The following is a 140,166-nucleotide window of genomic DNA, read 5'->3' as shown; positions in this document are numbered from 1 at the left end:
TACTTTTTCTAAATTTTATTGAGCAAAGATAATAGAAAGTAGCCGACCGTTTGATTAACATCCCATTAAGAGGAGCCACTGATCAATTATAAAATATCAACTAATGTAGCGGTAGACTTTCCTATGTGAATTTTATGATACAGTTTCTAGATTCAAAAGTAACTTTTTCGCAATAAAATTAAAAGTACACGTCAGTTACTTGAATTTAGGCATAAAACTCATCTTAATGCTTCAGAATTCATGGCTGTTTTATTCTCTATTACATTAAAGCTCCTTAAATATAAAATGCTTTAGAGCTGGAGTTGTATTTAATTTAAATAACGTATTGCTAATTTTTTTGTTTTTGTATATAAATTAAGTATTTTATGGAATTATATTGATACATTCGTATTTATATGATTATACTAACACTTTGGTCCCTCGCTTTGACATCGGTAAGTCTTTGGATTTACAACGCTAAAATAAGTGGTTCGATTCTTCTCGGTGGGTACAGCAGATAGCCTCGTGTTTTACTAAACGAAAAACACGCACAGTAACATTTTGTAAATCTATTAGTGATCTCCCGTACGATAATTAAATTTCCATTTCTACGTTGAACTAAATAATTTGTGAAAAATAAATTATTATATAACAATGAATTATTTATTTAGTGATTGTTACCGTAAGTCAAGTTAAAACTTGAATTTTATTGCATGAGAAGACGAGTGTAAGTTACTGCTTTCTAAACAAAACTTCATAAACAAGTATAGATAACATTTTGTTTTCTTAAAGAAGTGAATTTACAGGTTGACCAATATTACCGCACTCGTTGTTCAAGTATAAAACGCAACTCGAAATGGTTAAAGTATAATTCAGAACAAAATATTTCATTTCTTTGTTGACTTTTATCCATCACTACAGCACTTTTTTTATTATTTTTCAGGAGACCTTACTTACAAGGTAATCGTAGCATTAGGGGAGATATTTCTTGGTATTTCACGTATTTAAACTCGGTTTGTGTTTATTGTTACTCTTATAACGCATACATAGGTTTAGTTGGAGAAGTGTTTTGTGGTATCACACGAATTTTGAATCCGGTTAGCAATTAGGCCCATATGCTGGGCACACCGCCAGAGGGCAAGACATTTGTGGTCTAGGTACTGTGATCGGAGTTTATGATTGAAATGACCATTATATATATAAACACTGCTGGCCAAAATCTTAAGGCCAATGAACATAAAGAAAAAATATGCATTTTGCGTTGTTAGACGCAATTGCTTATTTGAGTAGAGCTTCGAAAGATGAAAATAAGAAAAGGGAAAATAAAAATAAACTTTTAGCATTTAATAGGGAAAATGTGAACACTATAAAATTAGCCTAAATACTAGCTGGTCAAAAGTTTAGACCATACTGAAACGAAGTGTTAATCGGTAAACACGTAACGAAATTTAGTCATTTGTGTTCAAGCATTAGCGGTGTCAACATCTCCCATCGACATCTCCTGTGTTGCATTGAGTAAAAACATGGCAAAGGCTAAAAAGTTGACAGAGTTTTAACGCGGTAGAATTGTCGAGCTGCAAAAGCAAGGTCTCTCTCAACGTGCCATCGCTGGTGAGATTGGACAAGTAAAACTGCTGTTGCAAATTTCTTAAGAGGCCCTGATGGATACGGAACGAGAATTTCAAGTGGTCGGCCCAAGAAGACTTCGGCATTGAGCAGGAGGATTCGACGGGTTATCCGGCAAGACACCAGCTGCTCGTCGAACCAGATTAAGGCCCTTACGGACGCAGAATCCAGCTCAAGAACAAAAAGACGACACCTACGAGAGAAAGGCTATAAAAACCGTAAACGTCTTCAAAGGCCACGTCTCCTTCCACACCACGAAACAGCTTGGTTAAACTTTGCTGAGAAACACCAAACATGGGACGTAGAAAAGTGGACGAAGGTTTTGTTCTATGATGAGAAAAAATTTAACCTGGATGGTCCAGATTGCTTCCAACGTTATTGGCACGATAAGGATATCACACCGGAGATATTTTCTACACGACACAGTGGAGGAAGTTCCATCATGATCTGGGGTGCTTTCTTCTTACATGGAAAAATGGAGCTTCAGGTTATACAGGGGCATGTTGGAGAGAGCATCCTTATTGGCTGAAGGCCCTCGCTTGTGTGGAAATGACTGGATCTTTCAGCAGGACATCGCTGCAATCCACAATGCCCGCAGGTCAAAGGATTTTTCATGGCGAATAACGTGATTCTTTTGGACCATCCAGCGTGTCTGCCCGAACGGAACCCCATTGAAAATGTTTGGGGGTGGGTAGCAAGGGAAGATTATAGAAATGGACGTCAATTCCAAACAGTGCACGATCTTCGCGAAGCCATCTTCATCACATGGAATAACATTCCAGCCAGCCTTTTGCAAACGCTAATATCGACCATGCCAAAGGAAATGTTTGAAGTTATTCGCAATGACGGCCGTGCAACTAACTACTGAGACCTCTTGTTGGGCATTTCCTACCCTGTTTAGGACTTCATTTTGGTATGGTTTTAAACTTTTGACCAGCTAGTATTTAGGCAAATTTCATAGTTTGACATTTTCCCTATTAACTGCTAAAAAGGTTTTTTATTTGTATTTTCCCTTTTTTATTTTCATCTTTCGAAGCTCTACTCAAATAAGTGGCTGAGTCTAACAACGCAAAATGCATATTTTTCATTATGCTCATTGGCCTTAAGATTTTGACCAGCTGTGTGTGTGTGTATATATATATATCCTTCCCAAAAATAATCAATTTTCGATACCATTATACAATCTACAGTTACGACAGAAAGTGTTCGTACCCCTGCGTCCCGAGTGGTATTTTTGCTCATAACTTAAAAAGTGTTACGAGTAGGCTAATAGAAGTATAATATATTATAAATATTACACAAACACACATCTACATAAGTTTTTATGTAAATTAAACGACAAATAAACTGTTTACAAACAAATAACCAAAAATAGAAGGAGCATAAAGTGTTGGTACAGTTCAGAACGTGGGAAAAAACTGATATTCCTGTGAAATTTTTCTTTAGTTTGGCGAATAAATTACATTATACCATTCTAGAACAAGACACTGGATTTATAATTATTGGAATTTAGCCAGCAAAAAATTTACTTCCGGCAATTTAGCGCCGTCTCCGTCATTATCTGCTTGGTCATCATGGCGAACAGGAAACAACTGTCCAGTGATTTAAAACCCAATGATTGTAAAATACAAGTCTCGTGTGTCTCTTTCCGATGTTGCTACACAACTTAATGTGCCGAAATCTACTGTTCAGAGCATAATTGCCAAGTTTAAGCTTACAGGATCAACTGCTAACCTCCTTCGTTTCGGACGCCCCACCAAAATCCAGAGAGAACCAAGAGGAAGGTTCTCAGAGAAGTTAGTAGGAACCCTCGTTTAACACGTAATGACATACAAAAACTGGTAAGGGAAACTGGGGTTGAAGTAAGCATCTCTACAGTTACGCTCTTCTGGGTTCAAAGCATGCCGTCCTCGTAGAACTCCATATTTAAAGCCTGTTTTATTTAGAAGCACGATTGAGGTATGCAAGAAAACATGTAGATAAACCCTTTACCTATTGGAAGAGTATTCTTTGGTCAGACGAGATTAAAATACAGCTTTTCGGTCACAACGAAGTTTGCTGTATTTTCCGTAAGAAAGGGGAGCGAAATCTTCCAAAGAACAACGTCCCTGCAGTTAAACACGGAGGTGACTCGATCATGCTATGGGGTTCCTTCAGCTCTTCTGGTGTAGGTAGCCTTCACCGCGTCAATAGAATCATGAAAAAAGAAGAGTACGTTGATATATTAAGCACTTATATCAAGAATGATGCTCGGAAGTTGCGGCTTGGGCGTCGTTGGATCTTCCAACTGACAACGACCCTGAGCACACATCGAAGTATGTGCAATCCCGGTTGGAACCATATAAGCGTTCTGGAGTGGCCATTGCAGTCACCCGATCTCTACCCAATTGAAAACGTTTGGCATGAGTTGAAGACCAGGGTTTATCAGAGTCTTCCGAGAAACTTGCAAGATTTGGAGGCCTTCTGTGAAGAAGAATGGAAGAAAATACCAGTCGAGTACTATCAAACGATCATGGAGGGCTATGAGGAGAGATTATGCCAAGTAATTCACCTGAAAGGCTACACAACTGACCATTAAAGTAGACGCACGAACACTTTCTGCTCCTATAATGTTTGGTTATTTGTTTATAAACAGTTTGTGTCGTTCAATTTACATAAAAATTTATGTAGATGTGTGTTAGTATAATATTTATAATACACTATACTTTTATTATCCTAATCGTGTTACTTCTTAAGTTATGAGGAAAAAACTACTCACGACGCAGGGGTACGAACAGTTTCTGTCGTAACTGTATATTCGAAACAGACAATGTCACGTTACGATTATAATACATGCCGTTCCACTGTGAATTTGTAATTTGCTTTTCCAAAACTTTAAACGTAACGCGCTCATAGGTGTAGCTTGCGTAATTTAGTAGATCTTTTATTAGGATGTGAAAAGTTAAGGCTATAGTTTTTATTTGTTGAATTTCATAAAAAGGTATCTGAGGGCTGGGTGCGCGAATCATTTTATTTTGCCTTCCATTAGCACAGCGGTATTTATGGGGATTTACAACGTTATAAACCGGGTTTTGATGCTCGTGGTGGGCTAAGAAAAGATAGCCTATTGTATACCTTTGTGTTTAATTACAAACAGAAACAAACGACCCTAATTTTAAAATGATAGAAGGAAGGAAGGCAGTTAGCTAGTTATCATTATCCACCACCAAGTATTGGGCGATTTTATAACCAAAAATGATGGGGCTGGTTGTTACATTATAACGCTCCCGAAGCTGAAAGGGCAATCGTGTTCATCAACGAGTTTCGATTCTATAATTCTTAAATTGTGACTCGAATGCTCCAATTACCAGGTCATGCTCAGCCCATGGTTATGATAATAATAATGTTTCTATCCCTTGTTAAAGCATAAAAAAATTATTTAATGGAGTTATTTTAATGTTTTCCATGATGACGAGAAACCCACTTAAGGTAAATATATATTCTAAAGACGGCTGGTATGGGTATTAAAACTATAATTAAACTAAAGTACAGAACAACGTTTCGACCTTCTTAGGTCATCCTCACGTTCCTTGTAAATTATTAACTAGAACAATTTTATTTGATCCGATGAATTATATAAATTATTTTCTTCCATTATTATAGTTTTCATGTTAAATTTCTACTCAGGATTAAACTTGGTGAAAGTTATATTTCCTTTACTGGTGTATTGCATAATAAGACTTGGTTATCGAAAAGGGGACACTTCACTTTCTTGTTAACGCGTTAATTTAGTTTTATTTTTTCTTTGCTTCCACACACTAGCACTTGCGGCAATTTGATGAAACGTGCGGAAATGTTGCATTGTATTCAGCGTTTTATTTATTTGATGTTTGAATGTTAATGATATTGTTATTTTCGAATGCATGTGTTTTTTTGTCTTTTTTTTTTTTTTTTTACTTTGTCAGTGTTTACAATATATGTAGGTATGGTTTGGATTATTCATCGATTTGTTTGTGTGAGGTTAAGCACAAAGCTACACAGGTGTCAAAACCTGGTTTCCAGCACTGCAAATCCACAGACACACTGTTGTGCCACTGGAAGTTCTTTGTTCATCGAAATGATATTTTAAATATATTCTCAACAGGCTATTAGAAATTGATAATACTGTACAATTTTCCTTTTATAACTCCCCGTCACACAAAAAACAACAACTCGCCCTTTCAGTCGTTGAGACGTTATAATGTGACGGTCAATCTCACTATTCGTTGGTAAAAGAGTAGCCCAAGAGTTGACGGTGGGTGGTGATGACTAGCTGCCTTCCCTCCAGTCTTAAACTGCTAAATTAGGGACGGCTAGTGCAGATAGCCCTCGTGTAGCTTTGCACAAAATTCAAAACAAACCTTTTATAACAATATCTTATATAATGACTGAGTCGAGTCTGGAACGTCTATAAATTGCTGTCGTTACAGCAAAAAATTTGAATTCGTTGGGTTTTTTCTTTTCTTATTTTTTATTACTTGATGACTCAAAAATCAAAACAATGGTGTCAACCAATTTCACTGAGGTAATAGTTTCAAACGAATAACAAGTACTAATTTTTAAAAATCGTAATTCTAGTGTAAAAAGTTTGAGTACAGGGTGTGAAAAACAAACACAGCATGATCGATTTATTATTACATATCGATGTTTGTGTAAGTAAAATCTATATTTATAAATCTGCATAACTTAAATCTGTATTGTGAAGTTTTTGCCAATACACTAATAGTGAAGATTTTCGAGTGTAAGAATCAACAATATTTATATAAGGGTACTTAAACACTAGTGTATCGTATATACTGTTGCACAAGCTAAAATTTCTAGAAAATCTGTCTATAAATGCAACCAACATGACGCGTAAAGAGATAGTATATATCATTGGTTTGCTATAGATGGTATACTATAAACCTCATACGCTAAAAATGTGATTAATGCGCATAACTAAAATCAAGGGTTCAAATCCCCTCGGCGGACTCAACAATAGCCTAGTGTGGCTTTACTGTAAGAAAAACACACACACTTAACGCGTATTAATAGTGAACTTGAGATATATCGCCAGGAACGTTTACAATTTTCGAACTTACAAACCATTTAACTTCAGCGGATTTACACTGGGCATTAGTATTTTTACGAAAACATTATATAACTTCAATTGTCAAGCATTCGATGTATGAAAACCACAGAGCTATTAAGCTCACTCTTAACTCAATTACATCTACATTAACGCAAGATTAATTTGCTCATCGTAAAACCTCGATAAGCTAAAAGGAATTTCCAGACCAGATAAAGAACTCAATATTGTTTGTAAGTTTGTTAAACTCTTATAGATAAATCATGATTTATAGTCACCGTTATCGTAAATTGTGTTATTGTTTGTATATTAAAAAGATAAGACTATGTATCAAGCTTGACATTTATTTAACTTCTAAATTTAAATTTTCATTAGCAGTTTCAGGATATTTGAAATGGTAATACATAACATAATAAATTGGGGACTCATGTCCTAGATCTCAATCAGAGACTAAATTCGATCCAGATTAAAATACAATTCATAATTCAGTTTATCTTTGACAGTGTCAACAACGTTTGGTTGTATCTGATTATCACTATTTTCTTGAATCACCGTTCCTAGAACAACTAGACAGATATAACAATGTTTTCAACTTCAGGCCTGGCGTGGCCAGGTGGTTAGGAACGCTCCACTCGTTATGTAAGGGTCACGGGTTCGAATCTCAATCACACCCAACATGCTTTTCCTTCCAGCTGTGGGGGCGATATACTGTGTGGTCAATCCCACTATTCGTTGGTAAAAAAGTAGCCCAAAAGTTAGCGGTGGGTGGTGATGAGTAGCTGCCTTCTCCCTATTCTTACACTTCTAAATTACGGGCGTTTAGTGCACATAACTCTCTTGTAGCGTTATGCAAAATTCAAAATAAACTAACAAACGTTTTCGACTTCATATTGATTAACTTGTATAAAATAAAGAATAAGAGAGTATTATTGCTTCTTTTGTTGCTTTTTATAATGTAATCTAATGCATATTTGAATTGAGACAAAACAGTTATAACCAATACTCTTTGCAAAGTCATTTTACTTGCCATTATCCTTTCCTACTACAGACCAATTAACTGGTTGGTTTTCAGCAACACAAAACAAATGAGTGTATGTAATAAAACACTATTGTCTGGGTAGTTTATAGTATAATTCACAGTAATATATTTTACCATACTGTGCTGCATAAAGTATGATATTTTGAATCTGAAAGGAAATGTAAATTCGAAACATCCTCATTAAAACAAAATAGTTGAGCGTTATAAATTAGACTGTTTTTATTGCAAAATATTTCGTGTTAAATGCTCCTCCTTTGACTTTTTTACACTTTTCGCGCAATTATACGTAAGGTTTAGATGTAAATATACCACCTCTGAACTTGTCAACAGTACTCCCTTTCAGCTTTTAAGCTAGTCGTGCCTGGACGATTTACACACCAATCTGGCAAAATAATCAGTAAATCTCGTCCGACTCTAAACGCTTTTCAATTAATGTATGTCTATAATTAACTAAATCATATTTTTATTGTTAATATAGCTCTAGATCCTTTGATCCAAATCAAATAAACCTGCATTGTTCAATAGGTCAGACATAACAGAAATATCTGAAAGTCTGGCAATACGAACAGCTTTAGTCTTCATACGCTATACTACAGACCTTCATCTGACATTAAGTGCACATAAAATATTTGATGTTATACTGACTTCATTCTCCCTAAAGATATATGTATTATAATTATCTATGGATTTTTCTGCAAAATGTTAACGTTCAGTCGCAGTTAGTCTCACGGTGACACAGCGGTATGTCTACGGACTTAACACGCTAGAAACCGGGCTTCGATACCCTTGGTGGGTAGTACTTTGTATAGCTTTGTGCTTAACTTTAAACAAACAAGTAGTCGCAGCTTTTTCGCCACATCTGATATTGTCTTGTAAGACTACTCTTGTGAAAAATACAAGGGTATATACTTATCAAATTTCAAGTGATCTGGTAATACCAGTTACAGAAACTTTCCAGAACAAACAGTTTTCACCAATACTGAATAGCATGCAGTCTTCTTTTAAATTACACATTTCTTAATATGCACCATTAGTTTTGTTTGTTACCTCTTCACTTTCTGTGTTTTACTTTTGATTAATTCATTGTTATTGCAGCAACGTATTTTAGCGCCCCCAATGGCATAGCGGTATGTCTGCGGATTTATCCTGGTAGAAGCCGTGTTTCGATACCCGTGGCAGATAGAGCACTAATAGCCCATATCGTATCGTAACTTTATGCTTAATTCTAAACAAACAAACAAACAAACGTATTCCAATTATCTACTGAGAAATGGCGTAATTCTTTTATTTCGCTTTAAGCACTGAAGATGTAATCTGTAGAATTCTGAAACATTTACCTATGTTTCCTTCTGTTATGGCCCGGCATGGCCAGATAGGTTAAGGCGTTCTACGCGTAATCTGAAGATCACGGTTTCGAATCCCCGTCGCACCAAACATGCTCGCCCTTTCAGCCGTAGGGGCGTTATAATGTTACGGTCAATCCCAAAAGATTAGCCTAAGAGTTGGCGGTGGGAGGTGATGACTAGCTGTCTTCCCTCCAGTCTTACAGTGCTAAATTAGGAACGGCTAGTGCAGATAGCCCTCGTGTAGTTTTACGCGAAATTAAAAAAACAACAACAAACAAACAAATCCTTCTCTTATAATAAACAATGTTGTTCTTCTTAAGTATCGTTATCTCCTTTATTTTGAAATTTTTAAAATCTTTTACTCACTAAATGTTTAGTTTTCAAGGAAGTACATAGGAGTGCTGCCAACAGTGTTTTGTTTTTTACGACAACGTGGATCTTTCTTCTACACAAAGAATTTAAATAATTCACATGGAAATCAAGTGTTTATTTAAAATAATAAGAACACAGTGAACCATTTAGAAGTTTTAGAATATTAAACCTACCTAATCTTGGCCGCGCCTTTAGTACATAAAATATTCCACTGTTAGAGACTCCATTTTCTCTTCTTATAATATTACTGAAAAATTCCTGAATTGAGTTCATTTATTCGTAGAACATGACTAATCACAATTGTGTAAGTAATAAATTATCAACATAAACTTGGTATATATCAACATAATATGACTCGATACACATGTACCTGTTTCATACATTTATAATTATATCAGTGAGTTTTTTGTTGCTTTCATGTTCTTTTTTGCAAACGTTTGTTACTAAGCGCAAAGCTACTAAATGGGCTATCTGCACTATGCTAAACGCTGGTATCGAACCACAGATGAATCATCAATGGGCTACTTGTTAGGTAGAATCACAGGTTAACTTAGCTAGCATTTACTAAGACTCTAGTAATTTAAGCGTATGTGACAATATATTGGGTATTAATTTCCTTCTTATGTTAACCTGCAAGTATAATGATGCACAAAGCAAAATAAGTTTAATTTGTCTTTACGCTTCCAACATATTAATAACGGCGTACTTTAAGCATAGATGTGAGTATGCTATGTTTTCTTTAATTTTGTTTTATGGAAAGACTGACCGATTACACTCTCTATCGCACCCCGCTAATACAGCGGTAAGTCTACGGATCTACAACGCTAAAAACAGGGGTTCGATTCCCCTCGGTGGGCACAGCAGATAGCCTGATGTGGCTTTGCTATAAGAAAACACACACTCCCTATAGTCAATAATTTTAAACTAGGAACGGCTATGAATGGACCATGAGATCTCTGATCTAGTCTTTTAATGTATGGTGCATAAGGTGTTATTCAGACTGATTCATAGTATTGGTATTAATACTTAAAATAATTTCAAATGTTATTGATATTAATTATTATATTTACAAACATTGTTTCTCGCGATGAGCTAGGTGGTTAAGATGCTCGAGTCGTAATCTAGGATCGCGGGTTCGAATCCCCGTCACATCACACATGCTCACCCTTTCAGCCGTGGAAGAGTTATAATGTGACGGTCAATCCCACTATTCGGTGGTAAAAGAGTAGCCCAAGAGTTGACTGTGAGTGAGGATGACTAGATGCCTTCCATCTAGTCTTACTCTGTTAAATTAGGGATGGCTAACGCAGATAGTTCTCGTGTAGCTTTGCGCGAATTTTACAAACAAACTAGTATCCGATTTGTTATGTTACGTACGCTGTGTATAACTATAACTGGAAATTTTAACTTAGAAGTTAATTAAATATTAATATGTATCAAATTTATGATATTTGCCAACAAGATTGATACATACAATTTTCTTTTCAACACATACATATTTTAGTATACAAACAATTATTACTATTAATACTTTATGTACAAAAGTTTTACAAACTCGCAAACAATAATGAGTCTTTTAGGTGATCTGAAATTGAATTTCTTATCGACGTCAAGTAGAGCAAGTTATTTTTTTGTTGACACATTTGCACACTTCTTTTAAAGGGTGGCTAAGCTTGAAGCAACCGTAAGCTATTTCAGGCGAAAATATCCAATGTCCTCGGATAAATACTAACGTTAATTCAGTGAAGTTAAATAATTTGTAATGTTCGAAATCTACAAACGTTTCTGGTCCAGTTTTGTAGTTTTCCAATTAGTAGGCGTTAATCACAACTATATCTTCCGAGAAATATAGCATACTGATTGTAGTTGGCTAACAATAATATTCTAGCGTGTTAGTTTTGCAGTCTCGCCTGTTTTCGAAATTTGTAGAAGATTCTTGAGAGTAAGAATCAACAACACATATTTTTTACAGTATTATTATAACTATGGATTCATGATCTATTAGGTTACAATGAAATCTGTAATTTAATAGCTGAACATATGGTGGTTAGGGCATTTGAATCGCAATCTGATGGTGGAGGCGTTATACGTACGGTCAATCCCACTGTGCGTTTTTAAAAGAGTAGCTCCAGTCATTCACTATTAAATTAAAGACAGCTGACGCAGATAACTCTCGTGTAGTTTGCGCGAAATTTAAAACAATCCAAACAAATTTATAACAGACTAAATGTTTGTTAGTTGAGTATCACGGAAAACAACTCGACTACTATCTGTGCTAGTCGCCCCAAATTTTTAAATGGTAGTTTAGAAAGAGGGTAGCAAGTCAACACCATCCTTCAATAACTCTTATGTTGCTCTTTCTTCAAGAATAATGGGATGGTACTCCATGACTGAAAGGGTGAGCATTCGGTGATGGGTTTTGATCCCGCGACCCACAAAGTGTGATTCAATCGTCCTGATTACAAGGCTATATGAAACCATTATAGATGTAAATTACATGGATAACTGCTTATTAATCGATATTCTTGAGAGAAAAAAATACCGTGTAAAAATATTTTAGATTTTTATATAACTTGCGTGTTGAACAACTGCTATTACAAGTTAATGTGTTAAAATTTTCAACCAAAATTTGAAGTAGTAAAAGAAAATGTTTCAAAAGATCCAAAACTAATAGATGGTACATTAATTTGTGTTCATCTTTGTTGAATCAGTAATTATTTAACACTACATTCTTAGAAGCAAAATACTTACAAAACGCGATAATTATATCTTCAGAATTTATTGATTAATTTAAGTAACTAGAAGTCCTATCTCTACCAAATACTTTCTGCAACACTACTTCTAGGAAGTCATTTATAGACATTAAAAAACATATTTAGAACCTATGTAAAAATACATTAATATGAAATGAGATTCATAAGGTTTTGAGTAATTATAACAAGAAGGATTTGAAAGGTTTCTTCAAGGTTTAGAAGACAAGACAATCAAGCATGCTTAAAGTAACAAACCGTTTAGCAGTTAGTAATTAATACACCAATAGTACTGTGACATACATAACTTTATTCTTGTTTCTGATACTCTGCGTATTTAGTTGAATAACTTTGAAACCTGAAATATGAAATTTAATACAGAGAGTTTAAAATGCTTTCGGGACTTTTCGTACTAGTAAAGTTATTTAGCTGTTATTGTTTTTTGAATTTCGTGCAAAGCTACACGGGGGCTATCTGCGCTAGCCGTTCCTAATTTAGCAGTGTAAGACTAGAGGGAAGACAGCTAGTCATCACCACTCACCGCAAACTCTTGGGCTAATTTTTGGGACTGACCGTAACTATATAACGCCCCTACTGCTGAAAGGGCGAGCATGTTTGGTGCGACAGGGATTCGAAACCGTGATCTTCAGATTACGCGTAGAACGCCTTAACCTATCTGGCCATGCCGGGCCATAACAGAAGGAAACATAGGTAAATGTTTCAGAATTCTACAGATTTCATCTTCAGTGCTTAAAGCGAAATAAAAGAATTACGCCATTTCTAAGTAGATAATTGGAATACGTTTGTTTGTTTGTTTAGAATTAAACATAAAGTTACGATATGGGCTATTAGTGCTTTATCTGCCACGGGTATCGAAACACGGCTTCTACCAGGATAAATCTGCAGACATACCGCTATGCCATTGGGGCACTAAAATACGTTGCTGCAATAACAATGAATTAATCAAAATTAAAACACAGAAAGTGAAGAAGTAACAAACAAAACTAAAGGTGCATATTAAGAAATGTGTAATTTAAAAGAAAACTGCATGCTATTCAGTATTGGTGAAAACTGTTTGTTCTGGAAAGTTTCTGTAACTGGTATTTCCAGATCACTTGAAATTTACCAGCGAATAGTAGGATTGATCGTCACATTATAACGCCCCACGGCTAAAAGGGCGAGCATGTTTGGTGTGACATGAATTCGAACCCGCGACCCTCAGATAACGAGTCGAACGCCTTAACCCACCTGGCCATGCCGGTCCGTTATTTAGTTAAACTTTAAAAAATCAAATATTAACTTTTTTGAATTGTAAATCTAAATTACCTGCATTTGCAGATTACTGTAGTTTTATGTTAAGTCCTCCACTGTCTTCAAGAGTAGCGTGATAAGGACACTTTTAAGATACCTTGCCTAGATACATCACAAACAGATCTGCACTCGTGACAGAATTGCGGTTCATGGTTAAATACTAGTATATTAGTTTTAACACAAAATAATCATCTTAAGGCTGTTAGTTTAAAAAAATTATATTTTACTGAAATGTGCTCACACAAAACTTTCGAACAACCTATTATATCAAAAATATAAGAAATGCCGAATATAATTTTAGGAATTTCAGTGAAGAAGATATAGTCAAAACGTTAATTACATAACATGTACTTCAACCACTTTTATATTATCAGATATGACTGCGATATAACTAAAGATTGTTAGTTATATCTGCTCCTTTTTGGTGCTTTAGATATTATTTTGAATCTGAATACTGAATTGGAAGAACACAGTTTAAAACTACCCTATTTCAATTGATGGCTCTAGGCAGTATAGAGTTTTTTCTTTGTTGTTTTTATCCCTCACATGAAGAAGAAATAGGCTGCACATGCGTTTTAAAATGACATTGTAACGAAACCAGTTCTGACTACAATATTTTCCAATATGTTGGAAATGTGTATAATTAATCAAAGAAGAATAATATAGATCTTGGCTAGACGAATGTATTTACTCCCCGCAATAAGGTTATGCAAAAACAACATTCTAATCAGGTGACTATAATGATTTAAGATCCTAATAAGGAATGGGTGAATACATCGTTATGTAAGACAGGTTTATTTACATACTTACACGTGGATGGGTTGTGTTCATCGATGCAAAAACCAAGTCTTAACAAGTAGACACACTGCATGACACAAATTAATCTGGGTTTAAATAGTGCAAAGATACTGTGACATTTTACGTTATAAAAACAATGGCGTTACAATATTCCAATTTGTCGTAATGAAACCACATAAAGCAAAAGTCACAAGGAAAAAGCACAGAAACAAAAAAAACAAACTTGATATTTTTGGAACGTCATGAATAATGTGAATTTCACACATTCATTGATTTTGGACTGGAAAAAATACTTCTGCTTATTTTTTTATCCATTTATATTTTCTTTTAACTTTCGACTTATGATTTTAGAAAATTAGCACTGTCCCATGCAAACAGACGTTGTTTCTTAAATATATATAAGGAAATTAACAAACCAACAAACAACAAAGATGTAAAAGATCCAAAGACTGTCATTAAAATTTATTCTATGTTTAAGACGATCATGTTGTCTACCTACTACGTAAATAATGTACCATCACTGTGATCATTAGGCAGGATTTTGAAATAAAAACTATTATTAAGTTTTAAAGCTGAGTCAAGCACGGCTTGCCTGACTGTGAATATCATTCGCGGCCAATCATCGTAAAAAAAACATTACGCTCAGCACTTTAGGACCATGGGTGCGATATAAGAATAGCAGTCAATCCCACTTTTCTTTCAGACACGAGCAGCTCAAGAGCTGGTGATGTTAGCTAGGGAGTAACTGTTTCATAGTACAAAATTAGAGACAGTTACTGTGTTTAGCTCAAGAGTAGTTTTGCGCGAATATCCGAGAATGAACAGTGTGGAAACTCTATGAAATCAAACAACATGAAGTTATAGTCACAAAAATTTATTCTTCGTACGTAGATTATCTAATAAGTAATCGAATCAGAGACAAATAACTATCCAAGAAAAGTAAAGAAGGTGTTTAAGTTTCGTGTGTGAGAAATGTTTTTTACTCATAAATAACTGTGTCTAGGGTACTTGTAATATTTTTTATTCATCAACAATAATATATGCTAGAATAAGGTTTTGAAGAAGGGGTAATGTTAACGTTACCAACCAATTTTCTACGTTGTCGAGTGGACACTGCTTAAAACATTGTGTCATAAAATTTAAGTATTTAGGTTAAAAAAGGCGAAGTCATTGTGTAATTCGATCTATCACATGTTATTGAGATAGACCTGTTTCGGGTGATCCAATCCCATATAACTACTATGGGCAAGGTCAAACCGACTTACTAGAATAGGTATTTTATAATGGTTAGTTGTAATATATGTCATGTGTATAATGTTTGTAATGTCCTGCTTTACAAAAGTGTAAATTTTGATAACAAAAACTGTACATTAGTTTATAGATGTATAATAAATTTCAGCTCTACTCAACTTTTATTATTCTAAAGCTCTTAAATATTTTAAAGAGAATGCTATTAAAAATGCTATACATTAAATATCAGCTCTTTTTTAATTTTTTCCCTCAAACTTAGTGCACAGACGCAGTTCGTCGGCTGATTTCAAGTGACGTTACTTACATTTCCTTGAAAAGCAATCTTAGATTTTTATAGGATTTAAATGTTTATTATATACCAGTGCAAAACGTCTAATCATAATAATTAAATTATTTTAAAAGTTCTTTCTTTTATGAAAATGCCATTGTATTTCAACACTGACTTAAAATGATCCACCTTTTCCGAACAAAGCCTTTTTTGTTGCTTTTTACGTCAGCGAAACACAAGAGGTGGAAGGAGAGGAAATGATGAACATGTCAAAAATTTTCATTTTATTATTACGATCCGTAATTCAAAATTAGAGCTGGACATGCTCAGTCTGTGAGTCTAAAACCCACGTTTTATGATCATTATCGCATAAATACGCCCAGCCCTTTGGGGTCATGGCAGTTTTACAATGCTATAAGAGTGGATCAAACGTTGGTGATGGTGGCTGTTGTCTAGCTGCTTTCATTCCAGTCAACCTCCCAGTGACACAGCGGCATGTCTGCGGACTTACACCGCTAAAAACCGAGTTTCGATAACCGTCGTGAGAGGAACACATACAGCTTATTGTGTAGCTTTATGCTTAATTCTAAACAAACAAATAATCCAGTCAATCAGTTCGGAATTTGAAAAGTCTATGCCGATATAGCTTCAGAATTAAAATTGTCGATTCGGGTTTAGCTCTATGATATTTGAAAAGTATCTTTTGTTTTTCTCTCTTAACTTAAAATAATGAACAGTTTAATTTACTTAAATTAAAAAAATCAAAGATAAGCGTTTTTCACGTACGCAGACTTTCTAATCTTGTTCTGTACTAATCGTATTTCACGTGTTAATCAACTAAGAAATTTAGCTTCAGCTTTAAATAACGTTTCTTGGTGAATCTCCTGTGTATTACGGCACTTCTCTTACCTGTAAGATAATCACTGCACCTGACAATACCACAGTCTTTGTATAGCTTTACACCAACCATACAAATTGCAAAACCAAATTGCTACCTATATTAACTGATTTGATTTGTCCAGAATTTAGGTTACAAAAAAAAGATAACAAGTTTTATTCTTCTTCAGAATATATGTTTGTTTGAGTTGAATACTCCCATTATTGTGCTATTGTTTTTATACTATTTTTTCACAGTTCTTTGAAAATAAATTGATAAAAAGTGGTTCAGTACTGCCTGATTGTTTTGTAACATTACTCGAAAAACGTTCAACTTTTTATATTGAACAGTTCTAATCGTGCGTACATAAACAAGAGGGAATCCTCAGTAATTGCGGCACCTGTAATTCTTTTATGTAGAGGGGACCGGCATAGCCAGGTGGGCTAAGGCGTTCGACTCGTAATCTGAGGGTTGCGGATTTGAATCCCCGTCGCACCAGACATGCTCGCCCTTTTAGCCGTGGGGGCGTTATAATGTTACGATCAATCCCATTATTCGTTGGTAAAAGAGTAGTCCAAGACATGGTGGCGGGTGGTGATGACTAGCTGCCTTCCTTCTAGTCTTACACTGCTAAGTTAGGGACGGCTAGCGCAGATAGCCCTCGTGTAGCTTTGCGCGAAATTCAAAAACAAACAACCAAACTTTTATGCAGAATTAGAGTAAGCTAATCTAAGCGACCTTTGTTTCTCTTTTCATTAGCCGATTTTTGTACCAGCAATACCAAACATGTAGCGTGTGTATATCCGATTCCATTTTATTACTCATTAGGTTATCTACCAGTGTACCCTGAAATTTAAAGTGTTTTAGGCAAGATTAGAATAAATCACTCTATGAGATCTTGGGCGAGGTTAAATATGTTAATAACAAAGATTTGACATCCGGAGTCCAAAACTGTAATTAGATCTACAATCGGTCAAGGATGACGAAGCTATGAACCAAGAAAAATAAAAACTCAGAGCCGTGTTATTATCCGGTCAGCTGCTGTTAAAAATGTTTTTGTTCATCCTGTAACTATCTTATAGTTAAAACTAATTTTGACTGTGTATTTAGGAAAATGTAGAGACAAAACCGGAATTAGTGGGAAATAGACTGATACATTCTGGCGATAATTTTGTCAATTAGTTTTCAGTCGAGACATGATGAAAGGGTCTGAGTTTGGCTTTTGGCTCGTAATTCTATCATTTCTTGACAGATTTGAGATTTATTTATAGTTTTCGACTCAGGAGGTCAAACCTTTCGATTGAAGTATTTGACCACGCCCAGGGTCTCACAAATTAATTTATTTTAATCCTGCCTAAAAGAATTTATATTTGAGAGTAAGCTGGTAAAGATCCTGGTGAGTAATAGAGTAGGATACACACAAAAAAAAAAAAAAAAAAAGGTCTAGTAGATTTATTTACTCGAATCCTGCCTAAAAACAAAGTTCAAGTGCAGCAGCTTTTGAGGGTTTTCTCATTTTAAAATATTATTTAGCTTTTTCGTTCAGTTAATGTATTTACTACAGCGTATTTTGTAATAATCTAAACCCTCAACATCAGGTTAACCCATTCAACTGTGCTCTTAACTTGTAGAAGTTGAACTATCGTAGAAGCAGTACCAGTTGTTTATATCTGCAAAGACACGGCGCGACAAACCTATTTTAATATGCGGGGCGGTCACCTCTCGTTAATCGATGTTCTGGTTTTGTAGTTTTTACTTGACAACAGATTTTTAAAATAAGATTATCCACACGTCAATTATGTGGATTATAACGAAATCTTCGCGATTAATAACGTCCCAGTTCAAGGTCAAGCCAGTGTTTAATGCAAGAATATCGTTGTGTTTTCTTTACTGACTGGATTAATTAAACGACAAGTGTTGGATTCATGATGAAGTTATTTAGTTTTTGTTTATGATGCTAATCTTAAGGTTGCACAATTGTTATATCTTCTTATTCCAATACAAGTTATATCTGTGTGGTAAATAGTTCGAGAAAGCTCTTAATGACTTTATTTATATATATTTGTAACACGGTTATTGTTATAATTTGGAAATAACGCATCCTTTAAAACGTCTATACACATGGTGGGCATAATACAGGTAGCCCATTGTTTATGCTTAACTTCAAAGAAATAAAATTCATATTTCTCTTTCGCTTTTCGAAATGTAAGTTACCTTGAATGTGGCGTAACGTCTGTATTTCTTGTGCATATATTTTGTTTATTAAAACTTTCATTTTGTAAACTCAGCAGCTCGGCGAGAGTACACACCCAATAAAGAAAATACAATTTCAAGAATGCAAGTAATTTCTTTAAAAGAAAAATCGTGATAATAAATAAGCCTTAAGCAACACTCTTAACTATTATAGAAGTGTAGTCCAAACTGCATTCAAATTATCTTACTAGTCTACTTATTAAAAGCATTGTTCTCATGAGAAAGTTGGCCTGACATGTTTCTTTTGAGAAATGTTTTCTAATAGAAACATGAATAGTTTCAAAGAAGTCAGAATTATATGCATGACTTAGTATTTGGTTCCGATGCTATTTTCTAATACAGTTTCAGTGCGGTGGGTTTGAAAGCAATTATCTTCCAGCAACTGAAGATTTAGGTCATCAATGTGTACTTTACAGACTTATACATCATATAACTAAACCATTGTCCAAAGAACATAACGTTGACCGAAGAATCGAGAGATGGCATCGACATTTCAAACACGCCCATAGTGCGCGTTGAACAACAAGTTTTTCAGCGACGGCCAAGTAACGTATTCAGCCTTACAAGCAATTCAACCACTGATACTGATATTTTCGTTAGTGTAAATACTAGTACGCCCCAGGCAAAATACGATGCTTGCTTAGCTGCTGATATTGTTCCCTGCTTAACCAACCGCTAATGTGTTGACGCCTTTTAGACATTAGATAGTCATGTCTGGCTCTTGTGAAACAATTTCGGTACGATGAACTGATCAAAGCCAATAAAAGGTGTGCTACAATAACATGTGTTAGGGTTACGATGATTCTGTGATGGTTAGATGACGAAAGCTAGGAAAACAGAGAAGTACTTAAGCTGCACAATATCGGAAGGAATATTCAAGGTAAGTCGTGAGTCACTAATAATAAAACAAAGTATTGCCAAAACGTGTGTCGAAAATACATACTTTCAACATTGTATTCCTATACATATATATATATTTGCTAAATAAAAATGTTTAAGTTTTTGTTTTAATTGCAATGTTTAGACTTTATTAGTAACTAAATAAAGTATAGTTTGTTTATTACTTCAAATAATTACCTGCGTATTAAAAACTACCTGTTGAAGAGGTAGTTTTCCGTTATCAGTAGTAATTTAAGTTGCTGAGAAAAACATATAACTGTTACCATGTTTTTGTCTAAACAGTTAAGACCACGTTCAAATAAAAAGTAGTTTAAAGTCCATTAGTTTAGCATTCTTTTCTTTTGTATGTTACTAAATAATACGTTTTATAAATAATCGAACGAAAAAAACGAAACACTCTAATACTCAGTATAGATATACTAATATTATTATAGTGTAGTCAGAAGTAACGAATGTATTAATACGTTTTCCGGCTTATACGCTGTTATTCCACCTAACATTTATAACTTATTATACAGTCACAAAATGAAGAAAAAATGAGTTTATTGTGTTACTAGGAAAAAAGGGAAAATGGAGATCGTGTTACAGATTTTGGACAGTAGGCTGGAGGTAATGAAGTTAAGTCCACATTAGTACTCTTGACCTATTGTAGTGGTTCCTAACCTTTTCGCAAACAAGGACCCCTTTTATTACTATTTTTCTCTTCGGGCCAAATGTTTTTAAAAATTCTGTCTGCATGACAAAATGTTTTCATTTTATTTTATGTTTTCACTAATAACACAAACCTGCGAATTTAAACTTCCTAAAAGTTGTTTTAGTTTAGTAACGAATTTTCCATAATTCAGCTACGAAGAAGTCGAAAATAATAGGGTCTGACATGACCAGGTGCTTAGGGCGATCGACTCGTTACATGAGGGTCGCGGGTTCGAATCCCCGTCATACCAAACATGCTCACTCTTTCAATCGTGGTGGAATTACAATGTGACGGTCATTCCCACTAATCGTTGGTAAAGAGAGGAGCCCAAGAGTTAGCAGTGGGTGGTGATGCCTAGCTTTCTTCCCTCTAGTTTTATATTGCTAAATTAGAGAAGACTATCAGAAGTAGCCCTAGTGTAGCTTTACGTGAAAACGAAAAACAAACGAAAATAATATTCATTTTTTTCTGTCAGGTAACGATTTTTTTCAGTCTCCCGCTGATACAGCGGTAAGTCTACGAATTTACAACGTTAAAATCAGGGGATCAATTCCCCTCGGTGGACACAGCAGATAACCAGATGTGACTTTGATAAAACAAAAACACACAAATCGAGAAGAAAAAATCTTACTTAGATCAAATTATTATTTTATGTACTACAATGAACATTTTTATTATTATGTTTGTTAACAAATATACAAACAAACTAATGATAAAGAAAGAACATTGATTTCAAACAAATGTGGATCCTCATTCATCTTGATTTTTGTGTGTGTGTGTGAAATCATCTTCAGACACAAAACTGTGTGTTATTGTCTTTCTTTCAGATGTAGCTTATAACGTTTTGTGAAAAATCTGTAACTGATGGAGAATAATGATTATAATTTTCGGATTCAGTGTACAAGAATTACTTTAGAACATCTAAGAATCTCAAAATAATTAAACCATACCAGGCCTGTGTTATTAACTCATTTTCAGAAGTAAGAGTCATATAAAACTTACTGTGCAATAGAAAAAAAAAAAGTATTAAAAACACTTGCTTGTTTAATGAGGTTGGGAACCGATCTTGTACTGGAACAAATTCAAATAAAAAAGCACAATTTTAAAATATATGTTTACAATATTTTAATTTCACAGTGTTGAGTTATTCCATTCATTTATGCGATATTTGACCTCTTATATGCTTGAAGAGTACACTTGATTGCATTGTCCATAAATATAGTTGTCAAGTTAAACAGAATGTTTGTAGAGTGCTGTTTGATTAGAACGTATGACACGATAAATTTTAATGAAGAAATGTTTAGATTAACTTATGTGTTAGTAAATTCAATATATAATGTACGAAACGTAAGAGGAGCCATCTAGAATCGTAATCCTGACTGATCTCATTGGAGGTCAAGTCAGGCACCATGTTTCCTTATGTGCTTTTCAGGTAGTGGTAAACCAAGCGAGTAGCCTTTTACCTCATTTACTTATATATATGTATATATCTTTGTACAATAGTTTTTGTAAGTTGTATTATTATTAACGTGTGTATGTCGTGTATTTTTCATATAATGTTATCTATTATACATCATGATATTATTACAATAAATAACTAATTTTCAAATGTTTCTTATTGTATTACTTTACATCATATTTGGACATTAAAAAAAGTGTGGCTTTATTTCCGACCACTATTAGGACCAATGATCAGTGATTGTCAGTTAACAAAGTTAAATGTTGAGTCAAATGACAGGTTTCTATAAATCCCTTACACGACTTTGGGTAACTTACTTGCTTTTAAACCCATTTTTATTTAATATTTAGCCTCGGCATAGTGGCTCATAGAGTAGCTCTGAGTTTTTTTTTTTTCTTCAGTTACAAACTTTTAGCTCATATCTCCATATATTGATCGATTTGAGATCTAATTACAATCGCGGCTATTAAGGAATCCCTCTTGTTTGCGGAAACAGGGAATAGTCTATGTGGAAAATTATAACAATGCTTAATCTGTGGAAAGAGACATTTTGTATTTAAAGGAGCTCTCCTTTTAATAAATTAATATTGAAGAAAAAGCCAACAAGATGAATCTATTCGTCTTATTACTGAAATTTGCACTTAAGTAGACACTGCTTAATTGCTTTAATTAATTTCCAACAGTATATTGTCTACGAACGGCATCACATAAGGTACTTGTAATTAGATTTTAAAAAAATTAAGTACAGTAAAAATACGTGTCATTGCAAATAATTTAATAAACTGTCATCTTGAACACATATCTGTGTATTAAGATTATTTTTATTGATATCAGTGTGAATTCATTTTTAGAAGATATCGTTAAAGAACGTATTTTTTGTTCTTTAGAAAAACGTGTTTTACATTAACATACGTTATTAATTCTTAGAATCAAATAAATATCGCCCGAGGGCACAATAAAACTAGTGGTTAATTTCGATCAAATAGTGCAGTGGTGCATGAATATAATAATGCTTAAATATAACCTTAAAATAAAAAGATAAGAGTAATAGGAAAACATTCACATTTCTGGTGGTTGTCAGTTAACCAACATACATGAGATTTCCTTCAGGTATCTCAGCGGCAAATCAAGGGGCTTATAACGCCAAATATCAGGTTTCGATACCCATAATAGACACAGCACAATTAACTCGTTTTTACGTCTCCTTGGCGTAACTGGTTGTCGCGTTCAACTGTTGACAGAAAGTTTGAGGGGTTCCAACTTTGTTAGGAGGACGTTTTGAGTATTTCGAAACTTAAAAAAAAAATCTCTGCTCCTCAGTGGCTCAGTGGGAAGTCTGATACTTTATAACACTAAAAATTAGGTTTAAGTACCCCTGGTAGGCAGAGCGCAGATCGCCCATTGTATAACCTTGCACTTAATAGAAAAGAAACAAAACAGAGATTTAGCGAAGAAGCATACGAACGTATAAACATTCAAACACGCGTCGAAACTATTTCACCGCGTAAACAATTACCACCTTTTTCCTGAAAATAGCAATGAGTTCGTGAAGAAATGAGTTTTTTAAACTTCTGTAAAAAAACTGTACATGTTGCTACACTTTTTTTTTTGTACGAAACGGGAACAAAGTCGTGATTGTTAAAAGAAAGACGAAAAGCTAGAGTTTATTTAAAGATGCGTGATTTTCTCCTTGAACAATTATTATTACATAACATGGCCGTTGCTCTCTGTAACTGTATAGAAACATATATATATTTAGATTGATTATTGAAGTCTACGTGGCCAGAAAAGTTAAAATGACGTTGCAGATATACAGATAAAGATATATACAGCTTTGCTGTATTGTGAAAATACTAGAAATATATGTTAATCCACTGTGACACTCGTGTTAAGGTTAAAAGATAGTTAAAAGGAAGCTCTCACACGATATTATCTTTAAGGACTCATTGAACACCCTTTGAGGAAAATATTTTATTTTCTGTTAGTTTTTTAAATTTCGCACAAAGCTACACGACGGATATTTGCGCCAGCCATCTATAATTTAGCAGTGTAAGACTAGATGGACGGCAGCTAGTCATTGCCACCCATCGCCAACTCTTAGACTACTCTTTTACCAACGAATAGTAGGATTGACCGTCACATTATAACTCTTCCACAGCTGAAAGGGCGAGCATGTTTGGTGTGACGGGGATTCGAACCCGTGACACTGAGATTAAAAGACGAGTACTTTAACCACCTGGCCATGCCGGGCAATATTTTCTGTTAAACATTTTCTTGTGTTGTAAAGTTAGATTGTGGTATCAATGTTTTCTGTGTCAATTTGTTTCTGGGTACTGTACATTTCTAGCCGTGATGTGTCGATTTGAAAACGGAATTACCATACATTTTGTCTCCCAGAGGTTTTAGATGTAGCTTTACGGACTTAAAACGCTAAAATTCCAGGTTGGATTCTCCATGGAGAACAGAATGAAACAGGTTATCGTGTAGCTTTGCATTAAGAAGACAACAGTAATCCATTTTTCTATTAACGAAAATATTGTAATTATATATATTTTACATATTTACAATAATATATTTCAGTTGTGAAAATTAGAAACCTATATTATCAACCAGTTATATGCTGTGAAAATGTGTGTAAATTTATTTTCCTCTCGGACTTTTATTTGGAAACACGAGGATCACTATAAACAAAGGTAAATTTTAATCAAAACATTTTTTTTTGTACACTGTAAAACGGTTTAAGCTAATTTCACTTTACTTCACAGTTTACCACATGCATGTGTACGGTAACACGTATGCTACGTTGTCAGCTTATGCCAGTGATTGTTTGTTTATTTTTAATTTCGCGCAAAGCTAAACGAGGGCTTTCTGCACTAGCCGCCCCTAATTTATTAGTGTAAGACTAGAGGGAAGGCAGATAGTTATTACCACCAACTCTTGGGCTACTTTTTTACCAACAAGTAATGGGGTTGATTGTAACATTATAACGCCCCCATGGCTGAAAGGGCAAGCATGTTTGATGCGACGGGGATTCGAATCCGCGGCCCTCAGCAGTTTATCCCAATGAGACATTGGAAAAATAAAAGTAGTCATCAAAGCTGTAAACAATTCTCTTCCTCACACATTACCTATCTTGTTCATTTAACTACTACAATTAGAATTTGGATTAAACAATGCATTGAATACTAATTTAAAATAACCCACTACCTAAAATACCACAAACTAACTGTGAACAAATCAATCTTTGGATTAAACTGAGCAACTCTGTTACACTATAGATTCCCCTCCTTACGTGTTCAAATGTTGACAGTAGAAGCATCATATTGGTCCAGAAGTACCGAGTTTTATACTGTAATATACGTTATTATTAACTGTGTATCATTATGCTATCTTCTTGATGTAAATATGTGTACAAACGGCTATAAGAAAAATACATTATTATTAACATGTTGTGTATGTGATACAACATGTTGCACTTTAACTTAACAAACATATACAGACTATATTCGTGAGGTTTATAATGTCAAGATTGTGACCTACTTTGTGTGTACATATATTCAAAGTATTTTGCGAATGGGTACATTCCTACCTTTGATTACAATACATAATAGTCTTTCTTAAACATTTTGTACTAAATTAAAGTACTACTGCATAATAGAATGTATAAAAATTGTTAACATTTCCAAGCAGAAGTATTCTGACCCAATTTACACATAATATATTTGATGTTTGCTTTTGTTAGCTGGCAGTCCGCTTTTTGCATTAACTAGTACATACTTATAAGGTTTAGTATACTCTATAAATATTTAAATCCTTGTAGCTGTTTTTACGCTAAAACGGATAAGGATGCGTTACACAACTTCTGATTGGTTGTTTCTGTACAAAACTATTTTGTTATGACATAATAAAAACCTGTCATGATTTTTGCAGTTTTTCCCAGAGCCGTTTGATTCAAAGACTCGCAGAACAAGACTGCTACCACAGTTTGTGTTTACAACGGATCTGAAAATGTAGGGTTAACTAACCTCTTCCAGAATATCAAATCAGACTTTATCTTTAAAGGATGGTTTGAACAAATTTTGAAAATCCTGGTTACCACTTCTAGACTGATAGCTAAGGCACAATGTCAGTGAAATACATACATTATTATTTCATATTAACGATTATACTTTGTTTTATAAAATTATTTTTCATTTCGATTTTTTTAATACATAGCAATATTTTAAACATATTTCTTCTTCTTGTTTAGAATTTTGACGCAAACCTAAACAAAAGCTATCTACATATAGCTGCTCTTAATTTTAAACTGATAAATTGAAGGAAAGGCAACTAGTCATTAGAACTTACCTCCAATTCTTGGGATACACTTCTCTAATCAAATAACGATATTTTAACCTTCACTCTTATATCATATTCATGGTTCACAGTGCGAAGAGCTTTTTTTTTCTTTTTTTGTGGCAACGGATACGAACCATTAACCTTTGGGTTCATAGTCTGAGCACGTGTAATCCATATCGAGTTTTAAAAGAATTAACAGTTTCCTGTTTTTTTTACGGAAACTCTGAACCGCAAGATTAAAGAGTAAAAGTAATGTGTTTATCTTGTAACGTATGGGGACCCGGCATGGCCCGGCACTCGACTCCTAATACGAGGGTCGCTGGTTCGAATTCCGGTCGCACCAAACATGCTCGCTCGTCCTTTCAGCCGTGGGGTGAATGTAATGGTCAATCCCACTATTCGTTGGTAAAAGAGTAGTCCAATTTGTGCAAAATTCAAAAACAAACTTGTAACGTATGAGATAACTCAATTATTTAAAAAAAAATTCACCTTGCGACTCAGGTCTTCCGTAGTTTTTACATATCTTTCTGTAAAAAAAATATTCTTCCAATAATATTCTGTGCTTGCATTCGGCTCAGTGTTGTCTGTCGGGAGTAGTATAAACATTTTATTCATAAGATTTCTATTTATAAAAACACAATTAGTCAAAAAGCTAACCAGGATGTTTTAAGTCATAGCAAAAACTCTTTTATAAAGAAGACGACTACGTATGCGTATTTCATTGCTGTAACTTATCTTTCATAAAATTGGAAATTCTTCTTCTCACAATATTACTTTCTTATACAGATGACACTCCAATACTTGTTTGTGGCAGTACTTCTTTCCTTTAGTTACTTTGCTGACGGCCAAGTACCTTCAGCTCCTGTCAACCACCATCGTGAAACTCACCCATCAGTAAGTATCAGTAGAGACAGCACTGTGTCACAGCAAACAGTTATTGTTATGCAGTTTAACCGATTAAACTAAACACATAATGGCCTAGTGAAACTAATTTCGAACTCATGGTGATTTAATTCGAGCACTTACAGATTTAGAAAAAACACATGTATGTACTAGAATATAAACATATTTTGTATTACAACAGGGTCCCATGCCGTATCAGTTCGGTTATGATGTTTCCGATGAATACGAAGGCCGACAGTATCGGCATGAAGAAAAAGACCTGGATGGTGTAGTGAAGGGCCAGTATGGATACTTAAATCCGTATGGAGTATTTCGTCACGTCATATATTTAGCAGACAAATATGGCTTCAGAACACGTATTGTTTCTAACGAACCAGGGCTTGGAACAAGCAATCCAGCTGACGTAAAAATTGAACGTGCACCTCATGCTCCACCACGTGCTGTTCTTCATCACCTACCCCCACTTTCCAAGAAGATAAAGCTTACAAGCAAACAAACTGAACCTTTGTTTCCATCGGTTCAACAGTTCATCCCAAAAAGTATATCTCCAGTACCAATCCGTCCCGTATTAAAATCTCAACCGAAAACTCCTCTTCTGGTTTATAATAACGAAGGAACCACATTATTCGATGGAGGTTCATATCCTCATAGTTTCGATAAGGGACTGAAATCACATGAGTATGATGAAGGGACTATTTCTACAAGTTCAGGAGGGCATAAAGGTAAAACAAGTCCTAACGAAGCACCCATACAACCTGCAGTATATTATGATGAACCATTAAAACATCCTGAAGCTGCACCCAGAAAACCACATTTACAGCCTTTTATTATTGTTGATGAAAATCCACTAACCAATAAATATGAAACTGGTGTTTCTGGACCAAATAGTGAACATTTTATCATAACAGAAGAGAGACCAGTAAGAGGTAAATCAAAAATAATACTTGGAAGTGAACATGTTGATGGTAAGTTACCTGTTAATTTACCGATATTACAGGTAGAACAGCCTTTTATTTTGGAAGAAGAAAACATAAAAGATAAGTTTAGATACGGTTCTCAGGAGCCACGTATACATTCTTCAACTGTTCTAGGAGAAGGACAAGCAGAAGGGAATCTTAAATCTAGAACGCCAGTACCACCTTTTAAATCATTGGCCATTGAACATCATGTTACAGTTAATCCTATAAGACCATCATTACAACAAGACGACCATAGAATTAAAGATGGGTGGAGATCGAACGTTGGACCTGAAAGCAGACCCCAAGTAATTTTTGATGAACTACCTCTAGACGAATCTTTTTTGAAAGGTCCATTGAAGAATGGTCCTAATGCATTTCGTCCTTTGATTTTTATGAAGTCAATAACGAGTGGAAATGTGCCCGCTGGAAAATCTCTGCTTCATGCTCATAAACCAACTCCAGTAGTTATTCCATTCTTTAAAGAAGCGCCTGTAGGAATACCTCACCAACCTGGCTACCTTAAATACAACCAGAATAGACTACATCCTATTCCACATTTGGCTCCAGTTTTAGTTAGCATTCCTAGCGCAAAGGTATGATTTTTATGTTAATATAACGTTGTGTTTTACCTAAGCCAGCGGTAATAAAATGTGATATTTCAAGCCATTTTATATTTTTAGAAAAGATTTAAAAGCTTTAAACTTTTATCAAGATGTAGTTTTAAATTTTATCATAACATCAACTCAGTCCTGTATGTGAAATCAAGATTTAGCAGTATATTTGAAATCCAATGTTTTGTTCAAAAACGCTGTGTAAGCTAACCAATGATCAATATGGTATAAAAATTTTACAAACTTAGTATATATGAATAAAATGTACATGATGTTTTAAGCATGCTGGGATTCTTGAAATTATAAAAAGTGCTAAATATATGTGAAAAGACCAGAAGAATAATATTATATATTGTGTGTGAGAACAAGAATTTAACTTCTCAAAACAAGGTTAAGTTTTTATTTGCAATTACAGACACCAGGAGGTGGCGTTTCAACTTCCCTTCTTTCTGTGCCACTCAATAACCAACCACGTGTGCGCTACTTTAGTGGTGTTGCCAGAGTGAAAATGGCGAAGAAAACATACAACATATTGAAATCAAGCCCAGCGAAACACAACCTGCCAGATGATAGTGTTTTCCTTATCAAGGGAAGAGTTAGATATGCCGACCCCTCTTATGTAAGTGAATCAGACAATGTTGTCGATAAACCAAATATTTCCATAGTTCCAATTTCGTCATCAGCTCCACTTCATGATTTAGTAAGTCTTCATCTAGACAAAGTTCTTGAAAATTTTCCAAGATCCTTAGATGAGAAACAAAACGAGGAGTATTATTCACCTGTAGAAAATCTTTCAATCCACGATACACCAGTGCTGGTTCTTGACAAAGAAGTGCCTGAAAGACAGTATTCATCTTCAATTCGTGATGAACCATTTGAAAAAGGTGGTGGATACGAAATATTCAAAGGATCTAACCGTGGAGTCAAGCATTCTAGTAAAAGTCTCGAAAATACTTCAAATAAACCACATGAGTTTAGTTTTAAGGACAAAACAAATGGTGAAAAGAAAACGCCTGTGTACAAGTCAATCCGAATCCTTCCACCAGATTCCCCACCTCTTCCGCCTCAAATCTTTCCCCCACCTCTTTCAATACTTCCACCTCCTCCTGGATTTAACCCATCTGCAACAGAACTTGTGGAAAAAATCACTGAAAAGCAGGAAAAGAAAACATTATAAACTGTTCATTGAACCCTCATTTAAATATTGTTTTTTTTGTTTTTTTTACAAAAGCTGTCACAATAATCCTAAAGCCATAAGACTTTAATACACTGTAATACACTGTAATGTATTACAATTTATGTTTAAAGAGTCTCCGATTTATTATGTTACGTATTACGATTTCAAATGGCCTGAAATGTTAATTTTAATTTAGTAGTTAATTGAATGTCGATATGTATCAAATTTATGATATTTGCCAACAAGATTCATACAGTTTTCTTTCTCAACACAAATGTATTTTAACATACAAAAAACAATACAATTTGTAATAACGGTTATTACAAATAATGATTTACATAAATAAGTTTTACAAACTTCAAACAATGATGCGTACTCTGTTTGGTATGGAACTAAATATTTTATCGACAGGTTCACGATGAGATGATATTGTTACACTTCGCTTAATGGCTAGCTTTATGCTGTATAAAAACTGACTTTTCTCCGACGAATATATCTATTATCTCCATAAAATACTAACATCCGAAGTTAATTCACTAAAGTTTAACGGTTTGTAATGTTAGAAATTTATAGACGTTCTTGGTCAAATATCTATAGTTTCTTGATTAATAAGCGTTTATCACAGTTATAACTTCCAAGGTTTATAGTATACTAACTGTAGCAGACAAATAACAATATTATACTTTCTCTTCGTGTATTGCGATGGCTATTTTTATTAATCATCAAATGAGGTTCCCGAGATTTCAACTTGCAATAATACTGGCAATCACTAGTATTTTACATAGATACCTCGTACATTGTTGATTCTTATACTTGAGAATCTTCTACAAATTTAAAGAACAGGCGGAACTTTCGTAATTCACATTTAACAATATAAATTACATGCATTTTTAAATATATATTAAAATGAAACAAACATAGATATTAAAGAAAACATACAATAGTAAATCCGTAACAGCACAAACAAATAACATTCATCTATTCTGTTGTACAATCGTTACAGTTGCTTTTGGAGCTAACAACTAAAAGTGTACAATACTTAATTTTAGAATACTAAAAATCTGACATTTCTGTATTTTCATTATATGTTATAACTGTTTAGTGCACGAAATTAATAATATATTGAGACCTGTGTCACAACATCAACTTATATTTTGAAAATGCTCTTTGCTTCCTTGACATTTTACATTTAGTAACGTATGCTTTCTTTGAAAAGCTAAAACATATTTAGTAAATTTTGAAAGGCTGTTTATTGTTCTTCAGTAAAAATTCACCTTGGAAGCCCCTTTTCGCGCTATTCCAAATGATCAAAATAGATATATAGAAAAAATATCCATGGACACTGACAATTTATTTTTAACGGCTGAATATGTGGTAATGTTGAAAATAATTTATAGCGCTAGTACCATTAAAAAGAAAAAAACAACTTATTAAAATAGCAAATGTTTCACATACCTTTACATGCTAGTGGTATCTGGCAAGGCGAATGAAACATTGCTATTTTAAAGGTCTTAAACTTTACTCTCAATCCCGCTATTTAAGAAACTTCTCAAGTATCGTTTTCATGTCTGTTTGTTGTATGTTACTATTGAATATGAATACAGTTATAAGATTTTTGTCTGATTTTAAAATGTAACTGTGGATAATTAATATTAGCATTCGTAAAGAAGAGAGTTTCACCGCATTGTACAAAATAATAAATGTGTGTGTGTATATATAATATTATATTATATCATATCAGGATAAATGTTTAACTGTTGTTACAGGTCTTGTATGTAATATATAATGTATATATACCGATATTTTAATTGCGCTACGTCTTATTATCACCTGTCACATGTGTATAATTCATTGTCATGTTGTGATTATGAAGATTGGAACATTACTGCACTAATTTTTAAAGAAATTCCCAAAGAATGAAGAAACGTCAAACATTCAAATAGCTGAAAGGGGAGTGCCTTCGCAGCTTCGTATTTTGATTAAACGTACCACAAGTTTCGCAGTTCCACGAATGAAGAAGTCTTGACATAACTGTAAGGTTAGCTACATCGTGGAACGATTGGACCATGTGCTAATTTAGGCTATCATATTTGGAATAAACAGTTTCTGTAATCGAGAAAGGTGTAAAAACTATCTATATATTAGAATCGATGTTGTCTGTGCTGAAAACGCGTATTATTAAATACAATGGATGATGAACTGGGTCTGTGCTAATGAATTGTATTTGAGCTAACCACAGTTGCAAACGAATCATTCTTTCGTTGGTGTAAGCTGTAAAGTTACCTGTAGCTAAGAACACAGAGTATATGCGCTGAGGTGCAAACTTACTGCTCAAAATGAACGGTTTATATGTTGAGGTATAAACTTACTGTTCAGAATGAATAGTTTGTGTGTTGAGTTATAAACTTACAGTTCCGAAGTTTACGTATTGAGGTGTAAACTTACAGTTCAGAAGAACAGTTTGTGTGCTGGTGAAAGTTTTAAAGTTATACAGATACCAGAACAAATGATTTCTGTGTTAGTAAAAAGTAAAAATGTACTACTTAATATCAGTTTTGTGCTGAAGTTAACCATAGCTCAAGGATAACAGTCTTTATGTAGTTGGGAGGTGTAAAGTTATGCAAATATCGGGATTGACAGTCTCTGTGGTGAGGGACAGTGAAAAGTGTACCCAAAGATCAGAATAATGGTGGAATGGGTAAATTTAAGCAAATGTAAAAAACAATAGTTTCTGTGTGAGTGGAAACTGAAGAGGACTATGGAAATTATCCTGTGAACAGAACCGTTTTCCTTTTTATAATCTGTTTCTGTGTTATCTGTGGAGATTACTAAACACACCGTCATTAATGGATGGACATTTTACAATATTCCGACCAACACGACTATATAGAGTACACTGAAATACTCGTTTATTAGTAAAGAATCAGCTAAGAAGCAAGTATGAACTATTTTAAATTCTTTATATGTAGATGAAAAAAGCGCATTATTTGTTTGATATGTAAATTTATTGATAGCTATAAAAAAGGAATATACTGATAGAATATTTTATTCCAGTCAAAATGTCATTTGTTATGTATGCTGATTAATTAATCATGTATTTTTGGTTTTAACACAATAAAATAGTTTACAAAGTATTCAGATTGTGAATTATATATTTGTTTTTGTTTTTATGCAACTAAATGCAAGACATCCTAAACAAATCTCCCTGATTATTATTACGTCATAATAAAACTGATAACGATAATGATCATTGATGACAAACGGCTGATTGTTTGTAGAACATGCAACGGGCAAAATGGCATTCACATATTTTTTACCGGAAACCTATACAGAACAGTGATATACAACAAGTAATAAATAACATTCACACATGTTTTACTGGAAATCTATACAGAACAGTGATATGCAACAAGTAATAAATAACATTCACACATTTTTTTACTGGAAACCTGTATACAGCCAATACAAGCAAATTGTCATTAAGATTATTATTAACCCTATTTTGATGTAATATCATCCTTGACGCTAATAATATGCACTATAGAATATAATACCGATTACAATAAATTTGCCAACCCTGCATCAATATGTAACTTAAAATACACGTTAGACTTAAAATGAAAGAAGGTTAATTTCTTTATGATTAGGAGCTTTCTACAAAAACAAGTAATATATGTTTGTTAATTGGAGGAAACTATGATATATCGACTATGTAAATAAATAACTTGTTATTATATGTTTGCATATTTCCTCGAGTTTTTGTGTTCTTGGATTACGTTATGCGACTAACAAATGATGATTTTTGTGTCTGTATTCAAAGTTTAATGTATAGTTCTGGAACATAAGTAATAGTTTTTTCTAATTTTAAGAAGATTAGAGTTGAAGGATGAGCTACGAAAACAGGTCAATTATTAATCAATTCAATAAAAAACTAAACACTACTGGATTCAGTAGTTTTGTGCCCACCTGCTTAACCCTTTTACCGACTCCGTCACCCACTTAAACGAGTTATAATGTTTCGTTCATACAAGTCAGTTGCTCAGAGCGTTGACCTGGCAAAGGTGACGCAACAGTTTGAGCGACATGTTGACCTTGAAGCAAACACGTGCAAATAACTAGTTTAGAGCACGGTCACTGTATCAGTTTTACATTTTAGCCTTTCTTTTTCTTACGTTTGCGACTTCTTGTGGAATGTTTTTGTTATATACGTGGCCCCTATATTACTGTGTATGCACTTTTATACACAGTATTATAAATTATCATTGTAAGTTATGCCTGCGAAACAACAACGAAAGATGGAAAATTTTTACTGAGGAAACAATGCATTCTAACCCCTTAGTGGCTCAGCGGCATGTCTGCGACTTACAATGCAAAAAATCGGTTTTCGATACCCGTGGTGGGCAGAGCACAGATAGCCCATTGTATAGCTTTGTGCTTAATTCAAAACAACAACAACAACAACAATGCATATTTAATTAGTTTTACTGATAGCCAAGTTGATTATTTTCACTCAAATTGCATAGCTTGGTCTGATCAAAGGTTAATATTAATTGGTCTACCAGGGGCCCGGCATGGCCAAGCGTGTTAAGGCGTGTGACTCGTAATCTGAGGGTCGCGGGTTGACATTCCCGTCGCAGCAAACATGCTCGCCCTTTGAGCCGTAGGGGCGTTACAATGTTACGGTCAATACCACCATTCGTTGGTAAAAGAGTAGCCCAAGAGTTGGCGGTGGGTAATGATGACTAGCTGCCTTCCCTCTAGTCTTACACTGCTAAATTAGGGACGGCTAGCACAGATAGCCCTCGAGTAGTTTTATGCGAAATTCAAACAAACAAACGGTCTACCAGTATATAGAGTAGCAGCATTTTGGGCAACTTTTTTTTTTAAATTATAATTTACTAAAAATATCATATGTTTCTGACTACGTTTACATAGTAGGGGTAAGTACTGGTTGTTCTTTCTAGCTGTATCGAGTTTTTGGCGTTATTTTATACAAGTACTGGTGCATTATATTAAATAAACTATCTCTCCTTTACAGAAATGTGATGTTTAACAACGCGCGCAACCAACCATTACAACATAAACCACATGGTTCTGAAAATATCCGTAAAGTACCACCTGAACGAATGATAAACACAAAATGACGAGAGCGCATGCGTTGCTGGTTTAGACAGCACATTAGAAATACAAAAGACAAATGCTGGTTTGAACCTGCCTTATATGTGAACATGTTTAACGCTACTCAACAATAAAGTACTGTCAGTTTTTAACTATCGAAATAATTGATTGTTTCTTGGATTTCGCGCAAAGCAACTCATGAGCTATTTGCGCTAGCCGTTCCTAATTTATTAGTGTAAGACTAGAAGGAAGGCAGCTAGTCATCACCACCCACCGCCAATTCTTGGGCTTCTCTTTACTGACGAATAGTGGGATTGACCGAATATTACAACGCCCCCACGGCTGAAAGGGCGAGGATGTTTTGTGTGACGAGGAATCGAACCCGCGGCCCTCTGATTACGAACCGACTGCCTTAACCACCTGGCCATGTCGGGCTAGTTACAGGGTGGGAGAAAGTCTTTTTACAAAAAGAAAGAAACGAAACATGGACCTGTTGTTCTACACAAAGAGTGCGATACACTAGATGTATGTGCTAAAATTAATTGACCATTGAAACTGATTAAGAAAAAATATTAAACAGATAAATATTGACGATATTGAATTCTTGATGAAGCGCATGCACTTCCATATGAGTCAACTTTCAAAGATTTTTTTCATATACGCAGTATAGTATACTATATACGTGAGAAGGGAATATGTTTCAAACAGACAAATCCTTCACATAATATTCTTGTCCCATTATGTAGTCGGATACGAATAAAACACAAATCCTCTAAGCAAAATACGGAATTGTTGTATTTAGATTTAAGGTATTTTTTATTGTATTTAGATTTGACTATAAACGAATAAAAGAATATATTTCTACAGAAAATATTTTTTGCTTAAACACCTTGTTCTTCTGAATAATAGCCATCTTTGACTAAGATCTCGAATTCTGTTTCATTATCGAAATCTTAATAAAGCGATGTTTTAAAATAGTAAATTATGGTATCAAAAGGTGTAAAGATCAACTATATTTATTTGTGACTATTCTTACTTATTTGTGACTATTCTTACTTATTTTCGTTCTATAGCTGTATCAACTATTTTTTACTCTCCCCTAAAGTATTAACAAAACGTTAGGTTAAGTACTGCTAATGACTTTAGTCTACTTTTTAGACATCTTAATTGAGAGAGTTGGAAATTTGTTAATAGTTATAAAATAATGAATTTTGAAAATTAAGCTATCAAGAAGTTACAAAATCAACTGTCATGTGTTTTTATTGTAAATTTCTTTTGTGACTACATGTCTAACTCTCATTTGTATATCGTCTCAAGCTCGTAATTATTTTGTTTCGGGCAAGTTAACAGTCACTGCCACAACTACATTCAATTTCGATGTAGCTGTGGCAGTGACTGTTAAGGATAACTACAGTACATTACACAGTGGATTGTTTGTTTGTTTGAATTAAACACAAAGCTATACAATGGACTATCTGTGCTCTACCCATGAAGGTATCGAAACCCGGTTTCTAACGGTATGAGTTCGTAGATATTCCGTTGTGCCACTAGAGGCCATACAGTAGATAAATTCATACTTCACTCAGGAAGCGTACTTAAATTAGGCTTAATCGTTGAATTTTAGGTGCATCTTAGAATTTGTAATGAGATGTAATGGTATTTTGTTATTTATAAACCACAAAAAGTTAAAGAAGTAACATATTTTTTTTTTTACGTCAATGAAGTAATTGCTCTCAAAGTTAATGTCATAAACGTAGTGATTTTGCACTTTATAGAACAATGCATGTAATTATTGTTTCGTCCAAAAATTTTGTACTCGTATTGAAATATTGGGTTTTCTCGTGAGCTAACATGCATTCATCCTCAGATTGATTGACACACATTGTTACTTTACATGGATAGAAATCAAATGTTTATTTTTAAAAAAAGCTGTTTTGGACCTTTAAATTTTTTTTAGAATATTAGGGTGGTCTTTCAATCACACATCTCCATTTTAAACCTCTGCCTACGCCACTGTTTGTAACGCAAGAATGAGAAACAAATTTACTGAGTACGTTTTTTTGATCTTGCGAAACCAAATCATGAATAGAATTAGTTAGAAGCCTGTATCTATGTCTATATTATACAGGACTTTAAATACACACCACAATATACATGTTTTATTTCTCGTGATTCCTTTACCCACACAATCTTCAAAAGTGAAAGAACAAAGTAAAAAAAAAATATATATATATATAAAACCTATTTCAATTGAAAAACATCATATTATTGAGTTTGAACTGCTTATAATGCTCTTGTTTTCTGTTTTCACTCCTGTAGCTTATTTCATATGCGCTTGCCTAGCACATATTCATACAGACATTGAGCGCTGTAATTTTTATTTATTATATGTGGATGCCTACGTTCGTACCTCATTTTAAAATGTTTTCGACCGCCTTAAATTTTTCTTAACACAGATCATTGAACCATATATAGAGCAATACAGATGTAAGACAGAAATTTGTTGGTGTTAATCTGAATTGACACAGATAAAACATGCAAGAAACATTATAAAGAATATTTATTTTTGTTATTTGCACTGCTTTGTTTTTCTTGTATTAATAAAAAATATGTAATAATTAGCTATACAGTATCTAGTACTAATTTCTACGAAACCTATCAATTAAGTGAGTAAGAAGCTAGATATCGATTCTAGTTTTAAGGGCTTTATTTTTTTATTAAAATATATTTATATAGAACCTTTGCAATGCATAATGTATTTTCTTCAGTTTACATAACAACTGAATCCGTGGACGTTTAGGTAGGGATAAAGATTTCTTTTGTATTTGATAACTGTTGGCTGTTTTGAAGCTAAGCATAAGGCAACATAGTGGGCTATCTGTGTTCCGTCCACGACGAGTCTCGAAACCCAGCTTCTAGATTTGTAAGTCCGTAGACATTTCGTTATGCAAGGGGGGGCTGTAACGTTTGAAATACATCATATTTTTCAATATTGCAATTTATCTGCAAGTTTTAGTGCTTTTTGTCAATCTAATTGCTTGAGTGCATTTTGCATAAAGTTATTCCAAATATTTTCAAAAAAAAAAATACTGCAGGGTTTCTTAAAAGTCAAGCCGTCTTTATTTAGTCCATAAAATGCAGTTTATTATTTAATCGAATTTTTATATTGTGAAAAGGTAACCAAAACTCAAATAATTATCTTACGAACACTTATAAAGTTACAGTTTGTACTATCAAGATTTTCAGTTTATGGTCAAACTTCAGTTGGGTTAGTTTTCTTCGTCCTCAAGGCTGACAATTCTTCTGAAAGACAAAAACGTTTTATCCTATTGTTAAAAGATTATTTTGGGTAAAAGTTTAGTAGCCCTTAAATACATGAAACACAATCTCAGGATTGATTAAAGGTCTATTGATGTTATGTTATGTTGTTAGTGCAGTAGTTACCCAACAAACTAAGAAACAGCAGCTCATAATTATTAAGATGAGGTGAATATCAGGCCTCAGCCTCAGCTAAAAAATTCGCTAAGGAAAGTTCTTAGTTATACGTTGTTTGTTATTAAGCACAAGGCTACATAAAGAGCTAAATGTGTTCTGCCCGCCACTTGTATCGAAACCCGGTTTATAGTAGTATAAGTCCGTAGACATACATACCACTGTGCCACTCGGGGGGCTCTAGCTATATGAAACAAAGAACTAGGGGAGCTGAAACATTATGATAGCTAAATGAAAGTTTGTGGAAGACTCCAATGAAAAGCATAAGAATGAAAACTGGTCTTTACTGGCAATTAGGTGGATCTGGGAGAGATGGGCGTGGAGAACCTTGTCACGCAAAGTCGACTCTGATTGTTTTCAAAACTGATGGCCACTTTTTCCTTTTAGGTTAGGGATCTCTCCAGCTCTTGGTTAGAGATAACGAGAAATTACATAGATGGTGCCTTTGATTGAGCATCACACCAAGTTTTTTCTTGTTTTTTCAACTGAATTTTGGCTGCAGAATTTGTGTGCATTTGTGCTTTAAAGGCATGAATATTAGCCTTTAATGACAAATAGAAACTTATAAACATAAACTACTAATGTATATAGCAAGCACTTATTGCTGTTTAATTATTGCTACTAAGATATGAGAGGAAAAACTCACAAGTAATGCAATAAACATAGCTAGCGAAATAATTTCAGGAGAAGAGTTATTATCAGATGTTTCATTTTGGAAATTATATATTATTCTGAGTAGCATTGTGGTATTCGTAATCTAAATACATGTTAACTATGTCATTTTTGTGGACAACGTTTCGATCACCAGCTGAGTCACACTTCAGTTCTGAGGGGTTATTTTATTAATGTGGGTTTTTATAGTGTTGTGAAGCGCGATCCTATTATAGAACTTTTTAATTTAATGTTTTGTCATTGTTTGAATTGGTGGTTGTGTACTTATAATAAATGTCTAAATACACCTTCAAAGAAGCATGAAAATGTAAACACTAAACACGTAAAACTGTATGAAACACACCAATTTATATAGAAAACACATTAATCCATACTTAGGTAAAATCAACAACAACAATAACTCGACAATCATACTAAAATAAAGCTTGACGTTTATAAGCTGCAAAACACTTGACGCGAGCAGAAAACGTATTAAATCACTCTTTTAGACCCGGTATAACGATTCCAAACTACCTCCTGTAAATGTTATCTCTCGGTAATTTGAATTCGTTTTCATATTACCGGGGGGTAGGACAAAATCGATTTCAGGTTACCCCTGGGGTTAGTCTGAAATCCATTTAATCTTAACCCCCTTGATTTCAAACTACCCCCTTCCCGATAGACTCGTTTTAACGGTTTGTTAAGATGCTAGACGTTTTTATCGCACTCAGTGTGTGTAAATGAAATTAACTAATTAATAATAATGTAAAAATTCGAATATTTATCATGTTCTACATCTCATGCTATCAATCACTCATTTTATTTCAGTGCGCATAAAGAAATATATAAAAAATACAAAGTTATAAATTACAATACATTGAATGAAGACAATATGTAGACCTTGTGGTCTGGCGAGGACGAACCCTTAAAATACCTTTTATTTTATATAAATCATCAATTTTAATAAAAGAAATAATAGGCCTTTTACCTATTATCATGTACTAGACACGCACTACAAATATTAAAAATAATCATTATGTTTGTCATTTTGGCGTTAGAAGAGGGGGTAATTTGAAATCAACGGGGGGTAATTTAAAATCGATTTCATGTAACTCCCCCGGTACTATGAAAACGATTTCATATTATCGGGGGTAAACTTGAAAACGGGGGTAATTTGAGATCGTTACACCGGGAGAAAAACAGAGAGAGACAAAGACACGGAATGTGTTAAATGTGCCGGCCCTCACGCTGCCTCTAACAGAAAATGTCCCAAGTACAAGATGGTCAACAACCTGAACAAAAAGGTAAGTTCCCTCTTTCTCTCCTTCAGGAAAAACAAAAATGGACTTCTATCAGTCCAACAGCTGCTCAGCTCCCGCACCCAGGAAGACTTTATCTCTATTTCCCACCCCACAAACCATGATCACCCAGGCTATTGTGACAACAGACTCAGCCTCGACACGCTAACCATCAATTTACGCCGACTGTGTCGCAATCACAACAAGCCTAACCATAACTACGAACATATACTCAAGGATCGCCGGATTTCTCGCCCATGTTATCTACAAATATCTTGTTTCATTAAACATAGTCCGTAGCAAAAAATTTGCAGCCTTTCTGGACAGATGACGTAAATCAAGCATTCGACACTGTCTGGCACAATGCCCTAAAATATAAACTATTTAATAACAAAATTCCTATTCCATTCATAAAATAGCTTTCCAGCTTTATTATCCACAGAAATATTAAATTTAAGGTTATCAACTGAATGTCCAGTTAATTTCCACTAAAAGCAAGATACCTTCAAGGTTAAGTCCTCAGCCCACTATTCTACATCTTATTTATAAATGGCATACCTCTTCCTTGGCTACTATATGCACTCATATCTCAATGACATCGCACTCTGGAGTGCAAGAAACATTAAATAAATTAGTTACATGGTGCAACAAAACGAGAGTTCTTCTCAATCCAATTAAAACACAGGAAATAACATTTTATAGAAAAGTAGGAAGACAATACAATAAAATTAGAAATTTGAAGCTTACTATATACAACAACCCAGCCACCTTTAAAACTACCGCCAGATGTTTAAGTATCTCATTAAATTTCAGCCTATTATGGACTACTTGCTATAACCACATCTTCAAAGAGACAAGTACTCTACCGCCGAATTGAGGGTTTAAACCAGGGGTGTGCAACAGGCGGCCCGCCAAGCCATTTAGTGTGGCCCTAGTTGTTGTAATCTAACCATGTGGCCTGATCTGTAATCCAACGCAAATGGAATATTTTTAAAAGCATCGATCCTACGGGATTCCCAGGCTTCGACTCGACAAACTTCTAAAATTATCTTTGCTAGAGAGGAGCAGGCCGAATTCGATTGGTCGGCCTCCTTAGGGCATGAATAGGTGACGTGCACTAGCACTATTGTCTACGACTCAACGTCATGTCCTGAACCTCGCCTTCGCCCGCTGGCGACAATTTTCCCTAACCTCTGCTGTTCGTCATTCATTATTGGTGAAAATTTTATTACCTTTTACAGTTACTACAAGAGATTGAAGGTAAATTGATTATTATTTAGCATATTGTTGTGACTTTACTGAATTTAATAAAATTTTTGCTTTCAGATGCATCTGATTCTATGTACAGTGTGACCTCGTTATTCGCGGGGGTTACGTTCTTTACCCTCCCGCGAACAGCGAAAAACCGCGAATATTGGACGCAGTTTTAAAACGTATATGTATGCGATTATTTTCTATATGAAATGCTTCCCAAACACTAATGATACTTTTACTCATTGATGCAGTAATAATGTAGCAATATTGCATACTGTTAAGTATTTCACTAAATTGTACCGTGCGTTACCGGGCTGTGCTTTGCCGTTTGCGTTGTTGGGGAAGCTGAGGCAATCAGCCAATAGCAGTCCAATCTTGTTTGGTGAAGACGACAATTGATAAAAACGGCTTGATTGAGTAAATACAACAGAAATCTCCTCGAAAAGCCCTTTCAGTCTCTGTGACCTACAAAAAACGCAGTTCGCGCATAACTCGCGAATATGCGGGGCCGCGAATGGCGAACCGCGAATAGGCGAGGTCACACTGTATTTTGCTATTCTCAATTAATTTAAGTACCGGAAGGCTATGATCGGGATGCCAATTTAGAAACATGTGTTTCTGTCCATAAGAGGTTCCATGTGTAAATAAATTCTGTTTTTTTCTACTTTGCTATTTTCGTGAGAATAATTTTTGTTTTGATTTCAGGGCTAGTAAAATGTCAGCAGTTAAGAAACGAAAAATTGATGATGAGGGAAGGTTATTCAACAGTGAATGGTGCACAAAATATCTTGTTGTCCCACATAATCAAGGTGTTGTCTGCCTCGTCTGTCAAACTACAATTGCAGTCATGAAAGAGTACAATATTAAGCGACATTACGCAACTAAGCACTCCTCCCAGTTTGATGAAATTGTTGGTCAGGCACGAAAGGACAAAATTGAACATTTAAAAACATCCATTGAAAAGCAACAAGGTGTTTTACCACTTTCAAGAAAAATTCAGAACTGGTGACAAAACTGAGTTTTAAGCTTTGTGAATGTATGGCAGAAAAGGGAAAGCCTTTCAGTGATGGAGAATTTATTAAAATTGTTTAACAATATTCACAGAATATGCATGTCCAGAGAAAAAATATTTGGTGGAGCAAACTAGCCTTTCCCGCTTTACTGTCTCACGCAGGACAAAAGATCTTTCAGAGGACATCAAAGAAACTTTGAAAGAGAGATTGAATTCGTGTGAAGCTTACAGTCTGGCTTTGGATGAAAGCACTGATATCAATGACACATCCCAACTTGTCATTTTCATCAGAGCTGTTACTGCAGGCTTTGATGTTTTCGAAGAGTTTTAGATATGGCAAGCCTTTCCTCCACAACCACAGGACAGGATATTTGTGAACAAGTGCTTAAGGTTGTAGAAAAGTTTGAACTGAATCCTTATAAATTATGTGGTGTTACAACAGATGGTGCTCCTTCCATGACAGGTAGGACAAATGGATTCACCAAGAAATTTCTAACTGCAATTGGAGCACAAGACGTAGTTGTAAGCCATTGCATTATTCACCAAGAGAGCTTGTGCACCAAAGTTCTGGATTTTGCAGAAGTCATGAAAAATGTCGTCCAATGCGTAAATTATATTCGAACACGAGGATTAAATCATCGACAATTTAAAACTTTTAGATGAGCTGGACAGTGAGTATTCAGATGTTTTGTACTTCTCTGCTGTACGTTGGCTTAGTAGAGCTGCTACTTTGAAGAGATTCTGGAATCTGCGAGAGGAGATCAAGTTCTTCATGGAGAGCAAACGTCAGAATGTGGACTTCTTGAGCAATGAGAACTGGCTGAATGACTTAGCATTCCTCACAGACATTACACAGCATCTGTCTGATTTAAACTTAAAACTACAAGGGAAAAGTCAACTTGTGAATAAGTTGTTTGAGCATATTTGTGCTTTTGAGAAGAAATTGGAACTTTTCCAGGTTCAGTTGAGAAGAGCCATATTGACCCATTTTACATGTCTTGCAACCAGGAAACTGGAATTTCCTAATCTGGATTGCACCAAATATGGAACCAGTGTACAAAAGCTGCGTGATGAGTTTGCAAACAGATTTCCAGATTTCAGACAAACTGAAATTAGATTGAAATTGTTCGCTCAACCTTTGATTTGGCAGTGGAAGACAGCCCTGATGATTGCCAAATGGAACTCATTGAACTGCAGGCTGACATGGACACTAAAAGGAAATTCTCTGAAAACAGTTTGCTAGACTTTACAAACTCTGTGTACGTGAAAAGTTTCCCAATTTGTCCCGTCATGCACAAAGAATTGCCTCCCTTTTGGTAGCACCTACTGCTGTGAGCAATTTTTCTCTAAAATGAAGCTCATCAAAACCAAATGTAGAAGTCAGCTGACTGATGAACATTTGACCAGTCAGTTAAGAGTGGCAATCACTTCTGTCAAAGCTGATATTGACAAGCTCTGCAAGGACTCTAAATTTCAAGTGTCGCACTAAAATGATCACTCATGCAAAAATATAAAATATTATTGCTTGCATTTTGAGAATTTTTTTTAATTTATTGTGCATGTACACGAATAAGCTTGTTTTTTAAGTGGCCCCGCTTGATTGATGAAGTTGGTTATATGGCCCACCGACGAAAAATGTTGCACATCCCTGGTTTAAACAAAGAATGCAATAGCCATTCCATCATAAAAATCTATATACCTCACGTGAGACCTCTGTACGAATACGGATGCCTCATTACACGTAACATGCCCGACACAATATGTAATAAGATCCAACAGCAACAGGCCACCGCAATCAAAACATCGTTCAGTCTCCCCAGATACACCTACCAATTCTACGTCAATAACGTCACAGATGTATTTGTCATTGAACACCGTATTCACACTCTAGCCCCAAAATATAAAAGCTGAAACAGACATATTCAAACAAGTGTCTTTCCAGCCCTAGTCGCTACACTTTCTACATGGCAAACATACATCTCTCATTTCAACTATTTGAACAGTATATAACATTCTTGTACTAACTTATTCTTTTATAGCTTTGCATTTCTGGCACAGGTCAGATAGATTATTCGGCACCTGACCTGTGAAAGCAAGTTTTCTCCGGGCACTCCAATTTTCCCCCACAACAAAATTTTACAGGGCTGAGATAGAATACTTTTGTCCTCTCCCTTAAAAGGGTTAATAATCAAATAGAAGTCCATGAGGCTAAACACTATGGCTAATTAGTCATAATATATCCATAGTTCTTTTATCCATTTTAAGCTCTATACAAATTCGTTTGGTACCTAATCTCTCAACATGTAAAGAGAAACAAAATATTTTGACCACCTCGGGTTGTCTTCAGGTCCCAGAATTAATTTTATGGGGCTTGAAAGATTTTCAAACCTAAATTTCTGCCACGAATTTTGGTTCGATTTTTCTTTTATTTACAAGGACGGAATAAGACTTATTTATAGTTAAGCAAAACTAAACATGTGCACTAATTAACAGTCCTAGATAGTCTACATTGCAAAATGGCCACTAATTTTCTAAATTAACCTTCGCAATTCATTTTGCAGAACATATCCATTCTTTAGATTATCATCAAAGGAAAGGAAAAAATAAAATATATTATTTTAAGATTGTGAAAACGATTCAAATAAAATTGTTCTGTTTTGAATTAGGAAAAAAAGTAGTCTAAGTCACATTACAAGAGTGATTTAAAAGAGATGCTACAGGTACTAGAAACCTATAGATTGTTAAATATTGTTTAATGCATAAGAAATCAAAAATTCATAAAAATAAAATACTAAAGTACATTTACATTTGCACAAATATTTTGCTTCTAGCCTCAAAGTCCCCAGCTGGTAAAGTGGTAAGTCTACGGAGTTACAGCACTAAAATCAGGGGTCTGATTCCCCTCGGTGGACTCAGCAGAAAGCCTAATTTGCCTTTGCTATAATAAAACACCCACTTACATACACTAACCTCAAAAATTACTTTATCGATAAGTTCTTATTCTAACAGAGTTGTAATCAATTATAAAAATATTCTAACTCCACATTTAAAGATATAATACGTGGTTTTTATCAGCATTAAAAATATAATGATTTCAATTGTGTTCATTGAGAACCAATAGGGGGTCAGGCATGGCCAGGTGGTTAGGATGTTCGATGTGTAATCTGAAGGTTGCGGATTTGAATTCCCTGTCACACCAAACATGCTCGCACTTTCAATCATGGGGCTATTATAACGTGACGGTCAATCCAATTATTCTTTGGTAAAAAAGTGGTTCAAGAGTTGGCGGTGGATGGTAATGACTAGCTGTCTTCTCTCCAGTCTTACACTGCTAAATTAGGGACGGCTAGCACAGATAGACCTCGAGTAGCTTTGTGCGAAATTCAAAAACAAACAAATAATACACTGTTAAGTTAGGAACATAGATAGCGCTCGTGTAACTTTGAGCGAAATTCGAAAAACAAACAAACAAGATGCAATAGAGACTTCTATATATATATATATATAATTTATTTCACACATAATATTTATACTTCGCATTTCTTTCTCGTTGTAGAAAAAGGTGTTACAATTAATTAAGTTTGCTTTACTTTATTACTTTTACCGATTCATTTCTACAACTTCAGTTTTTGTTGGCACTCAATAATTCTTGATACACCATATCAAAAGTTCTCTTCCTTTCTGGACCAAAATAAAGACATTTCGCTGTAAAAATGTAAATGTTTGAAGTCTTTCAATGAATTACCGAGAATGTTCCAAGAAAAACTAAAAACAATTGAATAAAATAAAACTCCAAATAAAAATTGGTGCAAGATTCTGAAGTCATTAAGTAAACAAATATATTTTTTGCTTTGGACGTGGCTCAGAGTAGGTAAGGCTGGACATTAACCACCCACCTACTTGTCCCTTGGTTCAAGCATCATTCAAGGAAGTTAGGTTGAGGTTGGTTAAAAGACCACAGAGTTTTCGCGGACAAACAAATACACAGCTGGTTTATTTTTAAAAGTTTATGTATGTATATATATATATATATACTTTTATATTGTAAAATTTATTGTTAAAACAAGCTGTTTTTGTTGTTGTATTTCGGAAAGTTTGTAACAGAATTTTTTTACATGAAGGTATCATTACGTAGTTTGCACTATCAAAATCTTTTATTTGTAGCTAAACTTAAGCTGAATTAGTTTCCTTCATATTTGAGGCTAACAAGAATTTTGGAAAAGACACCAACTTTTTATCGTGTTATAAAAAAGTCTCTGTATGAGTAGATGTGTTAGCCCTTCGGTACTTGTAACTGAGAATTGTTTAAAGGTGTGTTAATATCGTCTCGCTTGTTAGTGTAATAGTTTTCCAACAAAGTAAAAAAGAGCAGTTCTAAATTGAAAAGTAACCTAAGTTACATGGTAAAAGTGATTTTAAAAAACATCTAAAATTGCTAGAGGACTAATAATTGTTAAATGTTTTTTAATATAACAAGAAATAAGTTCTATAAGAAATTCAGAAAACTACTGGTGTGTCTTAATTTAAGCCTGAAATTATCAATTTCAATGGCCACATCATCTGTCCAGAAAGTTTTGTCGTGCTGCGGTTGTAAAGTAATTTATTTATGTTTGGAGAGCATAACGATATTGACAATGAATAAAACAATATTAAAAGGGCAAACTTCAACATGACCACCAAATGGGTTTTAGGCTATCATAGCCATCCTAAACAGAAATTAAAAGATATATTTGTCAAAATGATATGTGTATAAAACTATTGCTAAATCAAATGATTTTTTACACTAAAACACATTACGTGCCTTATAATTTATTAATTACTGTTTGAACCTTCAGAAATGCAAGATACCAAATATACGTTATGGATTAAATTCAAAAAAAGAATGATAGGTTATGAAGAAATATATATAAACATATTTAAATGTGAACTATATTTTGGATTAGAAGATACTATATATATCTATAAAACTTCGAATGTTACTACTAAACATTAGTATAATGTAAAATGAGTTTCGAATTGTGGGAACTGTAACCTCAGAACTTAGTAAGGAGGATACAGTGTATGTTTGGTTTTCGGTGAGAATGGTTGCATACCTAGGCGACATGATGATAAGCTGGAGAGTAAATGATACGTTTAGAACGTGATGGCAAAGAAGTAACTTTAACTAGAGGCTTTGGTGGGAGTTTCGGCAGTCGAGCTGGAGGGTAAGGAACATGTTCATAATGTGATGGCACGGAAATAATTTTAACTAAATGTTTTGGTGGGAGTTTCGGTAGTCGAGCTGGAGGGTAAGGGACATGTTTATAATGTGATGGTAGGGAAATAGTTTTAATTAGAGGTTTTGGTGGGAGTTTCGGCAGTCGAGCTGGAGGGTAAGGAACATGTTCATAATGTGATGGCACGGAAATAATTTTAACTAAATGTTTTGGTGGGAGTTTCGGTAGTCGAGCTGGAGGGTAAGGAACATGTTCATAATGTGATGGCACGGAAATAATTTTAACTAAATGTTTTGGTGGGAGTTTCGGTAGTTGAGCTGGAGGGTAAGGGGCATGTTTATAATGTGATGGTAGGGAAATGGTTTTAATTAAAGGTTTTGGTGCAAGTTTCGGCAGTCGTACTGAGCGGTACGGGGTATGTTTATGATGTGATGGTACAGAATTAATTTTGATTGGAGGGTATGGTAAAATTACGTGGTTTTGTGGTGTTTTTGGAGCATAAGGTGGATGAACGGGTATAAACCTAGCTTTTGGTTTTATGGAAATAAATTTAACTGGTGGGTGTGGTGAAAGTTTAAGAATTGATGGTATTCTTGCTGTTTTTCTTGGGTGGTATGTCGCAGATCTGAGTTTTGTTGGAGTGTGAATGGGATAATATGGTGCAGGTTTAGGAACTGGTGGTGTATAAATGGGAGGATAAGGGGCAAGTCCATGTTTTGGCAGTGCTAGAACAGTTCTGTCAGGATAGAATGTTGGAGGAAATGCAGTCCTGACTACAGAATATGGAGAAGGTGATATATATTTAACAATAGGATCTTTTGTAGGAAAATGATGCACTCCATGTATTCTTTTAGAAAAGGGATACTTTGGAAGTATTGAAATTGGAACAGATATATGTTTGACAGGATTAGGTTTCAATGTTGATTTAGGTTTACTTTTCGCAAGAGATACAGTTTCAGATTTCTGCTTAGTTTTGTCTTTAACGGGAGCAGGTGCTGTGAATTTAGGTTGTGATTTTGGTTTTGATCCAGAAGATGTCTTCTGAGAGGTTATAGATGGAGATGGCTCTTTCAAAATTTCTAGATCAGCAGGATTTTTGCTACTAATTCCAGGCTCGTTCGTCTTAATCTTAGCTATGAATCCTCCCTTGTCAGCAACATAATCAACAATTCTGTAGAGACCCTGATGGTCGGTGTAGCCGAATGTTCCCGTGACTTTGCCATCGCCATCACTACTTTCACGATGAAACTGTTCTCCTATGCCATCGTCTTTGATATGGTAACCATATTTATAATCCTGAATTGTAGGTAACTAAAGAGAAAAAAATCGTTGTGTTAAAAAAATTAAAACCAAACAACTAAACCACTTTTATGAAAACATTCCCCACTTAAGAAAGGTGTTGCGAAGTATAAACGGACTTTAGAAAACTGATGGAAGATATTACAAAAAATCAAGTATCACTATTAAATAACAACACAATATTAAACATTTATTTGTGGACTAATCATAATATCTAAAACTCATTTAACAGTGCTTATAATACAGTTGTCCAATCAGTTATTGTTCTAGAACCGCCTTGATTCTCTCTCATTGAATACTCCAAGAACTATAATTAATAAATATTACATCATTCACGTTATATGGTCGAGCTCGCCTGTTGTTAAGATCTCACTGAAACAAATGTTTATCATTATTTCGTTTCACTTTTCACATGTTGGAAACTTGGTATAAAACACTAGAATAGTTTTTGTCTCAAACTGAAGTTATTATTCTAAGAAAACTTTGTACTGTAAACTATTAAGACAATAAAATGGTTTTATTTCATTCACGGGTACAATGTCAACCTCAGAGAGTTATTATATTGAGGTGGTTTGACGTACAATTGTAGCTCAACTTCTTAACGAGCTACGAATAACACAGTAAGATGCATACTTTCAGTATTTACATGACAAAAAATTTCAAGTTACAATCACACTGCTATGGCTTGAAATGGACACTTTTGAATTTGATAATGTCTTGATTATTACTTTGCTTAATATGCAGTCTCAAATATATACAGAAAACAAAACAAAAGAAAACAATGGTTACCCGAGAAAAAGTGTTACGAAACGGGAAGCATAATAAGCTCAGTCTTTCGATTTGTTTGAAGCTACGCACATAGTAATACAATGGGCTATGTGTTCACTGCTCACCACCGTTAAAGAAAACCGGATCCTAGCGTTGTAAATTCGTAGACATATCGCTGTGCTAGTGGGGGTGGGTAATCATTCGATTAAAGAAATACTCTAGAATGCAGTGAACTTATAATACAATGTAAATATTATATAAAATTACAAGCTGTATGTTTGAGATAGGGGATGTGTCTTTATATACTACACATTGCATGTGTGTGTGTATATATATATATATATATTGGCTTGTTATAATCAAACAGAAGCCGAGACAAAAATAAATTAAAAAATAAAAAACGCTGCGCTAATTGAGAGGATGCTAGGGTACAAGTTTTCACTTAGTGTATCGTTTTTCACTTTTTATTTTTTAATTTATTTTTCTTTCGGCTTGTGTTTGGTTATAACAAATTAACATAATTAGTCAGAGATTTGGATTTGCTGTTTTTAATGCAGTCCTTTCTTTTAATTTTGCTTATTTAACTCCATCAGTATTAATTTTATCTAAAAATATATATGTACAGAGATTTAATGAACTGTCCTTATTTAATTCTTTTTTCTGGGTTATTCATTAATTGTATTTCTAAAATTTTCATTGAATAAAAGTTGTTCAATACAGAAAAAGTAAATGGAAAGTACTATTGTTGTCATAAAATAATGACATAAATTATACAGGTTTATGTGAACATACACTGCTTCGGGTGTTAAGTACCTGAAAAGTAAAAGAAAATACATTTTACTCGGTAAAGGTGGATACTAAAAAGTAAACCCATAAAACTGGTTATTGTTAGTATAATTAGCACAAATATAGTGTTGCACGTAACATATCAATCATACAGTTAATTATTGCTTGTATTTAACTTTAAAATATTTTTATATAACATGCCAACACTGATACTGATAGAAACATGTTACATTTCATTACAAGACGAAACCTCAAAAAACGTCTTATTTTCAATGTTGAAATACACCCAATAGCAGGCTAATTTAGACTCTTATAATAAAGAGAGTCCTCTTCCAACTTGTGGGTTTCAATGTCAGTTACTCGAAAAAGCCATCGTAGTTTATTTGTAAATGGATATTTCTATGTTACATATTTCTTTCCAACTTCTTCCTGTTACACTGAAATTTGTGGGAGATAATAGAAAGCGCAGTGCTTTTTTAACTATTTAGTGTATTAAACAATTTCAAGTTTTATCAGGTGGTTAGTATGAAACCAAACGGAATATCATGGCCACTTTACATTATGCTGAGAATTCCAGTAAGATAGTTTTAACGTTTTTAGGATTTTAGTAACTAAGCTGTTAAATAACGAAAACACGAAATGCGTAAAATTGTAAAATCGTAAAATGTTTTTTTTTTTTTTACAATACATAAAGATTATTACTCACAACTAGAGCTTCTTCCTTGCTTAACTTTGAATCCGAAATTTTCTTTTGTGACACATCTCCAACGTATTGACTTCTGACAACTGTCAAGAAGATTGTAAGTGCCGATATGGACTAAGGATAGAGAATACATGTTACAGTCATACCCATTTTAAACAATTAAACAATTTACTATGTAGATTTATTTATTATTTCTTCTTCAATTTATTGCAAAGCTACAAGAGGGCTATCTGCATTTGATATTTCTAATTCTGAAGTGGTAGAGCAGCTTGGGAGTTGACAGTGGGTTGTGTTGACCAGCTCCTTTCCTTCTGATCAACTCCACCCACCGTCAAATCGTGGGTTAATCTAGACAGATCGATCGAATAATGTGATTTGACCAATACTCTTATAACTCACAACTTTAAAGTTTGTAGTCCGATATTTAGTGCTGACAGTAACGGAGCGCGAAAAATGGGCCCTCAGTCATACAGTCCGGTAAACTAACTACTGAGCGATAATATAAATAATGATTCACAGAGAAAATAGGAAAATAAAAGTTAAAAAGAACTAGAAATACTTTAAAATAGAAAGAAATAGAAAACTATATAGGTATAAGTAAAAAGAGGAAAAATAAAGTAAAATATATGTTGATAAATAAGTTGAGAGAGTATAAAATATAAAAACTTAAGTTAATGAGTTAATTTATTAACAAAAACGATACAGTTTTTACATCTCTTTTTATTTTTTTCTAAATTAGTAGATCAGTTGTTATTAACTGACAAATATACTTAAAATTTACCTTTTCTAAGGACGACCAATGGAACATTTTGAAACAACCGTTAAGTTCTGTCGATCCGCTATATATATGTCTATGTAATCCTATTCATGAATTAATTATATTTAGGTTACAGGAAAATAACTTGTTAACTCGTCTTGTAATCTATATTGCATTAATTGATTATATATGGAAAGGAATTACAACAAGGTATTTAGGTTTGAATAACTACATCATTAATCAACAAAAGTCGGAAGTTCCTAGTTTTGATGGGGCAAGTGCTCGGCTGTAAAGGTTATTGAAATTACGTCATTGGAACACTTTCTTCAATAAAAGAATCAGTATAACTTTCTCCTATCAAAATATATAATTAGTATAGACTTATATAAAAGGAATTTAATTACAAGGTGCAAATTATTGTTTCTTCAGTTAATTAGTCGATTTACATAAGTGCATCAAAATCTTTCAACTGCCCAGTATCCCAGGGGTCGTCAGAAGAGTTATTATGTGAACAACGCATATAGATAATCTACTGTGGGGCCTTTTATATAACATCCTAATGGAAAGTAAACATGAATCTGTAGGCAATACAGCGTATTTAATATAAAAATATGTGACATAGCCGACTGCGATAATTTTCATCCATGAGATGAAGACTTTATAAGGGGAAATTGTACACATATTAAAGTCACATTTCATAAAAAAATATTAAAGAAAATAACATTTGAACATTTTAACTTTCAAAGTATTCATTTTCCTTTGCATAGTTTAACTGTAATTTTCTTAAACAGTTCTTAAATAAATTTACGTACAAAAAAAAACGTAATAAAATATGGGTGGTGCAAGTCGGTTTATAAATGTAAAAAAAAAGTCTCATTTACACACAGTTGAAAATGGAAGATGTGTGAAGTTTGCGACAGTAATACCACATATTTGATATCTCCTGTGTTTATGTGTGTGTGTTTTTATATTAGACTTGTCAAGTAGGAGAAATTTATTACTCATGATTATTAAATGTTACCAAAGAGTTTTAAAACAAATTCATACTTTTGGTACTCATAAGGGAAACAGTTAAGCAATTTATAGTTTTGTTGAGGTTCAGAGACAAAACTTAGGAATTTGACGCATCATTTGTGCTTCATACCTCCTTTAACTCGAAGCTCTTAACCCCAGGTTTCTTATCAACAAAAGCTTTTTTTTACCCTCTATTTCTTAGGTACTTGAACATAAAGAGTTGACATTTTCCAAGTATATGAGATAGATATGAAATTAATATAGAGAAACACGTAATGAATAAATAAAAAAAAATTGTTACAGCTCGCTTAGATCCAAAGGTAAATAAGGCCATGTTTTCCTCTTCTACTTGTAAGTTAATGACACAAAATATTGGGAACGTTAAGGATGTAACGTCAGAAAGGGCGTTGGCATAGCCTTTGCACTATTTTTACACTCTCCAATATAATTTTGGTGATCAACCACGATTGTCACTTAACCAGATCTACGCGGAAGAACACTTGATTATTTTTTAAAGTAGGCGAATTCAAAGCATTCGGTAAACGAAAAATATAGCAAATACGAAGTGGGTTAACCTCATATCTCTTTTTAGTGAAAGTACGTTAATTAGAGTTGGAGGTAACGTAATTTTATTGTGTTCTCTGGTGTGATTAGTTAAACAAAGGAGAGATATTATAATTTATAAATAATCACCTGATTCATCTTAGGACGATGTAATAAAAAACAAAGAAAGAAAAACTACAGTTAAAAACAAAGAGATCACAGCACAAACGTCTTATTACGAAAGTCGGAAGTAAATAGAAAAAAAACGAAATAAGGGAGGCATGTTTAAAAAGATTAAGTAGCTTTTATTGTTTGAGAAGAAAGCAAAGAGAGTTTGTTTTTGAATTCCACGCAAAGCTACAGAAGGGCGTTCTGCACTAGCCGTCCCTAACTTAGCAATGTAAGACTAGAGGGAAGGCAGCTAGTCACCACCACCCATGGCCAGCTCTTGGGCTACTCTTTTATTGACGAATAGTGGGATTGACCGTAACATTATAACGCCCCCACGGCTGAAAGGGCGAGCATGTTTGGCGCGACGGGGATGGGAACCCGCGACCCTCAGATTACGAGTCGAGAGCCCTAACCAATGGGCCATGCCGGGCCCTGGCAAAAAGACAGAAACGTCATATAATAACAAAAACACAATGTTTTTAACTACTTTGCTGCAGAAAATTTCTGTTTAATGTGACAAAATAAGAACGTTGTTACGAGGAAAATGGCTAACAATTAGAAAAAAGACAACATTAAACAAATTAAGAGCATGCACAGAAGCACGAATGGCGCAGCAGGTGCGAAAGCACCCAATAAATTACATCCATATATATGTGTAAAACATATTAATATAGAAACAACCTCGATATCGTCAAAGAATACCATTTCTTAGTAAAGATTACAAAAGTCGGGGAGTAAAGCCCCATACAATTGTACTGTTGATTATTTCATGTGCCATTTTTGGCTTTCTGTTATGTGATAAGTTCTATTTGTTTATCTGAACTGTCTTATATTTTTTCGTTTTTCTCTTACTTATTATTCTCCCTTTTAAAAGTTAAGATTTGTATATTGATTTTTTTATGTTTTATTTTTACTTGATATCTTCAATAGTCCACTTCCTGCTTAATAAAGTAGAATATACTGGAAGTGCATTTAATTACCATTTTACACACGAATACCCTAATCACCAGTGATTACTTCTGTCACAGAAGTAGCTTTATTGCCATAGGTTTATTCGTTAGATCACTGCAACTGGTCACGTTTGACCACCACTTGTTTCACTTAGTGATATAACTCATTTATACCTCTACCTACAAAGCTATAAAGCACCATCTACACTCATGTAGTATAAGATGTCTAAACATATTTGACCAATTAACCATCAAAAATCATTATCAGTTAAAAGTTCATATTTAGTGATAAATATAAAAATCATCAAACGTTAATTTGTCACGCGTATGAAGTAGTAACATCTTAGCTTAGTGTATGTTTCAATGGCAGCAAAAGATTCTAAGCCAATTACATCGCTCAATTATTTCATAATGACATCAAGATAGATAATGAACGGTATGTTCTGAGTACCAAAAGTTCTGGTTCTCTATTTGTGGGCTACGTGCGCTAGTCGTCTACAATTTTTAAATGAAAGAGAGTAGAAGGGATGCGGCTAGGTTATAGCCACCCAACGAAAACTTTTGGCTACTCTTGTCAGACTGAATATTGGAATTTAACCGTCATTCTTATAACTCACTAGCGCTAGTTAGCGCTAGCCGTCCCAAGTTAAAGAGTGAAAGACTAGAGAGGAGGCAGTTAATCATCAATACCCAGTGTCAACTCTTAGGTCACTCTATTACCAACAAATAGTGGGATTGACCATAAAGTATAACGCCAGGAATGTTTGGTGGTACAGGGTTTCGAACCAGTTACCCTCACAAGCGCCCTAACCATGCCGGGCCTAGGCGTTTAGGACGTGATTAGTGTGAAAGTACTAGTTTTTTAATGTTTGATTTTAATCATGAATTTTTTTTTTGCATTTTTACATGAACTAACACAGTAAACTATCTGTGCCTTGTTTACCATGAGGTATTGAACCCCAGATCTTACAGTTGTAAATTAGCAAATTTAACGCTGACCCACCAGGGAGATACCATAGATCTTATATGATAAAACACTCTTAGTTATGACGCGCCGTACTGAAGGCACACCACTGCATACCGTCCGTAACTTAATAATAATTTCATTAACTGCAACGTTTGTCTTACAGTTTTATTAAAGGAAACAGATATTTCGAACCTTTACATTCGTGGTGGTCCCCAACGAATAGTGGGATTGACCGTCATTTAAAAAACGCCCCCATAGCTGATAGGGCGAGCATATTTAGTGTGACGGGGATTCAAACCCGCGATTTACGAGTCGAGTGCCTTAATTACCTGGTTACGCCGGGCCAACCTAATGCGATTCTAAAAATAAATAAATATTCAGGATAAGGAAATCAATATTGTAAAATAATAAGTCGCCTGACAAATACATATCTTGTGAACCAAAAATAAAATGTAAAAATATGAGTATCAAAAAAGGAGATTTTTCTTTTTAAACATAAGCCAAAGGACATGCACAGTGTTTGGTCTTAGAAAGTACTTATATACTTTATTGTGGCGCCATCAGCTGGTCAATTTAAGAAACAATTATATTGAAAATGAGTCCCTTGAGATGAAACGTAAATGTACCAGAGATCATCACAGATGTACACAGGACATCTACGAAATAATCATACATTCATACAACGTGATTAAATTTTAATTTTTTTTTATGCAGCACCAAGTGTTTTTAATAAAGAAAACTTTTAATTGACAGATTACATAGATTATATTATGAAATCACTGAAAGAAAGTCGCATAAATGAATTATGTGATGGCTAAATTCCACATTTTAATTTACCTTGAGTTTACAATAATGAGACCACATTTTAGTAACTAATTTAAGAAATAATATTGTTATTTTGTAATAGGATAACTCAAAATAACAAGTCTTTTTTATTTCCATCCGTCCTAATGGGGCTTTTTTTTACTTGTCCTTGTTTGCTGTTAAGCATGAAACTACATAATAGTTTGTCTGTGCTCTACCCACCATGGATATTAAAACCCAGTTAATAGTGTTGTAAACATCTCGACTAATCACTAAGCCTCTTGGAGTTTCACATAAGAGGTAGTCGAATATATAATTATTGAAGAATATCACAATTTACCTCGACTGAGGCAAATTTCAGTACCTTCCATCAGGATCTAATTACTGTGGATGTAGAAGATAATTAGTATCTTAAATTCCTCCGGTCTAATTTTCTCTTGTGGTTCCTGTGAGAGTGAGCCTTCTTTGTTTTAGAGGCTCGGTGAAAGAAGGAGCTACAAACGAGATGCAGTGAGGGACATTATTTGCCAATTTAGCCCTAGCTACATTCTAGCAGGGAGGTTATGATCAGTCTCCATGTTTCATATACCTTAGAACAAGCAACAGTTTTATAATAGTGAGATGAGAATGGTTCATGCTATGCAACACTCAAAACATCGTGTTCCAGTGGTTTCAGCAAATGACACCATTACTATGGTGATGTGTTTTTCAAGGGAACATGAGCATAACTTTGAATACCAGTTGCTAGAAAAGAATAGACGTATGCATTAATACAGTCTCTGCATCATTAAGCAGAATGGTATAAATCAAGGAAGACTGCTCTTGCTACAACTGCCAGGAAGTATTGAAATGAATTAAATATGAAATGAAGGAGGATTTATATTGTGACCTTAAAAGCTTTAACAAGTAACTGCTTGAGATTACTAGTACCAGAATAAAACAATGTAGTATTTACTGCTTAGCTTAGATGGTCCAACACTGTGTACATTTGAACACTTAGAAATTATCCAACATTGGAAGTGAAAGGCCCATGTTACAGAGTTCCATTGATAATTAGTGGTGAATACAGCTGTTAATGGGGAAGAATCTAAAACTTTAAAGGTTATAATCATGACATTTTTGATAGTATAGCATCATACGCCAGTGAACTCTGACAAGTATACATTAATTCGTACTCCATTATACCAGTAGCCGATTGAGAAGATATTCTTGATAGACAAGTTTATGGTGGTAATCCATTTGTGCTTCTATTGAAGCTGTGCCACTGACAACAAGGTTTGAGATGGTAATTTTAATTAACTTGCTGGAGCAGAAGAATCCCCCAGCGGTTCTCTTGGAGTTGCGGGATCCGTGTGTATTTGCATCACGTATTGGTAGACCACAGTAGATGTCACTACTCCTACAGCTATTACATAATGCCTCAATTTAGCCTGAATGTCAGTTAGCCAAGTAACAATGATACCTACAAATTGCTAGTCCATCTTCGCCGATGATTTGAACTGGGTGGTGTCCTGATCCTTAGAGAGAGCATTAAAGAAAGGACATCCAATACAACAATGAGTAGTTTAGCCATTAGTGGCAACGATGTCTTTTACTCGTGCTGAGTAATCATCACTAGACTCAAAAGTGATGAGAAAATATAAATGCTGTCAGGTCTGCTACTGTAAACCAGTGATCTCCAGATCAGATCAGGAAGAGAAGAACCACGTAATTGTTTCATCGATGTGATGTCTTTTCAATACCTACTGGATAAATTGGTTTATTCTGCAAAAGTAACACACGCAAATTATATTTTGTAGTTGACAACGGAAAGACTAGTGCAGTTAATCTTACAATACAAAGAAACGACAAACTACAAAACCTTACACTTCTGCATACCACATATTTACGACATCAGCGAAAAAATACTCAACGTTTGGAGAAAACGTATGAAAAAACACATTTCATTAAACACCAAATTTATCCAAAAAACAGGTACAAAACTAGAACCTATTACAAAGTAATTACACTAACCTACATAACACCAACATTATTTATAAAATACAATGCAAGAACTGCCACGACTTTTATATCGGAAATAGATTCAAAGAACACAAGAAAACAACTTCTAACGTTTTTGAACAATGCAAATTAAATAAACACAACATGACCGTAGAAAACACTCAGATAGTAAGTAGGGAAACAAATATAAACAAAAGCAAAGAAACCCTACTTGTACAACAACTCAAACCAAAATTAAACCGATATAAAGGAACACCTTTATACCTGTACTAATTAACAACGTAACATCTAACTACAACGCCCTCTACAATCCCGTACCCGTTTACACTTTCGTTCCTAAGACATGTGCCCGGCAACGGTCAGTTGCAAACTCTCTTTGTTAACCTGAAGATGACCTAAGAAGGTGGAAACGTTGTATTTTATTTTATTTTAATTAAAGTTTTAATACCCATACCAGCCGTATTGAGAATACATTTCCACTTCAACTGGATCTCTCGTCATCACGAATTACATTACATAAGTCACTATTATGTAAAACACATATTAAACCAGTAAGTAGATACTTTTCTTTACAAATGATAATTAGCTGGCATTGAATGGATAACTTTGATTCTGCATAGCTTTGGTACCATCCCTCAACAAGTTAAAAAAATCAAAACATGTAAAAATTGTTATTAAGGATATTGACTCAAGTATCAGTATCCTGTCCATTCCATTCTGGCGGTCGAGCTATGGACGTAAAACTTACTGCTGTGTTTCAACCAATATCTTAGTTGAATACTACCTGAGAGCTGGATTACTGCTGTGTTTCAATCAATATCTTAGTTGAATACTACCTGAGAGCTGGATCCATTTGAAAAAAATCACTGATAAATTTGGGAAACACACTTGAGTGCAATTTAAGCCTAAGCTCTTTGTGAGTAGGACATATGACAGAAATGGAAAATGGAGAATTATATGGTCACCAGTGAATGTGGACAGATTAAGTGCAAGCTAATGACGGAGGTCAACTGTACGTTGTTGTTAGAAAGAAGTTGATTATTGTAACTTGAGGTGATTTAACATACTCTCTCGACCAGACTTGTCAGAATCCTGGGATGAAGTTTGTATGTTTTGTATTTCTATGCTCTTGTGAGTTTTTCTATTCTATCTGGTTTTACTTTATTTTTGTATACACATATGTGCGCGTATGTGTACAAAGCTTTTGGTTTATTTTGGGCTTGAGTTGTTGTATAAGTAAGGCCTCTATAATTTTGCGTTTGTTTGTTTTTTTCTTTATTTAGTATTTGGGTGTTTTTATGGTTGGTTATGTTGTGTTTATTTGATTTGCAGTGTTCGTAAACGTGTGAAGGTAACTTTTCGTGTTCTTTGAATCTGGTTTCCATTTTTCTACTTGTTTCTCCAATATAGAAGTCGTGGCAGTTATCACATTATATTTTATAGATAATGTTGTGGTGTTTGTCAGTGTAGTTTGTACATAGTATAGACCTTCGTTTTGTGCCTGGTTTTTGAATAAACCTATACAAAGGAACACCTTTAATAAATATAATCAAACATCTAAGCACGCTCTCTATATTCATACACTCAATTACACAATTTCCTTCAAACATGTGGTCAACTATCGGTCAGTTACCTCTTTCTTTCTTTGTAAACCTGACGATGACCGAAGAAGGTCGAAACGTTATTCGCACCTCTACATAAAAAATTTTCTCAGCCCATACCAGCCGTTTTTATATATACATTTTTCTCTACATGTGGGTTTTCTCGTCATCACGGACTATCTGCACTCTGTCCACCATGAGAAATCGGACCGCTGATTTCAGCATTTAAGTTCGTGAGCTCATCCCCGTGTAAGTCTTTTGAAATAGAAGCTTATTCATTTTTAAAGCACTGTTGTTCTGTAAATGTCCTTGCGATTCAGTGTAAAACTTCACAGCATTTAACATTAAACGTCTCACTGCCATTTGATTGCGCATTTAGAAACTTTTGAAGCTTTACGGTAAACTACCAAAGTGAAACAAACAAGTTATTTCTAAAAAAAAAATGAATTGTTATGACACTTTTATTACATGTTTTAACTTAAATTTTATATATCCAAACGTAGAAGTATACTAACCCATTGTTTATGTCAAATAATTATTTTTTTTTCTTGTTGTTGTTAATAAAAGAATTAAAAATTAAAACTTCAAACGATCTGCAAATATTGGCTTATGGCTTTGTTAGTATATACGTGACATATGTTCCGTTCTTTAAAGTGTCTCCTGAGATAATAAAAGTTTCATTTTTTTCATAATTGGAGCCCTCAGTAATAGTACTTCACTGGATCAGTATAACCATAGCCATATTTGGGTTAAACTGCACTGAAGGTAACACTGACGTCAGCAGGATTCTGGCTCGCTGTACCAGGTTCCTTGGTCTGGACATCAACATGAAAGTCAGTAGCGGCATTCATGTAGTTAACTCGACATGATATTCCGTAAGCATCAATGTAACTATAGCTACCGGCAACATTATTTCCGGCATCACCACTTTCCTGTTTCCATTGTTAATTACCGTATTCATCAACATTGTTATAGACGTACTGGTAGGACTATGAAGCAGCCTAGGTCAGTTAAAGAGATACGCATATTTTGCATTATTTCAGTTAAATTAAATTACAGTTATTTATATAAATAACAAAGAAATAGAAGAAAACAACCACAGACACTCATATCTGACATCAAAACAGTTCATAAAGTTAGTAATTGGTTCAATAAAGTTCTATATAGCATTTAAACCAGCTTCCAATTTACGAAAATGGATGGTTTCTTTGGTAGAAGGTTTTTTTTCTCAATTTTATATATGACTTTTTTGTAAATAAAATTAAATTCTACATATGACACGAAACATTCAAAAAGTTTAAATTTCATAGTATTGAATAAACGAGATTAATTATTATGTATTCGTAAAATTTTACAAATTATCTTATAACGATTAAAACCATCATAGAAAAATTTCATTAAAGAATCCAATTCTTTTTACACTTAACTTCATGCCCGACATGGCTAGGTTGTTGAGGCATTCAACTCGTAATCTGTGGGTTGCAAGTTCGAATCCCCTCCCACCAGAAAAATGCTCGCCCTTTCAGCCGTGGAGGCGTTATAAGGTGACGGTCAATCCCACTATTCGTTTGTTAAAGAGTACCCCAAGAGTTGGCGGTGGATGGTGATGACTAGCTGCCTTCCCTCCAGTCTTAAACTGCTAAATTAGGAAAGGCTAGCGCAGATAGCCCTCGTGTAGCTTTGCGCGAAATTAAAAAACGAAACAAACCTTAACCTCATAAAAAAACAAAAAACGTCGTACAAGGTTTGTTACTGTATCTGTGGCAGTTTGTTAAATCAGAGATATTATAAAATAAGCATGAAGTCAAATGTTTGTTTAAAAGTAGGCAATGATAACTTACGTATAGTAGGTAGCCGGCTGAGACTAAAACCTGGAATATTTAAGGTTATTTTGAATTGAACACAAAGCTACACAATGGGCTATCTGTGCTCTGCCCACCACGGGTATCGAAATTCGGTTTTTAGCGTTGTAAGTCCGCAGACATACCGCTGAACCACTGGGGGGCAAGGAATATTTAATTTTTCTTTTTTACTTTCATGATGTTAATTGTTAAAAAAAACTGTTACATATAAAGTATGTACGTGTCAGTTATAAAACAATCATTCGAGAACAGTAATATATACGTATAATATGAGAAGTTAGCGTATTTGCTTATTAAAATGGATTTCTAATATGCAGAAATTCCATTAACACAAATGTTTGAAAATTATATTGTATTAAATGTTTACTCTTGTCACCATACTGAAAGGTTGGGTTTTATATTTTGAATGCTAAGTTTTACACAGTGAGATTTATTTTACTTCAAAGCATCTCGGTTTGTCGCTTTATAACCAAACAAATGAACGAAGATACCTTATTTTGGCAGATCTTTGCTTTAAAGTCACTATCACTAGGCACTCGGGTTTAATAAAAGCAACTTTCCAATACAGTGCTCATTTCCACTTTTTATAATTTAAACTGTGTTTAGAAGATAAAACGATAAATGGTTTAGTTAACATTTCTGACAAAATGGCTGAAAAGCGATTTGTTTGTTATAGTATTTTCTATCACGTGTTCAAATATTACAATGCTTACAGTTAGCTGATTATGACGTCAGGATAGGAATAAGACACATTATGTGCTCTACTAAGAATTAGCTTACAACAAACTTCGGACACTTTTTATTTCTCAGTTAAAACGATCTCATTGAATTCATTTCCAATGTCCCTAATAGCCGAGAAAAACGACTAGTCTAGAAACCCGCTTCCAATTTAACTAATAACGTACATAGAGAACTTCCCACAGTCGAGAGTGAAGCAAATGAAACCAGCAAGGTTCCTGTTTGGCTGGTTGCTGTGAAAAATAATAATCACGTCCCAGCCCTGACAAATAATCATATTTTTTCATTCACTTTGATCCCTGTACATTATGATCACACTTATACAACGTCAATTTTCTGTATACAGAAATTGTGTATTAACTTCTTTCCAGAATCTCGACGTCTGTTATCTAATTCTACACCAGTTTCTATGAGTAGTCCAATTTAATATTTCATTATAAATACAATTTAAATAAACATGACTCAGATTTTGGTCATTTTAACATAATAAAGTACAAATAAGATAGTAAAATTACAATTATCTTGCAGTGTTTTCCATGAAGCAAAAATTAAATTACAACATTATTTGTTTTGTAGTCACAACGCTAGGTTATGATCTTAAAAGTTAGCAGCTGGTCGTTGTAGTCACGCATTACAATTGCTTGTGACCAATAATGCAAGGCTCTGTAAATGCAGTATTGATTTTGCAGTTAATTTTATTTGTAGCCAATACATGGCGATATATATCTTATGCTTGCTATATTTTATCAGATAATTAGGGATTACCTATATTAAATATGTGTATATATTATACAAATAGATAAGTGTGACATTTGCACAATTTCATATAATTGTGGTATGACTTATATTTGCCAAATATGTAAAAATTTACAATTTAGACCTAATAAACATAACTCAGCTACAGAAAAATGGAAAATAAATGAACTGGCTTTAACAGAACATATAGCTAATAATCCTTGTTCCCATAATATTACTTTTAATGATACTCAATTGATTAAGTATACTAGAAATAAATATAATAGAAACGCTGGAAATATTTAAGAATTTTAAAATAATTTTAAGTTGAGGTGCGAGTCCATCGGTTGTAGAAATTAATTTTTGGAAATCTTTTTTTAAAGAGATAATAGGTGGCAGCACCATTTGTATTTGATGATTAGTTAAGTGTTTGTATTATGCAAATTAGTAAAATATAATTATCAAAATGTGTTTTTTCAATGCTGTTTTTCTTCTCGATATTAATTAGGCCTGTGAATCATAGAAACATGTTAAAAACGTATCACTTATTATAGTTTTTACTGTTGTGCGAACCGAGTTTTAATAACAAATATCTTTACTCATTTATTTTCTCGTTTTGTTTTTAACTTTTAAGCATATTTTTTGAATAACATAACGGAATGTAATTTAACCGAATATTCGAATTTGCATTAATATAATTAACTATGTCACTTTACATATTAATTTACATATGTTTGAGCCTTAAACAACAATTATGTCAATTATGTCATTCTACATATTAATTTACTTATGTTTCGAGTCTTAAACAATACAGCGGTATGTCTCCGGACTTACAACGCTAAAATCAGGGGTTCGATTCCCCTCGGTGGGCTGAGCAGATAGCTCGATGTGGCTTTGCTATAAGAAAAACACAAACACACTTAAACAATAATTATGTCATTCTACAAGCCTCATTTTCAAGCATTTTAATTACTCAAATATTATATGACAAAACAACAGGACACGTTAACCATCAACTTTATGAAATTAAACGACTTTTTACTACATTGAAAACGTTTGTTTAATTCTTAACATCACAAACTGATCGAATGCTTGCTTCAATGTGCTTTCAAGCAAACAAAACTATTATGTTTCTTAATTTAAGTAATTAGATATGATTGGGTGTGTTTTTCTTATAGCAAAACCACATAGGTCTAACTACTGTGTCCACCGAGGAGAATCGAACTACTAATTTTAGCGTTGTAACTCAGTATACCTACCGTTGTCTTATCGGGGAACAATTAAGATATGAAGTGCAAATGAAATAATCATGAATAACGTATCGTAAACATTCAACATACATTGCAAGTGTAAATATCTTTTCCGTTACTTATTTAAACACATTTCTCTTGAAATGTAAGTGCAAAGAATTTCCTTGCGATGTAACTGTAAAAATATTTCCTTCTAATGTAGAACATTAGAAATAATATTAGAAACAAACAAATATTTCCTTCTAATGTAGAACATTAGAAATAATATTAGAAACAAACAAGTGATACACATATAGAAGTCACAGCCAACATGTAATAGCAGTTAGATGGTGAATTTATTGACGACATAAAACATTACCTTCGAAACTACGAGGAACCTACACAATGTTTACAATGTTCTAATGTTTCAACTGTGACCAGTTTGCTGTTATATCAATCGTATTAACGTACAGTTATTGGACATTGCTTCAAATCACCTGTGTTACTTTCCACACAAGTCAGCAAGCTGTTTGATAACCTTTTGACTTTCTCGGTTAAAAAAGGACAATATACAGGCTCCAAAGTGTTTATATGATAACTTTGTGAGAAACATAAAAAGACCATGAGTATTCTATCAGTCTTTAACGTCATGAAATTATTTAACCACGTTTCCTGTATCATTGGATCATTGTTTTATTGGAAAATAAATCCTCGCCCTATGCGTCATGTTTCTAAGGAGGTTACATGAAGAATCAGAATTCATCTGTACTTATTAACGATTTGGATGCGAAAATTTTCACGTGTATTACCAGCACTGTTGGCTAAAATGTAGCCTCAAACTTGTACTGAACTCCCATCATGCTCCACTGTAGATGTGCATTAGTCATAATAATGTCTTATCTGCCGTCGAACAAACTGTATTTGATTGTTGCCGAAGAATTTGAACTACAATTAAACTTAAAACAATACACAGGAAGAGGTTTTTCATTTATCGACTACAGATCTCGCCCAGGGAACTTAGGTTATATACAAGTTTGTGTTTAACGATAAACGTTCTTTTTAAAGAAATTAGTGGGTCAGAAAAGAATGGATTTACAGTGACGGTTATCTGAAGCAAATTTATAAATTAAAATGAAATTAGCCACACTTTTATAATTATTATCAATATATAGTTCTTCAATTTAAGATTAAGTAAATTCTAAATGCTGAAAACTGGAGTCGAAACTATCCTAATTATAAGAAAAAGGCATTTAATGAAATAAATGCATAGTTACCAAAACGTGTTTAAAAATTTGCGTTAGATATTCACTAATTTCCGGTTATAACGATTCGAATGACAAAAATTAGTTACTTTTCTTGCTTGATGTATCCTCAGTGAACAGATATATTAAACTTTCTGTCCAGCATAACTCGGAGACTGGCACAGCTTGATATTGGGCTGTTAAAACTTTATAGGTAACACAACCACACCCAACCAACACGACATAGGGAAATAAAAACAGACGGTGAAAGTGAAACCAAATGGTTTCACCTGGTATGATTACTGATAGGGAACACGTGATCTAGTCATGTTTAGGCGTATTAAGGTCAGGAGAAAGAGAGAGGCGGAATTTTGAAACACAGTATCTGAGTTCCCAAACTTTAGAGTTGTTGTTTTTACTGAAAAAATAAAGCAAAATTCTCAGTTTCTTGTACACTCAAATGCCAGATTAAAATTAAAGGATGAATTCGAATATGCTAAACCTAAAAAGTGCAATTACTGTCAAATATATTTCATTTTTTGCTATAATTATTTTCTAATTTTTTTTCCAACGATACCTTTCTCATGAAATAAAAAACAAAGATGTCAATAACATTGTTCTTGCTTTAATACCAGCGCCGTAAAAGTTCCAAGCCATATAAAGTAATTAATAAATTCAAGATCGAAAATCTGAGATTTTTAATTTCACTCAGGTATACGTATAATATTTGCTGAAGATAAAAATAAATTCCAAGTTTTTATAGATATTATTCTTAAAAAACAAACAAACAAATTATTAATCTAAACAATAACAAAATAATTTGGTACTTTTATGCAGACTTACTTCTTTATTTATTTGCTTGGAGGGGTGAATACAGGGCTTCATTTCTGGCGGGCCAGGCATGGTTAGGTGGCTATAGCGTTCAACTCGCAACCTGAGAGTCGCGGAATCGAATCCCATCACACCAAACATGCTCGCTCTTTAGCCGTGGGGACGTTATAATGTTATGGTCAAACACACTATTTGTTGGTAAAAGAACAGCCCAAGAGCTGGCGGTAGGCGGTGATGACTAACTGCCTTCCTTCTAGTCTTATACTGCTAAATTAGGGATGGCTTTGTGCGAAATTCAAATACAAACAAACAAAACGAACAAATGATCTCTAACGTCACAGAGCAGATAAACTATTGAGTAGCTTTTTGCGTAAATAAAGAAAAAACAAAACTTTAAAGTTAATTTATTTTTTATTGTTTTACTTTTAATTACAAATTAATAACCATTAAAACAACTGGATATTTTGATCATATATACCTTTTCTTTTTATTAACCACTCATTACCACAAGTTTGCCTTAGAAATGCGACCAAATGTCAGTTAAGTTCGTCTTAATAAAACTTTGTTGACCATGCGGAATTTCTGTAAGCTATCGTGCATAAGTTTTTAAATCACGTTAAAAGTTTTGCAAATAAAAATGTAAACTAGTTTTACTTAATCTGGCCTCTTTAATAGTTTACCAGAAACTTGTAAAATTACCTCAATAAGATGCTGACCTTACTTCAGCATAAGAAACTTCGAATCTCTGTCGGTGTTTGGGTAAGAAAAGTTCATACTCTGGAGGGTCAGGTTCTCTATGACCTCTTCCTCCTCCCCGAACGTATTTTCTTGACGGTTTGGTATTTATAACTGTGGAACTGAATATTATTTTGATCCTTTTCAGGGCAATGTCCGTGTATTGTAGCTCATATATAGTGATTATTTTATTCTATCAGCAGAATGTCAAGTTTGTTGGTGGCATTTTTATTGTTTAATACATAAATATATATATATATATATGTATATATTTTTATTTATTATTATTATTTTTTTTATTATATAATATATTTTTTATTTATTTTTATATTTAAAATATAAGTTAACTGGGGAGAGATATTTAGGACTAGCTTCATCATGTATGAAGTACCTGTCTAGTTCGCATAGTAATTCGTTTTTCATCCAATTCTTATTAAAGTACATTATTGTAATATGTAGGAGTCTATCTGGTATGGTTGGTATGTTCGAGTATTTGTGAATGAACTGAGATGATGTAGTTCTTAAAACTCTGCATGCAGTTGTGAGGAGTGTGTTTTGGATTGTTTGTAATTTGGTTTTAATTATTTTATTACTTACAGTTATCCATGCTGGAGCTGCATAATCTATTGCAGGTCTAATATATGTTTTATAGATTTTTAGTATGTTATCTGTAGATGCTCCACTGTTTTTCCCAGTTAGACTCCAAGCATAGTTAGTTCTTCGCCAGACTTTATTTTTAATTTCGTTCACATGTTATGTGAACGATCCAAGTTAGTTTTGAATCATAGGTCAGACCTAAAAATTTTGCCGATGGGGCAATCTGGAGTAGAGTGCCATTCATATATAATTCTGGCTGTTGTTTTTTGTGTTTTGTCAATTTCATAAAGACTACGAGTTGTGTTTTTGCTGTGTTTATTTTTATTCTGTATTTTTGACAGTATTCACTTATTCTATTTAGTTGCGGTTGTATGTTAGTGGCTGCTATCGTGGGTGTTGCGGCACTTTTCCAGACTGCCACATCATCTGCGAACTGTATAGAGAATCCATGATTCGGATCCTTTAGTAGCATATTGTTTACATACATGATGAAGAGTATAGGGCTAACCACCCCTCCCTGAGGGACACCAGCTAGTGGAGTAAAGTATTCAGAAAATGTTCCTTCAACATTTACTCTACATTTTCTGTTTTCCAAAAAGTTAGATAACCAGCGAATAATTCCTCGCGGTAGTTCCATTTCATTCATTCGGAACCTTAGACCATCGTGCCATACAGTGTCGAATGCCTTCTCGATATCAAGGAAGCAAGCGTCAGTACATTCTTTTTTATTGAAGCTATCTATTATGGTTTCGGTTAATCTGATTAGGTGGTCTGTCGTTTGTCTAAATTTCCTGAATCCATTTTGTTCTTTTGGTAATTTTGATGTTATCTCCAAGAATGTGGAGAGTCTATTACTGCTTATTCTTTCAAGAATTTTGCCTACACAGCTGGTCAGGCTGATTGGTCGGTAGCTATTAGGTTTATTTGCTGGCTTTCCTTCTTTATGGAACATTAATATATTTGCAAGCTTCCAAGAAACTGGGATGTATCCTGAGGATAGAGATAGGTTAAAAAGTGAATTTAGGTGGTCAAACAATTTCGGAGTGCCTTTTTTTAGAAGGATGGCTTGTATTTCATCTTCACCTGGTGCTTTGTATTTTGTGTTTTTTATTGCTTCGAGTAATTCTTGAAGGGATATTTCATTTGTTAGTAACGTGCTGGTATAATCTGTGTCGGAACTTGTATTTGTATCAGTTATGTTTATTGGGAAAATTGGTTCAAATTGTTGTTTATTGTTTAATATGTGATTAGTGACTTTATTGTAGAAATATGTATCCATATCTGGATCAGAGTGAGTTTTAAAAGTATTTTGAAGTTGATCGTTGAAAGCTTTTATTTCTTTATTTGTGTATGCTATAGTATTATTATGTTCGAGTGAAGGATATTTCTTTGTATCTGTATTTTCATTGGTGAGTCTTTTAAGATGTGACCAGAATTTTTTCGGGTCAGTTTTATCATTTAGTTTTGAGCAGTAGTTGTCCCATTTATCTTGTTTTTGTTGTTTTATTTGTGTTCTGATGTGATTTCTAATGTTGTTTATTTGCGTTTTGGTTTCTCTGTCTCTTGTTATCAAATACTGTCTTCTTAATTGTCTTCGTGTTTTGATTAGATTGATTATTTCTGTGGTTGGTTTCCATGTGTTGTTTGTTGTTTTATGGTGTTGTTTTGGTATTGTTAACTTGGCTGCTTTCTGAAGGCACTCCGTAATTGTTTGATAGTAGTTATCCATTTCAATATGGGTTTTAACTTCTTTTATAACTTTATTAGGTAATAGGTTGTCTAATTCCTGTTTGTGATTTTGCCAATCTGCGTTTCTGTAATTACATTTTTCTTTCCTAAATGTTATATTTTTATGGGGGGCGAGATCGAAGGCACAATATATTGGAAGGTGATCACTGTCAACATCTTTTCCCACTTGAAATTTTATTATTTTTTGGCTCAGATTATATGTACACATACACAGATCTAGTATGTCATTGGAGTTAGTGGCATACGCTGTATGTGTAGGGGTGGTATCATTTAATAAGACTATACTGGTACCATCTATGAATTCTTACAGACTTCTACCATTGTAGTTTGAGCTCCGGCATCCAAAGGTAACATTTTTACTATTTAAGTCACCAATAACTATGGAGTTTTGGTTGTGGGAAAAGATGTTGCTGAGTGATGCTATATCTAGTTGTTTATTAGGTGAGCAGTAAATTCCTGCTACAGTTACTTTTGTTTTATTTCTTTGCAGGATATCGACAGTAACATGTTCGTTGTTACTGCTCAGTTTAATTTCTATTACTGATAGCTCCATTTTGTATAGCAGCATAATTCCTCTGTTTTCATCATTTTTATTTATTCTGTCTTTCCTTATTGTTGAATAATTTGGTATTTTAAATATATTGTTATTGTATATTAGAATTTCGCTTACTATTATAATGTAGGGGTTAGTTTCTTGTATTAGGTCTTCGATCACATGTTTCTTGGAAGCTATTGCACCTTGGATGTTGATGTATACTACTGTGAACATTATGCTGTGAGCATGTAACAAGTAAGTGTTGATATTATGTAGGGCATGTGTGGTGTGATGTGTTTTTTGGAGATATTAATCAGTAATTCGAAGCAGTTGGTTGTTTGGTTCGGTTTTGTGTATTCTGTTACAAATTCTGTAAATGTGTTTTTGATTATGGTTGTAAAAAGGCTTGTTTTATTTGGTGTGTTAGTATTCGTTTCTTGGAAGGTGGTGCTGTTTTCTTGTGGCTTTTGTGTTTGTGTTAAGGTGTTCTTATCCTGAGTAATAATGTTCTGTTCTTGCTGTTTGTAGGGTTCTTTTCCTTTTAACATTTCTGCATATGTGGTTTTAGTTGTTTTATTAAATTCTGTTGATATGTCTGTTTTTGGTTGTCTGTTTGTATTTGGTTGATTCTGTTCTGATGATGGTATTCTTATCTGATAAATACGTTGTTTTATTTGTTTGTATTTATCACATCCTTTATAGTTGGCTGTGTGGGTTTGACCACAGTTACAACATTTGGGTGTTTCTTTATCGTTTTTGCACTGGGTGATATGGTATTCCCCGCCACAGCCGCAGTACCTCGGTGTTGCTAAGCAGGCTGCAGAGACATGTCCATATCTTTGGCATTTGTAACATTGTGTTACTACAATTGCCGGAGTTTTTAGCTGTTCTACTTGGTATATTTGATACGAAAGCGTTATTCCATTATTTATTAGTTTTAGAATGTTGTAACTGTCGTCTATGTCTATACGTATAAGATTAGTGGGTGCCTGTGTTTTCTTTGAGATTATTCGCTGTATATTAGTATGTGGAATGCCTTGTTCGTCTAAAGCAGGGGTTCCCAACCTTTTGACATTCGCGACCCCTTACCTAAAAGTTTGAAACCCATGTGATCTCCTGCTTAGGGCTTACTATCAGCAGCTTAATTTTTATTTTATTTTCTGTGAAGGAAAGGGAAAGAAACATCTAAAAAATATTTTAAAATTCTGTAATTAGTTATTAGCAAATTAAATCACATTGGTTCAACCTGAATTCACAAAAAAGAACATATATTTCTTAAAATAATATTAACATAGGTTTGAACAGCTATCCAACCCAGCTAGTGAGATGCCTGATGTTGCATTTCAGCAGCAAGCTTTGAAATTCGTGGCCGAGCGTTTGTTAGAGCCAGTCTCATGTCATCTCCAACATCTAATCTGTTCCTATTCTTTGTTTTTATATTGACAAGAGTGGAAAATCCTGCCTCACACAAGTAGGTAGAAGCAAATGGAACAAGGACACGTAAAGTTATCATGCTGACTTTGGAGTATGACTGATACATAGCGCACCAGAACTGAGTCACGGATTTCACCTTGAAGAGATCACGAGCTGAAGAGTCGTTCCTTAGATCCAGAAATTCATCTTGGATATCATCTGGGATGCTGGATACATCAAGTTCAGTATAAAATGGGTTCCTTACCAGGGCCTCCTGTTCCTGTGATAGCTCAGGGAAGTAACGCTCGACTTCCTTTTCTAGAGACTGAAGATGTTCGGTAATCTCATCCTTGAGGAACTGATCCAGTTGGATCTGAGACTCATCCGTCACTCCACAAAGTTTTTCAAACATAGCGATGTTTCCAAGATTGGTTTTCCGATGCCAGTTCTGCAGTTTGGAAACAAAGGCCCGAAGACTATCTTGAAAAAGGAGAACATGTGTTTCCCTTTCTTGAAGCTTCAAATTGAGCTTGTTCAGCTGATCAAAAAATGTCGACTAGGTACGCAACCCTTTTATTCCATGCTTTATCTTCGAAGTGAGCTACAAGATCTTTTCTTTCTTGAGTCTCCAGGAATAGCTTTATTTCATCTTTCATTTCAAAGACACGATTAATAACGTTTCCTTTCGACAACCAACGTACTGCTGTGTAGAAGAGAAGGACTTCGTGGGCAGCATTCGTGTCTTTGCATAGTTCTTTGAACAGGCGAGTGTTGAGTGCTTGAGTCTTCACATAATTTACAAGTTTGATTACAGATTCAAGCACTTCCTGCAGAGAGGCAGGGAGAGTCTTACTGGCGAGAGCATATCGGTGAATCATGCAGTGGATGCCCTTTGCTTGAGGTGCTAGCTTCTTCACTCTCGACTGGAATCCTGATTTCGATCCCAGCATAGCCGGTGCCCCATCCGTACAAACCCCACACACGTTTTCCCATTGAAGATTTTCGTCTTGAAAAAAAGATGAAACTTTTTCCATGACATCATCAGCTTTTGTTGTGATTTCAAGTGCACTGCAGAATAAGAATTCGTCTTTGATGTCACCTGAATTAATGTATCTCACGAAGACAAGCAACTGAGAACATGAACTTACATCTGTTGACTCGTCGAGCTGAAAGGAGAACAAAGGGGAACCCTTGATTTCAGTCAAAACCTGTTCCTTCACATCCATAGACATTTTAGAAATGCGCCTCTGTATAGTATTATTTGACAGGAATACTTGCTGCATCTTCTTTGCACTGGCTTCTCCAAGAATAAGATTTACTGCTTTCATCATGCAAGGTTTAAGAAGTGTTTCTCCAATCGTGTGAGGCTTTTTTTGTTTAGCAATTTCGAATGCAATCTCATATGAAGCTTCCACTACGGCTGCACTATGCTGCTGAAACGATCCACTTCTATCGATTCTTTGGCTTTTAAGACACCGTTCATGCCGTTTAAAGAAATCCAAACCCTTCTTTGCGTGTTTTGCATGTTTCGTCTCGAGATGACGCTTGAGTTTTGATAGTTTCATTGACTCTGCACTCAGGACAGCATGGCACAAAACACACTGTGGTTTCTCGATGCCGTCGTTGGCGAGCACAATGGTGAAGCCAATGTTGAGGTAGCATTCTGAGTATCTGCGCTGTTTAGCCATGGACACAACTTACCTCTACTGCTTACTTATCTCCTTGTTAAATAAAATAAAAATGTTGAATAATGAACGCTTTGGCAACTGTAGATCTTACACTGACTACTTGTGGGGGGTGCAGGTAGAGTAACGATGGGGTAAGTATTGGGAGGGAAGGGAGCGTGGCCAGTCGCGCGATTTGTCATCCACCAATCAGCAATGGACATGTGACTCACGTGTCGACAGCGAGCACACACACACTTAATCACAGCTAAACAGACACACAAGCATACGTACATGCGGGTGCACTCACATACTCGCTACTCACTAGTGCACACATACATACAGTTGCAGACACATACACATTCACACAGGCACATTCACTCACAGGCACGCATACATACACCCATAATATCACCTAATGACATTGAACTAACCTAGCACACGTTTTGCTTTGCACCGAAACAAAAAAAAATGTAAGAGCATGAAAATGTAATTGATGAAATAAAATTAATGCTATCCCAAGCTACTTCTAATAAGGCTACCCTACTCCCCTGCCAAGGCTTTGCAACCCCCTGGTGGGTTGCGACCCACCGGTTGGGAACCCCTGGTCTAAAGCTTGTCTAATTGATTCAAGGTTAATTGTTTGGTGAACCCCTCTTACTACAATGGCTTTAGGCTGCGGCTTACTTCCTGGCAAGTGGATTTTAATTTTACCTGGTGTGAAAGCATCAGCTGGCCACTCTTTTACTAATCTGTTTAGGTCAGCAGCGTCTTGTCCTTGAACAAGGACACCGCCTCAGGGCAGACGCTTGATATTAACAATAGTTACATGCGGTTTGCAGCGTTTAACCTCTGTTGCAAGTAGGGGTTGGTTGTACTGGCCTGAAATACAGTATACCCTCACCTATTCGCGGCCCCGCATATTCGCGGGTTAGGCTCTTAACCCTATCGCATCGTATGCCGGTATACCGGGCTAGCGTCGTAACGTCATAAAAACGAATGTTCGGTAAACCGGGCTTTTGTAGGTCATAGAGACTAAAAGCGCTTTTCGAGGGTATGTCTGTATTTACTCTCTCAAGCAGTTTTATCGATTGACGTCTTTATCGAACAATTATTACTGAATTGTACTGTACTGTATTATTATTACCTGAACTGTGCGTACTGTATTTATCTGTCTAAGTTTGCCTTTAAATTTGTTCCACTTTCTGTCAATTCTAATACATGTGTTGTACGCATAGAAAATGACTTTACGGTACAGTAATACAGTATGGGTAACTATACTATGTACGTTTCTTTTTGATTAAAATATTGTTGCAGTACAAAATTAAAATGTGTTTACATTATCATTACTACATTAGTGAAATACATGATTGCATGCAATATTACTATATTATTACTGTATTAATGAGTAAGAGTGTCTTTAGAAAGTGTCTGGGAAGCATTTAGTACCGTATATAATCTCATACATAGAAGTTTTAAAACTGCATCCAATATTCGCGGTTTTTCGCTATTCACGGGGGGTTAAGAACGTAACCCCCGCGAATAGCGAGGGAATACTGTACCTTCTTTAATAATTGAGAATTGTGGTGGTTTTGTTTTTGTGCCACATTGTTACTTATTTTTGTTCTTTCTGTAATGTTTTTTTTTCTTTTTGATGTGACTATAATAAAGCCTTCTTGATCTTCGGTGTCTGGCTCACTGTCTGTGGTATTTTTCACAATATTATTTTGAGTGTTTTCGGTAGATCTATCAACATCCATGGCGTTTGTTTTTACATCTATTTCTTTTACATTGTTAGTTATTTTATTGTTAATGTTAATTGCAGGGGAAGCTACATCTACCTCGGTATTAGTAACAACAACTGTTTCTTCTTCATTTTCGGAATTTTCCGTAGAGTTAGTTTAATAATTATTCTTTTGACTTTTCTCCTTTTTCTTACATTATTTTCGTTTGTTTTTTTTCTGCTGTACTAAGTTCTTTTTTAGCTATAGTACATAGCGCTACTAATGGTGAATTAGTTAAATTACTTTTCGATTTGCCACCAACAAGACTTGACTTACTTGTTTTCTGTATATCCTGATCGTCCTCGGTACTTTTTCCGTCTGCCATAGTTTGTCCTGGTCTGATTTTAGACTCCAGGTGAGATCTTAAACGCGGTTTCCCGCTCTGCTGGTAGTGATTTCTTTAGGCGGCCGCCGCTGTAGTAGTAGTCTTTGTAGTCAATCGCACCGGTAATGTGTTTTATATTTTTTTCAGCTGTATTAGTTGGCGAAGCCTATCTATTCAATCTTTTCTTTTTAGCGTTGAGAGAACACGTCTGTATCTTTCTCACTCTCGCCAAAAAAAGTCCAAAGTCAGCATAAGAAGTTTGACTGTGTGGGTATTTGGGTATTGATGTTGTTAAATACCCAGGAGGGTCAGGTACATTTGACCTCTTCCTCCCTCCCGAACGATTATAGCGTCTGTCTTTAGGGTTTTTTTTTTTTGGTTTTTTTTTTAAAGCTTTGGGCCAGAGTAAAAGTATAACATCATACTCAGGTCCATTTCAGGGCTCAGTCCATGCATGGACGAACAAGAAGTTTTTTTTTTTTTTTCCATTTAATTTTTTTTTTTTTTTTGTATTTTCATATATATATATATATATTTTTTTTTGTATTTTTTCTCCTTTTTCTCGATTGAGAGAATGCTACTACTACTTGTAGTAACACAACCACTCACACAGAAAAGAAAGTAATAATAATTATTATTATTCAATACTTGAATAATAATTCAAAAGAGAAGAAAAATAAAAATAATAATAATGATTAAAAGAAAATAATAATTATAAAAATAAAAGAATCAAGGACTAAGTGTCTAGTGCATAGTGGCCAGCTTGTGTTACATTTCTTAAATATATGTTAAAAGGGAGAGGTATTTAGTACCATTTACATCATGTACGTGATATCTGTCGAGATCACACATTAAGTCATTTTGTGCCAATTCTTATTGAAATATTTTAGAGAATTATGCAAGAGTCTTTCAGCTATTGTATCTATGTTTGCATACTTGTGCATGAATGTGGTTGAGGTGCTACGTGGTACTTTGTATGCTGAAGTTAGTACAGAATTTTGTATACGTTGAAGTTTCTGTACATGTGTGGGTGCTATGTTAATCCAGGCAGGTGATGCATATTCTATTGTTGGTCTAATGTACGTTTTGTAGATTTTAAGTATGTTGTCTGGTGATGTTCCTTGGATTTTACCTGAAAGACTTCTTGCATAGTTTGCTCTTTTCAGATTCGTATCAGTACATTTTAATATGTGGTAGCCACGTTAATTTTGAGTCATAGGTTAGACCTAGAAATTTAGCAGAAGTAGCAGTCAGTAAAAGTGATCCATTCATATAGAGTTTTGGTGGATCTTTTTCAGCTTATTCAGTCTGCTGAATACTATGACTTGGGTTTTTGGAATATTAATTTTGATTCTGTATTTCTGGCAGTATTCTTCGATGTTATTTAGGACTGGTTGTAGGTTCGTTGCTGCTATTGACGGAGTGGGGGCACTTTTCCAGACTGCTACATCGTCAGCGAACTGTGATGCATAACCTAAATTTAGGTCCGACAGAGGCATATTACTCACGTACATTATAAATAATATAGGGCTAACAACCCCTCCCTGCGGGACTCCTGCTTCGGGTGAAAAGGACCCTGAGTGGGCCCCATTTACATTTACTTTACACATTCTGTTATCCAGGAAGTTGGACAGCCAGCGAATAGTTTCCTGGGGTAATGCCATTTCAAGCAATCTATGTCAGCATAAGAAAGAATGTCAGTTTGGTTTGTTTTGAATTTCGCGCAAAGTTACAAGAGGGCTATCTGCGCTAGCCGTCCCTTATTTAGCAGCGTAAGACTAGAGGGAAAGCAGCTAGTCATCACCACCCATCGTCAACCCTTGAGGTAATTTTTTACCAACGAATAATGGAATTGAACGTCACACTCTAACGTTTTCACGACTGAAAGAGCAAGCATGTTTGGTGGGACGGGAATTCGAACCCGCGACCCTCAGATTACGATTCAAGCTTCTGAATAACCTGGCTATGCGGGGCCGAATATAATCTAAAGAAACACATATACACAGATAAAACACGTTAGTTTTATTTTACCTTGTTATATTTAAATAAATCTGGAACAGATGCAAATTTTTCAAAAGCTATTGTGTACATTTTGTTGAAAATGAAACAGGATATCAGTTAGAACCAAACATGCCTATAATGTATGAAAAACCAAGTATCAAAGTGGCAGGTTTTTTATTTTGAAAACTTACTTTTATTTTAGCGACCATAACATAGATTAGGTTATTTAAACAATATAATTTATATAAATTATATAAATTTGTAAATATTTGTTACTTGTTAATTTTAGCTTATTGGAAATTGTAAAAAAAAAGAAAAAGAAAATGGACGATACAGAATGTTAAAACGGACATGAGCTTTATTTAGATAAAGTCTATATGACAGACATTTTAATATAACTTTTGTTATGTGAGCTTTAAATATACATTATAAGAACAATGCAAAGATATACATGAAAACAAATGTCCGAGACCAAACAGAAAGGAGAGACAAAGCAATGTCGAAGTTCTCAAATGTTGAAGCACATGACATACTCATGACCTTTCCGAGTTCTAGTTCATGGCGATTAGACATCAGGTACTGTACTTCTGATCCAAAACTTTCAGGTGACGAAATACTGTAAGAAGATTAAAAAAACAAACACATTTACCAATTAGCAAAATAATTATCATTAATTAAAAAAAATGAATAACGGTGAAAAATGAACTGATCTGAGCTTGAATTTTGTTACTAGAAAATTGAGAAACCAAATCTGCTCGTGTTACATTGCGTTTAGAAGTCGAATATGCAATAAAAAATCTAAGAAAAAGAATAATGAATAAAATCTGAAAAATTTATAAATTGAAACTTGCTGATTGTATAAGTATTCAGTCATTTAATTCAGTGCTTGGTGGAAACACCTTTGGCAACAATTACTACTGCGAGTATCTTTAACTGTGTGCAATGGGATTGTGTAAGTTTTGCCCAATATTACTGGCAAAATTGCTCCAAGTATGACAAGTTCATTGGTGATTGTTGAAAGACTGCAATCTTCAAGTCTCGCTATAAATTTTCCATTGGATTCAAGTCAGGATTTTGACTGAGCTACTCCAATACGTTCACTTTATTATTTTGAAACCAGCTTCAGCGTGGTTTTTGCCTTGTGCTTCGGGACATTGTCCTGCTGAGAAAAAAGTTAAACTTATAATAGTAATTCAATAGTGAAATACAGACGATATGAATCAGACGTAACAGTTAAATGTGTAACACTGTTTTCTCTGATATTTATATTAATTTGCCTGTTTATCGTATTTAACAGTTAAAAACGCACATTGTGATTTAGATATGATCGATTTTATCTAAATTTTACGTTTTACTGCATTATTCGTGTGAAATTCTAAATGAGTTGGATCTCTAAACTCGTGGATTACAGTACAGTAGCAGATATTTGTAGTTTACCATGAAGATAAATATTATTTAACCTGGAATTACTCATCAACCATCATATACTACATCATATATACAGCAATGTGAAAAAGTGTTAGGACAAGTGCTATTCTTTCCATTTCTAAAACTAAAACAACTAGGAAGGAGTTCTAAATCTAAAACAACTAGGAAGGAGTTCTAAAACTAAAACAACTAGGAAGGAGTTCTAAAACTAAAACAACTGGAAAGGAGTTCTAAAACTAAAACAACTAGTAGGGAGTTCGCATATGGTACTGGTATACGCCAGAAGAAACCAGCTTAATAGTAGTCTACAAAATACCTTGATAAAAACAGTGTTTCCCAGTATATATTACGTTTTGTTGTCATGCCAAGGTTCAGAAAGCGTAGAAAATTGTCAGTAGAGAAAGGACTTTACACAAAAGCTTTAAGTAAGCTTTACGCTGGTTGGACTCACCGACAAAATGCTGCAGACTAGAAATACTCCCCAAACACGGTCAAGTACAGCGTAGATCGTGAAACCGAGGCAGATAGAAAAGAAAGAAAGAGGCAGAACATTTAAACTCAATGATACTGATGTTAAGTATCTTTGTTTATGCAGCCCTCGGGATAGAAGGAAGACTGCTACTGATCTTAAGCATGAGATAAACGACCATGTACCAAATGACAGAGTACACTCACTGTGAAAGTGAATCCTACGCACTCTGCTGACTCAGATTAGGTGAAACTAATCTTTATCAATGACCATTAACGTTCCCATTGTCTTTCCTTAGGAATCTTATTTCAGTTACAAGTTTAGTAACAATATCATCGGCGCATGTTGCAAAATTCTACCATTTGCGACCCTCTTTCTGCCTCCTCCAAGTACATTTATATCCTGCATGTTTATTAATCTTAAGCTATTCTCTATCGAAACAATGTTAATAAAATATCCATAAAACTGTATCTTTCTAAATGTTTCAATCGATGTGATTGAAAATAGTCTATCACAATCAAGCAAATATTAGAAGCACCAAGTTTGTATTTGATGTAGCGTTTTAAGTACTGCCTTCCAATTTCACCTACTCAAATATTCAAGTCAAAATAATTGAAGTATCTTATAGTAACCGTACAAACACAACATGTCAATAGCACTTTCTCTTGGATGTGGTGTGAGTCTCCCAGTTACTCTGATTCTTCTATAAAAATTCACTTCCTACCAAATATTTTAGTGTCAAGATTCAACCATTCTCTTACGAATATTGGTTAAGATTACAAGCACACTGTATTTTCTCATAACTATTTGATTGTTTTATTTAAAGTTAAACACAAATCTACATAATGGGCTGTCTGTACACTGCTCATCAAAATTTCAATATTTTACCTGTGTTCCATTGTTCTTTGAAAGTAACCTGAGATATGATTTTTTGGCTTTGTTCTAACTCTTTTTCACAGCGCTTTATATAAGTATATAGCTTTTATCCGAAAGCTAAGTAAGCTATCACATAACACCTGTTTGTGCAATATCGTACAGTTGTCATGAAAGGTAACTGTATATATAATACACTGGAGCAAACAAACGGCCCGGTATGGCCAAGTGGTTAAGGTACTCGACTCGTAATCTAAGTGTCACGGGTTCGAATCCTCGTCACACAAAACACGCTTGCCCTTTCAGCCGTGGGAGCGCTTTAATTTTACGGTCAATCCCACTATTCGTTGGTAAAAGAGTAGTCCAAGAGTTGGCAGTGGGTGGGGATGACTAGCTGCTTCCCTCTAGTCTTACATTACTAAATTAGGGACGGCTAGCGCAGATAGCCCTCGAGTAGCTTTGCACGAAATTAAAAAAAAACAAATTAACAAACAAAGAAGTATCAAGTAAAATAAAAACAAACTTCTTTATCACAGCCATTATCAATTATTTGAAAAACTTTAAAGGCAAAATAGTTTTGTTTCAACTGGAAGAAAAGGCAAAAGCAGGTTTACTCTATGGCCCAAAGCGAAATTTGGAAATGATAAAAATAATGTCATTTGACTGAGTCAGTCCACGATCCTACAAGCCGGTAATATAGTTTGAATACGTTGATAGTAAGCCACCTGCTTATAGTTTATTGATTATCGTAATTCTTCAATCTGCTTGATTATGTTCCTCATTTAGCCGGCTATCTTCCAACTATGTACATGGTTCAGTGTGAATGATAACATGAATAGATATAATGAATAAGCGTTGCTAGTCAGGAGAGAAAAAGAAAAACAACTTTTGCTTGTAGAAGAATATTAACATATGTTTTATAAGTTTTTAAAAGTGCCACGTGTGACCTAGTAACTTGTATGGGAATATATGATGAAAAATGTCCGAGGTTCGAGCCTTTGTCTTGTACTTAACATTGTCCACATTCTCAGCTGTGGGCATCTTATACAAAGTGGCCATGTATGCTGCTTGTGTTGATGAATAATTAAATGTCTTTCGTGTGATTATCGGTTAAAATAGCGGAGGCTATGTGTGATAATCAGGTAAAATGGCAGCTATATCCAAACTTTGGGTGTCTAATTTGGCTGTTTAGCTTGTGTGTACGATAAATCCCGTATATATAAACATATTATTTAATAACTTTTGACATGTTAACTATAATAAATACGTTAAATGAAGCACGAATATACATAAACTTCTACTTAGATAAACGATAAAGCTTAGTGGACACAAACTTTACGATATTATGAAAGTGCTTGAAGATAGTAATATATATATATAAGTATATATTCTGTGCCATCTCCATGTCATGCTTTGCAAATAATCTGTTTTGTTTTGAATTTTGCACACAGCTTTACGAGGACTATCTGCGCTAACTCTCCCTAATTTAGCAGTGAAAGAATAGAAGAAAGACAGCTGGTCATCTCCATCCACTGCCAATACTTGGAATACTCTTTTGTCAATGAATAGGTGACATTGACCGTAATTTTATAACGCTCCCGCGGCTGAAAGACGAGTATTTGTGGTTGGATAGGATTCGCACCCACGACCTCCAGGTTACGCGCTAGTCAAACACCGTAACCACCTTGTCATTCTAGGTTAACTATTAATATGACTACTTAGTTTACTTTTGACTTAATATGTTCTTATCTTCGGAAGTTGCAAATTTTTCTTATGAATTCATTATTTAACATGGAAGTCCTTAGCTTCAGACACTTAAACATATATATAAACATAAAAAATAAATACATTACAATTTTGTATGGTATCGCAACACTAAAAACTGATAAGTGACAAGTTAGTATGTGAACATTACTTGACGCAAAAGCATTTGTTGAGTTTATAAACACTGGTAAGTTTCTCAGTTTCTAAACTTAGATTTTTCTTAAAATATAAGATATTTATATAAAATAAAATAAATATAACTTATTTTTGTTCGTGAACACAATTTTAATTTTTACGTTACGCGTCAGATAACGCTGGTTTTACTTATAATACTAACGTAATAAAGTCCGACCGGTCTTTGTCTCCATTTTGTCAGTTGCCACGCCTACCAGACTCGCACCCAGATTCATACTATGCTCATCAGCCCTTCCATTCCAAAATTATCAATAGTCACATCGTCAAGTGCGAGGTTGAAGGAGGGCTATTTGATACTTGGAAAAATATTTAGAAAATAATAATAGTAAATAATGAAATAAACTTCGTAAAACATAATTTTATAATTTTTTAAGATGGTTATGGATAGCTTTATGTTATTAACCGGGCCTTTACCAACTTTACTTAATCGTAAAAAAAATAAAAATATTATTATTATAATTTAAAAGAATCTAGCTATCTAACTTTATGTCATAAATTAAATATCTCTGATACTATCAATTAGGGCCTGGCATGGCCAAGCGCGTAAGTCGTGCGACTCGTAATCCGAGGGTCGCGGGTTCGCGCCCGCGTCGCGCTACACATGCTCGCCCTCCCAGCCGTGGGGGCGTTATAATGTTACGGTCAATCCCACTATTTGTTGGTAAAAGAATAGTCCAAGAGTTGGCGGTGGGTGGTGATGACTAGCTGCCTTCCCTCTAGTCTTACACTGCTAAATTAGGGACGGCTAGCACAGATAGCCCTCGAGTAGCCTTATTCAAAAACAAACAAACAAACAATTAAATCAAATGTTAAGAGGCCATTAAAATCAGCACTATAAAACAATAACTAACTTAATATAAAATAAGTATTAAAGAGATTGTGGTAGTTGCTGTTATCAGCCCCAGGTGTTATCTTAAAGTGATATATATACTCAGCGAAGGTAACGAAGTGCGGTTTTTGGTTTGATATTCTCACAAAGTTACAGCTGAATCATTGAGAGCTTTAATACGGAACAGTGAACCTCAGTCGGCTTAATGAGTATTGGAACTGCGTGAAAGACATTTTGTCACTTATGAAAGAGCGAAAAAAATCAAAGTATAAAATACATTTACATATTATAAAATTGTATAAAAATAGTCAATAACAAAATACTCAACTGATTAAATAATGCAGTCTAACCTTTGAAAATAGAAACTTAAAACAATACATATATATACCGTATTTTCCGGTTAATAAGCCGAATAAGCCGAGGCCAATTTTCAGCTCTGAAAATGAGGGTTTTTTGCTTATTACCGCCTCATAAGCCGAAGCCATTTTTAAGAAGTGACAAGTTTCTTCAAAATGATTTCTTAGTCTCGTTTCAGCGTCAGCATGCATGTTGTGTGTGACCATTGGCGTTCTGTAGTAAAGCAGAACGTGTCGTATTGAGACAGAGATGGAATCAATATGTCATTCGTTATTGGCTCCACTCACTGTAATTAGGTAACCAATGAAATTCCAGAAACAACGTTTCACTGTAGTCTTAACGTGCTTTGCTGATGGGACAAAATTATCGCCTATGGTAATTTAAAAAAAAAAAACATTTCCTAAGAAGAAGAAATTTCCGAAAGGAGTGATCGGCCAATAAGCCGACCCCCCAAAAATCAGGTCCAAAATATAGGGCCAGAAATTCGGCTTATTAGGCGGAAAATACGGTAAATACCTGTACTGCTTGCTAAATAGATTGTTAGAGCCGATTTAAGTGCATAGCGTTCTCTGATAGAAAGTTATATAAATTTGTAAAGGCGTACGCGTGATTAAGTTTATTTTTGCTCGACAGATGGCAGCAAAGCCTTGCGGATATACTCCATGTAAAATTCTTCTGAGGTAAATATTGTTCATCATGAAAGTTTACTGGAATATAAATTCATAGATAAATTACTGAAATTTCAAATATAAATATTTCTAATATTTGCTATTAAAATGTTAGTTAATTTTATTGGACTAACACTGATATTTAGCAATCAAGTAGAACCAACTGGAGAAGCCATACAAAAACAAACTCTATAACTTAATTGTATTTACAAAAGCATTCCCAAAACACATTTATATTTTCCTTAATTTTTCTTCTTTAAATTGTGGTTTAAATAAAATCAATTTCATTTAAATGCAGGATAGTCCATAACATGAGAGCTATATAGCTGATACTCAAACATAAAACTTTAAAAGTTTTGATTGATAAAACATAACAAAACTGGACCTTTATCTTATGGATTTGCAATATTTTTTTGCATTAATATATTCCTTTTATAAAGAAATGATTAGACATAAAACAACTAAAATACTTTTAACACAAGTTAATAATACTTAATGCGATCTAAGTCCTGCTGAATAAATCTAGAAATAAGTTGCATATTAATATGCAGCAGTAATTTGATCCATAAGAAAAATATACTTCTTTAAAATAAATAATAGGGTAAAATAAAACTTCTTCCTTCAGTGTATGTTTCACAGATGACGTTTATGTATTTAGTGCTTAAGAATTTGTCTCATCACTTCAAGGTTTCACGGTGAGTGACAACATGATATCGAAACAATATGGAATATGCATGCCACGTTACAACAACAGTAGATATAAAGTTGCGGTGTAACAGCTTATATCAGAACTACATTTTAACACTGTTTGGCGTTTCGTAGGTTCTCTGGTGCTATTGAAAGTAGACCGTTTTTGGGAATGAAATGTAATAACATTTTCCGGTGCAAAATATTTCTACACTTATACCATAAAGATGTGTTTGGATCAGGGACATTTCATGTGCTTAATAGTCTTATAAAACAAAATAATATGGGTCAATTTTGGAAATCCAAGACCATCTAGACGGAAGTTATACTCTGGCTGTAGCAGCTGTTGTAAGTGGTGAGATTACACGAATACCAACTCAGTGGTAAAAATTATTCACATGCTGGAAACAAGAGTATGCAATATAATTAAGAAGCATCTCCATCTGGATAAAAGACAAAAATCATGTGTAGCCAAATGCATCCACTGCACATCCATTCAACCATCGCATACCCCAGGTAACTGGATAGGGTAACCAGCATCAATGGTACGTAAAAATATACTGTTTAAGTGGCCGTATACAGTTCTTTGAGATTTCTGTGCGATCGGACGCTTTAAACGAGTGCTGTAAGCAGTCGTCGTTGTACACAAGAAGAAAAATAAGGAGAGAACAGTGGTGGATTTAGAGGGAGTGGTGTGGCTAGAAAGGCTAGCCACCTCCTTAAATCCGCCACTGGAGAGGTGAGGTGCAATTTGGACATCACTTCCTTACGACTGAGACTTTTGCTATGGAAACTACAATGCAAGGTTATTGTCAAGATGCATTATCATCAGGTAGAACATGACCGGGCTGTGCAACATGGATTGTAACGACGTGGCTAGTGTTCAGAATTGTTCGGATATAATGCACGTAATCTCTACAAAAGTAAAGTTATCATGTAAGAAGAAATAACGTACTGAGTGCAACACCTCATACTTTGTTTTATAAGGAAGAACTAAGTATAACACCTCATACTTTGTTTTATAAGGAAGAACTGAGTATAACACCTCATACTTTGTTTTATAAGGAAGAACTGAGTATAACACCTCATACTTTGTTTTATAAGGAAGAACTGAGTACAACACCTCATATTTTGTTTTATAAGGAAGAACTGAGTATAACACCTCATACTTTGTTTTATAAGTGATAACGAAATAATTTAATCACTGTAAAACACCTATATTATAATTCAAAATAATTTGTAAAATAAACATTAAAACTGGAAGAAATAACATTCATTAAAAGTGAAAGAAACAGCCTTCTCGCACAGTTTGTTGGGATTATTAATTATTTACCTGAGTATTCATGTATACCTTTCCCTAAAATGTATACTTTTATAATAATAGAAAGAGTAGATAGGAACATTCTCCCCTCTAAAATCATAAATAAGAATATTACAGGTTAAACAGTGAGAGTCTAGCTGAATCCTAAATACACACATAGCTCTATATAGGAGTTAATATTACCACATGAATTGAATATGACGCAAAATGGGTATGCTAACTAAATCTGTGGACAATGAACAAAATGTAACATACTGTGAGTAATACAATAACGTAACAAGGGGTATTACCTAGGATCCAGTAAGTGTGTAAACACAATAACAGAGTGGAAGAAGTACACGTTGAAGCTTGCCCTCTCTGCTCAAAAACATGGACCGAATTCAAATGAAAATGACGATAATGATAAAACATTTTAAAAGTCAGTAGCATTTAAAAGAGGGTTAATGTATAGGTTTGTACCTCAGAACGGCTGTTATGGGTATTAACACTGTTATTAATAAGGATAGAACAATGTTTCAACTTTCCTAAGCATAGGTTTAAATGATATACTTTTCAAAATGTGACAGATGGTAATAAGACATAACCCAATGTTTGATAGATTGAAATAAAAGTAATATACTATTATATATTATCTAAGTCCCACCAGTGGCACAGCAGTTTGCTTGCAGACTTACACCGCTAGAATTCGGGTTTTGATACCCGTAGTGGGGAGAACACAGATAATCCATTGTGTAGCTTTGTGCTTACCTTCAAATCATATTATCTAAACCACTATTTAACAAAAGCATATTTTTACGTGTGTCTTCTTTTAACCAAACCTGGGACATATCGATAGACCTCTAGAGAGTGACTTGAAGGGTTAATACTTGTATACCTCAAGTCACACTGGGAGATCCTATGTCTTCCTAGTGCGTTGAATAGGTTCGTCAGCTCATTATTTATAGAAGAGAAAGAAACTTGTAAATATAAAACACATACACAAAATACCTGATATTATTACACACCTTTGACGTTACTGTGCTTATATAATTGATTGTTGCACACACTAATATTTTAAACGAATTATTTTTACTGTTTTGTTTGCAAATATATATATATATTATAGTGTTACTTTGAATTAAAAAAAAATCAACATGTAGTTTGGAAACATAGAAACGTCTTACTGCTTACTTTGAAGTATGCATTTAAAAAATTAACTTACATGTGAATCAGTGTAAGGTCCGTCTCTGTAAGTAAGGAACCTTAGAGCCGTTTGTTGTAGTAAATTGCTTTCTTTTTGGATAGCCGTGAAAGAAACTAGAAGTGATACAACCTGGTAACATAAATACATAGGTCAACATTACAATACAGTGATATTTTATTGTAATTATCTCCAACAGAAAATGTAGCTTAGCTAGTACTAAAAAACATTAACAACTAAATTAATCTGTCTTTTAACGCTAACAAAAGAAAATGGCGGTAAACTTTGTCAGTAATAAATCTTAAATAAACAGTGGCTCGTGAGAAGTTTTCCCGGAATGGGGTCATGATCTCTCAGCGCTGAGTCAATTTCGTTTGAGTTCTCGAGATGTCTGAGAGGTGTAAACTGTTATGAACTATGATGAAATGCGTCAATAAAAAATCAAGAATTGTGGGGTCGTGACGTCCAAAGCGCGGACGCGAGGGTCGTTTGGTAAATCCGGCTGATAAACACTGGACTAGAGAAGAGACAGCTGGCCAACAGACACACTACTTTGCTCTGACCGAGTAATGTGATTTAACCGTTACTTTTATACGACCTCAAACTAAGGACGCAAAACAAACAAAATAACAACCAACCTTGAATTATCAGTTCGGACACGCTAACTATTCGGCCATGCCAAAACTATGGTCAGTGAAACTGAAGCTAGTAAGTATTTGGGTTTTATTGTTTTTGAAGTTGCGTGTTTTGTCTTTTTCTTTTCACATTCTATCAAACCATCATATGCTGAAAACACACACACGTTTCTGTGGTTGACAAGTAATCCTCAGATACCAAAGGTTTTAACTGAAAAATGTTGATTACAAAAGATGCTGCTAATTCTCCTATTACAAAATATCAAGCATACGTCAGTGAAAGTATATTTTATTATAACTGTGATTTGACACGCTAATGCGAAAATGAACAAACAACGTTAAGATTTTGTAACTATGTTTGTAATAAAAGAATTAAACCCACCGGCAGCTCATTAATTTAGCTGTTACTTTTCATTTTGTTTTAAACATGTTCAAAGAGAAAGTAACATAAAAACCAAAAATAGTAAATCGAGAATAAACTCAACGTAGAGTAAAATTTCTTTACGCTGTGGAACATTTTTGATCCACGCAGTACACTAAACTTCTAACATATGCGTACGAACGTATGTACTCCATGTAACTTATATAAATGCAAAGCTTTTTAACATCAAAGCTTGTCGAAAGCTTTGAGAACAGAAGTGCTTGTAAAAGTAAACAACTATAGCAGTAAAAATACGTTTGTTTGGATGAGTTGTTTTAAGGCTGTTGTATAGCCAAACTATTTTTCCAAGAGTAATTATATAACAATGTAACTCAACTTGCTGTGCCTTGTATTACACAATGACATTTTCTACCGTCTTTGGTTTCTTGTCTTATCTCTTGAAGTTTTGATCATTTACTTTACTAGTATATTGTAACCAATAGATGCTTATCATTTTTAAATAAACGCTGAACCGCAGGTTCATTGCTAGATGTATACATTTATATAGAAATAGGTAAATTACCGATGGCTGACAAGAACACTTCACCTCAGACAAACACCTAACCTCGAACAAAATAGATGAAGACCTTTAATCTGAAATGGTATCTACTCGATTAAAGCGACATCAGATGAAGGTTTCAATATGAACTAATTTAATCAAATTAAAAGTCAGCCTTTATTGGAAAGGGTTATCAATAGCCCCATATTGAAATGCCCCCATTTTTCTCTGTTTAAAGGAACAAGTTTCTGTCACGACTTCCAAGCCTTTAATGGATGGTAAACGTTTCAGTATTTGCAATTATGTTCCAAGTCTGAACGATAATTATGGCGTATGATGTGACTGGTTCTAACGAACGCGTAATCATTACAAACAAACAAAGTCTGATAAGGCTTAACTCCAGGCTAAACATTCAGCGATGTTTAAAAGCAACGAAGACATCTTGGCAGGAATGTTCAAGTATAAATATTTCTAAGTACACTGGGTTTGTTTACAAGAAAATATTTTGTGTGTGTGTGTCATTTACCTCATATTTATGGTAGAACCTCCCAGAATTATCTCATGAGGAAGCTAATCTTATGATATTCCTTAGAATCACGCTCTATTGCTGCCTAAGTTTTCTTCTGTAAAATTATAAAAAACGATTACATGCAATTTCCTGGTTGTAATTTACGTGTTAACAAAAATATTACATAAGATAATGTAATTTACACGTCCTCTTATGCTCGAAAAAGAGTAAGTGGTTTTACTTTAACACTCCTACGAAAAGACGTTTCTAGTCCTGATTTCTCCAAGCCCGTTCCCCTGGCTGTGGTTTCGCTAGATAGTAAATTGGGACAGTGGGAATCTCGTTAATCCATTCATTAATGGATTTAAATGGCAATTTCATTTAAATACAAAATTATTAGCCTAATATTAATAACCTTTCAAGTTACTCTGACGCCTATTAGCCCCCACTTTTCGTAGGAGTGTTAACATTATAAAATAATATTTTACTTTATTTACTCAAACAGTTTGATAACGGACAAAAGCGAAAAAGAGAGCAAAAATTATTATCTACAGTTCACTGGAATTATGTTTTCATTTATGTAATTAAACATGGATGTTTTCAAACTGTGTGTGTTAAAATTTCTTTTATCTATTCTCGTGATGGATTGGCATGATTGATATATGTTCAACTGTGTTATTGCTAAAGTGCCAACTGCGATTTTACGCCGTTAGTATAATGTGTCTATTTATGTAAGTCACATATTTATTTATTTTTCCTGAATCGTTCCTTAAACATTTACCAGCTCATCTTTCAGTGCAAGTTTTATATCAGTTGCTCAGTAAAGCAGTTCTCCAATAAACTGGGACATCAAGTGTTTACAAAGTCATAGGATTTTTCAGGTCATTCAGTACGAGTAATGTATTAATTCTTTGTTCATTTGAAGAAGGTCAAAACATTGTTTCCTGCTTTATCAGTAAAAGTGTTAATACCCATACCACCGTCCTGGGATACATTTTTACTTCAAGTGTTTTTCTTCTCATCACGATTATATTAAGAAGTACAAGTGAAAAAGTTACAGCTTAACACTAAAACGTTTGTATGTCAGCATATAACAGTAACATCAATGAAATTACAGAACTTTTTATGAACAATTTTTCACATACAAACCCATTTTACGAAGAAAAAACTGCTTTCCGTAGTAACTAAATTTTTATTTCAATATATATTAGCAACATATATATAGTGATTCAAAATTATCTTTCCTATTATAAAAGTTAATATTAAATAACTAAAGAAAACCATGCACTTTTCAACACATTGTATCCCAACTCGAGAGTTTAATGTTTTTCTCTTTTGTAAGAAGCGTTACCCCATGAAATGGCAACCAAGCAAGAAAAGGCTCAATGCGATGGATTGTTTGGGATAGATCAATTCATTGGCCCACACGTTCACCAGACATCATTCCATTATTTCATATTTGGGAGTATGTTAAGGACATCGTGTATAGCAAGCACACTTGTATCAAACATTACGAAGCTAAAGACAAGGATAAAGGATAGCATGGCTACTATAAAGTTGTCATGTTGCAGCGAACGTAAACTAAAATCTAATATCGGTTAAATGTGCTGAAAGCCACTAATGGTACACACGTAAAAGTCTAATGACATGTCATTAAACATTTTTGAGTTAGGTTGATATTGAAAACTGTATGGTTGTATTTCTTTAGTTATCTAATTATTAAGCTTTAAAGTTGGAAAGATAATTATGGGCAGCACTGTATATGACTTTTTTATGTTAAATGAACAAAACTAGAGAGCTTAAGTAAAAAAAAATAATTACAAAACAGTTAAACTGTAAATGCTTCATAAATTATAAAATAAGCGCGTGATCTGCCTTGCAAATAGCACCACTGAAAGTAAGTACTCTTGCAATATAAGGAAATACTTACTGTGACAGTAGCTGAGCTATGATAAAACAACACATGTTTCATAACCAAGCAGATATTATTAACAATAGTATAATATGAAATGTAAATAAGTGAAAGTCTTATGGTTTGGTTTGGTTTGAATTTCGCGCAAAGCTACACGAGGGTTATCTGCGCTAGCCGTTCCTAAATTGGCAGTGTAAGACTAGAGGGAAGGCAGCTTGTCATCACTACCAATCGCTAACTCTTGAGCTACTCTTTTACCAATTAGTAGTGGGATTGACCGTCACACTTTAACGCCCTCACGGCTGAAAGGGCTAGCATGTTTGGTGTGACGGGATTCGAACCCACGACACACGGATTACGAGTCGAGTGCCTTAACCACCTGGCCATGCCGGGCCAAACGTCTTATGCGACTTTTCACTTTCAAATTTAATATTTTTATTGTGAATACGAAGATCTAAGATGGAAGTTGATTGTTTTATCGATATCCAACAGTGAATGTAATGTTGCAATATCTACTGTCAAGAATATTTAGAAACTCTTAACACACTGAGCTTCTCTGCAGACAGTAAAAGTATTGTACACATATAATCTACAAGAAACTGGCTTTATTTAGGAAGGATATTCTTCAAGCCTATGTTGACACAGGAAAAAAATTAACAAGTGAGGGGAATAATTTAGATTCCATAGCTTTAGCATCAACTTGGTTCATATCCATGGCTGCTTAATAGAACGTAAGATATTGTATCTTGACAAAACACAAAACTGTCTTTGTTAATGTAATCACTTTTAATTAACCTTTGTAACAACTATAAATCTCGCCAGTTTATGGCTACATGTACCTAAATCAGTGTGTGTGTGTGTTTCGTATAGCAAAGCCACGAAGGGCTATCTGCTCAGCCCACCGAGGGGGAATCGAACCCCTGATTTTAGACCTAAATCAGACACAAGAGTTTAACGGGACACTTATCTTTACGAATCATATAATCCATACATGATAGCAGAATGAGAACTAAATCGTTTCTCTTACGGTAATAATTTTCAGTTAATACTATTTTTAACTTATTATTAAAGATATTTTTAATTTATCTTTTCCTGTTGTAGATGGATGTTGTCTAGTTTCACAAGTTTCGTTTTATCATTAGTTTTACTTAAAATACTTACACTATTTCCTTTATCGGGTTTTATAATTACTACATATTCGTTTGTACTTAAACTTTTATGCTGTATTGTTTTTGCTGTTCTAACGTATTATGCAGCTGAGATAAGTTAGAGGTTTTAACTGTAGGTTAATATGACGTATTTCGTGTGGTAATTTACTACTCATCAGAAAATGAGTGATTATAGTAGTAGAGTTGATATTATTTTAATTTAGTTTTTCGTCTTCAGAAAATAGACCTAGGAAAAAAGCTAATATCAAGTGCCTTAGTTTGTCTCAAATAGCCTATGTGCAGTATTTAAATCTATTATAGACTGATGGTTTAGTTTGCCCCAGGGATATTTTCAGGAATCTAAGTTTGATCGTTACTGAGAAGAAGGAGGAGAAAGGCGAAAACATACCATATTAACATGAGCTGTGGCAGTGGTTCATAATAGGGATCGCTCATTTGTCCTTCTGTGTCATTGTCTAATATTGTTCCGCCAACCTACAGCAAAACTGGCTTTGACTATCGTAACAAAATCTGGGCAATATTACTAAACCCATCATTGCGCATTATGGAGGGTGTTTCAATTTGTTTTTGACTACCTGGCAAACAACAACAGCTGTATAATCATTGACACCCACTCATTTTAATGTAGTTTGTGGCTTACATGGAGCTCCATAATCTACTATATGCATATGTATATAGCTACATACACGCTGTGAATGTAACGCAATGTTTATATGGCAGGCATGAAACATGTACCACAGCGATTATTAACTGATTGTTGCAACCGTGTTGATGTTGCGTGTTATCTGTGTGTGTGTGTATGTATATGTATATGTATAGGGTTATTGCCCTTAAGGATAATAGCTGCTAACAGGATCATGCTAACAATTGCATGATCGATTTCAGCTGTGTTATTAAACACTTGAAACATTGTGAAAAACGTCTAGGCTGTCTCTAGCAACAAAAATATTTAAACCGTAGTTTAAAAGACAGCACCAAGCTCAGTATCGAGCATCAGATCGGCAATCACGCGATGGCTGATGGCAAATATGGAATTATGGTTAACACTGCGAGACTGAGAATGTAATTAATACTGAAAATGGAGTAGCCATCCTTGAAGCTGTCTATAAGAAGTGTCAAGAATGGTGGAAGTAGAAGATGGTGAATATTTTGGGGATTCTAGGTGAAAGTGAAGCAGAAAGTTGAAGCTATATATTTTATTTAGAAAATATTTAGTTTCAAATAAAGCATGCAGAAGCAACAGCTCACCAGAATTTAAGGCCGTGGTAGAGGTAGATGGTCACAGAAATGTAACGATCCAATTCCCATCAGAAATTGAGAGGTAACGGCATATTAATATAATCGATTCATAATTGTTTGTTTGTTTGTTTTTAAATTTTGCGCAAAGCTACACGAAGGCTTTTTGTGTTAGACGTCTCTAATTTAGCAGTGAAAGACTAGAGGGAAGGCAACTAGTCACCACCATCCACCGCCAACTCTTGGGCTATCCTTTCACCAACGAGTAGTGGGATTTACTGTCACATTATAATGTTCCCACGACTAAAGGGACATTTTTTAATTGATAAGTAACACATTTTTGACTTTCTAGTGTTCAGAATATTACTCTAAGAGGTAATCTGATTAGTTGCAGCAGAAATATAACAGGACTTACTATGGATAGTGGAGAGAATGAAGGGGAAATATAGACATTTTAGTAAGATTTACAAGAAATGACTGCCCCTTTACAGAAAATGTGATCTGTGGATCTAATGAGAGTAAAGATTTTTATGAACCATACTTAATGTTTCTTTTAGGAGAGTGTGTGTGTGAGTCTTGCCTGACTTTTAAAAATAACTTTTAATTATCTTTCAACAAATTTTACATTTTTTATGATAATTTTCTTAGTCAGTCAACTAGTTTTTATGTGCAGGGATAAAACTGAAATTAAATGTAAGAACGAAACGAACACAGCTCAGTCTGTGTCTGTTCGCCCCATGAAGCCCCCATGGTGACGTAAAAGACGAACAGAATTTTTTATTTGATTCGAGTGGAAATGACGTCAGAAACGTTTATGCGTATTTTATAAACATGCGTACTGGCATTGTGGTGTCAGTATAAAAATCCATCAAACGCTGTCATGTCTACGGACAAACAAGACTAACTTTATAGAATAGACAAGTTGACCGCAAATTTTGTAAAACTAAATTGTTTTTATTAACCTTATTTTGGAAGGGTAGTTAGGTATGATAAAATGTTTCTGACGTTTATCACACATATATGCCTGCGATAGTTTTATTATCTTGAAATTTTTAGATGTGCACTGTGTTTTTCTTATAGCAAAGCCACATCGTGCTATCTGCTCAGTCCACCAAGGGGAATCGAACCCCTGATTTTAGCGTTGTAAATCCGGAGACATACCGCTGTACTAGTGGGGGGCTCGATGTGCACTGAATCCGAAAGTAATATTAATTTTTCTTCATAAAGTACTGATTTTTCAGAAAAACGTCATATGTACTTCATAAGTGAATTACTTGCAGTGAAATCGGGTCACATTTTTTTTATGTCTAAAACGTTTATAACCACTGGCTATGGACTTCTCTCGACCAATCGCGACGTAAGAGTCTTATCGATTGTCCCATGAGGAAGGCACCGTTAGTATATAAACAGTTAACAAGCCCTATGACGTGTAGTTATTTTTCTTCTCAATATTGCATGTTTTCTGCTATGGCAACAAGAAGTTGTTCAAATAACTCAAACATATTCTTTTATAATTGTGGTACATTTGTTGTAACGAAACAAAGGAAAAAACATTACAGAATTTGTCAAAAAGCGTATAACGCGTTTATTGGAATAAAATTTTGGAAGCAAGACAGTTCATGAGCTCTGCACAAAGTTTGCACTGATTTTGTTGAAAAGTTCAGAAAAGTGACTAATGTAAGAACAAAGTCTTGACCTTTTCAATTTTTAATGGTCTGGCGTGAATTTTAAAACCACGGAGATGACTTATTTTTAAGTCATCAACACTTTAAGTGTTGTGAAAGGCTACAACACGTGAATAAAAAGTAAATTTCTTATCCAAACCTGCAGTCTTCTATAAGACCTTCTGCTCATGGACCTGATGTACCTTATCTCATCCACCAGAGACTCTATGTACAATTTCATCTGATTGTGAATGTATGTCAACAAAAATGATGATAGCGATTGTTTTCAAACTGAAACGGCTTGTGAATCACAACTTTTCACACAAGGTAAACTTAATGATTTGATGATAGATTTGGGTCTTCCAGATGATTCTTTAGATATTTTGTGGACCAGACTTTGGACTAAGAACTTACTTTTTCGAGGGACATCATTTTACTGATACAAAAATAGTGAGAAAGAGTTTAAACCATACTTTTCGCAAGAAGGTTCGCTGGTTTAATGAAATATTGTTGCTGAATTAACATCAATGACAACTGTTCATTGGTTTCTCTAAAAGACATTTCTAAGGTATTCTCCTTCACAATGGTAACATATATGCATGTGTTTATATTACTCATTCGATTCTCTTGAAGAAACCGTACAAGAATTTTGAACTTCTTCTTGATAATGTCAAATACAAAGAACACAGTTGGCTACTTTGTGGAGACTTAAAAGTTCTTTGTATGTTGTTCAGTCAACAATCCGGTTATACAAAGTTTCCATGTTGTTGTTTTTTGTGAATGGGTGCACGAAATCAGCACTAAATAAAGAAGCAATGACCACGCAGAGTCAGCCTAATGAAGCAGCTTGTGAAGGCCTAAAACAAAGATGATGGCTGTTTCAAGTATGAATGTGGGCTATTCTCAGATCTTTAAGGAGCGAAACTAAAAACAGGATATTTCTTGGGATCCAGATTAGGAATTTGATTTTGGACGACCAGTAGAAAGGACAATGAGGAAAGTTGAAAAAAAAAAAGCATGGAGTACCTTTAAAGATGTTATTGACAAATTGTTAAAGAAACAACAGTGACCCAAACTACGATAATAATGGTAATAACATGATAGATAAATTCAAAGAGTTAGGTTGTAATATCAGTTGAAAGTTCATTTCGTACCCTCAGATGTTGACTATTTCCTTGAAAATTCTGGTGCCATCAGCAAAGAATAAGGGAAGTTTCTTCAAGAGATTAAGGAAATTGAGAGGAGGTATCAGGGAAGGTGGAACATCAGCATGATGTCCGATTACTATTGATCATTGGAAGGAGCTGCTAGATACTTAATATATAAAATACATAGTTTTGAAACCAAAAGACATAATTACATTAAAAAATGAATGAATGAGGATGCATATTCGTTTGACATAAATGTAATGTTCTTCCTTAATTTTCAGTTTATTTGTATTTTTGTTCACGAACATAACAATTAGAAACGTTTATTGTGGTAAGTGAAATAATAACTTGTTCTAAGTAAGAATTTTCTTCCCAATTTGTAAAAAATTCTTACGTGACAGAAAGAGAAAAATATTATTTTCGATGTCTGCGTAGCTAAATTAGTTAAAATGCATTATTAAAACTAGAATAACTTTTCTGAAGTTTGCATTCGCAGGCCTGTGTTGTGTACTTTAAAGTAAAATCTCTAGAAAAATAAAAATAATTCTGACTGACAATTAGAAGGAGCAAAATATATGCAACAGTAGCGACAGACTGAGACTCCACATGAAAGAAAAGCACACATTGACAGTTAATGTAAGAGACGAGCTGCTCTTTTTAAAGCCGAAACCAGGCAAGACTTGTAATTTCACATGGACATTTGACATGCAGAGCGCCATTTGCAAGAAACGCTAAGTACATGAGACCTTCGTTTGATCCTTTTTGTTTAAAAATAGCTAAACATCGGGCCAATGCTCAAGTAATACTTGAGCAACGGCGAGTAAGAACGGCTAGTATTTTATAATAATTTCCTTCCTTTTAGTTCATTTTAATAACAATGTAACATAGTACCGAACTATCCATGGTATAGTGCACATTCTTTAATTCTTGTTGAAAAATTAATTTTTCTGTTTTATTTGTTTTATATATCAACTAGTTTTACTAAAGTACATTGTTCATGTTAATGTGTTTACTACAGGTATGTAGTACTCAAGATATGATTTATTAAATTGAAATAATCTTTCCTGTTTTTCATTCTCCTTGATATTTTATACTTACATATTTCTTAGATTATGTTTCACACCGTTCGTCCACATCATTTCCACACACTGAGAGCATGCTTTTGTTATTGTACCAGTGTCTGATTCTAGCGTGTAACTCTGATAACCTTCGTAATTTGAGTAGCTAGGCTTTGCTTCTTCAACATTGAACTGTAAATTCATATATTAAGCATGACAAATACGCTAAACCTATTTACAGGAATTCTAGTCACAGAATATAGATGGACAGATGTTAAGGTAATTTCCATGTCCCATGTACCAACGTGACAAATTGTTAAACTTGTGCCCAGTCCTATGAAGTAGCTTCACGGCGGCGACAAGATAGTTAGAAGAATTGGCTTGCTATGCGTTACATAAGTTATAATATCCAAGATATATCTTGACCTCCCGAAAATATCTGCTAATCATTTATACATGCAAGTATGTAACACACGCTTTAAAGTTAAATAGTAGAAGAATATTAAATCGAATACTTACAAGCATCTAGCAATTTATCGAAACACAAAAGAGACTTAGAAATTTTCAGAATTAATTGAAAGAATTGCGTTGCTTTGATGTGACTTGTATTTTGGACCAGTTTACAGATCACCTGGTGGACCCTCGTGTACCATCAGTGGGCCTCCGACCACATCTGAGAACCACTGACATAGTAGACTACCAACTTATGTTTTAGTTTCGTAGAAACTTTGTAATACCTACTTCATGCAGTTTGTAATATTTATTGTTCAAGATTCTACAAGTTTACATGTATGTTCTCGTGTCTTTTACTAAATGAAAAGCATTACACCATTTGCAACATTTGTAACGAATCAGAAAGTTTTTCTGTCTAGTTTTTTGATTTGTCTCATTTATTCAACTATATTACTGTTTTATACTTCAGATAAACTACAAACAGTTCTGTTCCGATAACAACGACAGTTTAAGTTGGTAAATCGGGAGTATTGACTTATCAGCATTATTTTAGAAATAATTTTCTAGCTTTTATATGCGACTTAACTGTTTCACAATTTTATTACAAGAATGAAAAGAACAAAAAGTAATTAGATAAAATATTTTATTTAGCTACAATTATCTGAAGCAACATATTTAAATTTAAAACCTGGGAGAAAAAGAGATATTTATTTTTAAACATAACTAACAATAGTTTCTAATACCACAAACAGTTACACAGATGTTTTTAAGATTTTTTTGTTTTATAATTAAAGCTCAAAATATGGAACAAAAATGCATTTTCAATAACAATTTGTCTCATACCTAAAGCCCCTGAGTAACAAAATAACAAACACATATGCTAATATGGATGACCATGCTTTCCTCCACCAACATTTAATACACCATGAGAAGAAGACCATATAGTAGAATCACCACCTAATCCACTAACAGAATGACCACCATGAAATCCAGCAGCTTGACGACGACCGACAAAACCAGCACCAGACAAACCTCTACCAAAACCAGCAACAGGCAAACTACTGGTAAATCCAACACCAGAGTGACCACCGCCGATTTTGACCCCAGCTCTTCCACCAAAACTAGCACCTAACCCGCCCCTACCAAAACCAGCACTTATGTGGCCGCCACCCAAACCACCACCAAAACCAGCACCTGTGTGGCCGCCACCGAAGCCAGCTCTACGACTTCCGCCACCAAAACCTGCGCCTAACTGGCCAACACCTAAACCAGCCCCACGACCACCAACGCCGAAACCTGCACCTGAGTGGCCACCACCAAATCCAGCACCACGATGACGACCACCCAAACCAAAACCAGGTAGCCCACCGCCTAAAGCTACAGCAGGACGACCAATGAATCCTGATCCTGCGTGAACAGGTTTAGAAGCTCGTGCACGATCTTGGGCTAAAATATTTTGAATAACGGCAACTGGGGGTTCTTCAGCTGAGAGAGTAACATCCGCTGGATTTTGATTGGCTGTTCCGGGCTCGTTGGTCTTAATATTAGCGACAAAGCCATTTCCATCAGCTTGGTATTGCACCCATCGGTAAACTCCCAAAGGGTCAGTGTATCCATAAGATCCACTTACAGCGCCGCTGCCATCACCACTTTCCCAACGACTGAGGGCTGTTCCTAACTCGTCTTGAACGTCGTAACCAAAATTATAGGGTTTAGGATATTCCTAAATAGAGAAATACATTATTGACATTCGCTGTTGAATTAGACAATTTGGTTTAAGGTAATATTGCAATATTTTATAAATGATAGAATTACTCGACAAAATTTTATACCATACAATAAGAAAAATCTCCGAATTGTTCAATAAAACATTTAAAATTCATTTTTGAATTAATATACAGTGTGAAATTCACGATGGACAAGGCACTTGTTAAAAAAGAAATATTCAAAACAATGATATTATTTTGATGTACAAAACCTCGTATTTCGAACTCAATAAAAGCTAAAATTTTATGACAAATTTATTATATTTGGGTTTAGGAATGTATTCCAGCGATATAGTCGTTGACTGCTATGTATCCAAGTAATGAAGATACTCGCTTGACAAGAAAATTTAGGAAAGATGTATATTTCATGATTTTAGTGAAAAATACCAAGTAAGTTACTTACGTCAAAATTAGCTTGATTTTGATAATCACCAGTCAAAGCTCGGCAACATCCAACACCAAAGGAAAGTACTAGTGCCTGAAAAATTAAAAATAGAGTTATATTTTCGAAATATATTTATATTTTGAATAAAGCATAATACGCAAATAATACGCAATTTTTGTTTACAATGCATCTCATTCATTCTTAGTTTTGTCGAGATAAAGCGTGCGAAAAAGGTTGGTCATTTATTAATTTCGCACAAAACTGTACGTAGGTTATCTGCGCTAGTTGTCCACAAAAGTGTACGAGGGTTATCTGCGCTAGTTGTCCCTAATTTAGAAGTGTAAGACCAGAAGAAAGGCAGCTAATCATCATCACCCACCACCAACTCTTGAGATACTTTCTTATCAACTCGTACTAGGATTTACCGTCACATGTTTGGTGTGGCGGGGAATCGAACCAGTGACCCTCAGCTTACAAGGAACATCCCCATTTTGTAAACTCTAATTCTCCATCTGAAAATATCTTTATGATCTTATAACAATACTTTACGTTAAGAGGGACCGTTAAATAGTCTTCAAAATGGCGACTAATTATAGTGGCATCACACCACCCATTCACCTACGTAGACACGTCAAACAATGTCAAAATGTAGTTATGATACTTTCCGTTGTATCGCGATTTTCTATCAACTTGATTATCTTGTGACTTGCTGATTTGGTTTTTCAAAAATCGTTTTAATATAACGCAGTCAATTTTGTAGAAAACCTTCGTTAGTCTATTATGCTTTATAAGGCTCACCATGGCCAAGTGGTTAAAACAATTGACTCGTAACCTAAAGGTCCCGGGCTCGAATCCCCATCTCATCAAACATGCTCGCCATTTCAGCCGTGTGGGACTTATAATGTGAAGTTCAATCCCACTATTCATTAGAAAAAGAGTAGTCCAATAGTTGGCGGCGGGTGGTGATGACTAGCTGCCTTCCCTTTAGTCTTACACTGATAAATTAGGGATGGCTAGCGCAGATAGCCCTCGTGTAGCTTTGTGCGAAATTTAAAAACAAACAAACAAACAATGATGGTCTATAATCACTCAAAAATGCATAAATTCAAATATTTTTTTCCTTAAAGTATACTTTTAAACTAATCTCATAATTAAAAGTATGAAAGCACGTTTCTGTATCACTTACGTGCTTAAAAAACTTCTTTGAAATACACACTGTAAACATTCTACACTTTCTAGTATTTTTTGGAAGTAGATGCAAGAAAATTGTGAACGAATATCTTCAAAGAAAGACGTAAAGATGATTTGAATAATTCAGAACAATCTCATGGAAACACAAAGTAACATTTCTGAACACCATATGCATTTGAAAGAAGACTCGGGCCTACGCAGTGTAAGCACTGTAAAAATCTACATGTCGTAAGGATTAAGTATGGAGCAAAATATAAGCATTTTGATATTATGTACCTTTGAAACACTTTGCAAACATTGTAAGTAGTAGCTACTGAGGTCAGACAATTAGTAAAGCAGACTTTATTGTTAATATTACCATGCATGAGAAAATTTGTATTATAAGTTATTTCAAGATAATGTAAATAACTTTTATTGTTATTTATTCAAATTGAAATCAGAGAGCTCATACAAGATAAAAAGTGCTTTTTTGAATTTGTTCACTATACGAAAAATGCTAGCACTACATGTATAATCTAGTCTTCAATTTTATGACAGTATAGCGAACTTTGGATCTTGAAATGAATATAACTTATTCTTTGATACATTGTTTAGGAAGAGTATTCATCATAAATAGAACATGATTTATTACGCATCATTGTATCACTGTTTCTTGAATTCATGTTTAATAGTCCTGAGTAGGAATTATGAAAGTTCAGAAAATTAACAAACAAAAATACTAGTGCTACTCATTTTGTGAAGCATCAAAATATTGAAACTTTGCAAACATACATACATACATATAATGGTGCCATCTAGTAGCACAGCAATGTGTCTGCGGACTTCCAACACTAGAAATCGGGTTTCGATACTCGTGGTAGGCACAGTATAGATAATCCTATATGTATCTTTGCACTTAGCAACAAATTGAACAAAAATATACAATTTTAGTTTCGTAAAAAAAATTTGCAATACCTTTTACATGCATTGTTTTGAAAACTGTGTCTGACACTTACCTCTAACAAGAACATCTCAGTGAATGGGAAATTCATATTGTCTCTGATTATGCTTGTAAAAAGGAAACTAAGTAAATCAAACCAACTTATATCAAGCGTTGGTCTTTACAACGCCTTATATACCCATCTGTTTACAGCAAGAGGATATCATAAATCTAAAAGGTAGGACGTCATTACTTGATGTCAAACTCTTGCGTGATTTTGTCAGCTAATTACACAAAACAAAACAAAACGAAACGAATACACTGAATCTCCTTCTCTTCACCAACGCCCTGGCCTCTTTTGGACTTCCTAGCCAACCAAAATTTGGTATCTACAGATTCTATAACATATGACACATCTGATTAAACAAAAACATCGAAAACTGTTACATTAAAAGTAGATCACGGCGTGAGGATGAAAAAGAGACACTTTCTACCTTGAGGCAAAACTGAGATGACCAACCACACCTTTTATGCCGAGAGCACACGTTAAGCACGTCGTGAGAAGAGTAAACCTTGTTGGAAATAATATAGTTTAGTAACACAATTCTTTTTTGTTTAAAAATAAAACATGAAAACGCGTATTTGTGTAATATGTTATTTAGCTTGTTCGTATCACATGGAGTTGATTTGATATTATACTCGGGTATAATTGACTTCATGGAAATAGAAACAAAAACAAACCTGAAACTTAATTATAACGAGTATCCTCTACGATGACTACAGGTGTTAAGAATTAATAAAAGACCATGTAATGAAAATGAATCTAGTGAAATAAGTCGTGTATATTTGAAAAGTTAATTTTCTTTAATATTTTTGCGAGTCTTAACTAAGTTCAAGAAAATAGTTACTACGTAGATGGCAAAAAATATTTCTCTTAAGTATATATGTACTAGTCGTTAAGGTCTATTTCATCATTATTATTTTATTTTAAAATAATTAATGTTCTACTTATCGATATGTACGATCGGTGATTAAACGTAGAAATGACTAATGGAACTTCTTCATAACCGGTCGAAAATAGCTATTAATTTTTTATATTATTTGATGAAAACCTGGCGTAGAGAGATTAAGAAAATTAAAAAAGAGAAAAAAAAACATCTATAAGCCATGCTATGGAATATGTTATAACCATGTTTATTGTTTGATAGCAGTATATTCGTGCCAAACAATTAGGTTAGAAAATGAGTATATACTAATATTACAGATGCATTTTGCATATATAATGTCACAATTACGCCTTCTTTCAAGTACTCCTTCAGGTTTGTGTAATATTTTACTTCATTTACTTTACTGACCACGAAAATATTTCATGTCCTTCATTAGAAACATATATAAAACTTAAATTACCTTACCAGTCTCTCTGTGACAACATTTCACATATTTTGTTTCAATATTTCAATATATAGTGTATTTTACTAAAGGTTAAGTTTCTGGTTGTTTCGACAACTTTCACACACTTTAATTCTAAGTATATCTTTAGGTTAATCTAAAAAATTTTCGAGTACTATCTCACATTTCTTAGGTTACCATGACATAATTTCACAAACTTTCGTTACAACTACTCTTTTAAGATACAAACTTTGTTTCAAACGTTAAGTTTTAGACAGCTATAATAGTTTCTACTATAACTTCCTTCCATGTACATTAACGAGATGAAATGTTCTTTTATGCCTGTGAAATGAGTAACTGCGAAGAGCGTGTTAGACACATTTATTTACACTCCTGTATATCACTATGTTGTTATTTATGTATATCTATGCAAATCTATGTAAACTTAATAAGACTTTTCAGTCATTAACTGATTGTTTTAGATTTATCTCGCCTTAAAGTCTTATGCTTTAACATAGTTTTCTACTTACTTAATGATACAGGTTCATGTTCAAATAACAGCGACTTATTTCAGATTACCTGAATCAGCCGTATTTTATGTCTTTTAAAGTTAACTGAATATCAGTACGAGAAATAAATGTATCGTGGTTTGATAAAAAAGAAAGAGAAAAGTTGATTTATAGTTATGAGAACTAAAAGTTATTTTGTTTATTCGACTTTACTGTATTTAAGATTTTTTATTGGTACTAAAGCACAAACCTTCAACAATGGACTATCTGTGCTGTGTCCACCACGGGTATCAAAACTCAGTTTTTAGAGTCACAAACTTTCAGAATTATTGTTATATTACGAGTATTAGAAGTTTCACTTGCAAAACTAATGTATGAATGAAGGAAAGACCTACTTATGTTATATCTTTATGTTTAATAACACGGTGTGAACAACCTGGTGCAAAATCAAAACGAGTTAGACTTACGTGTAAAGAGAAAATCTGTGATTAACCTTTGTAAAGTCCTATCGTCTGTAATCTTACCGTTATAACTCTATTTATTAATAAAATACATATTAATTATTTCTGCGACCTGATGACTTTTAGCTACAATGAGTTTTGAAAGCAAATTGTTATGTGAAACAGAACAGTCGATATAAATAGGTAAGCTAATTATTTCAATAAACCAAAGTATAACTAGGTTATATTTTGGTTATTTAAAATCTCTGCGGCCGGTTTCAAGCTCTACATGTTATCTGTCTGGTTTTACTACGTTACACAGTCACGTCTCGTGAACAACAAAAAGTTAAACACGCCAGATGTCAGCAGCGTCGTGTACGATAGCAATCCAAAGTTACTTTACAAGTGCATAGTATTCAGCGTAAGGGTTGTCAGTAGTACGCCACACAGCGTAACTGCAAAGCCAAACAGTTTCTGTCATTCACAAACAACTGTTTACTGTGTACACAACATCTGAATATTTTGAGAATTAATCGTCTTTGGAATCGTTAGTATCAAACAAATACAAGTTGCAAAGGCTTTTAACGTGAGCAAATTACACCAACAGTCATATACAGGTGTTTTTTAATGTCTTAAATATTGTAAATTAAAAGTATAACATATAAATAAGTAATGTTTAGTCATACATTAAGAGTAATTTTTAAATGTTTTATTCGAGCTAAATAACAAGCGTAAAACGATCTACTGTGGGCCATTTTATTTAGAAATAATCATTTAATTAATTTTTATTAATAAAGTTAGGACACTTTTTAACCTATATGTTTTCGTACTAAACCAAAGTAATTAATTAATCGATAAGTTTAGTTAGATGCATATTTTTCTGTTGGTTAACACACATGAAAAACCTTAACCGCGTACGAGTTGTTTCTTTTATTAATAGGCCCGGCATAGCCAGATGGTTAAGATGCTCAACTTGTAACCTGAGATTTGTGGATTCGAATCCCCGTCACACCAAACATACTCGCTCTTTCAGCCGTGGAGGCACTAGAGTGTGACGGTCAATCGTTGGTAAAAGAGTAGCCCAAGAGTTGGCGGTGGGTGGTGATGACTAACTACCTTCTCTCTAGTCTTACACTGCAAAATTAGGGACGGATAGAGCAGATAGCTCTCATGTAGCTATGCGCGAATTTCAAAAACAAACAAACAAACCTTTATTGATAACATCTTTCTGTACTGAAGTACTGAAACCTTTAAGTTTGTTGATTTTGACAATTGTGGTTAAGATAGCAAGAATACTCGCGAAAAAAGACAAAACAAGAAAAATAAATGAAAGACATGTTATAGATACTCTTGTAAGTATATTAAAACTCTGCTTTTAACTTATTTTATAATTCTATTAGGAATTCCAGCTACATATATTACACTAAATGACGCCTCAAATTAATATTATCTCATTGCTTTCGGCTAGGAATTGTTTATTTTTTTACGATTCAACTGCTTGCAAAGACAGAAATTATACTATATGTATGATACTATGTTGTAGAATTAGTGACAAATACGGCATTTTGTTGTAACTACGCGTGATATATACGGTCCTTTGTAGTAATTACACGTGGTAAATATGAAACGTTGTTATAATACTATTTGTAATGAATACCGCCGTATTGAAGCTTCTCATTGGAAGTATGTGACACCTTGTTAACACAATATTTGACTAATTTGTCATATGTGAAAGACCTTAGAAAACCGAAATGTTTCTCCAGTTTTATATTTATCATAATTTACGCTGGTATTATTATAAACGTTATGCAGCTTTTTAGTGACTAAGTAGTTACATTTGAAGTTACTTTAGAAAATTATATTTTTAAACAGATATATACGTGTTAAATAATCCCCTAACATATTCTTAAGTATTTTTTTCTAAAATTTCATTTCATAACTTATTTTTATTTACTAATTGTCGTTTTGAATTAAGCACAAGGCTACATAATGGACTATCTATGCGCTGCCCACCAAGCGTATCGAAACCCGGTTTCTAGTGGGGAAAGTCCGCAGACATATTACTTTGCCACTTGGAGCAACTTTAAATTTATGTGTAATTAATTATATTTGTTAAGAAGTAGCTCGTAACCTTCCGGGTTAGCGGTAAGGTGAAGGAGGTGTAATACGAAAATCCAAGGTTTGATTATTCCTTGTTGATAGAGTTTAGAAAGCACGGTATGTAGTTTTGCACTAGTAAAACAGCAATTATTACGCTATGAATTATGCCTAAAAAGAAAATAACAATAAAAACATCACTTAATCTGCAAAAAAATAAAAAAAACAATGTCTTGTTGGATGTCTGGTCGGTAGTAAAGTAAAAGAAAACTGACTACATTAATTATAATAAACATCAATAGCTTCGTTGTTTTTCGTGCATCTCTTTTGGTATTACTTATAAAAAAAACATTCATTCATTAACTGATATCATTGCATTTTGGATCATGAATAGAATCTATTTAAAAAAAAATTGCCATAAACATTTGTAAAAACCCAGAGTTATTTTCTTTGCTAAGTATAAGATATTGTTTTCCATTTAAGTGCTGCAGTCGTCTTTGAAATTTCTCATAGTTTAAACTTTTAATTTGTTTCATAATTTTTCTTTAAATAAAATCTTTGTTGAAACGGCACATTGAATCAATACCTAAAAATACATGTGTGATATGTGAAAAAATATATATAGGTATATAATAATTTCATTTTTGAGACAGCTTGCATATATATCTTTGTTAACTCCAGAACAAAGAAAAAGTTAGAAAAATATTTCAAGACAACACTGCTGCTAAAGTTTAATGAAAATCATTTTACATGTTAGTAATATCTGCACATGACGTATAAGAAGATTTTTTTTTGTTTTGCGAAATGCGAAACTATAACAATGTTGTTGTTTTTTGTTCAAATGTATTGTACATTACATCCCGTGATAACAATGTGCTAAATAAGAAACAATGTCTTTTATAACAATTCTGTCAACAGTTAACTTTATCCAGAAACTACAATACGCTAATTAGGGAAGGTTGAATATTAAAAAAATCTATGAATTAGTATGCTTCTAAAGTCAGATAAACACAAAATTATATTTATGCTAATTATATGATAAAAAACATATAAGTCTAACTTTCTTGGTAGCCAATGGAAGACGAAAGAGTATTTCAGTTAATTTGGACTTTGTGAAAATGTCTTCAACAATAAACGTTTGATTGTTTTTTCCAGTTTCATATCGTTTGGTGATGAATCGAAGGTCAGTCTAGGATTCTTTTATTTTTTAAGGGTTTCTAAAATATCTTTGAGGAGGTTGGCGAATACCAGGACGGGTGTACTTGTTCTGAATGCCTGGGGGAGGAGGTTCGACTATCATAGTAACATCGGCAGGATCGTCATCAGAGGTTCCTGGCTCATTTGACTGAACAGAGGCTTGATATCCATTCTGATTCGTTGCGGTGTACTCAACGTGGCGGTACAGCCCTTGAGCGTCCTTGTATCCGTAATTTCCATAAACGTTTCCATTGTTGTCTCCTCGTTCTTCTTTGTATAGGTTGGTACCGAATTTATCTTGGAAATTGTAGCTGAATTCATACGGCTGAGGACTGCCCTACAGCATAAAAAATATTCAAATATCACGATATACAGATATTTACGTATGAATACATTAACCACTTTAACTACTTTATTTTTAGCTTGCAGTTTGTAAGAGAGGATGTTTGAAAATTCACACAATCCAAAGACTTTTGTTGCAACATTAAATAAAATAAAAACAGATTTCTTCAAACTACACACATTACATTACATTCCTGAGCCTTGTTTACAAAAGTAAATTTTAATAATAGTATAAATAAATAAGTAAATACATTCTTATCTTAAGAAAATCTTGTTATATACTTCTATCTTTCCCAACATTAACATTTGCAGTTTACTATTAATGCACCAATTACTAAAACAGCTTGTCTTTATAAAGCTGACAATATATAATACTCAGTGTATTCATTAAATCTTGTTTTAGAACTGGATCCGCCCTTATCCTTCGAGAAAACACACATTAGAAAACTCTGTGTTTAAAAACAGTTAGTATAAAGATAAATTAAATTAAATTACGAATGCAATAAGAAGTTCAAAACTCAGGACACTTCAAGTTGTAAGGAATGATTCGTAAAGAGAATATGAAGTTTGTTTGACCTGTTTTATTTCATATTTTCCCAAAGTATATAAGTCAGCACAGTGATTCGACTCTGATACATCTTTGGATAATCCTACAGAAAACATACGCTAATCTATTTACCAATTAACATTAAACAAATTTTATTTAATTCAAAATTCCATTTCTTATTAAAGATAACTTGTTGTAAGAAATCTACTTCGAAACACAAAAACTTGTTGGTCTGTCTCCACAATAAAAATATACTAGTTCTGTGTTGATATTAATTTCTATAGACTGAGATTTTTTCTTTTATCGTCTCCTGACAGCGGTTCGTGTTTTATATTAAATCATTCCTCAGCTATTACAACTGAGAAATCAATCAGTTACAAAAAAATTACAAATTACAGTACGGAAGGCTTTTGAAAACATCGTCAATGTGTTATTCTGAATAAAAAACGTTCAACCTGTTTTTATATTCCAAAGTTTTAACTTATGCAACTGGTGAAATAAAACCTAATATGATTGTGGTTTCCCTTGGGATTCGATAATATCTATGGTTATTATATTTCTGTAAAATGCCACTTACAGATGGTATTATTAGATAGTAATTCTTTTGAAATTTTAATAAGTAAATTTAACTAATATAATGCTGTTCTGGCCTTTTTTTGTCTTGTTCATGTGTATTTCTATTTTATTAATCTCTCAAAATTGCTTATATAGTAAAGATGTAACACGTTCCCTGAAAAAAAGCAATATCATATGGTGTTATTTTCTAACAATATATTTTACAGACCATATGATAACATAAAATGTTGTGTGTATGATCAAAATACTTACGATTACGTTAGGTTGGCCAGGAGCAACAGGTCTGTATCTTTGTGCCCAAGTTGTTCCCAACTCCAAGAGTACTATGATCACAAACTAGTATAACAAGTAAAACAAATATTTTTTGTCAACTTACATCTCACCTTTAGCTCAAGTAAGTCTTTTTGTCTAGGTTAAAAGACTATGACGCTTCAAGAAAAAAGAATAGTAGTTTTATTTTTAGGAATTCCTAACACTTTAAAATTATTTGACAATGGTCTAAAGACAACTATTTTTAAAAGTGGAATTAAGAAAACAACCATAAGTGAGTGAACTGAATTTAAACTATTTATTCAATACATTTCGTTGAGAAAGAGAACAATGTTTTATTTAATATAATTTTACAGGCTAATTATGTATAAACTTATAAATTTGCATAATGAGCAAAATATTTTAAGTATCAACTAGGAAGACATGATATTTGTTTAAATTTGAAAATCTGAGAAAAAAAAGAGCTGAAACAATATTTTGATTCAGATATACGGAGGCAAAATTTTGCTAGATTACACATTATAATTCAGATTTTCATCTCACAAACCCACAGAAGTTTGTGCATCATAATCATTGTTTAATTTGAACCAATAAACCATAGAGAAGCTGGTTAGTTAATAACATTCACCATCAACTTTTTCGCTACTCTTTTGTGATCAAAAAGCGGGATTTAATTGTTAATTTTTATGGCACAACTATAGTCTCAAAGTTAAAAGGTATTTTATTTTATGTGGATAGGCTTATAAATAGTTTACTTGGATAGTTTATTTGCCAGATGTTCTTGTGTTTCAGGCGTTCGACTTACGATCTGTGATTCGCAGTTTCAAATCCTGTCGCCAAACATGTTTGTTCTTCCAGCCATGAGGGCATCATAATATGGTAGTCAATCCCATATTTCGTTAGCAAAAGAATAACCCAGGTGTTGCTAGTGTGAGGTATTTACTAGTTGTCTTTTTTTCCAGTCTACCACTTCTAAATTACAGGCGACTATCGCAGGTAGTCCTCAACCGGTATTGCACGAAATTCAACGAACCAACAAAACAATTTTCTAGTGCTAAATTTATCCAATATGTCAATAAATTTGTATTTCAAATTGGAAATATGAAAAATATAACTTTTTAAATTTAAGATTTTAAACTACTTTATTTTAAGGATAATTTAACTGAAGCTTTTTATTGTTTCATTAAATTAATTATAAAATTTAATTGTTTTTTGTGCATATTGAGTAATAACATAAAAATTGTTCATTCTCACCTTCAAGATCATGATATTAGAGAAGTAGATAAGCTATGATTCCGTACTGTACGCTCTTGATGAAATTTGCACGTAGATGATTGTGTGATTCCCAGTTTTGAAAAACATGACAAGTGTCATCTCTTTATATACTCTGTACAAACAGGGAAATAATGTATTTTGTGAGTCAGCTTACCATCCTTAACGTGTGCACATGCGAGTACTTCTTCAGTTATTATCAACACCCAATCAAGTTTGAGACATGATCTTTCTTTGAAGCCACCGGACGACCCTGTACAAGATCTGGGGCGACAATGGATTAACGCAAGTCTTCCATTAATCACGTTTCTGACCTGTAGAGACATCCAGTTTTTGTATTTTTGTCTAGTTTGAGGGTGTTTGTTGGTTGTTATATGCAATACGTTTCCAACTCACGTACTCAATTGAATTAATTTTTGTAAGGTCTTCAGAATGATTTTACGATTAAAAAAAAAACCATGAAAATACCTCAAAACTTTAATTTTTAGTGTTATAGAAAAGTCATAAACGAATTATTAATTATTTTGAAACGGAAACACACATGAAAATTGTATGATAGAATAACATTATACTGTATTTGTAAATTATATGTCACATTTTTAGTTATAAAGTTTGTAATGTTTTGATTGGAGCTAGTCGTTCTATGGAATTCAGGATTAGTATAAAAATTATCTGCATTTTTCAGACACCGAAATATTACGTTAGTGACTTGTTACCTAGGCCCGGAATGGCCTAACGCGTGAGGCGTGCGACTCGTGATCCGAGATTCGCGCCCGCGTCGCGCTAAACATGCTCGCCCTCCCAGCCGTGGGGGTGTATAATGTGACGATCAATCCCACTATTCGTTGGTAAAAGAGTAGCCCAAGAGTTGGCGGTGGGTGGTGATGACTAGCTGCCTTCCCTCTAGTCTTACACTGCTAAATTAGGGACGGCTAGCACAGATAGCCCTTGAGTAGCTTTGTGCGAAATTCCCAAACAAACGAACAAAAAAAAAAGACTTGTTACCCATGTTAAGGAAGTTGAAGTTTTATACTGTTAGAATGTGATTACTAATTATAACAATCAGGAAAACCTTTACGTTGTTTATTTCGAATTATCTCACAGTATACACAAGAGCTATCCAATATAGTTGTTCCTGAATTTTAACTGATAAACTAGGGATAAGGAAGATAGTCACCAGCGCACTTCGTCAAATTGAGTTGTTCTTTCCTGATGAAATCGAAAGAGCAGTGCACATTCTTAATCAATAGATTCAGTACCCAGAGTGTTATCCATCATTTTGCCTTCAGTTTTTATGAAAGGTAATTAATTAATAGAGTATTTAAAAACTAAGAACAATACTTATTTATTATACTTCTATCAAATTCATTTGCGTGGGCCTCGGCATGGCCAGGTTGTTAAGGCACTTAACTCGTACTCCGAGAGTCGCGATATCGAATCCCTGTCACACCAAACATGATCACCCTTTCAGCCGTGGGGACGTTAAAATGTTACGTTCAATCCCACTATATGTTGGTAAAAGAGTAGCCCAAGATTTGGCTGCCTTCCGTCTAATCTTACATTGCAAAATTATGGAGGGTCAGCGCCGATCGCCCTCGTATAGCTTTGTGTGAAATTCAAACCAATCATTTGCATGATTCATTTTTAAACAAAAATGACTAAAACCTTTGCTAATGGTTTTGAGCTAATTATTTTTAAATATAAAATCTGTTAGAAATAATTATAGGAATTATATTTTAAATTTCAGTGGCACCTTATCCATATAAAGGCTAAATGATGAAATGAGATATCCAGTCAACAGTGCCTTCCGTCACAAGTGCTTTCTTCGGCTTTGTATCCAATTATGGGGCTAGTTGTCCCTATTATAACACATCCAGTACTGTAAGTGTGAGGCGTGTTCAGCGCATGCACAGCTAAGACACGTCCACTCACACTATTGAGTTAAAAACTGGATTTCTATTATTTTAGTTAAAATGACAAATATGCCAATAAACGTTACTCGTTATTGAATACATTATTGAATCTTAAACTTTAAACCATCATGTGAGGGAAATCATTAGAAGCAATTTGCGGAGTACACAATTAACATTTCGTTATTCCTTATCACTTCTTTTGCGCCCCCAGTGATACAGTGGTATATCTGCAAACTTACAACTAATGAAACCAGGTTTTCGTAGCTGAAGTGGGGAGAACAGAGATAACCCATTGTGTAACTAGTTTGTTTGTTTTTTGAATTTCGCGCAAAGCTACTCAAGGGCTACTTGTGCTTTGTGTAGCTTTATGCTTAACTACAAACAACCTGTCATTACACAAGTATTTAAAAAAAAACAACTAATTTTTGTTACCTGTTAAAATTACCTTTCACTATCAGTTGGATTCACGTTTTGGATAATATTGTACTACTTTTATGTTTTCGTATTGAAAACCTTTGTACAAATTTAGTGAAATCAATTAAATATTAGATAAAGTAATTAGGTAACCTAGCAGTAACGAATGAAAAACTCCGTGACCAACAAAGACATGACATTAAGTAATTTGATGTGTAAATAGTTCAGAAGACATTTATTTTAAAAAGCGATGATGCCTAGTAGTTCTAGCATAAAACTTTAGCCGTTAGTTAGTCACGAAAAAAACACAGAAGCGTAAATATAATCTACAAATTCTATTTCTTAAGATTTTTTTAAAATTTCGCGCGAAGCTACAGGAAGGCTATCTAGGTTAGTCATCATTATTTTAGCAGTGAAAAGCTAGAGGGAAGGCAGCTACTCATCACCAACGACGGCCGTCTCTTGGGCTACTCTTTTACCAACGAATAGTGGGATTGACTGTCACACTATTGCCCGGACAACTGAAAGGGGATCATATTTGTTGGGGTGGGGATTGGAACCCAAGACTATCCGATTACACAGTTAAACGTGTTGATATCCCGACAAAATGCATTAAATGAATTTCCGCGTTTTTTTAACACTTTTATTTCAGATTATATTGTTTTGTTACTTGTTCTGACTGTTATTAATAACTCCTATCGAGAAAACTTCAAGTCTCTTTATTTTCGAAATAGGTTTAAAATGCCCTTAGATATAAGAGCTTATATCTCTGTGATAGATGTTATTACATTCTCTTGGTAAATTTGACATTTTTCTTTACACAGAACAGTAAATTACAAATTTCAATATGACAGATTAAAAGAGATAAAATAAGTTTACCAGTAATGGAGCAGTCTTTAAATTATTGATGCTCTTTCAGTTGGAAGTTGTCCAAGGTAAACAGAAGAATCTAATTCGGTGTTGTCGTAAAAAAAAAAAAAAAACTTGTTTATTTTGGACAGTTCTAGTGGCGATAATTAACTTAAGGGTGTTTCTCACGGTTTTTAACCTTGATCTGTTGGGTAAAGTCGATTTCCCATAAAACCACTTTTACATGCACAAGTGACTCGTTCAACGTTTCCACCTAACCAGCTTGGCACGACAGTTACACCTGATGTGCGGGAAACTACGTCATTTATATATTTTATTGTTTTATTCAAGATGCATTTTTGAATGAATATCGTGTAGAAAAGATACATGAATGGTTGAAGATTTCTAACGACGTCGCTACGATAAGAAATACAATTCTAATAATTAACATTTGTTTTTGCTGTAATTAAAAACAAATTCAAAAGACATAAAACGTTAGTTAAATGAGACAGAAAAGTGTATTCTTAAATCATAGTGGACAAGGAAAATGACAAAACACACTATAATTACAGCAATTATTAAAGCAGTATCAAAGGTTTATCAAAGTTTGTTCTAAAGGAAACCACATTGAGCTATCTTCTGTGTCTACCGCAGGGAATCGAACTCCAAATTTTAGTATCGTAAGTCCGAAAATTTACAACTGGCCCTCTAGGAGGTTTCCTGCTGGTACAGCAGTAAGTCTACGGATTTACAACACTAAAATCAGGGATTCGATTTCCATCCGTGAATTCAGCAGATGTGGCTTTGCTATAAGAAAAACACACTCTCCAGGGGAAATATTAAAAACTGAATTTTTCACTGCTTATTTTTCATTTCATAAATTAAGTTTGTAAGCACGAGAAAATACGTTGTCACAGCTTGAAAGGTACTTTTACTTTGTTTATATTAACAATATTTTATAATCAAGTCGTCTATACTATCAGATACTAATTATATGTCTTTAATATTTATCACTGTACAAAACAGGAGAATGCTCTACTGAACTAATAACGCTGTAAGCCGGGTTTCGACATCCATGATGGGGTAAAGAACAGATAGCGGTGCGGCTTTGTGCTTAATATAAACAACGAAAATGTTTTTAGTTAAGTAAAATGTTCTCAGTTTTGCAGTAAAAGCTTTTAAGAGTATAGTTTAAATTCCAAAGTCTACCCTTTAAAAATATTTTAAATAATGTGTGATGGAACATGATTTATGCCAAAGTAACGTATGTGCTTAATACTGTTATACTCAAGTAACGTATGCACGTATACTTAATACTGTTATTATGATTATTATACTTAATACTGTTATTATTATTATACTTAATACTGTTATTATTATTATTATACTTAATACTGTTATTATTATTATACTTAATACTGTTATTTGATAAAATTACTGTTTGTTTGTTTGTAAGCACAAAGCTATATAAATTGCTTATATGTGCTGTGCTCAGCAGGTATATCAAAACTTCATCTTAGCAGTGTAAACTATTCAGCCTTAATTTGTGATGGTAATTAGCAGGATGAACGATGCAGAAATCTCTGAAGCTGACTGTCAATTAATTCTACCTCAGCTTCACCTCATACAAGAGAAAATGTACAGTTACGAGAGCATCTAAGATTACTGGCAAAGAATTATGCAAACCAATCCATAGCAATGATAGCTAGAGGTCAGTAGACTTCTGTTGAATTTACCTAGATGTTTGCTAAACTAGACAACCAGCTGAATAACACAACACTCACTTGTCATTAGATGGATATATGTTATGTAACTCCATTAAAACAGCTGCTGTGTGAGATTTCATGGACCAACAAAGGAACAGAGTGGATGTTGACAAAAAAAGAATCAAAAGGTTTAGACAGTGTTTTGCTGCCTGATGTAATGAAAGTGAGGGAGGAGAATGGAATGCTAAGTTTCAGTTCGAACTGTGGAAAGTGAGTGTGGTAACATGCATCATTGCCTTTTATGCTTTGAATGCATGAATTTCTGAACGTGCTGTAAGGTGCGAATTGGTCCAAACATTTAGATATTGTTTTATCCATCTACTGATAGATCTAAAGGAATGTTAAGAATTTGGTATCCAGGTGTGAAGATACACAAAAAAAACAAACACTTTCCACAAAATACAGATACACTCCTCTTAGGTAAAGAATAAATTGAAAATGGACAGTGCACTACAAGTAAATCAGTACAGATGACATAGTATTAAATGCAATAAGCTTTATTTACAAATGAAATGTTATGTTACTAAAATACTCGAGTTTTTTACTTTCTATCATCCTGCTTCTGAAAATGAGGTTTTTAAAACAAAAGACAAAAACCAAAAGCAAAATAAAGTGACTGAACTATATAAATACTCGAAATAAATGCTCTATAAAAAATTATGTCAAGAACTCCACAAGTCCACAGGTTGCATACCTCAAATGGCGATTACCAAGATCAATTGAACAAGTTTCTGTATTGCGTGCTTAGATAGGCTATTTTCAAATAATTTAATGAAAAAAATATGTACTTGTTAGTTTCAGATTTAAGAACAAGGGTCACAGTATGAAGTCTTTGTTTGTATAAAATAATTACCACATGTTTTAAACCAAGATGCAAAATATGGAAAATGCTCTGATGCCATGACACCAACACAAACAAAAGAAGAAGGTTAACATATAAAACTTCATCAGTAATAAATAATAAATGAAATTCAAAATTATAATAATAATAAAAATACATTAAACTCAAAAATCAAAATACACTAAACACAAAATTCAAAATACACAATACCAAAACAAAATCACGAATAAAAATTACAATGCAGAATTGAAAGTAAGTTATAAATTAAACCATAAAATAAAATAAAACAATTTAAAGAAAGTTATAAACTCATTAATAATAGCTAGTTATATTGCAAAACAAGATACTTTGCAAATTTTCGAAATAAAAATAAAACAAAAAAATATAAAGAAGTTGAAATACAGAATACAAAGAAATTAAAAATATATCAAAAATTAAACACAACGGAAAATAAAACATATAAAATACCGTATTACTTCGCATTTAAGACATAACTTTTTCACATTTTTTCGAACTGAAAACTTGGGTGCGTCTTGAATTCGAGGTGTTATTTTTCACTCTTTGATTTGTTTGTTTTGGAATTTCGCACAAAGCTACTCGAGGGCTATCTGTGCTAGCCGTCCCTAAGTTAGCAGTGTAAGACTAGAGGGAAGGCAGCTAATCATCACCACCCACCGCCAACTCTTGGGCTACTCTTTTACCAACGAATAGTGGGATTGACCGTCACATTATAACGCTCCCACGGCTGGGAGGGCGAGCATGTTTGGCGCGACTCGGGCGCGAACCCGCGACCCTCGGATTACGAAGCGCACGCCTTAACGCGCTTGGCCATGCCGGGCCCCTTCACTCTTTGAAAGACTTGAAAACTTCATTTTCGCCGATGTGTTCGTTAACAACTCATTCAAAGATCGTATCCATAAGCATTATGATGTTTATTATGCTTTTACACCGAGTGGCATAATAAAAAGGGTATCAGCATCAACAATAGTGGAGTGGATTTTCAAAAACTTGTAAAGAAATGTCGAACAACATTATAAGAAAATCGTTTTTAAAATGTTGTTAATCCAATGCGGAGGATGAAACACAAAACGACATTATTTGGTACAATAGTGAATCAAGCGATGAAGAAGCTTCAACTTCAGAATATAACAGTTAGTCAGACGATGCATCGGAATAACATTCTGATTAAATGAAGCAAAAAAAAAAACATTATTGTAATGAAAATTTTAAATTTCCTGTATATTTTACATATATTTTTATTATATTTCATTCTAAATACAATATTAAGATTTTTATATTCGCTAATAAACTTTTTTAAAACATATTTTCTTCTTTTCAATTATCATGCAAAGTTTTCCTGAAAATTTCTTTTTAAAAGTGGGGTGAATTTTAAATTTGAGGATGTCTTAAATTCGAAGTAACAGAAACAGTTTATAACGCATTGTAGACTATGCAGTACTTACCTTGATTTAACTGCTTGAACTCTTCAAATTTCTTTTCCTTATTCTGAGTTTCATGCATGAGAAGAGAATAACTCTCTGTCATTGGGTAATTCAGAGATTTATGAATTTCTCATTATTGTTGGTGCAATTTTTATATTTACTATGGCTCTCTTTTGAGTTATGATAACAAGGCTTTGGTTTCATAAACAAGTGATAATTGCAAACTCTAAGTTAACTTAACCTATGATAGGACAGAAGTTCAGTCAGAAATATAAGGTTAAATGTCACGCACAGTCAAGTGATGACCTAGCCTTTTCAAATTAAACGACATACGATGTGTGTACTACATGTTATATCATTCATGATAAATACACTCGACACTTTCATGTTAGATCATGTTTGTTCCATGGAATAACTACTTTATTATGAAATAACATACGTACATCTATCTGGGTCAGCCCTCTAAACATAGTGGATCCTGAGCGATAGAAATCAGAGGGTTTTGTCTTCTTATATATGTGTATATTGTGCTACTGTTATAAGGATAAAGCTTGGGTCCAATGAGGAGAGGGATGAAACCTCAAGAAAACACTTTAAGCTGATAAATAAAATTAGGTCGTCTACTATACGAATAATAGCATATACTTCTAACCTTGAGGATTTTTAACCTTTATGTTCACAGCTTAAACCTATATTTTGATTTGATAAACGTGAAATGAACAAATAATTAGAATTGTACTTAATTTCAAAAGTCAATAACTACATTCACAATAACTACTATAGTCTACAAAAAATTGTTTTAATACTACTGTTGAATGTAGAACATAAAATTCATGTAAAGTGACCGCATTGTTTATAAACAATAACAACACTACCTGTTCAGTAATAATCATAAAGTTTAAAAATAGTCTGATATATATCACCAAATTTAATTTTGAATCAAAACTACTAAAAAGAATATGGACATTATGTTTTCTTGTGTTATTGAATAATATTGTTTTCATATTGAGTTGTATATTCTTCAATAAAAGGCACCTAACCCACAAATATTTTAGTTATCATAACTGAGATATTACTTCAGTACCATCAATAAAAGTAATGGGTCCACCATAGTTTTCAGTTAATGTGGTGTACGTCTTCTAATAAGTGAAAATCATATACTTTCGAATGCTGCAAATATCCTTATCCCGCATTAAGAATACATATACCATACCGCATTTGTATTTCAACATATATCAACCTAATCGCTACAGATTTTCATGAAATATAATTAAAGCTAAATGTTTTTACTTGCCTCAAGAATTAGCACCCTCGCATATAACACATACACAATGCCAATTAATATGTACCAAAAAGGGTGAACTCCATATGATCCTATTTTTGCGATAGGTAACAATCATTGCATAATTTGGAGTGTACGATTCACGATTGAGTGGCTGCATAGCTACTACAACAAGTGACAAAGTCTTTTGTTTACTTCAAGAGATTTTTGAAAAGTGCATTTAGGTGAAGCTTGCAGATACCATGCATTGAATTAGTTACTCCAACTCAAGTGGTATCAATAAACTAAAGTAGTCATTGAAGGAAGCAGGCAGAATAAACTATTTTACATCAATCCAGGTCCCATTTCTTATCTTCTATAAAACATATATATATGTAATCCAAGTTAGTTGTAATACCTTTTCATTGTCTTCATTTTATTAAGAGAGCAATCAGCGTGAACTGCCATGCTCATTTTGTCTGTTCTGCAATTTAGGGGCAGTAAAGAAATTGGTATATCAGATAAGAAGGTCGCGAGTTCGCATCCGCGTCGCGCCAAACATGCTCGCCCTCCCAGCCGTGGGGGCGTTATAATGTGACGGTCAATCCCACTATTCGTTGGTAAAAGAGTAGCCCAAGAGTTGGCGGTGGGTGGTGATGACTAGCTGCCTTCCTTCTAGTCTTACACTGCTAAATTAGTAACGGCTAGCACAGATAGCCCTTGAGTAGCTTTGTGCGAAATTCCAAAACAAACAAACAAACAATCCAGAGCAGCAATGTAAAAAAAAAAATTACTGATTAACGTATACAATAATGAGTTCAATCATAAAGTTTTCTAATGCTTATAAATAAAATATTACAAATTATTCCGAGCTTATGTGTAAAAATTCCTAGTTATTAACAGCCGAATCTAGTTGTAACTTTCTAAAAAATTCGTGCAATAATCTCAGCTATTTTAACATTTTATTTAGTAAGCTTGTTCAATACAAATTATTCGACAATGCAAAAAAAGAGCTCAAACAATTATTGCAAAATTGTCGTCAAATATCACTTAATGTTTGGACAGTAAGGTTCACAATACCTTTTCAGGACTTGATTAATTCCAGCCATGATAATTAGTTCGTTTTTAGTGTCTTGTCCAATAATCAGAGAGAACACATTGCTCTTCTACTTGCAATTCGTCATCTCATTCCTCGCAAAACACCCAGATATGTACTACCCGTGTGTTTCTCCTCACCAGCTTTGATGAAATTATACAACAGAGTAATCTAATTATTATATTCAAATTAATGCTCTTTCTCTGATTCCTGGACTAGTCAGTTCTTCATACGTTCATAAGTGACACAAAGTATCCCTATACTATATAAGAAGCTATTGGGATCTGTGTTTCTTACCTAAAGATTGGGAGGTTTGGAGAAAAAATAATTCTCTGTTGCCCAGTTGCATAGTATGTCTACGTGCAACATTGTAAGAGTTCAACTATGGTTAACAAACTTAACAAATATATGTTCGGTAGCCTCTAATATCTTTTTAGTCAAATCATAAATTCAGCAGGATATGATGAAGTACGCACCTTCACCACTACTAATAGTCAGTAGAACTCTACAAACAACTGTCAGTTTAAGTTAGCTACTTTGTCAATATTGGTATCTCCAGGCACTCCAAACTGTGAAACTTGTTATTTTGCCAAACTTTTGTTAATGGACTATGCCAGCATGTCAGTCAATTGATAAGTTTTATCTCACTTCGTTAAATAAATTAATATTGGTCACCACATATAAGTTACATTTTCAGTTTTTGGCTGACGATTACCTATATTCATGGTAGGGTTTTTAGAGAAAACACATCTCTCTCTGTATGAATGTTCTTACTTTCCCTCATCTGTCCATTTATTCTCTATGCGTCGCACTGAGAACGTTGTATACACTATCACTCAATATAATGACATGATTGTGATCAGATTAATCACATCCATACATTAGTGACAGTTTGTAGCACTCCTGACGTCCTATTAGCATTAGTTACAACAGAGATTAGTTATTGTGTGTGAATGAGTAAATAACTAATTAATCACATCCATACATTAGTGACAGTTTGTAGCATTCCTGACGTCCTATTAGCATTAGTTACAACAGAGATTAGTTATTGTGTGTAAATGAGTAAGTATGCCATCCTGCACACGTAAGTTAAATCAGTATTACATTCACCAATATGTGGTATTGCCTTTCTCTATTGTACAGGCATTTCAGTTTCTCTTTCCATAATTCCTGACTGATCATCCAGATGCATAATTGTCACTTCGTGCATGGATTGATGAATTGATTCTGTTTTGGTTACATGATCTCAACATTAGTAACATGACTTGGTCAGTGTTGCACGACAAAGTTGCACTCTTGCACCATAGTTATACCTTCTTGGATTTTGAAGTTCTTTCATTATTTCATTAACACACGAGTCACATAAATGGTGAATTTTCTACCATAAAAGTAGAGGTGATAATAGTTGTGAGACAATACAGTTGTAAGCAGTTCTTGATGCACGTTATCGGAATGTAAGAGCACTCAATCACTACAGAAGAACTATAAAGAGACCTTAAAGGAGAACAGTTAAGACTATTTTATAATGTTTAAATCTGCTGCTAAGAAGTTGAGAATGGTGCTTCAGTGGATATAGAAAGTTCGTACGAAAATTAAGCAAGAAAAGCATATATTTATTTATACACGTTTAACATTTTTCCGTGACACTATAGGTAATAATAAAATGTCATTTAGATCGTGAAGAATACAAAGATTAACTGACCTCAGTAAAAAATGTTTGTAGTGTTGTAGGCTTTGCAACATATTATAGATGTTTTATTGTCAAATTCTCCAAGGCAGTGGCATCATTTTCAAAAGGACTAATGCACAGGTTAATGCATTGAAACATTTCAGTTGCTTATTGAGATTCCTCTGTTAGGCTGTCTTAGAATATTATTCTCTATCCATCTTAGATACTATCATCACTGATAATACAATTGAAGCAATGTTGACAAAAGTGTAGAAGGATTTGAGCATGTTGTTATAAATACTAAATATTTGTTTATTACTTGTTACTCTTCATAGTGTCCAATAAAGAAGGAACAGCTTACATATGTACTAACTGTAAAACTCTGCTACTGCTACTTGGATGGTAGAAACACTTACGATGCTAGAAACAGGGTTTAGATACCTGTGGTGGGCAGAGCACAGAAAGCCCATTGTTTAACTTTGTTCTTCACTATAAACAAATAATTTAACTGGCTTTTGATCATCAGAAATCTCTAGTATATTATTTCATATTTCATAGAAATGTTGCTGAAGTAATCTTCCTTATACATCATAATACAGGCAGTATCATATATATATATTATTTCATCATAAGTGGGAGCATGTCTGTCCATACATGAACCTATGAGCACACCAAAGTATGTTGAAAACATTAAAAGCAAAAGCAACATGTATCACTTACTTTCTTGTGCATTGATTGGACTAATTATTAGAAGTAAGAATATTAATGAGTCAGAGAAAACTGAGTTATTTTTTTATGACTTCAACCAGGCTGATAAAGAAGGAGATGTCTGGAACACATATATGGCTGTTCTAATGAATTTGTACGTGGCATTCTAGAGCTTGGCAATAACAACAAAAACAGGAATGAAAGAAACAATCATTAGTTAAGAATGATAAAGTTTTACCAGTTGAAAGGAATGCAGAGTCAGAATACAAAAAGGAAATAGTTTATCATACTTTCCTATCTTCTCATTGAAGTCATGTGATATTTCTATGGCTCAGTCCAACTATAACTCATTACGTATGCGTAGTTAGAATAATTATAGTTCTTTGAAGTAACAGAGAATAATGATGTTTATTATGACTATTAATTACCATTAGAAATACACTCAAAGGTTGAAAGAGTTTTGATGTTCTTGATTTTCAAGCAATTGGGCAAACTATTGTGAAAATTTGTAGACGTTTATCTGAGAGGTTACCTAAAGCATAATGTATGTAATTATATGTGTGATTGCAGTTTGCACTAACACACAATACTAATAAATTATGTTGCAAAAATACATTCTGAATTTAGAATTGTGTTCAAATAATAATAAAATTTATAATCCAGGTTAACCTGAAGACGACCTAAGAAGGTCGAAACGTTATTCTGTACTTTATTTTAACTAAAGGTTTAATACCCATACCAGCCGTTTTGAAAATACATATTTACTTCAAGTGGGTTTCTCGTCATCACAAAGATTAAGAATATTTTATGTATTGTTTATCAGCAGATATGCATCCAGCATATAGAAAAACATCACAATCCAAATCGGGTTATTAAATTTAATAAACTCGAACAATGGATATATATTAAAGAAGTACTCAAAGCAATTAATTCCCCTGTTGTTATAAATGATATTCCAAAATTCGAAAAGAAGACGAATGTATCAGTAAATGTCTAGAGTTATGATGAAGAATGTATTATTTATTCTTTACGTATAACTAAAATTGAACAAGACCGGCATGTTATATTTTAATCTTTTATACACAAAAAGTAAAACTGATGCTCATTAATTAAATATAAAAGATTTATTTCATTTAATTAAATGTTGAATAATATCAGCATAAATCACATATATCTGCATGAGATAGATGACGTGTTTTTATTCACATTTCAAATTGAAAAAGCATGAAGAAGGCTACAAAACAAATGAAGCTGTGAGCATTGAACTGCCTTAGGGATTCAGTTATAATATGTAAGAACGTAAGTAATCCATTAACAATTCCTTAATAAGAAAGATCGATACGTTTAATTCTGAACTCTCTGATAGCCATGCAATTGTGTATTCAAAATGTGAACCTATGATATGAACCCATTATATGGAGCATGTTCATGAGCATAATAAATATCCTACAGTTTATAAGAAGAGATGGACAAACTGAATTCAAGAAAATGCTCACAAAAGAAATAATAAAGTTATATAAAATTAATAAGAAATGGAATATTTAACTGATGAAAAAAAGAATTTAGAAAATTAACATTCGTCATATCTGTGACAAGGTAATTATAACAAAATTCATTTATAATAAATGTGGAGATAAACAAATATATTACGAAAAGAAAGCTCACGGTTATGTTCATTTAACAGAGACCTTGCACACGATAGTTGTAATCTAGAGTGTAAAAATAAGTTATTCGTACCATTTATAAGTCTGAACTCCATATTTATTTTAGTGGAGTCAAAATGGAGATTTGTAGTTTCAGAAAATAAAGTAGACGTTATTTTCAGCCCTGGTTGTTTACTTTATTTAGAGTCTCTAGTTGTAGACTTGAAAATATAATTATAGTATTTTAATTCAACTTGTTGGATTATTCCTAATCCACCCTTTTAAGTCAACAATTTTTGATTATCTTGTTTCTTACGTTATTTATGTGCATTTATGGAAAATAAATTTGAAGCGGCGTACGTGAATATGCATTCAGTTGAATATTACTTGTATTTCATCATTGTACTGCTGCACTGGCTTTTCTCTACGCAATGAATATTTACTGGTTCAAGTTTCATACAAATACTCTTATAACAAGCATCGAGTTCAAAGGAAGCCACTCACAATGTAGCATATATTACGTCTCTAGAGCCATGTATATCAACTTTCAATGAAATACAATACACTTTCTAAATAGGTCACGGACATTCTCACTGCTATTTCAGTAAAATACGAAAATTAGTTGAATAAATCACTAATCACAAAAATAGAAAAACCTACAATTGTAATTGTCTACTGTTAGAAAATTCACTGTAGTAGTACAACAGCAAACTTGAGAAACAATGAGTAAAAGCAAACATATGAAATAATGAGCTTTTAAAGTGGCAAATACCAACTAATGCAACATAGTTCCAGAAATTATTTTTCTATTATTGTCCATTGGTAAAATACTTTATTTTTTCAATGGCAGAAAGTGAAGGATTTAGAGAATTTTTTCGGGACAAAAATAAATAATCTTACTTAATACTGCATTCATTACTATTATTTAGATTACGGTGAAATATTCATAACTGTTTTTTTCCTGTAGCCGTTTGTAATATTATAATCAATAATGATAAGGCTAGAGACATTGTTATAAGCATATACACTGTTCACTCTAACAATAGGAAACGTTTCCAACTATTATAATGATGATGCTTAAATGACTTCGAAGAAAAACAAATTAGAAACTTTTAGAGGGCGGAATTCTCCACTTTCAAGGATCAAATTAAAAATAACTCTACACCATTCGCATGAGTTTGTATGGTAATTGTGTACAGAGTTTGGCGCAGCTTGTTGTTTTTGCTGTAGGTTTCTATGCAAGAATGGCTTCGGAAATAAGTACATCCAGAAAATCTCACAACAACATCTTTTCCTCTTTCAAGAATCAACATAAAATAGTCATATGATCTGTGTAGGAGTGTTTTGGTAGGTTTGAATAAAATATTCATAGCCGTTTTTTTCCCTGTGTGAAACAACAGCAATAGTAATAATAATATGAATAACAAACGGAAAAATGTCGAATTTTATCTAACCATCGGAAAATCAATCTTTTTTGCTATTATTAGTATCTCAGTAGCCATAGCTATTGAAATAGAAAATCTTGAATGTTTTCTTAAGAGCAAGTCTCATTATAACATGCTTTTTGCTCGTATGTTTTATTGAATATTTTGTAGAATTCTTGGATGAACCTTATTATATTTTGTATTTGTATTTTGAATTTTCGCACAAAGCTACCCGAGGGCTATCTGTGTTAGCCGTCCCTAATTTAGCAGTGTAAGACTAGAGGGAAGGCAGCTAGTTATCACCACCCACCGCCAACTCTTGGGCTACTCTTTTACCAACGAATAGTGGGACTGACCGTCACATTATAACGCTCCCGCGGCTGGGAGGGCGAGCATGTTTGGCGCTATGAACCTTATTATGAACCACTATCGTGATTCATGATATATTTTGCTTTACAACTATAAATGAAACACATATAAGGACCTTTACATAAATGTCAATGCCTGTTTCTACATCATGTTCATTTTTGGAGTTTCTTATGAGTGAAATATTTTATATATGATAAATAATTAAGGTTGTTATATGTCTCCATATTATCAAGGACACTTTAAACAGGATTTTAAAGCTGCTCGAAAAATAAAGGTATTAACGTGTATATTGTTGTACACCCACAGTAACAATAGTAGTGATGTAATTTCAACTATTAAAAGTTAATAAACAAAATTGACTAATGCAGTAAGTTGATTAAATAATAGAAGTGAATAGCTAATTTTCAGAGTGTTTGTTTGAAGTTAACACTAAGAATGCACAAAATCATACAGAAGTATAAGGGCTGAGTAATGTGATTATTTCTACTATTTTGGATTGCATCCAATTCGTTTCCAGTATAGATGCAGCTTAAGACACAGAAATCAAGGCAACACCTTTACTATACAAAGGTTCTGTGGTTCCTACCTGTTTTTATCTTAAGAGGCATTATTACCATATGACAAAACTACAGTTGTTACGTATCTCAATTTGACATATCAGATAGATATGCAATTGTCTGTTAATTGACAATCAATATTTTATAAATATTTTAGCAGCCTTAACTGTTAAGATAGAAAGTCTTGAACGTTTTATCAAGAACAAGTTTGCTTTATAAGGTGCTTTTTTCTCCCCGTATGTTCCATTAGAAATTTTGTGAAATTCCTGGGTCATGATATGGGTTCGTTTGATAAGTGAAGTGAAACATAATTACCACTAAAAATCATTTTACAGTACATTGAATGTACGTGATGTTTCTGGTGAAGACTACAAACAAAAATTATTGATGTTAAGCTAGAATTATTGACTGACTATGATATTTTAATGCTTGAGAAGGGTATTAATGTATGTATATCTCAGTATTGTAATAGATACAGCAGAGCAAATAATAAATACGTGAAATATTATGATCATAAAAAGTATTTATTTCTTTAGCTCATCTAGATGCTAACAACCTATATGGATGGGCAGTGAATCATTAGTCAGTCTGTGGGGGATTTAAATGGAGTCGTATAAGTATTGTTGTAAATAAACGCCTGATGATTCTCATATGGGTTATATTTTATAAGTAGGTTTGGACTGTTCAAAAGAATTATATTATCAGTCAGTCAATAAAATAAAAAGAAAACAGAATATGAAATTAAATTAATAACAGTTCTATATTATAACAAAATATGTGCTTTACTATAGGAAGTTTAATCAATATTTATAATTAGAAATGAATATGAAGAAAATTCATAGAATGTTAGAGTTGAAAGAATTGGATTGCCTTAATAAATATATCGCTCTAAATACACAAATGAGAACTAAACTAACGAATCATTTTAAATTACTAAATAATACTATATTTCGGAAAATATGAAATATATTACAAAAAGAAATTGATATCAAATTGTGTTTTGATAGAAACAAAATTGAAGCTTAACAGATAAAAAACTTCAACGAGAAAGAAATATTTTCAAAATTTTATCCCCTATTTATATGATTAAAACATGAGTAATATTCAATAAAACAGTGCATTCTAAATCTTTCGAAAACATTGATACATGATTTACATTATGGGCTTATGGACTCAAGAAACCAAAGTATGGTGGTGGTTTAAAACTATTATACCAAAATATTTATATTTATAAGATAAAAATAGATGACTTTAGTATAGGCTCCAGTGGCGTAGCAATAAGCTCATAACGCTAAATAATCTATTGTAGCTTTGTGTTTAACCTAAAACAAGCGACCTTTTAATGAACCAAAAAAAGCATCAATTTATTTGATTCATCAGGATGTTTGACACACAATTCTTATGGTGAATCCCGTTAGTTTTGAGTCAAATAAAATAAGAAAAACAATGAAAAATAATACCTGACGTTGTAGTGTTTAGGACTAAGATGTATGCTTTCAAAATAAAAGATGGTAAAATTCGTAAGAAGTCAAAAGTTGTTAGAAGATGTGTTATTAAAAATAGAATCACATTCGATAAATATAAAGGATGTTTATTCAACCAAGGATAAATATACAAAACTCTGGGTTTTATAAGGAATGAAAATTATAAAATATATTATATTCAAGCTAACGATGATGTATTAAGTTCAAATGATGACAAAATATATAAATTACCGATTGTATTAATACTTTAACGTGAAGTTATTTTATCCTATGTAAATTGCTATTGGACCACTTCAACTTATCGAAACATATAAGTTGAGTGAACCAAATCCGAAAGATAGATTACACTGGGGAACACTTTTTCAGTAACTTTAAGTTGCATTGGATATTTTAACTGATTCTGAAGGAGTTTTAGGCGCTAATTTCAAATCTGAAATTAGATTTTCTCTACAAGCTCTAGTTTGTATGCAATTTGAGGTTAATGAAATTGTACAAATGTGAACTTGCGTAAACCATGTATAAGCATTTTCACGTCCATATATATAGATAGCTTCTAATATTTTGATCATTCTTCTTTTGTTTCAGATCAAACATGGCTTCCAAAAATAGATATCATTGCAGAAACAAGCCTGATGCCTTCTGCTACATATGTGGATGCTACACACTCAATCGTCAGAGACGTAACATATCCTCGTTCGTCAAGCGTGCTTACAAGGCATATTTTGAAGTTCATCTTGGTGATCAAGACAAGCAATGGGCTTCTCATGTTGTGTGCCACAATTGTGAGAAAATGCTTCGAGACTGGACCAAAGGAAAACGCAATGGTCTGCCTTTTGGTGTTCCAATGATTTGGCGCGAACCCACCAACCATGTAACTGACTGTTATTTCTGCATGGTAAACACAACGGGTGTTGGGAAGAAAAAACCGACATAAGATTACGTATCCGAACACTCCCTCAGCTATTCGGCCTGCTCCGCACTCTGAAGAAGTTCCTGTTCCAGTTTTCAAAGGCTTGCCTTCATTGGACGATAAAGACATTGGACATGATACAAGCGAACAAGACAGTTGTGACAGTGAATTGTCAGAAAAGTGTACACAATCGGAGAACTGTTCTTCAGACACTGAACCTTTCTCTGTCCCCAAGCCTCTTCCCCAGGCTGAAGTGAATGATTTAGTGCGGGATTTAGGTCTTTCAAAGAAAGCAGCAGAGCTTTTGGCATCAAGATTACAAGGCAGAAATCTTGTTGATCACTCTGTTAAAGTATCATATTTCAGAAAGCGTGACCAGCTTTTTGTGACCTTCTTTTCAGAAGACAGACAGTTTGTTTACTGCCATGACATCCAAGGGCTTCTCAAAGAACTGGGTGTACCTTACTATAGTCCTGCTGAATGAAGACTCTTTTTAGACAGTTCAAAATGCAGTCTAAAGTGTGTTCTTTTAAATAAGGGGAATGTTTATGGAGCAGTACCTGTCGGTCACTCAGTGCATTTGCGGGAAGACTATGATGATATGAGAATGGTCATGGACTTATTAAAATATCATGAGCACAATTGGATCATTTGTGTAGACTTAAAGATGGTCAACTTTCTTCTTGGACAACAGAAAGGTTTCACCAAGTTTCCATGTTTCCTCTGTATGTGGGACAGCCGAGCACGAGACAGACATTGGGTCCAGAAGGACTGGCCTATCCGTGACACCCTTGAAGCAGGCATGCCAAATATCATACAAGACCAATTGTAAGCAGAGATAAGATCATCTTTCCTCCTCTTCACATCAAATTAGGTTTGATGAAGCAATTTGTCAAGGCACTGGAAACCGAAGGTGAATGTTTCCAACACATCATCACAGCTTTACCAGGGTTATCATTTGAGAAGATCAAAGCAGGCGTGTTTGATGGCCCACAGATTCGAACCCTAATTCGTGATGATCAGTTTGTTGCTAAGATGACCGCTTTAGAAAAGGCAGCATGGCAGTCGTTCAGAACTTCCTTGGAAACAATAAGGCGGAGAACTACAGTGAACTTGTGAACAGAATGCTCCTCGCTTTTCGTGATCTCGGGTGCAACATGAGCATCAAGCTTCATTTTTTGAACAGCCACCTTGATAAGTTCCCTGACAACCTGGGGGCTGTGAGTGACGAACAAGGAGAACGATTCCACCAAGACCTAAAGGTCATGGAAGCACGCTACCAAGGGCGCTGGGACAAAAGTATGATGGCTGACTACTGCTGGAGCATTAAACGAGATTGTCCAGATGAAGTGAACAAACGCAAAAGTTACAAATGCAAATTCCTACCTGAATAAAATACACAAACAAATTGATAAGCTATTCCTATAATTTCCTATAATAACGAAAAATTAAAAAAATAAATAAAAATGTCATATTGCATAAAATCTGTACCTTGCAGACAAAAACCGACTTCAGATTTGAAATCAACACACTCAAATTGACTATGGAAAGGTCTTTTTTTAAATGCAACAAAATGAGTGTTCCCCAGTGAATTATCTGTCTCTTAATTAAAATACTAGTGGTACAGCAGTATCTCTGCAGACTTATAACGTTAGAAACCAAATTTCGATACCTGTGGTGGGCAGAGCAGAGTACCCATTGTGTAGCTTTGTGCTTAATTATAAACAAAACAAAAACTTAAGTGAAAACAAATTAAAACTTCGTTTAATGATAGAGTTGTAGCTGTGCTAATGGATGACAATTGCTGCAAATTCCAAATATTTGTATTTGAAAATATTTCATGAAAGATAATTAAGAATTTTATTAAGACAGTGAGTAAAATAAAAAATCTTACTATTATTTATATGGGAATAAAAGATCAGAGAAAGGATCATAAAGCTCATGTCATTGAATTTGGGATTTTGCTATAACTGTTATTTTAAAAGATTTGATAAAATAATGGTATATTTTAAAAGAGCAATAATTTGATTAAAAAACACTTTTAACCGTAAGTTAAGCATAAAAAGTAATGAGTGAAGAAGATTTGATTATGGATAACCCACATTTTAGAAAATAAAGTTTGGAAATGTCTTGAATGAGTAGTGGAAGAAACTCTATTACAAATGTACAACGTTTCGAAAAGTTTATTTCATCATCACATAATTTATTTTTATTAATACTTAAAGGAAAATATTAGGTTAATTCCTATCACTAATAATCCATTCGAGGGATTTCCTATGCATTTTGAAATACAAAATTATATGGACAAAACTGCAGAAAATGATTAATAATTACTAATTACTTTCAAGTTAACTATGTATATACCTTTGTAGGAACTTTAATTTACGATGTTTATCAGTATTTTTGTGCATTCTTAAGCTTCCTCCAAAAGGATGGATAATACATCTGTCGAACTTTATTCTACGAATCCAAATAATGCAAATAAACTCTTTAAGGTAAGAACAGATATTTCATCATCATACTGTAATTGAACTGTTGCTTATATGATACTGAAAAACACTTTTTTATTATGCGATGTGCAACCATCAACTTCGGGAAATTTTTATCCTGTGTCCACGTAGATTTGCAATAGTGGTTACGATTTTCCAAGATATGACGTCATCATACGTCACACGCGGATTTAATGCAATGGTGTAGTCTGTGTAAATATAATATCACTGTCTGTTGTGTGTCCATATAAATACTTCGCAGGGTGTAAATGGATTTTTACCAAAATTGGTATGGAAGCTCGTTAGGTTCAAGGGAAAATACACTCAAATTTTCAATTTGCATTTTACGGTTTTTATGAGTGTTCTTGCGATTTGTTACTTCTTCGCTCCTATTGGCATAAAGGTTTGTTGGATCAATGAGGAAATACATGTAAATTTACGGTTTCACGTTTTGTGTTTTGCTGTTTTTATGGGCGTTTTGGGTTTTTCAAATATTATGTATAAAGGAAACAACTTTTCATGTCCTAAGATAACCTTTCATTAATCATAAATTTAAAAAGTTCCATCCAGGATAGGGGTAGCCCAGCTGAGGCGTCTGGAACAAGAAAAATAATTTAATGAATATCATTTTTGATGTTATTTTGAATTATTTTTTTAAAGTCTTTATCATTTTATTATGGTATTGAGTTATTTTTTTTAAATATTGCGGTATCTTTGTGATTTCAACTTAGTTTTATTTATTTTTTGATGTTGACTTGTAAGTAGAGCAAGAATCTCATTTATACGCTAATTAGCTTATTTTGTGGCTGTGAGTTGAACAAATAAAGAAAATCTAGAACTGGATGTTTATACTTAAGATAAAGAAGTATATGAAACAAGTGTGAAATACAAGGCATATCGACTCTAAAATGTATATGTGTAAAAGTTAAAAGCGTAAATGTAACAGAGTATATATATATGTGTGTGTGTATAGATAAAAACGTAAAGCTAAATGTTTGACAACATAATGTTTTGCCGATACATTTTGTTCTTAAAAATAAACATTCTTTATACTAAAGAGTATTTTGGCATTGAATAGTCTTTAATGCTTTATGTTTATGAGCGTCTATTGCAACAGACTTATCTTTGTAATTGTACTTGCATTTGTATTTGATAGATTTTAAGATATGTCTTTTTATCACATGTAAAACTAGTGTTTCTATCAAGTTAAAATGGATCACAAACAAACGTGTTGATGTGAAAAAATAAATAAATGCAAGTATTATGATTGTGACATTTTTTTTTATTTAGCATGTGAACATATCTTTATCCAGATATTTTCAAGTAAAGTTTTTGAAATTTTTCTGCAAGTTGTTATACTTAGTCAAGCGTTCAAAGTAAACAGCACGACGATCTCGTTGTGAGGCTGTCATAAACTGTCAGAACTAATGGAATGTTTGCTGCTCTATTTGTCAGTTGACAAAATCAGTCATTAATACCATTTTTGTTGTTGTTGTTATATTGGATAAACGCAGACGTAGAGGTAGACACATGGGAAAGTTACCTTCTCCACCTTAATGGGACTGGTGTCCTGATGTAAGTGTGATGAGAAATATTGCAGACTAGAACTTAAGTACAGTTGTGAGCAAATCTGGTACAATTCTTCAGCTTACCACTGTCTTGGTTCATACCAGCACTGCTGTTGTTTCATCGACGTAGAATTATCAAATATCTAGTTTTTGCTCGTTTTGAATTTTGCGCAAAGCTGTATGAAGTCTATCTCAACTAAATGTGATAGACTAGAAAGCGGGCAGCTAGTAAACAACAACCACCGTCAACTCTTGGGTTACTCTTTTATCCACGAATTGAGAATCACATTATAACGTCCCCATGACTGAAAGGACGAGGGTGTTCAGTTGCGGTGTTTCAAATCCGTGCTCCTCAAATTGCGAGTCGAACGCCTCAACTAACAGGCGATGTCAGGCCTGATATCTAGTTAGTTTCTAAAATTCAAACATAACTGTCACTAATTTTGAACTGTTGTCCAGATAACGAGAGAGAAAGAGCACAGAGATAAAAAACATCGGTTACCAATGAAATAACTGTCAATCAAGTAGCAGAAGTGACTAGCAATTTTATAGTGTTTCTATATCTAAAGTCAAAGAGCGTGTTCCACAATATTTTATAGATATTATAAACGTCGTGAAGTTGCTATATTCTGACCGACTAGTGCGATTGAACTGTGACATTTATAACACGCTCGTGGTTCTAAACTAAGAGATGTCATTCTTCTATATTTTCTTTCTCTGCGGTAACTGAATTCAAATGACAATCCTACAGATCCACATTCCGACACGTTACCTATCGGACCACACTCGGTCTAGAAGTCATGAAGTTAAATATGAGGTGATGAAAAATAAGATTAGTTCATCAGAGTATTAATAACAAATATTTGAAACTTATATTACGATGATTATTTCAATAACTTTGTTTTAACAAAATGTGAAGCTACGATGCTATTGATAATCGAAATGAATGCATTTCGTATCATGTTCTATAATGATATTTTTATCCGCTCTTTTATCGTTTTGTATTTCATAAAGTCCACCAAATGTTCTAAATATGTTGAATGTTTCTGGTAATGAGAACATGAATAATTTTCCACACGTTAAGAGTGTTTGTTCGATGTATTTTACGTTCAAGGGTTTGAAGATGAAAGACATTTTCAATAGCAGAAAGAGAATCCTTGAATAATATTTCGAGCATCGAAGCCTGCGATTCGCGGGACTGAAATCCGTTTCCGAACCTACCCCATTTCACGCTTGGCGCGTTATAAAGTATAATTTCATGGTGAATTCTACTATTCTTTGGTAAAGGGTAGTCCAAAAGTTGGCTAGTAACAAAATCCGGTGTTATGGTTAACGTAAACCACAGTTTCGACACTTGTATGAGTTCTCATCATTAATTAAAGTAAATTTGATGTCTACATGATGAAAATGTGCATCGCTTCTCAATCCATTGTTGTACTGTCTGAATCCGAAAGAATATTTATAATTATATACATTTATTATCAACTATCACACTGATTTAAACCTCTTTTGTTGTTGATGATTTCTTTAGGTTTTATGACGTTTATATGTTTGAGATGACTTTAGTCAATGAAAGCCCACCCAATGATAAGACAAGATGAAAAATGCCATGTTTATAATAATAAAATTTATCTAACAACTCAGTTTAAACTACGTTTACTTCTTTCTATAATTGTACATTAGCAGAATTAATCTTGTTTGTCTGTTAAGAACAAAGCTGCACAACTGTCCATTCTGTGCCACGAATTAAACAAACAGCAAAAGTATCAGTGATTGTCAAGTTATTAAATAAATAAACAAATATAGTATCGAGAATAGGGAGGTTTTAATAAATACAATTGAAAAAGTTAAGCAAAGGTGTTGATAAAACTAACGTTAATACTCTATTAAGTTGCATAAACAAGTAAGTAATTTTTATATAGTAAGGTATTGCAAATCTGTTTATGTATTTAAATACTCGTATTTAACTTTTTTGAGATGAGAATAAGTGTCAATGAGTTAATTTGAATTCACTTTGTATCTTCCTTCATGTCACGCCAGCCCCAAACCTGGAACAATGCAAGCTGTACTCATTCCACAAACATTTGCAATTTTGGTAGAGCTATAGTACGGCACACCCTCCATTGTTCAAACAACGAGAAACTATGATTTCATCTTTTGAGTGTGTTAAGTGCAATCTATCTACTCATTGTGTTGTGTTTCTTTCTAAGTAATATTCTTACACGTATTTTATTCACTCTTAAATATAAACGCTGTTACTAAATCTCTAAAGTTTAATAAAAGCAACAGTAATCGTATAACGCTAATGAAAATTGATTGTTCAGAAATTCGATCGATGAATCGAAGAGCTTGTACGATATTAAATTAATTTACCTTATTCAAATATAAAAAAACGGCATAAAGTACAAAAACTTACAGGATTAAACAAAATTTGAATATTACTTAATCATTTTCTGCTAAACAAATATAACTGGCTAAAATAGGTTGTGGTTTACTTTCTGAAAAAAAAAAGTTTTCATGTGGAGAAATAATTGTTATAGCTTAGTCATTTCTGCAAGAAATTTTGTACTGTTTCGTGGAACTAATACATAATACCTTCTTAACAGTTTGAAGTTAGCATTTGGAATTAAGAATAAATGCAATACACAGTGGTTAAGTAGCCTTTAATATTGTGGTAGTTGTCGTGACTGACTCTCCTTTCTAATCTTTACCTCCTTCGTGGGCTTGGAATTCTTTTGATGTCTGATAAAGGGGTTAAACGTCATCGTTTACGAAAAAAAAGCATTTTACAAACATTTGGTTTTATACTGATATCAGCAACCTACGGCTTTCAATGTAGTTTTAAAGGCATAAAGTACCAGGGAATCTCGATGAAAGCAAACGAAGATGATAAAATAAACTGTAAACTTGTAATACTTACCTGGTGGAAATTTTTTAACAAAATACAGGTTTACAAAGAAAAGTAAAAAAGACACAAATACGATGTCACAAAAGATAATAATAACAATAAAATAAAGAAAAACTAATAAACTAAGCAGCAGTTAAAGTAGAGAATTTCTAACACAAAACTTTTAAACATTATTTTTAAAGCTCCTTTAACGTTGAAGAAACATTCATAATTATTTGTTTTGTTAAAGAAAATTGAACAAAATATATTAAAATCTAGAAAAGAAAAAGATAGAAGAAATAAGAATAACCCTAAAAATAGCTTTGAAATACTTATGCTCTTAATATTTATGAAATTTACTATAGATCTCGTTAAGTTTTCGAGTGCAGCGAAGATAACGTGAAAACTACATTAAGTAAAGCACATTTGTTTTTAATTATTACTGAGCATCATTCTCATTCAATGAAAATGATGCTCTAACCTTGTTCTACGCGTAGAACAACTATCTTCATTGTTCTTCTGATAGCAATGATAACAGCATCTTGTTGACATATATTCCGTGATTCTTTGAAGCACTCCGAGGCCAATCTTAGACTTCTGTTCCACAGATTCTCTTTAGTTTAGTATATAAAAGTCGGTGTGAAAGACCATGTTTAATCAGACCAAAGATACAAAAATCTATTGTAATTGCGCCGACGTTTTTGTGCAGTGGGGCTGCTGCAATTCCAGTTTGTATGATTACCTTTCATTTAAAAATACCCATGGATTTTAAAAATTGACTGGAACGTTACAAATTCTTAGTCTGTGAGTCTTTGTTAATTTTAAATACTTATTTATTCTTTTGTTAATGGTACCAGAAAGTGTGTTCAGTTTTCATTTTAAGTCGGTGAGTTCTCTTTCACAGATGTAGCCCTTACTTTTGTGGATTATTCTTGCACAGCGGATATCTTAAAACAGCAAAATATTTTGATTCAATGTTTATTGGCACAAAGCTACAAGGCTATTTGTGCCAGACAAGATATGGTACAGTACAGGTATATGGCAATTAAGGTAAAAAGTAAAATATGTAAAATTAGGAAATGCCAGGAAAGCTGAAGCAAGAAGTGCACCCTTGCTGTCAGTCACCTGAAGTTGGTCTTTCCAGTCCTGGATTCAGTTCAAAAGAAAAATAAACACTAAAATGTGTAAAATTAAGACATGCCAGGAAGACTGAAGCATTAAGATTGAATTTACAGTCAATCACCCGAAGTTGGCCTTTCCAGTCCTGGGTTCGAGTCAAAATAAAAATTGAAATGTGTAAAAGAAATAGTGTTAAAACATTAAAATTTGTAAAATAAGTTATGCTAAAACATTATATAGTCCGATAGAAAACCTTACAGTGTAAAAGACCAATGGCTCTTAAAAATGTAAAAACATGAGTGAGATGGGCAGTGTCACCTATAACATGGGCCAAAGTCAAGGACAATCCTGACTCACAAATATTTTAAATGGTGTCGTCGTTCTTGGGTGTAACGATGGTATGATAATAAAATGTGGATAATTGTGATCTGAGTGTCCCATAGACCACACATTGGTGCAGCAGTACTAGATAAAAGGAAGTGGTGGGTTAAAAAACTGTGACCAATGCGTAGCCTTGCCAAAACAACCTCCTCTCTTCAATTCTTACAGAAGCAAAAGGGCCAAAGACCTAGAGAAGGTTTGATTTAAAAAAGCTTGTTATTGTGTTGTTCATTCCAGATTGACTGCCACCTGGTGTACAGTCTGGATTTGATAACTGGACCATAGTCTATGTATGGAATGGGTGCTGGGATGATAGATCCAGAACAGACAGACTTTGCTGCTCTGTCAGCCACCTCATTCCCACAAATACCAACATGACCTGGTACCCAAAAGAATTGAACGGAGACATATGAGAGAGAAAGATGGGCCAGTTTGTTTTCGATATTGATAAGAAGAGGGTGGTGACTAACATGGAATGATTCCAGGGCCAATAGACAGCTGAGTGAGTTCATATATATTGTACAATTTGTATATTGCATTAGTTCAATATGATTTAGGACAAGAAAGATGGCAGTGAAAACAAAAATTGTAGGGGGGGTCTGCGTACCACAATCGAATTCTCACAAATCATGGCAGAGCCCACTGAGTTACCCGTTTTGGAACCATCTGTATATATAAGAATGGACAGATCATATAAAAGATGTTCAGCAAAGAAAGAGCGATATTTCCAATCGGGTGTAACTGCTTTCCTCAGATGACTAAAAAATAAATTACAATTGGGGACATGGTGGAATAGGCGACTTTGAAGAAACTGCAATGCTATTCAAGGATAAATCCTAATCTTCTAATTGTGCCTGGATACGGAGACTAAGAGGAACAATGGCAGATTTTCTGTTATTAAAAAGTGTGGTCTATTGTGGTTGGAAAACACAACTCCAGGTAGGATGTTGTGGTAAGGATCGAAGTTTAGAAGCATACATAAGAGACAGTTGCAAACGGCGAATACATGAGATTCCATATACAGACTTTGCACGGGAGACGTAAGAAAAGCACCAATGCAATACCGAAGCACTTGGTAATAGACAGGATCCAACATTTTCAGTGCTGAGGCTCTGGAAGAACCATAAGCCACAGACCCATAGTCAAGTTTGGATTGGACTAGGGCATGATAAATTTTGAGCATAAAGTATCAATCTGCTCACCAAGAAGTAGAAGAGAGGACACGGAGAATGTTCAATGCTTTCAGACATTTGATACGAAGTTGCTTGATATGCGATATAAAATTTAATTTACAATCAAATATTATAAGACCCAAGAACTTTGTTTCAGGAACGACAGGAAATACAACATCATCAAGACGGAGTTTTGGATTTGGGTGGATTCCCCGTTTGCGGCAGAAATGTATACAAACGGTTTCAGAGAGTGAAAGATTAAAATCATTTACCGTGGTCCACTTCAGTATCTGATTGATTGCAGTTTGTAGCTTCCTTTCAATATATCTCATGTTTGATGACTGACATGAGATGTGAAAGTCATCAACAAAAAGACCGTTTACAACTGTAGGGGATAACTGTTCATTGATGGCATTAATCTTTATAATGAAAAGTGTGACACTCAGAATACAGCCCTGAGGGACTCCATGTTCCTGTGGGAAAAATGAGAAAATGTTGAGCCCACACGGACTTGGAATCGGCGCTTCATTAAGAATTGCTTGATTAAAAGGGGTAAGTTGCCACGCAATCCAAATGAGTGAAGATCTCGTAAGATGCCATATCTTCATGTTGTATCATAAGCTTTTTCTAAATAAAAAAAACAGTAACAAGATGTTGTCGCCTTAAAAAGGCTTCTCTGATTGATGTTTCAAGGCGAATTAAGTAGTCTATCGTAGAGCGTTGTCTTCGGAACCCACACTGAGTAGGTGAGAGGAGGTTGTTTGATTCAAGAAACTAAACGAGGCGGGCATTGATTATTCTCTCTAAGAGCTTATTGAGACAACTTGACAAAGCAATTGGACGGTAATTCGAAGGAATCGTTGGATTCTTCCCAGATTTCAGAATAGGAAGTGTGATAGCTTGTCGCCAAGCATCCGGATAGACATTTTCCTGCCATATCCGATTAAAGACAGTTAGGAGAATAGTAAGAGAGTCCTGGGAAAGGTGGT

General features: G+C 33.9%; 4 protein-coding genes across 4 annotated transcripts; 1 reads left to right on the top strand and 3 right to left on the bottom strand.

Annotated features, from left to right (window-relative positions):
• The first annotated feature begins 18,873 nt into the window (after positions 1-18,873).
• LOC143258640 (uncharacterized) lies at positions 18,874-30,045 on the top strand. Its single transcript, XM_076517894.1, has 4 exons — positions 18,874-19,836; positions 27,134-27,241; positions 27,432-28,802; positions 29,236-30,045. Exons 1-4 carry the CDS (start codon positions 19,774-19,776, stop codon positions 29,995-29,997), a joined length of 2,304 nt encoding a protein of 767 aa, XP_076374009.1. The 5' UTR covers positions 18,874-19,773; the 3' UTR covers positions 29,998-30,045.
• Positions 30,046-47,301: 17,256 nt separating this feature from the next.
• LOC143223882 (uncharacterized) lies at positions 47,302-81,652 on the bottom strand. Its single transcript, XM_076452357.1, has 5 exons — positions 81,621-81,652; positions 78,293-78,457; positions 66,318-66,336; positions 51,598-51,708; positions 47,302-49,349 (listed from the first exon to the last, which is right to left on the bottom strand). Exons 1-5 carry the CDS (start codon positions 81,650-81,652, stop codon positions 47,916-47,918), a joined length of 1,761 nt encoding a protein of 586 aa, XP_076308472.1. The 3' UTR covers positions 47,302-47,915.
• A 17,356-nt stretch (positions 81,653-99,008) lies between these two features.
• On the bottom strand, positions 99,009-102,819 carry LOC143258641 (uncharacterized). The gene is made up of 3 exons (XM_076517895.1): positions 102,653-102,819; positions 100,485-100,559; positions 99,009-100,038 (listed from the first exon to the last, which is right to left on the bottom strand). Exons 1-3 carry the CDS (start codon positions 102,686-102,688, stop codon positions 99,196-99,198), a joined length of 954 nt encoding a protein of 317 aa, XP_076374010.1. The 5' UTR covers positions 102,689-102,819; the 3' UTR covers positions 99,009-99,195.
• A 4,897-nt stretch (positions 102,820-107,716) lies between these two features.
• Positions 107,717-111,355, bottom strand: LOC143258644 (cuticle protein 10.9-like). Its single transcript, XM_076517899.1, has 3 exons — positions 111,198-111,355; positions 109,926-110,009; positions 107,717-108,545 (listed from the first exon to the last, which is right to left on the bottom strand). The coding sequence occupies exons 1-3, from the start codon at positions 111,207-111,209 to the stop codon at positions 108,219-108,221; spliced, it is 423 nt and encodes a 140-aa protein (XP_076374014.1). The 5' UTR covers positions 111,210-111,355; the 3' UTR covers positions 107,717-108,218.
• Between the last annotated feature and the right edge of the window lie 28,811 nt (positions 111,356-140,166).

The sequence above is a fragment of the Tachypleus tridentatus genome, chromosome 8, assembly GCF_004210375.1.
Source record: "Tachypleus tridentatus isolate NWPU-2018 chromosome 8, ASM421037v1, whole genome shotgun sequence".
Taxonomy (NCBI): domain Eukaryota; kingdom Metazoa; phylum Arthropoda; class Merostomata; order Xiphosura; family Limulidae; genus Tachypleus; species Tachypleus tridentatus.
The sequence above is the reverse complement of the archived record's forward strand: the minus strand, read 5'-3'. Positions and strand labels throughout refer to the sequence as shown.

Coding starts and splice junctions, on each gene's coding strand:
- LOC143258640 (XM_076517894.1), top strand. CDS start 19,774: ATGACGAAAGCTAGGAAAACAGAGAAGTACTTAAGCTGCACAATATCG. Junction 19,837..27,133: donor TATCGGAAGGAATATTCAAG/GTAAGTCGTGAG, acceptor TTTCTTATACAG/ATGACACTCCAATACTTGTT. Junction 28,803..29,235: donor TTAGCATTCCTAGCGCAAAG/GTATGATTTTTA, acceptor TTGCAATTACAG/ACACCAGGAGGTGGCGTTTC.
- LOC143223882 (XM_076452357.1), bottom strand. CDS start 81,652: ATGCCCACAGCTGAGAATGTGGACAATGTTAA. Junction 78,458..81,620: donor GAGAATGTGGACAATGTTAA/GTACAAGACAAA, acceptor ATCTTCTTACAG/TATTTCGTCACCTGAAAGTT. Junction 49,350..51,597: donor GCAAGGAAGAAGCTCTAGTT/GTGAGTAATAAT, acceptor TTTTCTCTTTAG/TTACCTACAATTCAGGATTA.
- LOC143258641 (XM_076517895.1), bottom strand. CDS start 102,688: ATGAATTTCCCATTCACTGAGATGTTCTTGTTAGAG. Junction 100,560..102,652: donor CTGAGATGTTCTTGTTAGAG/GTAAGTGTCAGA, acceptor TTAATTTTTCAG/GCACTAGTACTTTCCTTTGG. Junction 100,039..100,484: donor AAAATCAAGCTAATTTTGAC/GTAAGTAACTTA, acceptor TTCTCTATTTAG/GAATATCCTAAACCCTATAA.
- LOC143258644 (XM_076517899.1), bottom strand. Junction 108,546..109,925: donor CTGGCCAACCTAACGTAATC/GTAAGTATTTTG, acceptor TTTATGCTGTAG/GGCAGTCCTCAGCCGTATGA.